Genomic DNA, 122,538 nt, shown 5'->3' on the forward strand with positions numbered 1-122,538 from the left:
GGAGGTTCTATTGGATTGGCATGAAGAGAACCATTGAGAAGTGGTGTCGGGAGTGTGGTCCATGTAGTCTGTGCAGGAAGGACCGTGACAGTCAGCGGGCTCCCCTGCGGCCTATCATCACCAAAAGGCCGCTCGAACTGGTCGCGCTGGATCATGTGAAGCTGACACCTAGCCGGTCGGGCTATATCTACGCCCTTACCATCGTGGACCACTACTCCAGGTTTTTGGTGGTTGTGCCTGTCAAGGATCTAACGGCCAGGACTGCCGCCAGGGCCTTCCAGCAACACTTTTGTAGGCCCCATGGCTACCCAGAGAAGGTACTGACTGATCAGGGACCTGCATTCGAAGCGGAAGTGTTCCAAGAATTCTGCCAACTGTACGGGTGTAAGAAGATCAGGACCACACCGTACCATCCTCAAACCAACGGGATGTGCGAGAAGATGAACCAAGTGGTAATTGATTTATTGAAGACCTTACCCGTGGAGGAACGGAACCTGTGGCCGACAAAGTTGCCTGACTTGGTGGATATGTACAATCACATCCCAGTAAGTTCCACCAACTGTACTCCAGCGTACCTGATGCGAGGAAGATCTAGTCGGTTACCCGTTGATCTGGACATGGGGGTCCTAGTACCCGAAGATACCTCGCCGGATGCAGATTGGGATGCAGAAAGGCAGCGAAGGTACCGCGAAGTACAGGAGTGTGTAGAGAGAAGTCTCGCCCAGGCTAGGCAGAAGCAAGAAAGGGACTACAACCAACATGCTCCTGCGATCCCCCTGTCACCTGGTGAGCAAGTACTTAAACGAAAGAGGAGATTACACAAGCTCGATGACCAATGGGAAGCGGAACCGTATACCATCCTGCCATCCGACTTCGACAACACAAAGGTCTGTCTCATCAGCAAGGACAGAGGGGAGACCTCGACAGCGGTATCCAGGGATCACCTTAAGGTCTGCCCCGATAAGTTGAAAGAGAGGGGCACGGCCCCAGAAATCTCCCCGCCGGTGGAAAAGGAGAAGATGTTCCATACCGTCCTTGGTGACTTTCCCCAATCCTGGACTCAGATAAACCAAGCCATCGCGGTGCCTGTTCTAATGTTTCAACAGCCGGACCCACCAGAACCAATGGTGGTACCAGATCATCTGGCCCCGCTACCTCAACAAGCCTTACCTGATGAAGCCATGCCAACCATTGAGCCGGCAAATCCTCCCTCTGCTGTCAGTGAATCTGCTGTACCCACTGTTGATAACCGCAGCTCTGAGAGCCCCAACCTGCCAGTGCTACCCAGACTCACTAGAAGTGTAGTTAGAAGACAGTGCACTACACCAGCGGTAGCAAGCATAGCGGGCCCTGTTAGGCCAATAGCAACCCCTGCGCTGCGAAGGTCCACACGCAGCACTCAAAATCAAACTCCCCTCCGCTACAAAACTTGGAGGTATTGATAAGGGCTGCTATTTAATTGAAAATGTTTGTATGCATATCTTTTTGTTACAGGTTTTTAAATGGACACTAGAGTAATGGACGGTGAATTGCTCAAAAACTTTCATAAGGGGGACCCCTTTGTTTACCCGGGGTCCCCGCTGTTTCAACCACTGAACTGAGAGTCATAAACTGTGCATGACCTAACTTTTGCAACGTTCAAGAATCCTCACCTCCCGTAAAGGGAAGCATAGTTATGTTCAATTGTTATGCTATTTCAAAAATTTGTGTGTTTCCTGTTAACATGTATTATTGTTCTTGTTTTCCCAGTCCCGGAGTACTGGATTTAACCGGGGGGGAGTGCAGCACCCCAGAGTCCTGGTTGTTGCAGTACTGTGGCTCCGCCACTATGGGGAGCTATGGTACGTCTGATTGCACTAAGGAGTTTCTCTGACCAGGTACACTCACACCACACTTCACACTCCGGCCACCAGGGGGGGTGGTCCTATTTAGTAGGCCACTCCTCACAACTCTGGTAAAACTGGGGGTTGGACAGGAAGAGAGGGAGAAGTAGCTGGGAAGAGCTAGTGAGAGGACCTGTCAGGGATGGGATCCTGGCAGACTCCTCAGAGCAGAACAAACCAGTGAACAACGGGAATACAGCAAAGAGGAATTAATACCAGAAGGAGTCGTGCTGTTAGACCGAGGCAACATCCTTCTGAGGCGCAAACAGTCGGTGGCCGGAACGCCGAGCAAGTAAGAGACTTTAAGTACACTGCAAACCACGGCCGGACAGCCAATTATAGGTTGGCTGTCTCACTTAACACCTAAGCAGACAACGGAGGCAGCTGTGGGAGAGGGGCGACTCTAGGGTCCCGGAAGAACTCCAGGCCTACCCCGTCATACGGGTGCGTCCTACCATATCATCTGGAGGACGGAGAAAACGAACATCAGAGACAGACAGAAACAGTTGTGAGGACTATCCCGGGAGCTCAGCAGGGAAGAACTACAACACTCAGCGCTAGAAGGTAGACACTGATTCCCACCTGTAAAGAGAACTCCTGATGTGCCTTTGGACCGGCCGGTCTCTGACAACCCAGTTAACAGCGCTCTGGACTGAGGTCTCCAACACCTTCAGTAAAGAGGTAAAGAGACTGCAACCTGGTGTCCTCGTTATTTATTGCGACCGGCACTTCACAACTGCACCATTATCATCATTTATTGCACTGGACGTTCCCCCACTGACAGACAGGGCCACGGACCGGGTCTAGCCACCGTGACAACCCCAGAACGGAGATCCCAGAGGCCCGGCTCCGGGTACCCCTCGGCCCTGCGGCGGTGTGGGGGCGCTCCAGTCGCACTCCTATAATTAGGGGTAGCCTATCCGAATCACCCAAGCGCGGTATCAGTTATTAGTATATGCACTGGTCTTTAAAATACTCACTATACCCAAGGATGTATTCCAAAATCTTTGAGCAATGCAGTTTCTAAAATAAATGAAGGGGTGTTGGCACCTCAGGGGGCTCTGCTAACAGTACTCACAATCTATTCAAATGAAATCTGCACTCCAAACACCAAATAGCACTCCTTCCCTTCTGTGTGGCCATTTTGGACACCATACTGCACTTGCAGAGCCCTTGAGCTGCAAAACAAAACAGAAACACCCTTATTTGGGAAATAAAGCCCCACAAAAGGAATTCATCTAGGGGTGCAGTGGGCATCTTTAATCCATTAACAACCATACAGAATTTTATAGAAATGGGCCATGAAAATTAAGGTTTTTCACCTAAAATGTTATGTTGGTAAAAATTGGGTAACAAATTAATAGGATTTTCTTCCATTACCCCTTTATTTGTTCGTTTTCATGATGCAATCTTATAAAATTCTGTTTGGTAGTTTGAGTTCAAAATGTTCCACACAACCATAGATGAGATCATTGAGGGGTAGAGTTTTCCAAATGGGGTCAAGCTTGTGGCTGGTTTCTGCTGTTTTGGCACCTTAGGGACTCTACCAATGTGCCATGGCGTTCAGTCTATTCCAGCCAAATTTACCCTCCAAAAACCACAAAGCGCGTCTTCACTTCCACACCCTGCTGTCTGCTTATACATGACCACATTTGTGATATTGCCGCTTTCAGGAGAAACTGCAGAATACCTTTTAGGGTTCCATTTTCTACTATTACCTCTTGTGCAAATCAAAAATTTGCTGCCAGAAGGAAAAAATGTAATTCATTTTTTTTTCATCCCATTTTAATACCTGTGTAGCACCTGAAAAGTTAACAAATTACCTGACAGCTGTTTAGAATAATTTGAGGAGTGAAGTTTTTTTTTTTTTTTTAACTGGTATCACTTCTGTGGGTTTTCCATGGATGTTAACCTGTTAATTGCTGCTGTCAATCTCTGACAGTGACATTTAACACAAGCTGGCATTGGGATGTGTCATTCCACCCGCCCAACAGCACTGCCTGATGTGATCCTGGGGCGCCGATAGGTTACCATGACAGCCGGGGGGTCTGCTGAAGACCCCCATGCCGGTCGTATAATTCTCCTATGAAAGCCTGCCCGTAGCCAGCGTTCATAGGAGATCGTGATTTCTGATGTACATAGCAGGGCGGAAGCACTATGTGTAGCACAAGCGGTCAGATAATTGCAGCTTCAAGTCTCCAATGGAGACTATTAAATGCAAATATATATATCTGTACTGTACTTCTTGGCAGCTGGACCAGTATCTTGCAAACTTCTCTGGCAAGTGCTTGAATGCAGACATCTTGAGTTCCTCCGGGGTTTACAAGGCCAGAAGTCATGATGGCGCACGGGAGTCTAGCAAATACCAGAGGCACCCAGAACAATGGCCTTTCAGCTAAAAAAAAAAAGTTTACTGTGGAGTTCAGACATGGACGCCAGACCAGTGTTTTGTGAATCCCTTTGTTCCTGTTAAATTATAGTTGTGGGGATTCAGTTTCCTCACCGCAGAGTCGTGGGTCTCGGAATGATAAGAAATGGAGTATATTAGTAAACTACAGATAATGCACATTACATTAGCCCGTGAACCTTCACAAACAAGGTACGGCAGGTTCTCTTGCCAAACAACACAATACAAGTCATTTAAATGTGATGTAATATTTATTGGTATGGATTTTTTTTTTATCATTAGGAGGGAAAGATCAATTACAAAAAGAAAAAAAAACCAGAATTTGTTTTAGTGCACTTTCATTTAGCAGGCATACAGTTCGAGACCTGGGATGCACGCTGGATTCGGCTCATGCTGCCTCTACATAATGGAGAACTGAATGGCACAAACATGGAAGAAGCCATGCAAATAAAACATTGTAAAAACCTACAAGCTCTAGATCGCATCTGAAGCCAGAAATGCTCTACAGGAAACATCTGTCAGAAGCCCTTATTTTTAGTTAGACGAGGTAAAGAGACCGGATCTCGGGTCCTAAACTGTCCTAGGGAAAGTTGGTTTTGTTGGCCAACTTTTTTGCCAGTCTGAACTGGAAGAAAAGGCTGAGGACTATGGACAAGTTTTCTCAGTTCTGGAGACCATAAATGGTTTACTGGTCAACTGGAGAAAATAAGACCTGTCTGCCGTCACATATAGAGGGAAGAACATGATGTCCTCACATGGTAGCCCCTCCAGTCCTGACACGACCAAGTTCCTGGACTATACTCCATAGCTGGTGCTTTACCCCATCGAAAGATGACCAACTGTATGCAGAAATAGAGGGCACCATATGCAAAAACCTAAAAATGGTATTACTGCATTGCTCTTTGTACAAAAACAATAGTCTTCATAAACATTGTCAAAGACCCAAACGTTAAAAACTGCACAAATAGCACCAAGCCTCCTGCAAGCGTCACAGGGGACAAGTCTGCATTCACCCTCACATATAAGGTTTAAGGGGACAACGTCCAACATTTCTTGCAGCCATTTTTTTTTTTTTTTAAAGTAATAGTACTTTAATGGCTCAACTAATCTGCTTCTAGTGAAAAGTGTCAGACCAAGTCTAGGTGTGTCTAGGTGTCCATACTTGCATTTTGAGGTTCCCGGTAGTTTTTATGCATTTCTATTCTTGTGATCAAACCTACAAAAACCCCTACAGACCCCAATATAATCAGTGCAATGAATCTGGATAATCCCATGTCCAGACTGTGAGCGGGTGGTCTTATATGACAGCTGAAGAAAGTTATGAGACAGAGAGCATTTATCTTCACATCTCCTCCGAGGGGGTGCAAGATGAAGGCCATGTGCATCTGTGCACCTAGCCTACAGCAAACGTTGGGAGCTTTTGCTTTGACGAATACTGTAACTTTCCTATAGACCCTTTCACCAGATGGATGCCGAAATGTGAGTTCTGCCAGCCTCCATCTGACACACAGTCCTCGGCATATGCAAAGAAACGTGCAACAGCCTTCTTTATGGGAGGCTGATGATTAGGCATCCATCAGGACTGTGGCCACAGAGCTCCTGAGCGTGAGAAGACGAAGTGTGTGCCCAGCCTTAGGCCGGCCTCACACTGGGCGTAAGACAATACGCCACGTATTATACGTCCGTACTACGGCCGTAATACGGAGAAATGTTCCCAAAATATTGATCCGTAGTCAGGGTGTGTCAGCGTATTTTGCGCATGGCATCCTCCGTATGTAATCCGTATGGCATCCGTACTGCGAGATTTTCGCGCAGGCTTGCAAAACCGACATCTAATGGATTTATGTGCTCAAATGTTCGGGAAAACACACACACACACACACACACACACACACACACACACACACACACACACACACACACACACACACACACATACATGTCATTGAGACACACATATATATATTCTGTATTTAGATTTCATTCAGCGCGATATGTGTTAAAAGCCGGTAATTCAATTGCCGGCTTCTCATTTCTCCTGCACAAACCCGACAGGATATGAGACATGGTTTACATACAGTAAACCATCTCATATCCCCTTTTTTTTGCATATTCCACACTACTAATGTTAGTAGTGTGTATGTGCAAAATTTCAGCGCTGTAGCTGCTGAAATAAAGGGTTAAATGGCGGAAAAAATTGGCGTGGGCTCCCGCGCAATTTTCTCCGCCAGAATGGTAAAGCCAGTGACCGAGGGCAGATATTAATAGCCAGGAGAGGGGCCATGGTTATTGGCCCCCCCGTGGCTAAAAACATCTGCCCCCAGCCACCCCAGAAAAGGCACATCTGGAAGATGCGCCTATTCTGGCACTTGGCCACTCTTCCCACTCCCTGTAGCGGTGGGATATGGGGTAATGAAGGGTTAATGCCACCTTGCTATTGGAAGGTGACATTAAGCCAGATTAATAATGGAGAGGCGTCAATTATGTCACCTATCCATTATTAATCCAATAGTACGAAAGGGTTAAAAAACACACACACATGATTTAAAAGTATTTTAATGAAATAAACACAGCGGTTGTTGTAATAATTTATTGTTCTCTCAATCCATCAGGAACACCCTCGCTTGGAAAAATAATAAACGCACAAGATACATACCTTCTGGTGAACCGTCTCGTCCCACGAAGTAATCCATCTGAAGGGGTTAACTAATATTACAGGCAGGAGCCCTGCTAAATGCAGCTGTGCTCCGTGCTTGTAATTCCCCAGCGAATGAATGAAATGTAGGTCATTGACCTACATTTCCTTCAGTCGCGGTGATGCGCCCCCTGGTGGATGTCCTCATATGACCTGGAGCGTGGGAAAAAGTTCCCAGGCTGCAGTTCATGAGAACATCCACCAGAGGGCGCCTCACCGCGACTGAAGGAAATGTAGGTCAATGACCTACATTTCATTCATTCGCTGGGGAATTACAAGCACGAGCACAGCTGCATTTAGCAGGGCTCGTGCCTGTAATATTAGTTAACCCCTTCAGATGGATTACTTCGTGGGACGAGACGGTTCACCAGAAGGTATGTATCTTGTGCGTTTATTATTTTTCCAAGCGAGGGTGTTCCTGATGGATTGAGAGAACAATAAATTATTACAACCGCTGTGTTTATTTCATTAAAATACTTTTAAATCATGTGTGTGTGTTTTTTAACCCTTTCGTACTATTGGATTAATAATGGATAGGTGACATAATTGACGCCTCTCCATTATTAATCTGGCTTAATGTCACCTTCCAATAGCAAGGTGGCATTAACCCTTCATTACCCCATATCCCACCGCTACAGGGAGTGGGAAGAGAGTGGCCAAGTGCCAGAATAGGCGCATCTTCCAGATGTGCTTTTTCTGGGGTGGCTGGGGGCAGATGTTTTTAGCCACGGGGGGGCCAATAACCATGGACCCTCTCCTGGCTATTAATATCTGCCCTCGGTCACTGGCTTTACCATTCTGGCGGAGAAAATTGCGCGGGAGCCCACGCCAATTTTTTCCGCCATTTAACCCTTTATTTCAGCAGCTACAGCGCTGAAATTTTGCACATACACACTACTAACATTAGTAGTGTGGAATATGCAAAAAAAAAGGGGATATGAGATGGTTTACTGTATGTAAACCATGGTCTCATATCCTGTCGGGTTTGTGCAGGAAAAATGAAAAGCCGGCAATTGAATTACCGACTTTTCACTAACAGCGCTGCGTATTTCTCGCAAGTCACACTGCTGGACAGTGTGGAATCCGTATTTTTCTCGCCCCCATAGACTTTCATTGGTGATTTTTTTGCGCAATACGGTGACAAACGCAGCATGCTGCGATTTTGTACGGCCGTAGAAAGCCGTATAATACTGAACCGTAATATACGGCTAATAGGAGCAGCCCCATTGAGAATAATTGTGCAGTTTATTTTGCGAGTTTTACGGACGTAGTTTATGCGCTCATACGTCCGTAAAACTCGCTAGTGTGAGGCCGGCCTTAGTCTGATACAAGAGTCAAATGAGAACTCAGTGTTTTTCCAAGATGCGCCATGTTTTAACTATGGCACTTTTTTTCAATCTGATTCTATCTACTAATAAATAATAATGGCATTGCTCAAATATGCATTGTGCATTTTTTTATCTTGTTAAAGGAGCCAATTAACATTTGCTTCATTCCCGCACTGACAGGTGATGCTTCCCCACTATACTGTTCTCAGTTTCTGCTCCTTTCCCGCTTTGTAGTTCCGCTCTATTCGGGCAGAGCTGTGATCTGTGACTACAGGTTAGCTCCAGCTCCTGCAGGGAGTCTGCGGTAGTCTGAGACACGCCTCCTGCCTTGTCATTGGTTCATGCTGTAGCTGCTCCCTCTCCACTGCACATCTGATTGGCTGCATCTACGACAGGCTCGTCAGTAAGTCACTGCATGGAAAGTCTGAAGGGTCAACTTTAATCCAACTTTGAAATGTGGTATTTGTAAGAATAGATTGTTCATGGTAAGTCAAGGAGTGAAAGTGTGGCACCTACGGAACTGGAAATATGTTTTTCTTTGGTGGCACCTACACAAAATTGGTTCCTAAATATACAAACGTTCAGCACAGCAGCTTGTAATAGTAGCCATGAAACAACCAACACAATTTCAAAACCAATTAGTGATGAGCGAACGTGCTGGGATAAGGTGTTATCTCAGCATGCTCGGGTGCTAACCAAGTGTCTTCGGCATGCTCGAATAATACGTTCGAGTCCCCGCGGCGGTTTGACGGCCGCCACACATGCAGGGATTGCCTGTTTGTTAGGCGATGCCTGCATGTGTTGCGCCTGTCGAACAACCGCATGGACTCGCGTGCTCGAAAAATATGTTCCGAGGCTCCACGTCTTGCAGCTGTTCAACAGCCGCAAGACATGCAGGCATTGCTTAACAAACAGGCAATCCCTGCATGTGTGGCGGCTGTCAAACAGTCATGAGACATGCAGCTGCAGAGCCTCGAACGTATTATTCAAGCACGCTGAGCATGCTCAGATAACACCTTATCCAAACACGTTTAGTCATCACTACGAGCCAATTTATTTGTGGTTTAATTTTTTTACTCACTGGGTTCACATGTGTGTGATCGAAACACAAAACCCGACCCCAAGTGGTGGGTCCCTGCCCTGAACTAACGGCCTCCATGTATGCCTGTCAATCCGGCCGTAGACTTGTAGGGGGGCATTGCAGCTCATTTGGAGTATACAACAAAAACACAATTTCTCATCAGAGGTAGGGGTGAAGGTTGGGCATGCAAAGCATTTATTTTTCACAGCTGGCAGCTAAAAAAAAAAACGAATAGTTTGTTTTCACTCAGTAAAAGGAAAAAAAAAATCAGTCTGGTGTGATCATGTATGTACAAGAGGAATAGGATATATAACAGATATCAGGAAAAATAAACAGTAAAAAGTACCAAAATATATATAAAAAAAAATTAAAATAAAAGAAATTTAAGAAACATTGCTCACGCGATAACCATCCATTCCCTGACAAAACAGAAATGAACTTAATTCAGCAGTTTTATTTGCATGGCAAACTGTGTCCTCCTGTTCTCATGCAGCGGTGTCTTAACTTTTCCCTTGACATCGGCAGAGGGAAATCATCCCAGACACCCTCGCCCCACAATACCAAAAACATCTAACAGAAGGGATGAATGACAACACCACAAGCAGAAAAACGAGGGTCCGCCATTCCACTTTTTGTTTTGGATGCAAAAACTCTTCTGGGAGAAATTACTTGTCTTAAAAGATCAATATTTCGGAGCTGTCACATTTCTCATCGCTGGAAGTCCATTTACAGCGTTGGAGGCTTCAGGCCGTATTTCTTGGCGACTTCAGTCTGGGCATAAGCGGCGTCACATAGTGAGTACAGATGGGCCATTTCCATTTCAGATTTCGCCAAGTTGATGGCTTTATTGAACATGTCAATGGCTTTGTCCAGGTTTCCCCTGGAACAGAAATATACGGTGTGGTTGTGGTAGAATAGAACAGAAACTAGCAGCTGTGTAAGAGCGGCGGTGTGGTGGTCCGGAGAGCACTGCAGGAATAGAGAATGCAGTGTCCGATACAGTAAGGCTATGTGCACACGTTGCGGAATGTTGTGCAGATTTTTCCGCACCGATTTTGGTAAATCCGCACTGCAGACTTACTGTGGATTCCACCTGCGGTTTTACACCTGCGGATTCCTATTATGGAGCAGGTGTAAACCGCTGAGGAATCTGCAGAAAGAATTGACATGCTGCAGAATATAAACCGCTGCGTTTAAGCGTGTTTTTTTCCCCCGCAGCATGTGCACTGCGGATTTTGTTTTCCATAGGTTTACATGGTACTGTAAACTCATGGAAAACTGCAGCAAAATCCGCAGCGTGTGCACATAGCCTAAAGAGTTGTAGCTTTATTTCCAGATATCTAATACAGGCAATTGTAAAAGCGGTGATGCATTTCAGGCCTTGTGGATCTGCTATGACTGCAGGCCTGAAATGCGTCAGTGATTTACACTTACCATGAATGTACTGAATTCTATTAGACATGTGAAAAGAAAGCTCCACGTTTTTTTATATTGGATGCCGGACTTTCTATTTCTACTGCGTATACATAAAAGTTAGGGTACCGTCACACAGTACCATTTTAATCGCTACGACGGCACGATCCGTGACGTCGCAGCGATCGTATGATTATCGCTCCAGCGTCGTAGACTGCGGTCACACGTTGCAATCACGGCGCTGGAGCGATGCCGAAGTCCCCGGGTAACCAGGGTAAACATCGGGTTACTAAGCGCAGGGCCGCGCTTAGTAACCCGATGTTTACCCTGGTTACCAGCGTAAACGTAAAAAAACCAAACAGTACATACTCACATTCCGGTGTCTGTCCCCGGCGTTCTGCTTCTCTCCACTGTGTAAGCACCAGAGCCGGAAAGCAGAGCGGTGACGTCAGACGTCACCGCTGTGCTCGCTTTCCGGCCGGCAGGCGCTCACACTGCAGAGAAGCTGAGACGCCGGAGGACAGACACCGGAATGTGAGTATGTACGGTTTGTTTTTTTTACGTTTACGCTGGTAACCAGGGTAAACATCGGGTTACTAAGCGCGGCCCTGCGCTTAGTTACCCGATGTTTACCCTGGTTACAAGCGAACACATCGCTGGATCGCTGTCACACACAACGATCCAGCGATGTCAGCGGGTGATCAAGCGACGAAAGAAAGTTCCAAACGATCTGCTACGACGTACGATTCTCAGCAGGATCCCTGATCGCTGCTGCGTGTCAGACACTGCGATATCGTAACGATATCACTAGAACGTCACGAATCGTACCGTCGTAGCGATCAAAATGGTACTGTGTGACAGTACCCTAAGAGAAGCCACGGCACTCGCAATCAGCAGAGCTTACCTCTGAACCTCTATTGTCCCCATGGTCTCGTATGCAAAGTCACATTTGTTATCTATTTCAATGGCTTTACTGATCAGATCTAAGCCTTTGTCAAGGTCTTGTTTCCACTGCAGCTGAAGTAAGCTGTGAAAGAGAAGAGAAAAAAGAAAAAAAAAAAAATCACGGAGGAAATTGAAAATTACAATGTAGGAAACCACTGGAGGAGCCCAACATTTACTGAATAAATTCAGCTTCTGCGTTCTCGAGTTACTCTAAAGGTGACATACATATTGGGTGAAGCGGACAGCCAACTAGTTTGTATTGTGATGTCCTGCATTGCTCAGCTGGATTTCCACATGCCTGGTACTTTCAGGGTATGTGCACACATTGCGGATTTGCAGCAGTTTTCCATGCGGAGTACAGTACCATGCAAACCTAAGGAAAACCAAATCTGCAGTAGACATGCTGCGGAAAATCCTGCGCAGAAAAGCTGCGGCTTATTTTCCACAGCATGTCAATTCTTTGTGCGAATTCCACAGCGTTTTACACCTACTCAATAATTGGAATCCGCAGGTGTAAAAACGCAGGTGAAATCCGCACAAAAACCGGGGTAAATCCGCAGGTAAAATGTAGGGCGTTTTACCTGCGGATTTTTCTGAAACTGCGTGGAAAAATCGGCACACGAATCCGCAACGTGTGCACATACCCTCATACTGACCTATTCCCTGTCCTCACTGAGGAAACATTCACTAATAGCTGAGCTTAATAAAGGCCCCAAAACACATTAAAAAAAGCAATAGGCCAATCTAATGAGTATGGGGGCTTCATGAATCTCCCCCAAGATCTATTTATTTTACTCACTTATTCAGCTCCATTAATTGCACAGCACTTTACAGACATCATCATCGCTGTTCCCATTGGGGCTCACAATCTAGATTCCCTAACAGTATGTCTTTGGGGTGTGGGAGGAAACCCACGCAAACACGGGGGGAACATACAAACTCCTTGCAGATGTTGTCCTTGGTGGGATTTGAACCCAGGACTCAGTGCTGCAAAGCAACAGTGCTAACCACTGAGCCACTGTGCTGCTCTAGAAAAGGATCCGACCTGTAGATCCTTATGTTTGGCACAGAGGTAAGTCAGAGACCAGAGGAGCTCTTGGATGAGCGTTCTTGTGTATGGGGAAGCCGAGAGAGAGACAGCTGTTAGCTGAATAATCATTCGTCTGACTGCTATCTAAAGTGTATGGACGGCTTATAGGGATTCCCTGGTCTCAGAACAAACGTTGCAGGCACTCTACGTGACAGACATCATGAGTGAGTGATGAGATTTCCCTGTATTCCCCATGTGGTGGTCACGCTATCATGTGCAGACTAGTCTCTCCCGGCTTATCTCTATAGAAGACAATCGAGAGAAGAGCAAGAGACTAGTCGGCACGTGACCGAAAGCATGCAGATGGCATACATGCAGTTACGTGACCACCCTGCCTGCACAGGGACTACGGGAGAATAATGACAGTGTGTGAGTTGCGTGCTGTCACAATTTACTAGCCAGTAGTCACAGAGTGCCCGACACTTTTCTTCTGGGACCAGACAACCCTTTATAGAATGCGTATTTTGTATGTTGGTAGGAATAGCCATCAGCTATGTAAGGTCCCCTTCCCACCATCATACACATGCTACTGAAATAATCTTCGGTTCATTTTCACTTATCCTTTAGCCTAATGCACATCATCAAATAGTGGTACTTGTGGTGCCGCACTCAGGATAAAGCCAAGAATAGATAATAAGGGGGAAATATTCACTACACGTTTTGATTCCTCCTTGCACTGACATCTTATGGCAGGGTTTTATTCCTATCATAAATAATTGGGAACCACTTACCCTTTATGTACATATGTGGTGGCATTGTCCGGCTCGAGATCTATGCATTGATCGTACATCTCATCGGCTTTCCCAAACTGTTGCTGATCTGTTAGTGCCTGCACAAACAAGAACACCGCAGGATTTATTCTCCACCATCACATCTCATGCATCCATCAGGACACGCTCCCAGCAATGCCTCCGATGTGACGCTTCATACCAGCTGGATTCTTATTTTATATAAAGAGTGCTGAGGTTTTTTTCTGCGGTGGTCATTAATACTGGGGATAAAAGGTGCATTTTGGCATGTGTCCAAAGACATGATCGTATTTCCCCTATGCATGTACACCGCAGTGTGCAAGGACATGAGAAAACAGAAATAAAACTCCCAATTCCAATCATCTAACAAGGATATCTGTATCCAAGGAGACAGTCTCCAAATTAGAGAAGTGACATTTTCTAGGCAAAACCTGACACCCTACACCTGGCGCACAGACGGCAGAGTGGGAACAGCAGAACAACGGGACCCAGCGTGACTTCAGTCTGTGGGTGATAATCAGAAAACTGACAGGTTTACAGAAATACACTGCTCAACATTAAGATTACAACACCAAGAAGGAAACGTCGTTTATTTATGGAGATCTCAGGATGGATAGATATGTTACTGATCGGCAGACGATTAAAAAATGGAAACATTTTCAAGACATCTCAATTTATTCAATATCGAGTATTAGCCACTGGCAGAAATCTCCGCACTTATACACCATGGCTGCTATCAGTGAGGTTATTAATGCTTGTCTGAGGAATGTTGTGCCATGCTGAAGGCACTTTACCAAATCATCAAGATCCTCTGCAAGCAGCTACCTTTGCAACTGCCGACCAATGAAGTCCCAGATGTGCTTAATAGGAGACAATTCCAGAGACACTGCAGGCCATGGTGAGAAGGAGCTACCAGAAGCGGATCTTGATGATTTGCCCAAGTGCTTACAGTGTGGCAGAACATTCGTCAGACAATCACTAATAACCTCACTGATAGCAGCCAGGGCTGTAATTGCAGGGGTTCTGCACTTGATGCTCATACTCAATACATTTAGATGTTTTTAACAAATTTGTTTCCAATTTTCCATCATTTGCATATCATTAACATGTCTAACCATCCTGTGATTTCCAGCATTCTATGACTTTTACTCGTCAGTTTTGCAATTACAATGTTGAGGGGTGTATTCTATCTGATCTCTGCGCAGCCACTCACTTACGGGTATGAAGGCTATGGACCATCCGTACATAATGACAATGGCATAATCCAGCTCCAGGCATCTAGCAGGGAATGACAGGAGTGACAGGACCTGGACGGTAAGTGCCGAAGTGTCAGGAAACAACCCCTGGCGATCGGGGTGGCCTTCATGGTTGCAGTGAAGGAACAGATGATTGGCCTCGGGGAGACCAAAACATCCAACACCGCGGAGACACCATCACGTGTTTCTCAACGCAATGATCCAGAACACTGCCCCCATCCCTTATGGGAAATATGCAAATGCATGTAGGATAGCTGCGGAGACACAATCACGTGGAGTAGGAATCTGGCTATTAGGAGCAGTGCCTAGTAAAAGGCTGTTGGATGTTTTGGTCTCCCCGAGGCCAATCATCTGTTCCTTCACAGCCTTTTACTAGGCACTGCTCCTAATAGCCAGATTCCTACTCCACACTGATGAGGGGCAAACACCCCGAAACAGCTGTCTGTGGATGGATACCATGCTTGGCATAGGTGGTTTTCCTGTATTGGATGTTTTCCTTTACTGGATGCTGCCCTTCCCGTGGTTGTTCCTTCCCGGGGAAAGGTCTGGCTATTCACTGCTTGCGTTGAGAAACACGTGATGCTGTCTCCGCAGCTATCCTACATTCATGGTTGCAGTGGCATCCAGCAATGCCATATATTAGATGCAGTTTTGCCCATCACGTGCAGTTTTTGGAATAGCTGAATTATTGCACCACATTTGTGCTTGTTTTTCACTGAATGAGCACCAGTAATAGGCGCAGGTATGTGTGTAGTGACATTATGTCCATGCACCGTACAGACAGATGACAACTAAACCGTTAAAGGATTCTCCCACCTGGATAACAACTTTCCATATGTCCTAGTAAGGCACATGGATGCCACGCCAATGCTTTACCTGGGCATAAAGAGCATAGCCCTCCGCACATTTTGGAAACTTCTTAATGACGTCTTCAAACCCTTTCATTGCAGCTTTGATCAGAAGTGGATTGCTACCAGTATAGGCTTTACGGTACTAGAAGAAAGATGAGACATTAATAACTTCCCAATACTTTTATCCGCATGTCGCTGCCCACATCATGTATCGCCGTTTACTCGGCTGCAAGGAACGGTAACAACTCATCTGAAAGCGAAGATTTCAGTCCTTGGGTGGAGTTCTCCTTTAGAACAAGACCAAGTGATAAATCTGTGGTTCGAAATACAACCTTGTACTTTACTTACACAGAGAGAATTTAAAGAGTAACTAAACTTTTTTTTCCAAATAAAAGTAGAAATGCAACTTGAATACATTTTGTAGAAGGGATAATTTTCCTTTCTTGCTGCCTATATGGAGAAAACAGTTGCTGTAGTGTGCATTACCAAGTGCTTAGGTCAGTACTCTGTACAGATCTGCTACCATGAGAGCAGGGAAAGCAGAGCCTCCATAGGGAGAGGAGGAAAGCAAAGCCTCCATAGGGCGAGGGGGAAAGCAAAGCCTCCATAGGGCGAGTGGGAAAGCAGAGCCTCCATAGGGCGAGTGGGAAAGCAGAGCCTCCATAGGGCGAGTGGGAAAGCAGAGCCTCCATAGGGCGAGGAGGAAAGCAGAGCCTCCATAGGGCGAGGAGGAAAGCAGAGCCTCCATAGGGCGAGTGGGAAAGCAGAGCCTCCATAGGGCGAGTGGGAAAGCAGAGCCTCCATAGGGCGAGGAGGAAAGCAGAGCCTCCATAGGGCGAGGGGGAAAGCAGAGCCTCCATAGGGCGAGGGGGAAAGCAGAGCCTCCATAGGGCGAGGGGGAAAGCAAAGCCTCCATAGGGCGAGGGGGAAAGCAGAGTCTCCATAGGGCGAGGAGGAAAGCAAAGCCTCCTTAGGGCGAAGAGGAAAGCAAAGCCTCCATAGGGCGAGGGGGAAAGCAGAGCCTCCATAGGGCGAGGGGGAAAGCAGAGTCTCCATAGTGCGAGGGGGAAAGCAGAGTCTCCATAGGGCGAGGGGGAAAGCAGAGCCTCCATAGTGCGAGTCTCCATAGGGCGAGGGGGAAAGCAAAGCCTCCATAGGGCGACGGGGAAAGCAGAGTATCCATAGGGCGAGGAGGAAAGCAAAGCCTCCATAGTGCGAGGGGGAAAGCAGAGCCTCCATAGGGCGAGGGGGAAAGCAGAGCCTAAATAGGGCGAGGGGGAAAGCAGAGCCTCCATAGGGCGAGGAGGAAAGCAGAGCCTCCATAGTGCGAGGGGGAAAGCAGAGTCTCCATAGGGCGAGGGGGAAAGCAGAGCCTCCATAGGGCGAGGGGGAAAGCAGAGCCTCCATAGGGCGAGGGAGAAAGCAGAGCCTCCATAGGGCGAGGGGGAAAGCAGAGTCTCCATAGGGCGAGGGGGAAAGCAGAGTCTCCATAGGGCGAGGGGGAAAGCAGAGCCTCCATAGTGCGAGGGGGAAAGCAGAGTCTCCATAGCGCGAGGGGGAAAGCAGAGCCTCCATAGTGCGAGTCTCCATAGGGCGAGGGGGAAAGCAAAGCCTCCATAGGGCGACGGGGAAAGCAGAGCCTCCATAGGGCGAGGAGGAGAGCAGAGCCTCCATAGTGCGAGTCTCCATAGTGCGAGGGGGAAAGCAGAGTCTCCATAGGGCGAGGGGGAAAGCAGAGTCTCCATAGGGCGAGGGGGAAAGCAGAGTCTCCATAGGGCGAGGGGGAAAGCAGAGTCTCCATAGGGCGAGGGGGAAAGCAGAGCCTCCATAGTGCGAGTCTCCATAGTGCGCGCACTCTCCTTGTATATAGCAGTCATAGTGAAAGGAGTGCAGGAGCCGGCTCTGCACAGCGCTCTGTGTGTTATCCTCTATATAGACTTGTATAGGAAAGAACAGGTTTCACACGTTACACTTGTCACCAGTGACACAGCCTGCCTTCCACCGGGACCCTCACTCCTGCAAAGTCTGTATCTTGTCATGGCACTGTGCAGGAGTACGTATGGACACAGCAAAATAGGGTAAATCAACCCCATTACAAAATGTACAACTACATTTTCTAGTTATCAATATGAGAGATCAGTGCCAATCAGCTGTTGCCGGACAGATATGACGAGTTGCGGAGCAAAACAGAACAGCTCCATCAACCGTATAGTGGCCGCAGCGGGGAACTACACATCCACACCTATTTGGATAAATGCGGGGGCACTCTATAGCTAATGGAGCTGTGCTGTTCCTAAATGGATTACATCCGGCCGGCATCGAGAACAGCTAATTGGCACTGGTGCCCCCCAACAGATTGGACGATAAAAGTATTAGACAACCCCTTTAAGTGCATGCTGTACGACCATGTTGGCACTTTGGATAACATTCTGCGTGAGCCTTGAAACAAAATACATACTCGCTGCATCTTGGCTGTACAATGTTACACTACACTAGTCCAGCTAATGCTCATTATAAAATGATGATTATTCGGCCGTTCTGACATGGATTTTCTATGTAAGTACACCGGTATCATCAAGTCCAAGATCTGTTTAATAATGTATGAAGTTTGTTTGGTTAAATTTGGCGGCAGATCACACAGAAAGGCAGTTTTATTCTCTTTTTTTATCTAATGGCACAAACATTTCTGCCCAAATTCATCATTTGCTTTTTTTAAGTCACTTATTTTTCTTGCAGTATTTGATAACGTTTTCAGCGCAAGTTCTTCAAACCGGTGTACGATTCTTAAACTTTGTACAAAATAAAAAATGCTTTTTTTTTGCGCCAGGAGACGCATGTTCTGCTGAAATGTCGCTACAGTTGAACAAAAATTCCAGGCCTGCCTAAAACTGGACTGCAATTGTGCAAACATTTTGCGATATTTTACAATGCTGAAATTGATAAAATCCGCTGAAAACATCTGGAAACCCCAAAATGTCTCATAATTTAGTCTTAGAAAAAAAGAGAGGTGCAAATGAAAAACCAAAAAAAAGGACACACACATTGAATGATGAATCGGGGCCCTGGGCTTCTCAATCCCAGGAACGAGTACTACTGGCTTCATACATTGGAGACCGGCAGAGGCCAATACTTACCAGTGCAAAGCATTTCTGTGCCTGAGCCAAAGCAGAATCTGGTCGCAATCTAATACATTCATCAAAGTCTGCAACCGCTTCGTCCACTTGGTCTAGCAGGATTTTGAGCTGTAATAAAGGGACAACCTTACAATTGCTACTTCAGCCACATCTTATAAGACATACACATCACTGACTTATCAAGCTTACAAAATAGACATATTCCTAACTTTGTAGTAATACAATTCAACATTTTTTTTTATTGACAGTAAAAGCATACTGAGCTCAAGCACACAATAGTATTAAAGGGAATCTGTCAGCAGGGTTTTGCTATAAAATCCGACAGCAGCACAATTTAGGCCTGATTGAGACCCTGATTCCAGTGATTTATCACTTAGGTTACTCGGTGCAGCAGTTGCGATCCAATCACAGTTTTCTCTGCTGCAGATCTAGCAGAGCTCAGAATGCTGAGCCCTGTATAACCACGCCAACACCACTGATTGGCAGCTTTCTGTGTACACTGGGCATAGGCAGAAAGCTGCTAATTAGTGGTGGATGCGGCGTTGGACTAGGAGACACGAATGTCTAGTCCTATAGTGATAATCTCCTGCTGGTAAAACACTGATTTCATTGAAATCTAGTGACATCACTTTTATCAGGCTCTCTGCCCCTACATCACACTGCTCTCAGATTCCCTTTATTGATTATATTTCCAGTGATGCTTATTTGAATGATTTTCTAAGACATAGTGAGTAAAGAGCGATCCGGTAAGATGAGTTTATCACTGATTCGAAGGATTGGTGATAATTACTAAACTGGTGGTCTGACCACTGAGACCCCCACTGATTGGGAATAGATTAGTGGTCAAGCACGTGCAGGCTTTCTCCACTCGCTCTCTATGGGACTGTGCTGTACTCCGCCATCTCTCGCAGTTGTATGGAGGGTGAATGGTGCAGCAGTGCCCGTCCTTACCCGCTGCTCTGTGCAGACGTCCACTGCTTTGGCGTGGCACCCAAACTGATCAAGTATTTATCACCTATCCTGCATATAGGTAATAACTAACTGTACTGGTAAGACGCAGTTAACACCAAAATACATGGCCACTTACCTGCCCTCTGTGGTGGTAAACATCTGCGTTTTGGGGGTCTATGTCTGCAGCTGTGTTGAAATCTTGCGTAGACCACATCGGCAGTTGTTGCTGCATATACATACTGCCGCGTTTGATTAGGGCATTTGCGCGTAACTAAGAAAGCACAAAGGAAAGATATGTTCATGTAAGTGTACAGGGTAAGCGTATTGTATTACACAGAGGAGTTGTGCAATACACAGACACCCACCTTCTCAATCCTTAGGTTCCCCCCAGTAAAATAAAACATATACTCACCTCTGGTGCTGGCGCCGGCTTTCCCGGGGATTGTGTGACATTGAAGGGAGAATGAAGCCAGCGCCGATTGGCAGCAGGTATCAGGTGACAATGTCACGTAATCCCTGGGAGAGCCGGTAACGCACGTGAGAATAGAGACTGAATAGTGGACAGCGCTAAGGTTGGTCAAACTTTTATGCTGTGTGTGAAATAGAAAATGACCTTCAAATGTACACTTAAAAAAGTATTACTAATTAAACTACAAAGTAAGAAAGAACAAGACATGGCTGTATTACTCTACGATCAGGTGAACCTGCCGGGTGTGGATCTGCTCTAGCACCCGATGGGTTGCAATAGGCAATTGCTCTACTTTCCTTTGCAGCCGATCTCATAAATCTTCCCCAGTGTCTTATACGAACATCAATACACAGTTTTTCCTAAAATGTTTGCAAATTAGAATGTGAATTGAATTCATTATTTACCTTAACATTGGCGTCTTCCATGCTAATAACCTGATCCAAGTCTGGCTTGGCAGCAGCAGAGTTTCCGATGAGCAGGTAGAAGGTGGCTCTCAGTAGTAAAGCTTCAGCCATGTACCTGCCTTTGGCCTCCACTTCTTTTGTGCATTCACTGATTATTTTGTCGTAGTTTTCTTCTTCCATGTATTGTTTGGCTTTTAAATAACCGGATCTGAAGATCGAAGTAAGAAAAGAAAGAAATGAGGTAAAAGGTGAATGTTCACACTGTGCAATGTAGAGGAAATGAAACAAATCTCATCTACAAGCTGAGGATCTTTTCTACATGTAAATGGACACTAAATGGGGATCTTTACATTATCCGTTTTTATGCAAAATTAAGAATGAATTCACATGTCTGTGCTCAAACCTCAATAATGGCCTCATATTTATGGCACAGCGGTAGGTGCGCTCCCGCAAACCACCGTACATGTACGGCATGACGATAGCGTGGACTCACTGTGAGCGCCAGTGTGATCAAAAGTGAGCACGATCGGTGCTAGCGCCCATTACGGGCGTTTAACCCCTGTGATGGTCGCTGTCACTATTGACAGCGACCAACACAGCAGACGGAGGGAGCTCTTGCTCTGCTCCAATCGGCACAACGCGATCTCGTTGTGCCGATGGTCTGCATGGTGAACCCAGGCCGAAGGTTGGCTGCAAGATCAACTAGGTACGGTGGCCTGTAAGCTTCTGCTGAGAGGCCTCCTCCCTGCCTGCGAGACGCTGATCTAATGCCCTGCAACGCAAAAGAATTGAAGAGTGTTAGATCAGTGATAAGAGCAAGGAAAGTAAAGTAAGGAGGTAAAAAAAAAAAAAAAAAAAGAAAATTTATACATTACAGAAAAAAAAGTAGCAAAAACCTATGCTTTTTCATCATACTGCCGAACAAAGTGCAATATGCAATAAAACGCAATCAAAAAGCTAAATGGTATCGCTGAAAACACCATCTTGTCGGAAAACTAAAAAAAGATTTAGCTCTCAGAACAAAGCGAAACAAAATTTTTTTCTATAAAATAGTTGTGTGTAAAAGTGCCAAAAGAAAAAAAAGGAGATTTTTGTGTACTCACCGTAAAATCTCTTTCTCTTAGCCTCTAATTGGGGGACACAGGACCATGGGTGTTATGCTGCTGTCCACTAGGAGGTGACACTATGCATAATCTGAAAAAAGATTAACTGTGGCTCCTCCTGTGCAGTATACACCCCTGGACGGCATCAGCCTTCTCCAGTTTTGTGCCAAAGCAGTAGGAGGAACGTAACATGAATAACATAATTATGCCTGTAAGAAGGCAACTATGTACGAGCTCAAGAAACAATATGAGAACTCAACAGTTACAACAGCCCGGAAAGGGCAACAGGGTGGGAGCTGTGTCCCCCAATTAGAGGCTAAGAGAAAGAGATTTTACGGAGAGTACACAAAAATCTCCTTTACTCTGTCGCCTCATTGGGGGACACAGGACCATGGGACGTCCTAAAGCAGTTCCTGGGTGGGAAGCAATGGACGAATATTGTGCAGACAGGCCCGTACACTTAGGGCACCGCCGCCTGCAGGACACGTCTACCCAGGCTCGCGTCCGCTGAGGACTGGGTATGAACCCTGTAGTGTTTAGTAAATGTGTGTAAGCTAGTCCAAGTGGCCGCCTTACACACTTGTTGTGCCGAAGCCTGGTGCCGAATGGCCCAGGAGGCCCCTACCGCCCGTGTAGAGTGTGCCGTAATACCGGCTGGAAGAGGAGAATTCTTAAGGCGGTACGCCTCTTGTATGGTGGATTTGATCCACCTGGCAAGAGTAGCTTTGGAAGCTGGCATACCCTTGTGACCGCCTTCCGGAAGGAGGAAAAGAGAATCAGACCTCCAGAAGGACGCAGTCCTAGACACGTATATACGCAAAGCCCTGACAAGGTCAAGCGTATGCAGAGCCTTCTCCACTCTATGAACCGGAACCGGACAAAGGGATGGTAGTGAAATTTCCTCATTGAGGTGGAAGTCGGACACAACCTTCGGAAGGAAGGATGGGACCGTACGAAGAACTACCTTGTCCTGGTGAAATGCCAGGAAAGGCTGTCTGCAGGAGAGTGCTGTCAGTTCAGACACCCTGCGTAGCGAGGTGATTGCCACCAGGAAAACCACCTTCTGGAAAAGAAGGCGGAGCGGGACCTCCTTAAGGGGTTCGAAGGGTGGTTCCTGCAATGCTGTCAGTACCAGGTTGAGGTCCCACGTTTCTAGTGGTCGTCTGTAGGGGGGAACCAATCGGGAAACCCCCTGAAGGAAAGTCCTTACTTGCGGCTTGGTAGCAATGCGCTTTTGGAAAAGCACTGAGAGGGCTGACACCTGGCTCTTAAGCGAGCCCAATGACAGCCTGGCCTCCAGACCCGCTTGGAGAAAACCAAGAACTTTGGGTAGGGAATAAGGGAGTGGGATCTGGCCACGAGATTCGCACCAGGTAAAGAAAGCTTTCCAGGTACGGTAATAAATCTTGGCAGAGGCTGGTTTCCGTGCTCTGATCATGGTTCCAATGACATCTGTCGAGAGCCCTGCCTGGGTTAGAACCCAGGTCTCAAGGGCCACGCCGTCAAATTGAGAGCCCCTGAGTTCTGGTGGTAGAACGGCCCTTGTGATAGAAGATCGTGGCGGTCGGGGAGATGCCAAGGGGCGTCTGCTGTGAGTTGTACGATGTCGGTGTACCATGTGCGTCTGGGCCAGTCCGGTGCAATGAGGATGGTTGGAACTCCCTCTTGTTTGATCTTCCTCACCACTCTGGATATCAGGGGGAGAGGTGGAAAAATGTACAGAAGCTGGAACTGGGTCCAGTCCTGAACCAGAGCGTCTGCTCCGAGCGACCGCGGATCGTGTGTTCTGGCAATGAAGTTGGAGACCTTGGCATTGAAATGGGATGCCATTAGGTCCACATCCGGGGTCCCCCAGCGGAGACAGATCTGTTGAAAAATTTCGGGATGGAGAGACCACTCTCCCGAGTCTATTCCTTGTCGGCTGAGGAAGTCTGCTTCCCAGTTGTCCACACCCGGAATGTGGACCGCCGAAAGAACCGACCCTGTGTCCTCCGCCCAGCGGAGGATATGTGACACTTCCCGCATCGCCTGGGTACTGCGGGTCCCCCCTTGATGATTCACATATGCCACAGCCGTGGTATTGTCCGACTGTATCCTGATGTGAGAGGCTGCCAATAAGTGATGGAAGGCCCTCAATGCCACAAGGATGGCACGAATTTCCAGGATGTTGATGGGCATGGTCGCTTCCGCTGGGGACCACTTGCCCTGTGCCCTGTGGTGTAGGTGCACCGCACCCCAACCCGTCAGACTCGCGTCGGTGGTCAGAACCTTCCATTGACCTGAGAGAAAGGATTTCCCCTTTGCTAGCGAGGTTGGCTTGAGCCACCAGTGCAGGGACCTCCTGGTTGACGACGTTAGCTGGAACTCCCTGTCGAGAGAGAAGGGATTCCTGTCCCAGGACTTGAGAATGGCTAGTTGGAGAGGTCTGAGGTGAAACTGGGCAAATGGGACGGATTCTATTGCTGCTGCCATCTTGCCGTGGACTCTCATGGCAAACCGGAGAGATCGATGGGGTTTGCGGAGGAGGGTGCGAACTGCTAGTCGGAGGGCCAGTGCCTTGTCCTTGGGAAGGAGCACTAGACCCCTGGAAGTGTTGAATAACATTCCCAGGAAGGTCAGGGACTGACTCGGGGTTGGTGATGACTTTTGTAGGTTGATTAACCAGCCCATGCGACTGAGAGTATCGGTTGTGATTGAGACGTTGAGCTCGCAGTCCTTGAAGGTGGGAGCCTTGATGAGTAGATCGTCCAGGTATGGAACGACTACTATGCCTCTGGAATGCAGGACGTCCATGGTTGCTGCCATGACCTTGGTGAACACTCTGGGAGCCGTGGCGAGTCCAAAGGGGAGAGCCACGAATTGGTAGTGGTCCTGGCCTATTGCGAACCTGAGAAACCTCTGATGGGCAGGTGCAATGGGTATATGCAGGTATGCGTCTTGTATGTCTATGGAGGCGAGATATTCCCCCTTCTCCATGGACGCAATGATGGACCGAAGGGACTCCATGCGGAAGTGACGGACCCGTACATATTTGTTGAGCTGTTTTAGGTCTAGTATGGGCCGTACGCTGCCTCCTTTCTTGGGAACTACGAACAGATTGGAGTAGAATCCTCGGAAGCGGTCGGTCGTGGGTACCGGTACTATGACTCCTGATTGACAAAGCGAGGAGACCGCTTGGTGGTAGGCTCGAGCCTTGGCTGGCGGTTTTGGGGGGACAGAGAGGAAGAACCGGTCCGGTGGGTTGGAGGTGAAGTCTATTTTGTATCCGGAAGACACTAGTTCCGTGACCCACCTGTCTTCTGTAATAGGCAGCCAGACTTGATGAAAGAGCAAAAGTCGGCCGCCTACTGGTGTGGTGTCTTCCGGAGTCCGTGAGTCATGAGGAGGAGAAAGTCTGAGATTTTCCTCCTCTGGGCTTAGACTGGCCTGCTTTTGACTGCCAGGTCTTGTCCGACCTTTGCGTCGATCGTGAGTTGTCCCTGCGTGGGGAACGGTTACGATTTTGTACTGGACGTGAGACGGACCAGCCGGAGGAATTCTGAAAGGATCGGAATCGAGTTTGGTTACGCTTCTTGTAAGTGTGTTTAGGTTTCAGTTGGGGAAGAGAAGTACTCTTACCCCCTGTGGCGTTGGATATCATGGTATCCAACTGTTCACCGAAAAGTCTCCCACTGAGGTAGGGGAGGTGCGTGAGGGACTTCTTTGAGGCTGCGTCCGCTTTCCATTCCCGCAGCCAGAGGATACGCCGAATCGTGATGGCGTTTGATGCTATCCCCGCGACTCCCCTTGCTGAATCCAGAGCTGCCTGGAGCATGTAATCTGCTACAACTGCAATTTGAACCGCTTGGTCCGACAGTTCAGGAGCGGATGCTTGGAAGGCTTGTAAATTCTTTGCCCAGGCCAGGATGGCCTTGGCAGCCCAAACTGAGGCGAACGCGGGAGCCAGGGATGCCCCTGCTGCCTCGAAAATTGAACGAGCCATGCGTTCTACCTGCCGGTCTGCTGCGTCCCTGAGGGTTGAGCTATCTGGCAGTGAAAGGAGGGTCTGTGCTGCTAGCCTGGAGACTGGGGGATCCACTTCAGGTGGATCTGTCCATTCCTTGGTGTCCTTCTGTGGGAAGGGGTACCTCGCCTCCAGATATTTGCGATTAGCGAATTTTTTCTCAGGCTGTGAGAGCTGTTTTTTAAGGATCGCCTTAAACTCTGGGTGGTTAGAGAAAACCTTAGGCGGCTTCAGAGGTCCTTCAAAGGAAATCTTATGTTCTGGGGCCTCTGGTGGCGGATCAGAAATGTCCAGCACCCCAGGGACCCCTCTGTTTCTCTGTCCGAGTCAGAGTCGCAGATGCCTTCCGAATCCTGTGTATCACTGAGGCGTCCCCTGCTGGGTGGGCTGGGGAGGAGGCCCTCTCTATTTGGGGATTGCGGAGATCTGCATTGTCTGTCCCTGGAATGGGACGGTCTAGATGACCTGGAGCTACGGTGTCTCTCCCTAGAAGGGGATGACCGTGTGCTATGGGATGACGCAGATGGACTTGATCTATGGATCCGCTTGCGTCTAGACGTGGATGTGCCAGGGTCATCTTGTCCCTGAGGCAAGTTCTCCCTTTGCTGGGTAACGGTCATAGCCGGGGCATGACCCTGCAGAGCCTGAAGCAATGTGGAAGTTAGGTTATCTATAGACTGCGTCATAGATTGCGACATCTGAGTAGCCCATTCCGGCGTGGCATTAGACACCGAGGCATTGGCAGGGGCTTCTTGAGGCTGTGACACATTAGTTTGTATACAGTTCTGACAATGCGGGTACGTGCTACTACTGGGGAGAGCGGTCCCGCAGGCTGTGCAGAATGCATAATAGCAGTTCTGCCTGGTTCTCTTGGACCTTGAGCCCTGCATAATGCACAAAGTGCAGAGGTGCTGCCAGCAGATGGACCTTACAGGGGTAGAGAACCTATAGGGGAGCCTTATAGGTAATATGGATTCACAGCTGAGTAAAAAGAACCCAGCTGTGATCTTACCCCACCAGTGTGCCCCGAGGTCCAGCGCCGAAGATCCACAGTCCTGTGCCCCCCGGAGACTGGCTGCCTGGTCCTGGTCCTGCAGACCGGGAGATGCAGGGTTAATCTGCAGCCAAAAATGGCTGCAGAGACAGAGAAGAGAGGAGGAGAAGGGGGCGGAGAGCTAGAAAAAGGCGGCAAGGCTGTAAAAAACCCGCCCTTTCTGTCTCGATCCGCCCCCTGTATGACACTGTAGAGTGTCATATTTGTCATCTGGGGGGCGGAGAGGAGGCTGCTGCTTCAGCTAGGCCGAAGCCGGGGCCTAAATTAGATGCCTGAGGCCCAGAAGGGCTCCAGGCCGGCGCGAAAGTCCGGGAGGGGGGTCAGATCTGAACCGGACCCCTCCGGATTTAAAGGCAGGATAGCGGTGGGGCTGTAAGCGAGAGGGGGGCCCTGTGAGGGGTCCCCCTGAGGCAGTATAGAGCTGGTGCTGCCGCAGAGACAGGGACGCAAGGAGCCCTGTGTCTGTATGTGCCATGCCTGCCTGCACTCCCCCCGGCCCCAACAGGAGCCCGCAGCTGGGCTGGGGTCCCTGGATGCAGGCGCAGTATGCTGGCCCATTGCTGGGAGCTGTAGGATGCTGCCTGTACAGGCCCTACCTGAGGTGTCTCAACCTAATACCCCCAGAGGGGGATAGGGAGGGTGCTGTTGTCACCTTCAGGGGCCTTTATCCTCGCCTCGACCTCAACTCAGAAACCAAAAGGAATTGGGGAAGGAGGGGGGGTCTCGACTTAGAACCAGCACCCGAGGGGCTGGGGAAGGAGCAGCATGGGGAATAGCCATCTCAACTTCAACTGGGCACCCCATAATAGGGGGCCGAGGAAGGAGCCATGCCGGGAGTCTCACAGGAGACCCTCTTTTCTTCATCTGTAATCCCGTCGGAAAACGGAGTAAAAATCTTTAGGTGTGCCTCCTTTGCGACACTAAGCAAAAACTGGAGAAGGCTGATGCCGTCCAGGGGTGTATACTGCACAGGAGGAGCCACAGTTAATCTTTTTTCAGATTATGCATGGTGTCGCCTCCTAGTGGACAGCAGCATAACACCCATGGTCCTGTGTCCCCCAATGAGGCGACAGAGTAAAATATAAATGTGGTATCGCTGTAATCATACTGAGCCGAAGAATAAAAGCTGCCTCATTAATTTTACCACATTGTGAACAGCATAAAAACAAAACAAAAAAAAAACAAAAAACTATTTCTGAATATAAACGTCAACTGATCCAGCAAAAACAAGCCGTCACAGGACTGTTGGCAGAAATATTGAAAAAGTATAGCTCTCAAAATATGGTGATGAAAAAAAACCTTGTTTTGTAAAATTGTGACAGAAGCCACACATAAAAACCCAATATAAATCTGATATCGCTATAATCGCATCAACCCGAAGAATAAAGTTACCTAATCACTTATAACGCACGAGGAACTACGTAAAAAAATAAAACTAATTCTTCACCTGCTGTTGATTTGTTCATTCTGCCTCCCAAAGATCGCAGTAAGGTTAGGAGCACATCTATCCTGCGCTCTGTGCTGAGCACTTACACCGAGGTTTCAGTGTAAATCTCTGAAATACGTGATTCAGACGGAATCCCCAGCAGAAGATTCCCTATAATGAGGCAGATGGAGGAACGGTGGACGCTTTCTGGCCTGTGATACGGCGGTATCAGTCTATTTAGGCAAGCGTAAAAGCGCGGTCCGCCACTAGGTAGTAGTGTACAGCCATATATGAGGTAGTTCCACATTCAGCAATTTATTTATTTATTTATTTTTTTTACAAAATCTACTGCCATTTTAACCCATTTCCCAGTATGAAAATGTAATATCTGGGGATAAAAACTTTTTTGTGGTAAAAATGTAATTATTTTTTCTTCACCGTCCAATGGTATAAAATTCTGTGACACACCTGTGGTGTCAATATAATCACTGTACCCTTAGATGAATTCATAGAGAGGTGCAGTTTATAAAATGGGGTCACTTATGGGGGGGTTGTGCTGTTCTGGCCCCTCAGGGGTTCTGCCAATATGACATGGCACCCGCAATCTATTCCATCAAAATGTGTACTATGACACTTCACTTCTGACCTTTGCACTGTGCCTCAGAAGTTGTTTTCGACCACATATCGGTGTAATCAGGAGACATTGGGTAACATTTTGTGGTACATTTTCTCCCAAGCAACATTTTAGTAGGAAAAAAAATGGTAATTTTGCATTGACACAGCCCAATTCTGTGAATTGCCCAAGAGGTAAAAATGCTCACTGGACTGCTACATGAATTCCTCAAGAGGTGCAGTTTCCAAAATGGGGTCACTTGTTTGGGTTTCTGCTGTTCTGGCATGTCAGAGGCTTGTCAAATGGCGCTCCTTCCCTTCAGTAGTTTTCCACCACATATAGGGTAGACGTACTCACAAATTGTACGGTTATTTTTCCTAGTGGCAGCAGCATAACACCCATGGTACTGTGTACCCTAATGGGGCGTAGGAAAAAAAATGTAAAAATTTGGAGCCAAATGAACATTTATGATGGGAAAAAATGAAAAAGAGGGATTTTTTGCCTTCCACATTGCTTTAGTTCTTGAGAATGCTGTCCCTTTGGGTATTTTCTTTCATACAAGCCCCTCCATGTCACTTCAAAAGTAATGTGGTTTAAGGATGTAAAAATTGAAATATTCCAATATTTTCACAAATAAACGCACACAATTTCAGCCTAAATTTATCACTAACGAAGACCAATGTGTCACGAAAAAAAAAAAAAAACAATCTTAGTATCAACGGGATACATTGAAGCGATCCAGAGATATCGGACACTGGTAAGGATTGTCACATTTGGACTGGTCAGGGTAAAGGAGTTAGCTGCTTCACGTTCTCTAAGGCTACGTTCACATTTGCGGTCGGCGCCGCAGCGTCGGGCGCGTCAGCGTCGCCGCATGCGTCATGCGCCCCTATATTTAACATGGGGGCGCATGGACATGCGTCGCACTTGCGTTTTGCGCCGCATGCGTCCCTGCGGCACCCGCGTCCGGGCGCAGAGGACGCAGCAAGTTGCATTTTTGCTGCGTCCAAAATCAATGAAAAAAAGGACGCATGCGGCGCAAAACGCAGCGTTGTGCATGCGTTTTGCTGCGTTTTGTTTGCGTTGTGCGTTGCGGCGCCGACGCTGCGGCGCACAACGCAAATGTGAACGTAGCCTAAGATGCTGGTGGCAGAACCTCTACAAAACTGCGAGTGAAGCCACTTCAGGAAAACGGCTGCCGCTGTCTCAAAGACAACATGTGCACATACGCGAAGGCAGGTTTTACAAGTCCAACATTCTTGGTCCAATGATGGGCTGAGATGTCTACAACAGGTCTCCTGACCTCAACAGCTTCATAAACATATTAGTTAGGAGTTTGGGTCAACAGACCAGAGTCTGGTCCGTAGTTGGACTGTGAACCTCCCCTAAGCCTTGGGTAGTCGGGTTGTTATGTGAACATGTTCAGAAAGTGCACTGATATGTAGCCAAATACAACGATCACCGGACAGGGGACGTTTGGCCATGGTTGGGTTGCTATGTGATGGCATACATTTTACAGTATAGTAAAGCGCAGTACTTGTAGATTTTTGTATAAACTTTATGGCTCCACGGTATGGCTATACAAAGTATTAAGTGGTGTAAACATGACGGAGCCTGAAACCCAAGACTGGAGAAGCGGAGCAGGCACGTGGGACTGACCACCTCTCCTGATCAAACACGTATGGCTCCGGCTGACTTCTCGTGTACTAGGACTACAGACATTAGCAGAGACTTACTTCTCCTTGACCACAGCGGCTTCTCCTTCTTTATCCTTATCCTCATCTGACTTCTCTTCTTTGTGCAGGGGCTGAGAGATGATATCGTCCGTGAAAGAGCTAAAATAGGATTTGATGAACTGTGGTGAAGGCATCAGTGGCTCCCTGTTCTAGAAGCAGAAAAAAAAATACATTAGGCGAGTAGGATTCCTGGCCACAAAAAGAGCCAATGGGAAACATACAAAGTTGATCAGCGCTCATTGGCTATGGTCAGACGCATTAGATTGTCTCATGTGCCAATTAAGCAAATGACACTGATCAAACTCTAGTCAGGCTGTCTGCATACTGTTATAGGAGTCTCTCGGATGACACAATCAGAGCACACTGAGGATCAGTTGGAGAACAAAATGATTCCATCTCCTCCATTCAGTCAGTGTGTGGAAATCGGACTGCACTCAGATGACATCCAACTGCAGTCTGATTATTGACATGGTCGAGTGCAATCCAATAATCGGATCAAACTCAAACATGTTGCAATTTTTCGTACCAGCTCGGTACGAGAAAAGAAAGCATCAGATGTGCATGTCCTTATAGAAAAACATTGGTCCGCGTGCAATCCAATTTCTTGTCGGATCGCACTAGGACAGAAAATACAGTGGTGTGCACTTGGCCTTTATGGCCCTAATGCAATGCTTTTATCCCAATAATTTACACATTTTGTAGTCAGCAGAAATCGTGTTCACACAGACATGCAGCCCACAATCATCTAGTGGCTCACGCATAAATGATCTGGATGATGAATAGGTCTTTTACTTTTGCGAGCTGATCGGACGGCGATGTTTGCTCAGGCCAATGGTGGCGAAGAATCGTTTTTATGTACACTTGTTCATGAGTTATCAGCCTATGCAAAAGGCGTCTTTGTTGTAAAACTGCATAGAGAAACACGGCGCCATCTGGTAATTAGTCCGACCATATATTAAGGCCCCGTCTCACATAGCGAGATCGCTAGCGAGATCGCTGCTGAGTCACAAGTTTTGTGACGCAACAGCGACCTCAGTAGCGATCTCGCTATGTGTGACACGTACCAGCGATCAGGCCCCTGCTGTGAGATCGCTGGTCGTGTCGGAATGGCCTGGACCGTTTTTTGGTCGTTGAGGTCCTGCTGACATCGCTGAATCGGTGTGTGTGACACGGATTCAGCGATGTCTTCACTGGTAACCAGGGTAAACATCGGGTTACTAAGCGCAGGGCCGCGCTTAGTAACCCGATGTTTACCCTGGTTACCAGCGTAAAAGTAAAAAAAAACAAACACTACATACTTACATTCCGGTGTCTGTCCCCCGGCGTTCTGCTTCTCTGCACTGTGAGTGCAGGCCGGCCGGAAAGCAGAGCACAGCGGTGACGTCACCGCTGTGCTTTCCGCCTGGCGCAGACACAGTGGAGAGAAGCAGAACGCCGGGGGACAGACACCGGAATGTAAGTATGTAGTGTTTGTTTTTTTTTACTTTTACGCTGGTAACCAGGGTAAACATCGGGTTACTAAGCGCGGCCCTGCACTTAGTAACCCGATGTTTACCCTGGTTACCTGGGACCTCGGCATCGTTGGTCGCTGGAGAGCTGTCTGTGTGACAGCTCCCCAGCGACCACACAGCGACAAAACAGCGACGCTGCAGCGATCAGCATCGTTGTCTGTATCGCTGCAGCGTCGCTGTGTGTGACGGGGCCTTTAGACCCATAGTAGTGAAACAGCACTGTGTGCACATTACGGCAGAGCCTTCAATGTTGGGAGGCGGTCCGCACACAACACTACAAGGCATTTATCACCTGGAGGCTCGCTTGATAACAAGAACAGACCACAGGAGAGGATTTAAGTGCAGGCAACTTTTTATTTTTCTATATTTAAAAAAAAAAAAAAGGCAAAATAATGTATATCAGCCTGACAGATGCCAAAAGGACACTCGGGTGAATACAGCCTATGATCACAGCCTTAGGGTACCGTCTCACAAAACAATTTACCAACGATCACGACCAGTGATACGACCTGGCCGTGATGGTTGGTAAGTCGTTGTGTGGTCGCTGGGGAGCTGTCACACAGACAGCTCTCCAGCGACCAACGATGCCGAGGTCCCCGGGTAACCAGGGAAAACATCGGGTTACTAAGTGCAGGGCCGCGCTTAGTAACCCGATGTTTACCCTGGTTACCATCGTAAATGTAAAAAAAAACAAACCATACATACTCACATTCTGGTGTCCGTCAGGTCCCTTGCCGTCTGCTTCCCGCACTGACTGACTGCCGGCCGTAAAGTGAAAGCAGATCACAGCGGTGATGTCACTGCTGTGCTTTCACTTTACGGCCGGGAGTCAGTCAGTGCGGGAAGCAGACGGCAAGGGACCTGACGGACACCAGAATGTGAGTATGTACGGTTTGTTTTTTTTTTACATTTACGACGGTAACCAGGGTAAACATCGGGTTACTAAGCGCGGCCCTGCGCTTAGTAACCCGATGTTTACCCTGGTTACAAGCGAACGCATCGTTGGATCGGTGTCACACACAACGATCCAACGATGACAGCGGGAGATCCAGCGACGAAAGAAAGTTCCAAACGATCTGCTACGACGTACGATTCTCAGCAGGGTCAGACACAGCGATATCGTATGGATATCGCTGGAACGTCACGGATCGTACCGTCGTAGCGACCAAAGTGCCACTGTGAGACAGTACCCTTAAGGTACCGTCACATTAAGCGACGCTGCAGCGATAGCGACAGCGATGCTGATCGCTGCAGCGTCGCTGTTTGGTCGCTGGAGAGCTGTCACACAGACCGCTCTCCAGCGACCAACGATGCCGAGGTCCCCGGGTAACCAGGGTAAGCATCGGGTTGCTAAGCGCAGGGCCGCGCTTAGTAACCCGATGTTTACCCTGGTTACCAGCGTAAAAGTTAAAAAAACAAACAGCACATACTCACCAGCGCGTCCCCCAGCCTCTGCTTCCTGACACTGACTGAGCTCCGGCCCTAACAGCACAGCGGTGACGTCACCGCTGTGCTTTCACTTTCAGTTTAGGGCCGGCGCTCAGTCAGTGTCAGGAAGCAGAGGCTGGGGGACGCGCTGGTGAGTATGTGCTGTTTGTTTTTTTAACTTTTACGCTGGTAACCAGGGTAAACATCGGGTTACTAAGCGCGGCCCTGCGCTTAGTAACCCGATGTTTACCCTGGTTACCAGTGTAAAATATCGCTGGTATCCTTGCTTTTGCTGTCAAACACGGCGATACACGGCGACCTAGCGACCAAATAAAGTGCAGACCTTCTAGCAGCGACCAGCAATTTCACAGCGGGATCCAGATCGCTGCTGCGTGTCAAATACAGCGATATCGCTATCCAGGTCGCTGCAACGTCACGGATCGCTGGCGATATCGCCTAGTGTGACGGTACCTTTAGAGGAAGCGCTGCTAGTATGAATTACACATGTACTGTGCAAATGTTTTAGGCAGAGGTGCAAAAAGAAAAACAAAACAAACAAAAAAAACTGTTGAGCAAAAGCGCAGTGTTTAAAAAAAAAAAAAATAACGTGAAAAAGGAGCATTCATTGTAAAATACCTGTGATCCATCTGCAAACATGATGGATAACACACAAGAGCAAACAAAACAAAACAAAATTGGTTGTGAAAGAGGTCTACAATGACTGACCCCAGACATTGCTAAATAGCCTTCAGATAAACAGTACATACAGATAAGACAAACTGTAGCTGTAAGGCCATGTGCACACGTTCAGGATTTTTAGCGTTTTTTTCGCGTTTTTTCGCTATAAAAACGTGATAAAAACGCGAAAAAAACGCTAACATATGCCTCCTATTTACAGTGTATTCCGCATTTTTTGTGCAAATGTTGCGATTTTTTCCGCGAAAAAATCGCATCGCGGAAAAAAAAGCAACATGTTCATTAAAAATGCGGAATTGCAGGGATTCCGCACACCTAGGAGTCCATTGATCTGCTTACTTCCCGCACGGGGCTGTGCCCACCATGCGGGAAGTAAGCAGATTATGTGCGGTTGGTACCCAGGGTGGAGGAGAGGAGACTCTCCTCCACGCACTGGGCACCATATAATTGGTCAAAAATAAAAGAATTAAAATAAAAAATAGTCCTATACTCACCCTCGATGTCCCCCGCAGTGTTCCCGCCTCACCGCTGCATGCTGCCGTTCGGTTCCTGTAGCTGGTGTGCGGTGAAGGACCCTGCCGATGACGTCACGGTCCTGTGATTGGTCGAGATCGGTCATGTGACCGCTCACGTGACCGTGACGTCATGGAAGGTCCTGCGCGCACACCATCTATACGGAACGGACGCCGGTGAGATCAGCTGTCTGCGGGTGAGTATAAGCATTTTTTTATGCTTTTTATTATTTTTAAACATTTTATCTTTTACTATAGATGCTGCAAAAGCAGCATCTATAGTAAAAAGTTGGTCACACTTGTCAAACAGTATGTTTGACAAGTGTGACCAACCTGTCAGTCAGTTTTCCAAGCGATGCTACAGATCGCTTGGAAAACTTTAGCATTCTGCAAGCTAATTACGCTTGCAGAATGCTAAAAAAACGCGAAAAAAACGGAAAAAAAACGCAAAAAAAAAATGCGGATTTCTTGCAGAAAATTTCCGGTTTTCTTCAGGAAATTTCTGCAAGAAATCCGGACGTGTGCACATACCCTAAAGGTACCTTCACATTAAGCGACAACGATGCCGATCGCTGCAGCGTCGCTGTTTGGTCGCTGGAGAGCTGTCACACAGACCGCTCTCCAGCGACCAACGATGCCGAGGTCCCCGGGTAACCAGGGTAAACATCGGGTTGCTAAGCGCAGGGCCACGCTTAGTAACCCGATGTTTACCCTGGTTACCATCGTAAATGTAAAAAAAACAAACAGTACATACTTACATTCGCGTCCCCCAGCGTCTGCTTCCTACACTGTGTGAGCGCCGGCCCTAACAGCAGAGCGGTGACGTCACCGCTATGCTTTTACTTTCACTTTAAGGCCGGCGCTCAGTCAGAGCAGGAAGCGGACGGCAGGGGACGCGCAGGTGAGTATGTACTGTTTGTTTTTTTTTACTTTTACGCTGGTAACCAGGGTAAACATCGGGTTACTAAGCGCGGCCCTGCGCTTAGTAACCCGCTATTTACCCTGGTTACCAGCGTAAAACATCGCTGGTATTGTTGCTTTTGGTGTCAAACCTGACGATAAACGCCGGTCTGACGACCAAATAAAGTTCTGAACTTTATTCAATGACCAGCGATATCACAGCAGGATCCTGATCGCTGCTGCGTGTCAAACACAACGATATCGCTAGCCAGGACGCTGCAACGTCACGGATCGCTAGCGATATCATTTAGTGTGAAGGTACCTTTAGGCCATGTGCACACGTTCAGTATTTTTCGCGTTTTTTTCGCGTTTTTTCCGCTATAAAAACGTGATAAAAACGCGAAAAAACGCTAACATATGCCTCCCATTATTTTCAGTGTATTCCGCATTTTTTGTGCAAATGTAGCCTTTTTTTCCGCGAAAAAATCGCATCGCGGAAAAAAAAGCAACATGTTCATTAAAATGCGGAATTGCAGGGGATTCCGCACACCTAGGAGTGCATTGATCGGCTTACTTCCCGCACGGGGCTGTGCACACCATGCGGGAAGTAAGCAGATTATGTGCGGTTGGTACCCAGGGTGGAGGAGAGGAGACTCTCCTCCACGGACTGGGCACCATATAAGTGGTAAAAAAAAAAAAAGAATTAAAATAAAAAATAGTCCTATACTCACCTTCGATGTCTTCCCGCCTCTCAGGTGCATGCTGCCGCTTCGGTTTCTAAAGCTGGTGTGCGGTGAAGGACCTGCGATGACGTCACTGTCTTGTGATTGGTCGAGACCGGTCATGTGACCGCTCACGTGACCGCGACGTCATGGAAGGTCCTGAACCACAACGGCATCTATAGGAACGGACGCCTGCAGGTGAGTATAACCATTTTTTTTATTATTTTTAAACATTCTTTTACTATAGATGCTGCATAGGCAGCATCTATAGTAAAAAGATGGTCACACTTGTCAAACGCTATGTTTGACAAGTGTGACCATCCTGTCAGTCAGTTTTCCAAGCGATGCTACAGATCGCTTGGAAAACTTTAGCATTCTGCAAGCTAATTACGCTTGCAGAATGCTAAAAAAACGCGAAAAAAAACCGGGAAAAAAACGCAAAAAAAAAAATGCGGATTTCTTGCAGGAAATTTCCGGTTTTCTTCAGGAAATTTCTGCAAGAAATCCGGACGTGTGCACATACCCTAAAGCCCCCAGTCCCACACCCCGACACCACCCCCCTACATAGCAGCTAAAAGCTGCCAATTCTCATGGAAAGACGGAAGGATCCCATCTGATGATGACCGATCATTTCATCTGGATATATACTGAAGCGCTCAGCTGAGACAAGCGACCCTGGATTTGGGAAGGGGGGAGGCACAAAGATAACAGTCAACCAAATTATAGTCTGTCCGACAGCCATGTGACGTGTATGGGCGGCTAAATCTCCCAATAAGTGTGCAGGATTCAACCTTCAGGTCAATACGAGCCGCTCAGGGGACATCAGCAAAGTAGTTTGTGTGGCATTAAATAGACTGGGACTGTTACCTATTTACCTACAGCCCCAGAGGAGCGGAAACAGATTCTAGTGTAGTGTAATGGGACGACAGCTCGGGGGCAAAGTAGATCCAGTAAAACCGTGACTTTTTTTGCACCCTGAAGCCCATCTGCTAATCATATGGCTAATTGATGACATTAATAATTGTAAAAAAATGTTAAAATATATAGAATATGCAAAACACAGCACGGTGGCTCAGTGGTTAGCACTGCAGCCTTGCAGCGCTGGAGTCCTGGGTTCTAATCCCACGAGGACAACATCTGCAAGGAGTTTGTATGTTCTCCCCGTGTTTGGGTGGGTTTCCTCCGGGTTCTCCGGTTTCCTCCCACATTCCAAAGACATATTTATAGGCAATCTAGATTGTGAGCCCCATCGGGGACAGTGATGATAATGTGTGCAATCTGTAAAGCGCTGCGTAATGTGTTAGCACTATATAAAAATAAAGATTATTATTATAAAACACCGCTAGTTAAAGGGATAGTACCATGATTTATAGCGATGACCTATATCTACATCACTGTATGACGGGACAAAGTCCAAACACATACTAGGAGAGGGAAAAAAAAAAGGTCGACAGCTGGTTTAGCAACCTTCAATGTTAACTTTTGCAAGTTGGCACTGTGACCAGCCACTACGCAGGAAAATTCAGCATGGCCCCATTTACATGAATGAGGATGGCTGCAACTGCCTGCACAAAACCATGGCCATTGTATAGGGAATGGAGATGTAGAATTTCACCTGCGTAGTGTCCCATTCGCTCAAGATCAGCGAGTGTCCCTAAGGTTGGACCCCCCCACCAATCACAAAGTTACAGCATATCCTGATGATTTACTCATTTGTAACACTGAAATATCCCTTTAAGACACACTCGTGTCACCCGTTATCCGGCAATACCTTGTATTTGTCTTTGGCTTTTTCCTTCCCAAGCAGCTTAAGTACTTTATCTGCGAGCAGCATGCTGTTCTGGTTCTGGAATCCTTCCAAGATGCAAACGGCAGTGACATCTACAGACACAAGATACAACAGATGAGGCCGCAGAACAGTCACTTTCATTTTCTATTCTCAGGTATCCCAGTGTGCGACGGTCTGCTGACTTCTGACAGATACAAAAAATGAGTGCAGAGATCAAAAAAGAAATAAAAAGTGGCATTCCTTCACATTAAGGCAGAATACCCTCATTTGTCATCGGAAGAATCAGACCACTATGATAAAGTATCTCATACTACCCTTATTCAAAAATGACTAAGTATGGGATTCACAAGCCCACGGTTAGGTGGATTCATAACTGGCTCAGTGATCATACTCAAAGAGTGGTGATAAATGGTTGCATTTCCAATTGGAAAAAGTGTTGGGTAGTATAAGGTTCTGTCCTGGCCGAGTGCCATCTTTTTCTCTTTTGGACACTGTGCATACATTTGTTTTTGGTGGGCATCTGTACTCCGCAAGCTGACTGATGCATGCACACAGGCTCCTGAGCTACCAATCAGCTGCACGCTGTTAAGGATTTAGTGCCGGGTATTTCTTTCCTCATTTTGCCTACTGCTCCCATCAGCCTACGTCTGCTGCCGCTAATAACAGTGAGAGCAGGCGGTGACTGATTGGAATATTCATCAGCCTGCGCTCAAAAATAATTAAAATTTCCCCTGTATTTTTGATAACCAGCCAGGTAAAACATCTGCAGACTCCAACCCTCAGCTTTAGCAAGGTTGGTTATCAAGAATAGACAGGTCCCACATCATTTTTTTATTTTTTATTCAAATTTTAAAAAAATGGCGTGAGCTCCCCTTCATTTTTGACAACTAGCCAAGCTAAAGCACACAGCTGGGGGCTGGTATTCTCAGGCTGGTAAGGGGCTATGGATATTGGTCACCCCAAACTAAAAATAGCAGCCACCCCAGAAAAGGCACATGTATTAGATGCCCCAATTCTGGCACTTTACCCGGCTCTTCCCACTTGCCATGTGGCGTTGGCAAGTGACGTTCATATTTGTGGGGTTGATGTCGCCTTTGTATTGTCCGGTGACATCAAGCCCACGGCTTAGTAATTACAGTTATATTGTAAATAAAACACACAGCAAGAATAAAGTACTTTATTTGAAATAAACAACAGCATTTTTCCTTTATTTAAAAATAACAAACACCGTTATACTCACCTAACACCCATTCCACTGAAGTCCTCGTCTCCTGTAATAAAACAAAAATAAAAAACTACCAAATCCCTCACCTGTCCGTCATTCTGTCCCACGCCATAATCCATATCTGGGGATAAAAGGTTTTCCACCTTGACGGCAAAAAGATGCGACAGTGAACCACTGGGAGAATGAGCTGCAGTGAGCGCAGCATCAGTGACTAGCAGTGAGATCACCGCTAGCACAGTGATAAAAAGTCTAACGGTGCAACGCTGAGCTCAGAGAGTTCACCGGCAGAAATGAGAAGTTTCTTGCGGTGAACTCACCTCTGCACTGTGAGAATTTTTCTCACTGTGCAAGCGGTGATCTCACCGAAGGTCACTGCAGTTCAGGGGCCCCCGATGGAAACGCTGCCTCAATGACCGGCGGTAACCTCGATGACATCACCGCTGGTCACTGATGCTGCACTCGCAGCAGCTTATTCTACCAGTGGTTCTCAGCCTGCATGGTCCATCTTAGCACCGTCCATGCTGAAAACTGTTTATCCCCAGACATGGATTAAAGAATAAGACAGAATGACAGGCATGTGAGGGATATGGTTGTTTTTCATTTCATTACAGGAGACGAGGGCTTCAATGGAATGGATGTTAGGCAAGTATAACAATGTTTGGTATTTTTAAATTAAAAAAAAAGGAAAAAAGTGTGTTTTTTTATTTTAAATAAAAGACTTTATATTTGCTGTGTTTATTTACAATATAACTATAGGATTAGTAATGGATAGGTGTCATATAGAAGCCTCTCCATTAACAAGCCGTGAGCTTGATGTCACTGGACAATACAAAGATGATATCAACCTCACAAATATGAACCCCACTTGCCACCGCCACAGGGCAAGTGGGAAGAGTCGGGCAAAGTGCCAGAATTGGGGCATCTACTAGATGGCACCATTTCTGGGCTGCTGGCTGCTATTTTTAGACTGGGGGGGCAATATTCCATGGCCCCTTACCAGCCTGAAAATACCAGCCCCTAGCTGTCAAAATGGGGGGGGGGGAACCATATTACAAAATACGGTGTGCGGATCCCTCAATTCTTGATAACCAACCTTGCTAAAGCCCACAGATATCAGGTTTGCTTAGGCTGCTTTCACACTAGCGTCGGTACTGGGCTGCCGCGCTGCGTCGGCCCGACGTACCGACGCATACTGTGCAAAAAATGCCCGACGTGGGCAGCGGAAGCAGTCTTAAGACGCTTCCGCTGCCCCATTGCAAGGTCTGGGGAGGAGGGGGCGGAGTTTCGGTCGCACATGCGCGGTCGAAAATGGCAGATAGACGAACAAAAAAACGTTACATGTAATGTTTTTTTGTGCCGGCGGTGTGCCATAACACGACGCAACTGTCGCACGACGGTTGCGACGTGTGGCACAGCGTCGCAATGCGTCGCTAATAAAAGTCTATGGAGAAAAAAACGCATCCTGCGGGCAACTTTGCATGATGTGTTTTTTCTCCACAACGACGCATTGCGACGTGCAGTGCACGACGCTAGTGTGAAAGTAGCCTTAGCTGGTTATCAAAAATACAGGGAAACCCACGGCGTGTTTTTTTTTTTAAACATTTGTTATTTAGAGCGTAGGCATTGGCTGATGAATATGCCTGCTCTTGCTGTTACTGGCGGCAGCAGGTGTAGGCTGATGGCAGCAGTAGTCCCATCAGCCAACGCCAGTGACTGGAGGTAAATTTTTTACCTTCGATCAAGGCTGTCTGACCGATGGTAATTATTTTACTGCTGATCAGAGGCAGTGCTGTTGTGCATATGATGGTGCGATAAACAAAGATGTTCGGGGTGCCGAACCCGAACAGAAACACAGACTTCCTGGTTATGTCAGTGTTCGGTGTCCATGTCCAAACAGTAGGTGTTCGGTACAGAAGATGAACTTTACTGTTCGGGTTTGCCCATATCTGCTTAATAGCGCTTTACAAATTTCTCAAGGGCTGTCACAATGTAGAGGGAAAATCCATAGTCTCATTTGCAAATGGAAACATGAGAAGCAATGGAATGAATGAAACTGAAAGGGAGAAGATACAAATTAGATATTAGGAAAAACTTTTTGACACGGAGGGTGATTAATGAGTGGAACAGGATGCCAGGAGAAGTGATGACTTCTCCTTCAATAGAGGCTGGATACACATCTGTCAGAGATGGTTTAGTGAATCATGCATTGAGCAGGGGGTTGGACACGATGACCCTGGAGGTCCCTTCCAATTCTAACATTCTATGATTCTTAACAACCAGCTCTACATCAGAGCTCTTAATGTTAGCCATAATAAGCAGAAAATCAGCTCTGGCAAGGTGGTTTTGCTCCAGGCGCTTTTAACACAATTGATTGGTGTTTCTGCCCAAGTACATAATGTGGGGAGCTCGGAGATGTCACAGATTGTGATGCTGTCAGTCATATACAAGAAGCTTCATAGAGCTCCCGGCAAAACACTACAAGTAAGTGGATTTCTGCCAGAAGGATCATCCCTGAAGTGTAAGGAAGGAGCAGGTGAGGCCATGCTGTGACAACAGAGAGATGGAATAGCATGTACTGCTATGATAGTCTGCTGGGGAAGGGGTAAGCAGTAACTGCCAGGGAACAGTGGGGGCACAAGTTTTACTAACAGAAGTAAAAAAAACACACAAAAAACTAAGAGTAGCTCAAACTTTCTAATGGGTAGAGCAAAAAAAACCAAAAAAAAAACCCGCTGTCTGCAACTTCAAACGCCGTACATTTGTACCTTATTGCCTTTATGGAAAGGCTATATATGCGGCGACCAACAGCTTTACGGTAAGGACACAAAATTGTGCGGTCAGTGGCCACAAGTGGGGGATGAGCTCCAGCCGCTAGCCAGAGTGGTCTATTTGACTTTGTCACGTGTCTATCCCGACTTGTAAATGGTCACAAGGGGGTCCTAAACCTTCATACATTTTGTTCAGATGGGAAGGAACTGGTAGTTCTAGAGAGGATCTACCTTCTAAGCACTCTTTCTTGTTGTCAAGCCTTTCATGTGCCTTTGCCCGTCGGAATAGGGCTTTCACATACTTGGGATTTAGTTCCACCGCTTTGGTGCAGTCCTGGACGACTTCTTTCCACGTTTGCTATGGAAAAAAAAAAGGGAAATTTGAAAATATAAATAAAGTAAAATAAAATAAAGAAAAAATTAATCTTTAAACAAATGACATGCAAAATTGATAAAAGTCTAAAAAACAAATCTATTTAAATGATTTTGCCACATTAGCAACAATCCGAAGTATTAAAATATCATGTTACTTATCTTGCATAATGAATTCTTAAAAAATAAAAAATAGACAAATTTGAAAATTCTACCCTTTAAACAAAGCCTCAATAAAAATAAAAACAAAAGATAAAGCTTTTGGAAGGTGGTAACGAAAAAAAAAGCAAGTTGGGAAAGGATTTATCTGATGGTGGAAAAACACAAACAAACCCTACTCTATTTGCTGTGGGCAACAAGGCCAGCGTTACTGTCGGAACTAATAAATGCCCACAGCAAATGAACAAATTTCAACCAAAGAGATCATTTGGCAGGTAAAAACTGGAGGGCGAATAATCACTTACACAGGGTGATGCAAAACTCAATGGCATATCCATAAAAGAGAGAGAAAAAAAAAAAGAAGAACGCCCTGCTGCTGGCAGAGCTCCAGGTGGTTTCCTTCCAACCCTTACTGATAAGATTAAGCAAAAAAAAAAAATACTCATTTACAACTGCAGTTATTTCAAAAAGATAAAAGCAGAAGCCCCAGCAGCGTCACTCGCCCCCAGCAGCGTCACTCGCCCCCAGCAGCGTCACTCGCCCCCAGCAGCGTCACTCGCCCCCAGCAGCGTCACTCGCCCCCAGCAGCGTCACTCGCCCCCAGCAGCGTCACTCGCCCCCAGCAGCGTCACTTTCTAACCTGTTGCTCGTAGGCCGCAGCTCTGTTCTGGTAGAACGTAGACATGTCTACCATCTTCTCTGGAGGACACAAACTGATGGCCTCAGTGTAACACTGAATGGCCTGGTCATATTTCCCGGCTTTAAAATACTTGTTTCCTTTGTTCTTTGCACCTTGTGCTTTTTCCAGAGGGGTCTGTAAGGGAAAACAACAAGTAATGTGAGAGGGTTATATACAAAACAGAAACCAAAACAGAAGATGTATACAATATAATCTTTTATTAATGAATATTAATACATGATTACACAACAATAGAATAATAAAATTTAATTACACAAAAACACGATTATACAAAAACAGCCTGGGAATAAGCTGCAAACAGTGTGCGCCTCCCACAGTGGCTTTGCCCTGAATGGGTTTTCTGGGCTCTATACAAATTTCTATAGTCACTTTACATGACCGCAGATTGCCGTGTTGTGACAGTGTGCGAGAGGGTGGGCACGTGACCTTAAGTATGAAATTTTCATGACTAGATTCTCACACACTTGGCATGTTCTAGTGATGAGAATCTAGTTGGCACGTGACCACAACTATGCAAATCAAGAAGGCCAAATCCAGATGTCCTTGAAACACAGTACAAGTACGGCCAGCCATAGGCCTCAAGACCCCATCAGAAACCTCATATATGCCCGTGAAGTTGATCTGTCTGGGTCCGGAGACTTGCGGCCGATCCCGACATTGTTTTCTGTACTTCAACTGTGTTTCACAATCGTCTGATTTCAGCCTAAGGAAACCTCCCCCCAAACAAGTCAGTTGACTACAAGCACTGTGTAATTAGACCATGAAACTAGGACTTGTGAAGCCTCCATTCACCAAGAAGTGATATAATAAAGATCAGTATAGCACTGGACAGGTGCAGAGACATGGAGGGTCTTAGGCCATGTGCACACGTTCAGGATTGTTAGCGTTTTTTTCGCGTTTTTTCGCTATAAAAACGTGATAAAAACGCGAAAAAAAAACGCTTACATAAGCCTCCTATTATTTACAGGGTATTCCGCATTTTTGGTGCAAATGTTGCGATTTTTTCCGCGAAAAAATCGCATAGCGGAAAAAAAAGCAACATGTTCATTAAAAATGCGGAATTGCAGGGATTCCGCACACCTAGGGGTCCATTGATCTGCTTACTTCCCGCACGGGGCTGTGCACACCATGCGGGAAGTAAGCAGATTATATGCGGTTGGTACCCAGGGTGGAGGAGAGGAGACTCTCCTCCACGCACTGGGCACCATATAAGTGGTCAAAAAATAAGAAATAAAATAATAAACAGTCCTATACTCACCCTCGATGTCTTGCCGCCTCCTCGCACGCTGCCGTTCGGTTTCTGTACCTGGTGTGCGCTGAAGGACCTCGCCGAATGACGTCACTGTCCTGTGATTGGTCGTGAGCGGTCATGTGACCGCTCACGTGACCGTGACGTCACGGGAGGTCCTGTGCGCACAGACCAGCTATACGGAACGGACGCCGGTGAGATGTCTGGGTGAGTATAAGCATTTTTTTATTTTTTTTATTATTTTTAAACATTCTATCTTTTACTATAGATGCTGCATAGGCTGCATCTATAGTAAAAAGTTGGTCACACTTGTCAAACGCTATGTTTGACAAGTGTGACCAACCTGTCAGTCAGTTTTCCAAGCGATGCTACAGATCGCAGGGAAAACTTTAGCATTCTGCAAGCTAATTACGCTTGCAGAATGCTAAAAAAACGCGAAAAAAACGGAAAAAAAACGCAAAAAAAAAAAATGCGGATTTCTTGCAGAAAATTTCCGGTTTTCTTCAGGAATTTTCTGCAAGAAATCCGCAACGTGTGCACATACCCTTATAGCTGTGGAACCTCCCCACACAGAATTTAGGATCCCAAGTAGATACTTCATACCCCAGAGGCGGGAGATTAGAGGCATTTATAATGAAAGAACAATGGGAGACGTTCCTGGGGTCTACACACACCATTTGAACCTGATCCCAAATGTGACTGGGCTCTATTGGCATGCCTCTACACACAGTGCTTCTACTTAAATTGCAAATATTTTTTGCAGCAACTGAGGCTTGATGTTTGCAGTCAGAGATATTAAACGCAAAAAAAAAATTGGGTGTTTTATTTTCACTAGCCTAGCATTAATCCTTTACTACTGCTTTCTGTGAGGTAATATTTCCCTGCCTGTTTTATCACAGGAGTGAGTGTTGCTGCAGTATTTCCAGTCCTCTGAGCACTTAATAAATTAAGTCAGTGATGTTGGAGCTACAGTAGCCACTGAGCTCTTAAATTACCGCGCTTGATTTATGATGAGCTTAGAAATCTGGACATGTGGCAGAAACACTCACCACTGTGATAAAACAGGCAGCGAAATGTGTCATTTCGCAGAATCCAACAGCTGCAATCCCATGGTGTGTCTTCTATATACTCTCTTATGCTTCCTCCTTTGATCAGCTGTAATATGCACTGACCATGAACTGGAGCAGCTTTGCATGGTCGGACACAGCCATTAAACAGTACATAGCAAGGGCACATTTATCAGATCTATCAGATTTATCTCACCACATAAATATTTTTAAACACATCCAATTCTGGAACTCATTATTCCAAGATATATTGATTAAAATGTACTTTGTTCATGGGAAAACCTCATTGTCAGTTATTCCCACAGAATAGGGAAAATTAATTGATCGGTGAGAATCCCATGAATTGGGCTCTGCATAGTCTCCTCAAGAATGGAGTGGAGGTGCACATGCTCAACCTCTGCTCTATTCATTGACTATGGGACTGATGTTGAAAGCCAAGTACAGCGCTATGTAGATAATGAACATAGTGGAGGTCAGGCATTTGTGCCGTGCTAGAAGAGGCGTTGCAGAGCCCTGTTCTCAAAATCGTTGAGTTTGGAATTCCCAGCAATAAGTTAGCTATTTATTACCTTAGGCAGAGTTTGTTTGTTTTTAATAGTTTTTTTTGGAGTGGATTGTCACCAACATCCTCAATAAAAACGGCTTCAAAAACTCTTCTAAAACTCCAGTTCATTTTTATAGGCAAGCCATTGTTGAATTTTTGCGTTTTTTTTTCTGGAGAGTTTTTGAACACCATAGAAAAAAAAAAGAAAAAGAAAATGCATGCCAGGATCCTTAGGCTGTGTGTGCACGTTGAGTATTTGCTTGCAGAAATTTCTGCAAGGTTTTTGCATCGCTTGGCAGCAAATACGCCATTTTTTGCATGTGTTTTTGTACAGCAATGACGTTTTTTTTTTAGCTAAATATATTAAAAAAAAAAAAAAAAAGGTTTTGTGGTGTAATTTCTTGGTTCAACACCACCATTTTCATGCTGATGCAGTGTAGATCAGAGTAATAGAAGTAGGGCTTGGTGTCAGCAGCTGTTCATAGACACCAGGCCCTAGGTTTAGTAATGAAAAGGTGTCACCAGACACCCTTATTACTAAGCCGGTAAGTAAACACAAACACACATTGTCACCAGCCTATGTAGGAGCATTAACAGAAAGAACCTACATAGGCTGTAACCAAACAGCAACTGTTAATTGCAAAGAACAAAAAAAATAGTGTGGGCTCCTGCGTAATTCTAATAACTAGCAGAGTGAAAGCCGATGGCTGATGTTAATATTCTGGGAAGGAGCCAACAGCCATAAAGGTTCCCAGGCTATTACACTGTGTGCAGAATTATTAGGCAAGTTGTATTTTGATCACATGATACTTTGTATACCTGTTGTCCTACTCCAAGCTGTTCAGGCTGGAGAGCCAACTACCAATTAAGGTGATGTGCATCTCTGTACTGAGGAGGGGTGTTGTCTAATGACATCAAAACCCTATATGAGGTGTGCTTAATTATTAGGCAACTTCCTTTCCTTTGGCAAAATGGGTCAGAAGAGAGATTTGACGGGCTCTGAAAAGTCCAAAATTGTGAGATGTCTTGCAGAGGGATGCAGCAGTCTTGAAATTGACAAACTTTTGAAGCGTGATCACCGAACTATCAAGCGTTTCATGGCAAATTGCCAACAGGGTCACAAGAAGCATATTGGGCATAAAAGGCGCACAATAACTGCCCATGAATTGAGGAAAATCAGGCGTGAAGCTGCCAAGATGCCATTTAACACCAGTTTTGCCAGATTTCAGAGCTGCAACATTACTGGAGTAACAAAGCACAAGGTGTGCGATACTCAGGGACATGGCCAAGGTAACGAAGGCTGAAAAACGACCACCTTTCAACAAGAAACATACCGTATTTTCCGGCGTATAAGACGACTTTTTAACCCCTCAAAATCTTCTTAAAAGTCGGGGGTCGTCTTATACGCCGGGTACAGATAAAATGTGCATATGGTGGGTGGGGGGAGTGGTCCCGATGACGAAGAGAGGGGGCGTCTCACAGTAAAGTGTGAGTGGAGTATATCCCCCTATTACCTCATTGCGGCAGCGTGGGGGTCTCTGTGCTGGGAGCGGCAGCTCCTCTTCGTGCAGTGGGTGCTCTGTGCCGTGGGGCAGCGATGCATCTTCTTGCAGCGTCGGGGCTCCTCCGGCATCTCCTCCAGGCCCGGAGGCACCGGCAGCCCCATTGCTGTGATGCGGTGGCCTCCGGGAAAATGGCCGCTGCTCAGATTCAGATCTCGTCTCGGACTGCCTCCGGGCCTGGAGGAGATGCCGGAGGAGCCCCGACGCTGCAAGAAGATGCGCCGCCGCACAGCACCCACGGCACAGAGCACCCACGGCACGAAGAGGAGCTGCCGCTCCCTGCACAGAGACCCCCACGCTGCCGCAATGAGGTAATAGGGGGATATACTCCACTCACACTTTACTGTGAGACGCCCCCTCTCTTCGTCATCGGGACCACTCCCCACGCCAAAAGGCACATATTCACCGGCCCTATAAGATGACATACGGCATATAAGAAGACCCCCGACTTTTAAGAAGATTTTATATTTTAACTGGAAAAGTTGGGGGGTCGTCTTATACGCCCAGTCGTCTTATATGCCGGAAAATACGGTAAGATAAAATGTCAAGACTGGGCCAAGAAATATCTTAAGACTGACTTTTCAAAGGTTTTATGGACTGATGAAATGAGAGTGACTCTTGATGGGCCAGAGGCTGGATCAGTAAAGGGCAGAGAGCTCCACTCCGACTCAGACGCCAGCAAGGTGGAGGTGGGGGACTGGTATGGGCTGGTATGATCAAAGATGAACTTGTGGGACATTTTCGGGTTGAGGATGGAGTGAAGCTCAGCTCCCAGACCTACTGCCAGTTTCCGGAAGACAACTTCTTCAAGCAGTGGTACAGGAAGAAGTCGGTATCGTTCAAGAAAAACATGATTTTCATGCAGGACAATGCTCCATCACATGCCTCCAACTACTCCACAGCGTGGCTCAGCAGTAAAGGTCCCCTTGTTCACCTGATCTGAACCCCATAGAGAACCTTTGGTCCCTCATAAAATTTGAGCTCTACAGGGAGGGAAAACAGCCCACCTCTCGGAACAGTGTCTGGGAGGCTGCTGCACGCAATGTTCATCGTAAACAGATCAAGCAACTGACAATCTATGGATGGAAGGCTGCTGAGTGTCATCATAAAGAAAGGTGGCTATATTGGTCACTCATTTTTTGGGGTTTTGTTTTTGCATGTCAGAAATGTTTATTTCTAAATTTTGTGCAGTTATATTGGTTTACCTGGTGAAAATAAACAAGTGAGATGGGAATATATTTGGTTTTTATTAAGTTGCCTAATAATTCTGCATAGTAATAGTTACCTGCACAAACAGATATCCTCCTAAGATAGCCAAATCTAAAAAAAAAAAACACTCCAACTTCCAAAAATATTACGCTTTGATATTTATGAGTCTTTTGGGATGATTGAGAACATAGTTGTTGATCAATAATAAAAATAATCCTCTAAAATACAACTTGCCTAATAATTCTGCACACAGTGTAATATCAGCTCACAGCTGTTTGCTTAGCCTTTACTGGCTAGTTTACAGGGGGACCCCAGAAAAAATTGACATAGGGTTCCCCTATAAAATCTAACCAGCAAAGGCTAGGCAGACAGCTGCGGGCTGATATTAATAGCCGAGGCAGGATCTATGAATATTGACTCCTCCCAGAATAAAAACCATCAGCTCTCAGTCGCCTCAGAAAAAGCGCACCTATAAGATGCGCCAAATCTGGAGCTTAGTCTTGCTCTTCCCACTTGTTCTGCAGCGGTGGCAAGTGGGGTTCATGTTTGCGGGGTTGATGTCACCTTTGTATTATCAGGTGACATCAAGCCCACAGGTTATTAATGGAGAGGCGTCTATAAGACACCAATCCATTAGTAACTCCTTAGTGATATTGTATAAAAAAAAAATACACCAAGAATAAAGTTCTTTATTTGAAACTAGATGGCAGCCCGATTCTAAGAATCGGGAGTCTAGAATCCATATATACTTTATTTATTCAAATGTAAGAATAATACAATTAATAAATAATAGTAAGAAAGAACAAAAAATGGCTGCACTCACCAGCTCTTGACAATTCTTGACAGTACGGCACATTTCTGATTGGTTGCCGCCTGCCGCGAGCGACCAATCAGAAAAGTGCCGCGCACCACGAAGGCATATATCTTTGTCCACCCTGAGCGGGTGTAGGACGCTGGTGACGTCACTTATCTCCGGACATTATCTCCGGACAAAGCCACGGAAGTTGGCACAAATTGCCGGAAGTAGTATTCTAGGCAATTATATATTAGATTTTAATGTTATCAGTGTTTACCTTTGAACGTTTATATTGTATTGTCCTGTCACCAGCCATGTGTACGATTATCGGCCGAAAGCCTCTCTGGAACCAATAATCACCCCATGTAAAGGTATCTTTATAAGTTAAAGATTCAGAATACTATGACTTTTATCATATCCTGAACAGTCAAGTTTTTTATGAACCGTTAAGGTTTTCTGGTTGAAGTAAAAAAAACTCTGAGTGTTTACAGTTTGAAACCATAAAATGTTGAAAAATTATGTCATTCTTGAGTATATCACTCAATGGTGCTCATAAACGTGTCAAATTTGATCTATAATATACTTTAATATACGTTACTTTAATCTTTAATATACTTAAGAACAGGGCCCCAGACATCACACAGGGGGTCTGAAACACCGCACAGTGGTCCAAAATATCGCTGTGCTCTGCCTGGGGCCCCATATGCTGCCTGGGGCCCCATGTTCTGCCTGGGGCCCCTGTGCTCTGCCTGGGGCCACTGTGCTCTGCCTGGGGCCCCATATGCTGCCTGGGGCCCCTGTGCTCTGCCTGGGGCCCCATATGCTGCCTGGGGCCCCTGTGCTCTGCCTGGGGCCCCTGTGCTCTGCCTGGGGTCCCATATGCTGCCTGGGGCCCCTGTGCTCTGCCTGGGGCCCCTGTGCTCTGCCTGGGGCCCCATGTTCTGCCTGGGGCCACTGTGCTCTGCCTGGGGCCCCATAGGCTGCCTGGGGCCCCTGTGCTCTGCCTGGGGCCCCATATGCTGCCTGGGGCCCCTGTGCTCTGCCTGGGGCCACTGTGCTCTGCCTGGGGCCCCTGTGCTCTGCCTGGGGCCCCATATGCTGCCTGGGGCCCCTATGCTCTACCTGGGGCCCCTGTGCTCTGCCTGGGGCCCCATGTTCTGCCTGGGGCCCCTGTGCTCTGCCTGGGGCCCCATAAGCTGCCCGGGGCCCCTGTGCTCTGCCTGGGGCCCCATATGCTGCCTGGGGCCCCTGTGCTCTGCCTGGGGCCCCTGTGCTCTGCCTGGGGCCCCATATGCTGCCTGGGGCCCCTGTGCTCTGCCTGGGGCCCCATATGCTGCCTGGGGCCCCTGTGCTCTGCCTGGGTGTAGGACACTGGTGACGTCACTTATCTCCGGACATTATCTCCGGACATTAGCTCCGGACAAAGCCACGGAAGTTGGCACAAATTGCAGGAAGTAGTATTCTAGGCAATTATATATTAGATGGGCATTTCCTGAAGGAAATACATGGTGCTTGAACAGCGCTACCAGCTTTACAGCAGCACTTTTCACACATGGGACTGGGGGGCGCGCTTACTTTTGCACCCGGGGCCGGGGGCGCGCTTACTTTTGCACCCGGGGGCGCGCTTACTTTTGCACCCGGGGGCGCGCTTACTTTTGCACCCGGGGGCGCACTTACATTTGGTGGGCGGGGACCCTCGGCCTCCGATGTGGTGGGCGGGGCCAGGCCCCTCGGCCTCCGATGTGGTGGGCGGGGCCCCTCGGCCTCCGATGTGGTGGGCGGGGCCCCTCGGCCTCCGATGTGGTGGGCGGGGCCCCTCGGCCTCCGATGTGGTGGGCGGGGCCCCTCGGCCTCCGATGTGGTGGGCGGGGCCCCTCGGCCTCCGATGTGGTGGGCGGGGCCCCTCGGCCTCCGATGTGGTGGGCGGGGCCCCTCGGCCTCCGATGTGGTGGGCGGGGCCCCTCGGCCTCCGATGTGGTGGGCGGGGCCCCTCGGCCTCCGATGTGGTGGGCGGGGCCCCTCGGCCTCCGATGTGGTGTGTGCTCTGCCTGGGGCCCCTCGGCCTCCGATGTGGTGTGTGCTCTGCCTGGGGCCCCTGTGCTCTGCCTGGGGCCCCTGTGCTCTGCCTGGGGCCCCTGTGCTCTGCCTGGGGCCCCTGTGCTCTGCCTGGGGCCCCTGTGCTCTGCCTGGGGCCCCTGTGCTCTGCCTGGGGCCCCTGTGCTCTGCCTGGGGCCCCTGTGCTCTGCCTGGGGCCCCTGTGCTCTGCCTGGGGCCCCTGTGCTCTGCCTGGGGCCCCTGTGCTCTGCCTGGGGCCCCTGTGCTCTGCCTGGGGCCCCATGTTCTGCCTGGGGCCACTGTGCTCTGCCTGGGTGTAGGACACTGGTGACGTCACTTAGCTCCGGACATTAGCTCCGGACATTAGCTCCGGACATTAGCTCCGGACAAAGCCACGGAAGTTGGCACAAATTGCAGGAAGTAGTATTCTAGGCAATTATATATTAGATAAGACACAGACTCCTTTATTGAATCTTAATTAAACCAAAGTCACTGAACGCCTAATCCACAGAAGCCAACATCTCCCGCAACAAAAATAAAATAATAAACCACAATATTCCTCACCTGTCCGCAGAGAAGATAATCCATAATGTCCCACGACGATCGTGTTTACTTTGAGAGCAGTCACTGATGTGACTGCTCTCAAAGACAGCCAGCGATACACTGACAGGAGGCAATCTCTCCTGCAGTGTATCACTGAGCTGCCATGGTAAAGTTCTCACGCAGCGGTGCCGTGAGAGCAACGGAGCTGATCAGCTGATGAACTCCGGTGAACTCTCTCATGGCAGCTCAGCGATACACTGTGTGAGTGACTACCTCCTGTCAGTGTATCGCTGGCGGACAGATAGAGTGGTCACATCTCCCGATGTGACGGTTCTACATGTGATATCGCCATGGGACACTCGGGATAACGGGGACTACGGCGAACAGGCAAGTATACGTAGGTTTCTCATTTTACATTTGTTCTAGGAGATAATGTCATCGGGGATTTGCTGTTAGGCGAGTATAATGGGTGTTTTATTTGAATATGTATGTAATTATTTAACTTTACACAGCGAATCACAATCTCCGCTCTGGGGTCACTAACATCTGACAGCATGACCCCGCAGCGCTCTGACTGACGGTCTTAACGGCGGTAGAGTTACTGCCGATAAGAACCACCTTGCCGGTGTTTCCCGTACTCACACAGATGACCGCGTGGGAAACACCATAGGAAGTACATATAAAACGCAAACAAAAACTCAGCAAATCCGCAAACATTTTATACCTGCGTTTTTACTGCGGATTTGACAGACTCGGTTGAGGTAAATGGGTGAAAAATGCTGCAGAAACGCACAAAGAATTGACATGTTGAAGAAGAAAATGCACTGCAAATACTGAAAGGAAATTTACTGACCATGTACACAACACTTAGGGATTGTCATTGAATTAGCTCGCATAAGGATTCCACAGCGGTTTTGGCCCATTTACGAGCGGAAAACTGCCGCAAAAAACGTGTCAAAACACACTGTGTGCACATATAGCCTTAGAGAAAACTGGGAACTGTAATAAAAAATGTATTTTTTAGTCCCTATATGATCACTTACGCTATATATTGCAGTATATAGAGTAAATCGCAGTTTCCTATGAAGCTCAGCTTGCAACAGAGCTTCACAGGAGTACAATGATGGCAGTGACAGGGGGCCCTTTAGCATGCCCCCAGAAAGAATATTAACCCATTGGCTCCCTGAAATCACGTCGCAGGGGCTATGGGAGCTGGTGCAAGCTCCATTTGTATGTGATTCTGCATTAAAAAGAGTTAAAAACGAATTTGTGCCTCTGGTCCGTGAGACAGGGTATGTCCTATTCTCTTCTGTTTTGAGCAGGGCTGTGGGGTCGGTAAGGTTCTCCTCATCTACAGGTCCTTCTCAAAAAATTAGCATATAGTGTTAAATTTCATTATTTACCATAATGTAATGATTACAATTAAACTTTCATATATTATAGATTCATTATCCACCAACTGAAATTTGTCAGGTCTTTTATTGTTTTAATACTGATGATTTTGGCATACAACTCCTGATAACCCAAAAAACCTGTCTCAATAAATTAGCATATTTCACCCGACCAATCAAATAAAAGTGTTTTTTAATACCAAACAAAAAAACCATCAAATAATAATGTTCAGTTATGCACTCAATACTTGGTCGGGAATCCTTTGGCAGAAATGACTGCTTCAATGCGGCGTGGCATGGAGGCAATCAGCCTGTGACACTGCTGAGATGTTATGGAGGCCCAGGATGCTTCAATAGCGGCCTTAAGCTCATCCAGAGTGTTGGGTCTTGCGTCTCTCAACTTTCTCTTCACAATATCCCACAGATTCTCTATGGGGTTCAGGTCAGGAGAGTTGGCAGGCCAATTGAGCACAGTAATACTATGGTCAGTAAACCATTTACCAGTGGTTTTGGCACTGTGAGCAGGTGCCAGGTCGTGCTGAAAAATGAAATCTTCATCTCCATAAAGCATTTCAGCCGATGGAAGCATGAAGTGCTCCAAAATCTCCTGATAGCTAGCTGCATTGACCTTGCCCTTGATGAAAAACAGTGGACCAACACCAGCAGCTGACATGGCACCCCACACCATCACTGACTGTGGGTACTTGACACTGGACTTCAGGCATTTTGGCATTTCCTTCTCCCCAGTCTTCCTCCAGACTCTGGCACCTTGATTTCCGAATGACATGCAAAATTTGCTTTCATCAGAAAAAAGTACTTGGGACCACTTAGCAACAGTCCAGTGCTGCTTCTCTGTAGCCCAGGTCAGGCGCTTCTACCGCTGTTTATGGTTCAAAAGTGGCTTTACCTGGGGAATGCGGCACCTGTAGCCCATTTCCTGCACACGCCTGTGCACGGTGGCTCTGGATGTTTCCACACCAGACTCAGTCCACTGCTTCCTCAGGTTCCGGTCACCTCTTCTCGTTGTACAGCGTTTTCTGCCACATTGTTTCCTTCCAACAGACTTACCATTGAGGTGCCTTGATACAGCACTCTGGGAACAGCCGCCTATTTGTTGAGAAATTTCTTTCTGGGTCTTACCCTCTTGCTTGAGGGTGTCAATGATGGCCTTCTTGACATCTGTCAGGTCGCTAGTCTTAAGGCCCCGTCTCACATAGCGAGATCGCTAGCGAGATTGCTGCTGAGTCACAAGTTTTGTGACGCAACAGCGACCTCCATAGCGATCTCGCTATGTGTGACACGTACCAGTGATCAGGCCCCTGCTGCGAGATCGCTGGTCGTGTCGGAATGGCCTGGACCTTTTTTTGGTCGTTGAGGCCCCGCTGACATCGCTGAATCGGTGTGTGTGACACCGATCCAGCGATGTCTTCACTGGTAACCAGGGTAAACATCGGGTTACTAAGCGCAGGGCCGCGCTTAGTAACCCGATGTTTACCCTGGTTACCAGCGTAAATGTAAAAAAAAACAAATACATACATACTCGCCTTCTGATGTCCGTCAGGTCCCTTGCCGTCTGCTTCCTGCTCTCACTGACTGCCGGCCGTACAGTGAGAGCGCAGCACAGCAGTGACGTCACCGCTGCGCTCTGCTCTCACTGTACGGCCGGATCTCAGTCAGAGCAGGAAGCAGACGGCAAGGGACCTGGACACCGAAAGGCGAGTATGTACTGTTTGTTTTTTTTGGTAACCAGGGTAAACATCGGGTTACTAAGCGCGGCCCTGCGCTTAGTAACCCGATGTTTACCCTGGTTACCCGGGTGCTGCAGGGGGACTTCGGCATCGTTGAAGACAGTTTCAACGATGCCAAAGTCGTTCCCCTGATCGTTGGTCGCTGGAGAGAGCTGTCTGTGTGACAGCTCCCCAGCGACCACACAGCGACTTACCAACGATCACGGCCAGGTCATATCGCTGGTCGTGATCGTTGGTAAATCGCTTAGTGAGACGGGGCCTTTACCCATGATGGGGGTTTTGAGTAATGAACCAGGCAGGGAGTTTTTAAAAGCCTCAGGTATCTTTTGCATGTGTTTAGAGTTAATTAGTTGATTCAGAAGATTAGGGTAATAGGTCATTTAGAGAACCTTTTCTTGATATGCTAATTTATTGAGACAGGTTTTTTGGGTTATCAGGAGTTGTATGCCAAAATCATCAGTATTAAAACAATAAAAGACCTGACAAATTTCAGTTGGTGGATAATGAATCTATAGTATATGAAAGTTTAATTGTAATCATTACATTATGGTAAATAATGAAATTTAACACTATATGCTAATTTTTTGAGAAGGACCTGTATATGCTGAGCTTCACCACAGAACACCAAGATTTACACTATATGCGGCAATACTGTGGTACTGCCATGTATAGTATGAGCAATCAGACAATTGCAGGTTCAAGTCCCCTAAGGGGACTAACAATCCCTTTCTTACAGGTGATGTAATTATTTCTGATATCGGGTCCCTGACTTTGATGCTCCGAACAGCTCGTCCATGCTGTGAAAGTGGGGAGCCGATGGGAAGCCATGACAGGCATTGGTGCTGCTGAAGACCTCCGTACTTGTCATTACGATACTCCTGTGAAATTCAGACTGTAGCTGGCATTTATAGGAGATCGTGATGTTTGCTATACGTAGCCGTGCTGAAGTACTATGTATAATACAATCAATCACAGCTTCAAGTCCCCTAAGCAGGAGCTGTGGAGTCGGAGCCCATTTTGGTGGAGTCGGTGTCAAGGAAATTGAGAAGTGGAGTCGGAGTTGTAGGTTTGGCTTACCGACTCCACAGCCCTGCTCCTAAGGGGACTACTAGATACAGTGGGGAAAAAAAGGGTTTTATAAAAATGTTGGAAGAAAAAAATAAGTTTTAATCACCCATTTTGCCCCATTAAAAATAATTTCCCCCACACACACACACTGTGGTATCACCGTGTTCGTAAAAATCTGATCTATAAAATACATTAATCCGACTGGTAAAACGCACATTGAGAAAACTGAAAAAGTTACGGGTCTCAGAAAATAGTAAATCAAGAAAGTTATTTTTGTTTTCTTCAAATATCTGAAATTTTCAGGAAAAAAAAACTATACACGTTTGGCATCTGCATAATTGTAATATCAGGAAGAGAAGATGCGTCATGGTGCAGCCGTCTGTACAGAGAGGGGAAAAATCCGGCTCCTTGTACACAATGGAGTTTGCCCTCTCCGGAAGGAACGAAAGCAGCTGCTCGGTACGGACATCACTAAGCACAGGAGGTCACAGCCATTAGCTTGGATCCCAAGCCCCCTGCACGGTGTGCCGCCATATGTGGCTCAGTCCCATCATCTAGAGGAGGCTTCTCACCAGGAGGTGATAGAACAGTTTGGGCTCATTCACATGACTGTATGTTCGGACTGAGTGCTGTCCATTAAAAAAAAAAAAAAAAAAAAAAAAAAAACTAACAGCACTCGGACCAATGTTTCTCAATGGGGCAGTGCAGTGGAACTTTTTTTTTATTTTTTTACAATGACTAAATCGGTGTGAAAAAACATATGGCGGCATGCACTAGTTTCTTCCATAAAGCGGATGACACATTTAAGTCATTGGGTGAACAAAGCAAACAAAATTGCATGCCGCACGGAGCCACAATACAGCATCTGACTGTTACGGATACTTTGCAATTCTGTGACATAGAAAACTGTAAATGGTTAATAGCTGCTGCTTTTTATGTTATAATTTTTAAAATGGATGCACTGATGGTAAAGACAGAGAAACATCCAAAAACAGATACAATTCGGACCCAACACAATGATGATTAACGGCCCAATTTTCTCATACGCAAACCACCCCCAAAAAACCTGGACGTCTGAATGTGGCCTTAGTGTGAACAGGGCGACGCCTGGGAGTTTATCACCATTAAAAACGGATGGAAAGGAGAATGCGAAAATAAACCCCACAATCAGCAGCTGACATTACTCCCAACGTCAGACTGGTCACCAGCTTGGACAGCAAATGTCAGGTACCATTTTACAGCCACCAGAATATTCTGTTCCCCATTCAGCCATTTCATTAGTTTAAGCGCCCATGGAGACATTTGCAGGACAGTGCTGGGGCGCACTTGGGGGCCGCACTGCAGAACCATTGAAATGCATATATCAGTGTGTGGTAAGTAACTGCATTCTCCCTGCGGAGCACATGTCAAACTGTTGGCCCACAGTATATCTGGGCCTTGACGCAGGGCAGGTCTCCCTAGGTGCTGACAGTTGAAAGCAATGATGGAGGAGGGAGTGTCAGCTGACACTCCATCTCCCATCATTCCCCCTCTGCGTCTGAGCAGCGGGTGCGATAACGTCATTACGACGCGTCCGCTGTACCGAATCCACCTTGTTCACTCATTGGATTGAATCAGCACTGTGAGGGTCCATGAGGCAGCTAAGCCGGGGACCAGGCACTTATCTCCCCCGATGAATCGAGCTTCTTGAGGAAACACATTGGAAGAGAACAAGGAGGACTATCTAACCAGACATGGAAACATGGTCTCCCTAGCATATGAGGATCTCGTTAATGGAGCTACTTAGGATTGTCTGATGACACTTTGGCCAGTTTGTCCCTAGTCTTCATTATACAGCATTGTGTATTTTTTGGGCTTGACGATGGCTAAAATGCACTTTTTGAATTGGTGATCGTAATGAATGTTAATATTATATTCCCTACTAGGGTACTTTTAATAAGTTAAGTTTTCATGGAATCCTAGAGTGTTAGAGTTGGAAGGGTCCTCCAGGGTCACCGTGTCCAATCCCCTGCTAAATGCAGTATTCACTAAACCATCTCAGACAGATGTCTGTCCAGCCTCTGCCTCTGTTTGAAGACTTCAATTGAAGCAGAACTCACCAGCTCTCGTAGCAGCCTGTTCCACTCATTGATAATCCTCAGTGACTAAAGGTACCTTCACACGAAGCGACGCTGCAGCGATAGCGACAACGATGCCGATCGCTGCAGCGTCGCTGTTTGATCGCTGGAGAGCTGTCACACAGACCGCTCTCCAGCGACCAACGATGCCGAGGTCCCCGGGTAACCAGGGTAAACATCGGGTTGCTAAGCGCAGGGCCGCGCTTAGTAACCCGATGTTTACCCTGGTTACCAGCGTAAAAGTAAAAAAAACAAACAGTACATGCTCACCTGCGCGTCCCCCAGCGTCTGCTTCCTGACACTGACTGAGCTCCGGCCCTAACAGCACAGCGGTGACGTCACCGCTGTGCTTTCACTTTCACTTTAGGGCCGGCGCTCAGTAAGTGTCAGGAAGCAGACGGCAGGGGACGCGCAGGTGAGCATGTACTGTTTGTTTTTTTTACTTTTACGCTGGTAACCAGGGTAAACATCAGGTTACTAAGCGCGGCCCTGCGCTTAGCAACCCGATGTTTACCCTGGTTACCCGGGGACCTCGGCATCGTTGGTCGCTGGAGAGCGGTCTGTGTGACAGCTCTCCAGCGATCAAACAGCGACGCTGCAGCGATCGGCATCGTTGTCGCTATCGCTGCAGCGTCGCTTCGTGTGAAGGTACCTTTAGTCAGTGAGGATTATCAATGAGTGGAACAGGCTGCTACGAGAGCTGGTGAGTTCTGCTTCAATTGAAGTCTTCAAACAGAGGCAGAGGCTGGACAGACATCTGTCTGAGATGGTTTACCCTGGTTACCAGCGTAAACGGAAAAAAACACCGTACATACTCACCCGTCGGTGTCCTTCAGGTCCCTTGCAGTCTGCTTCCTGCTCTGAGTGCCGGCCGGAAAGTGAGAGCAGATCACAGCGGTGCTGCGCTCTGCGCCTCTCACTGTACGGCTGCACTCAGAGCAGGAAGCAGACGGCAAGGGACCTGAAGGACACCGACGGGTGAGTATGTACGGTTTGTTTTTTTACGTTTACGCTGGTAACCAGGGTAAACACTGGGTTACTAAGCGCGGCCCTGCGCTTGGTAACCCGATGTTTACCCTGGTTAACAGTGTAAAACATCGCTGGTATTGTTGCTTTTGCTTTCAAACACAACGATACACGGCGATCGGACGACCAAATAAAGTTCTGGACTTTATTCAGCGACCAGCGACATCACAGCAGGATCCTGATCGCTGCTGCGTGTCAAACTAAACGATATCGCTAGCCAGGACGCTGCAACGTCACGGATCGCTAGCGATATCGTTACAAAGTCGTTTCGTGTGAAGGTACCTTTAAGGTTTTTTCTATTATCTAATCTGTATCTTCTCCCTTTCAGTGTAATTCCATTGCTTCTCGTGTTTCCATATGCAAATGAGAATTGCCAATAGATGCTACTGTGCAAGCGCCATTTTCCTGAATTTTTTTTTCCCTAACCCCACAACAGTATATACATTATGTAAAATGGAGGGGGGGGGGGAGAATCACTGAAGGATCAGTGACCTGTCATAAGCCCATACAGATGGATATGCACGGTGGCTCAGTGGTTATCACTGCAGCCTTGCAGCGCTGGAGTCCTGGGTTCAAATCCCAAGGACAACATCTGCAAAGAGTTTGTATGTTCTCCCCGTGTTTGCATGGTTTCCTCCGGGTTCTCCGGTTTCCTCCCACATTCCAACGACATAATGATAGGGAATTTAGATTGTGAGCACCAATGGGGACAGTGATGATAATGTGTGCAAACTCTAAAGCGCTGCGAATTATGTTAGCGCTATATAAAGATTATTATGGTAATATTATATGTAAGCAAAGACCCCCCACAGGCCGCCCCGGAGCACGAGCAGATCATTAACTGAAAACTACAAATACAGATTAAACAACAACCACAAGACGGATTCAATCCCCAGGTATCATTGTAATCAGTATAATGGTGCCGACCTGACACTGTGTGTAGGTTACTGTGCACAATCCTGCTGACAGGTTCCCTTTAAGGCCTCTTTCACATTTCCATCGGTACGGGGCCGTCGCAAACCGTCGGCCCGATGTACCAACGGACGTTGTGCAAAATTGTGCACAACGTGGGCAGCGGATGCAGTTTTCCGACGCATCCGCTGCCCATTCTGAAGTCCGGGGAGGAAGGGGCGGAATTCCGGCCTCGCATGCGCGTTCGGAAATGGCAGATCCGACGGACGAAAAAACGTTCCCTTGACACTGTGTGTAGGTTACTGTGCACAATCCTGCTGACAGGTTCCCTTTAAGGCCTCTTTCACATTTCCATCGGTACGGGGCCGTCGCAAACCGTCGGCCCGATGTACCAACGGACGTTGTGCAAAATTGTGCACAACGTGGGCAGCGGATGCAGTTTTCCGACGCATCCGCTGCCCATTCTGAAGTCCGGGGAGGAAGGGGCGGAATTCCGGCCTCGCATGCGCGTTCGGAAATGGCAGATCCGACGGACGAAAAAACGTTCCCTTGAACGTTTTTTCGTCACAACGGTCTGCAAAAACACGACATCCATTGCACGACCGATGCAACGTGTGGCCATCCCGTCGCAATCTGTCGTCAATACAAGTCTATGGCAAAAAAACGCATCCTGCGGGCACATTTGCAGGATCCGTTTTTTTTACCAAAACGACGGGTTGCGACGGATGGCAAAAAAACGGAAGTGTGAAAGAGGCCTAAGTTGTTGGTTTTTTTTGCAAGCTAAGCATTTCCAAATCCTCTAACCGTTCCTCATAGGACACAGTTTGCAGTCCGCTCGCCATCCTCGTAGCTCTTCTCTGAACTTGCTCCAGTTTTATACCGGTTTTTGAGGGATCTAGCACAAGACATTTACCAGAAGTCATGTAACATCAAGTACGGCAGCAGAACCTGTACCTGATGGCGCCTCTCACCTCCTGACATGTGTTTGTTGGTAGAACAAACCTTGAGATGTTCTTTGAACTCTGCAATGAACCGTTCCTCCATCATCCCTCCTGGAAATGAATGATTACACTGAGAAGTTGATGGTCCCACTCCCTTTGTCATTAGGACGAGTCCTTACACAGCAAGACTGAGAAGTGTGTAGGACACGTTCTATTCACAAGGGGAGCGGTGGTGCCGGCTTATACAGTCAGTCTTCAGATACGGAGAATAAGAACATGTAGTAATACAGCTGTGCCAGGATAGGTGACGCTCCTGTGTGAAGCCTGAGAACATCATCCATGGTGGACTCTGTTCCATCTCTTTCCTTTTAGATTATCAGAGCAGGGTCGGCTCTATAATAAATGTGGACCATCATGTATCATGTAGGGATCATACAAGAAGCCACGGCTGAGTGTGAACACATCCTTACTGGACTGGAGACATCTATAATCTTTACCTGGCAGCACGTACAGCACATAGCGGGCCGGCATGGTGCACCCGACAACTAGCGAACCTGACAACTGGCACCTGGTTATGACACCAGGTAGGAGCAGCTGGGAGAATATACAAGACAGGACAGCAGGCGCTCAGGTCTATAAGAAATATTAGTACACAGCCCTGGAAATCACCCCATCCACCATGTCTGCTAAGAAAGACCTATCACTGATAGATTTGTGGAGTTCTGACCCGAGACCCCCTCTGCCCCCCGTTTTAATGGAACAACGGTGTGCTCCTTTCATTCTCCATGAGACTGCTGGAGACCGCAGAGCACTAGACTGAACTCCCATTTATAGGGTTACTGCCAAGATTGGAAGTCACATGCCAACTGTAGGACCTGGTATAATGTAAGAATCGCTGAGGGTCAGACCCCCAGTCACCCAAAATTACAGGCACTGACGAATAGAGAGGGGGTAAAGCATTACCCATTAATTCACATTAAGACTGCTGAAATAGCAGAGTGCAGCCCCTGATGCCCAGAGGTCCCATACACCATGAATAGAGAGCGCTCAACCTCTGCCATATTCAAGACAGAGCCCTGTTTTTGGATCCCTGGTGTCCGCAGCGAGCAGTGACCCTTTCCCTGGTCCTGTCCCAGCGCTTCGACCCCAAGTGGTAAGTAAGCTGCTCCATTATCTCATCCCAGCGTCCGGACCACCAGCGAGCAGCGAGCCATCCCTTCTTACTATTCCACAGGTCAACCCCCAGCGATCAATAAGCCAGCCCCCCTCTCTCTGGGGTGGGGGCTCCGCATTACAGCCTCCTCTCTCTCTGGGGGGGTGCCGCCCCTTACAGCCCCCTCTCTCTGGGGGGGCCTCTCCCTTACAGCCCCCTCTCTCTTTCTGGGGGGGGCTCCCCCTTACAACCCCCCTCTCTCTCTGGGGGGGCCTCCCCCTTACAGCCCCCTCTCTCTCTGGGGGGGCTCCCCCTTACAACCCCCCTCTCTCTCTGGGGGGGCCTCCCCCTTACAGCCCCTCTCTCTCTCTGGGGGGGCTCCCCCTTACAACCCCCCTCTCTCTCTCTGGGGGGGCCTCCCCCTTACAGCCCCCCTCTCTCTCTCTGGGGGGGCCTCCCCCTTACAGCCCCCCTCTCTCTGGGGGGGCCTCCCCCTTACAGCCCCTCTCTCTCTCTCTGGGGGGGCCTCCCCCTTACAGCCCCCCTCTCTCTGGGGGGGCCTCCCCCTTACAGCCCCTCTCTCTCTCTGGGGGGGGGGGCCTCCCCCTTACAGCCCCCTCTCTCTCTGGGGGGCTCCATCTTACAGCCCCTCTCTGCACGTCCCATTACCGCACACTGGCAGCAGCTTACTATGGCTGACTCACGGTGACATTGCCATGTGCGGCACGCACGCCCTCTGCTGGCGGGGCACACACACATACACCCGGCCTCTCCCATCCTCACCATCTCGGGGTTGACACCGGCCTCCTGACTGGCGCTGCTCCCGCTGGGCACGGGGCTCGCCCTTCCCTCCGGTGTTCTCCGCTGGCTGTCTCTCTTGCCTGACCTGTGCCTGTTCCATAGATACACCGCACCGGCTCCCAAGAGCAGCGGGGCCCCCACGGCTAGGGCCAGCTTCCAGTGCGGGATCCCGGGTCCGCCTTGCGGTTCCACGGGTTTGGACGCCGCCATGATTAATCTGTCCCTACAGTTGCGGACACGGGGAAAAGACAGGGAGGCGGAATAGCGGAAACACGGTGCATCCTGGGAGCCGGCAGGTGGGGGGATCACTTCCGGGAGCGCTCACCGTGGTCAGGGCGCGCCCTCTGCTGGCTGTGTGGCGGCACTGCATTGCTCTGGTGCCGGGACATCACACGGTCACTCCCAGAGGCGCCGGCCCCGGGGTAGCTGGGCCCTGGGGTCACACAGTCCTCAGGACCACTCTTCGCTGACATGGTTTCCTTCCTGCCTTACAAGGGACATCACTTTTTTGAATTATCGGTGGCTATAGAGCTGTATGGGGGCTGGAGTGTTATTGGGGAAGATGTAGGGATTTACCATTTGGGGGTCACGTAAGGCCGGACTGGGACACCAGCCCACACACTATAACACCCATGCCCCCCATCAGGGAGATTTGCTATAGTTTGTGCCCCTCACTACTCTCGTTCGGCTACGTTCACATTTGTGGATCTGTGCGCAGCGTATCATCTGCCTATGCAAACACGTTTTCTATCCACATCAGCTTACGCATGACGGCAAAAAAAACACACGTGTGCAGGGCCGGACTGGGACTAAAATTCAGCCCTGGCATTTGAAGTTACACAGGCCCACTTGTCACATGGTGACTGTATAATATCTTTGTACACTTGTAGGCAGGGCCGGTTTTAGGCAAAGTGGGGCCCTAGGCAAAGTTTAAAATGGGTCCCCAAATGCCAACATATTGCACATCACACAGAAGCCTTTCTGTTGTATTTACGTGCGCTGAGTTCAGGCCGCTAAACGAGTTTGATCGACAATACTGAAGTTGTTCAACGCTTGTTTCCCGGCCTCTTTCCACCAGCTGAGGAATAATGATGAGACAGAACGATCACTAATAGATCACTAACAGATCACCATACAGTATCATGTTTTCAGCAGCACATCTACAGTTTACACTGGCAATGTGCTGCTGACAACAAGGCTTTTTGTTCCAGCAAAAACAATCCGAATATGCAGCATTTTACTTGTTTAGTAAAATACACCCCATAGTCCTCCATATATTATAATGTGCTCCATAGTCCTCCATATAGTATAATACACTCCCTATAGTCCTCCATATATTAAAATACACTGCTCAGTCCTCCACATAGTATAATACACTCCTCATAGTCCTCCATATAGCATAATACAATCCTCATAGTCCTCCATATAGCATAATACAATCCTCATAGTGCTCCATATAGTATAATGCACCGCCACAGTCATCCATGTAGTACAATTCACTTCCCATAGTATAATGCACCCCATAGTTCTTCATATAGTATAACGTATTCCCCATAGTCCTCGATACAGTATAATGCAGCCACCCCAGAGTATAATGCAGCCACCCCAGAGTATAATGCAGCCACCCCAGAGTATAATGCAGCCACCCCAGAGTATAATACAGCCACCCCACAGAGTATAATGCAGCCACCCCAGACTATGTAACCCCCATAGAATATAATACAGCCCACCTCCCCATAATATATAATGTAGCCCCCCATAGAATATAATGCAGCCCCCCATAGTATATAACGCAGCCTCCCCCATAGAATATAATATACCCCCACAACAGTATATAACACAGCCACATAGTACATAACATGGCCTCCCCCATAGAATATAATATACTCCCCATAGTATATAGCAAAGCCCGCATATTATATAGCACAAACCGCATAGTATACAGCACAGCCTGCATACTATAGCACAGCTCGCGTAGTAGATAACACAGCCCACACAGCAGTATTCAGCACAGACCACACAGTAGTATACAGCACAGACCACACAGTAGTATACAGCACAGCCCACGTAGAAGTATACAGCACAGTCCACACAGTAGTATACAGCACAGCCCACAGAGTAATATATACAGCACAGCCCACAAAGTAATATATACAGCACAGCCCACAAAGTAATATATACAGCACAGCCCACAGAGAACTATATACAGCACAGCCCACAGAGAACTATATACAGCACAGCCCACAGAGAACTATATAAAGCACAGCCCAGAGTACTATATACAGCACAGCCCAGAGTACTATATACAGCACAGCCCAGAGTACTATATAAAGCACAGCCCAGAGAGTACTATATACAGCACAGCCCAGAGAGTACTATATACAGCACAGCCCAGAGAGTACTATATACAGCACAGCCCAGAGAGTACTATATACAGCACAGCCCACAGAGTACTATATACAGCACAGCCCACAGAGTACTATACACAGCACAGCCCACAGAGTACTATATACAGCACAGCCCACAGAGTACTATATACAGCACAGCCCACAGAGTACTATATACAGCACAGCCCACAGAGTACTATATACAGCACAGCCCACAGAGTACTATATACAGCACAGCCCACAGAGTACTATATACAGCACAGCCCACAGAGTACTATATACAGCACAGCCCACAGAGAACTATATATAGCACAGAGCACACAGTAGTATACAGCACAGAGCACAGCCCACAGAGAGCTATATACAGCCCACAGCAGTATACAGCACAGAGCACAGCCCACAGAGAACTATATACAGCCCACAGTAGTATACAGCACAGAGCACAGCCCACAGAGAACTATATATAGCACAGAGCACACAGTAGTATACAGCACAGAGCACAGCCCACAGAGAGCTATATACAGCCCACAGCAGTATACAGCACAGAGCACAGCCCACAGAGAACTATATACAGCCCACAGCAGTATACAGCACAGAGCACAGCCCACAGAGAACTATATACAGCCCACAGCAGTATACAGCACAGAGCACAGCCCACAGAGAACTATATACAGCCCACATCTCTTCTCTTCCTCCCCTCACCTCCTCCAGAGCACAGCCCACAGAGAACTATATACAGCCCACAGCAGTATACAGCACAGAGCACAGCCCACAGAGAACTATATACAGCCCACAGCAGTATACAGCACAGAGCACAGCCCACAGAGAACTATATACAGCCCACAGCAGTATACAGCACAGAGCACAGCCCACAGAGAACTATATATAGCACAGAGCACACAGTAGTATACAGCACAGAGCACAGCCCACAGAGAGCTATATACAGCCCACAGCAGTATACAGCACAGAGCACAGCCCACAGAGAGCTATATACAGCCCACAGTAGTATACAGCACAGAGCACAGCCCACAGAGAACTATATACAGCCCACAGCAGTATACAGCACAGAGCACAGCCCACAGAGAACTATATACAGCCCACAGCAGTATACAGCACAGAGCACAGCCCACAGAGAACTATATACAGCCCACAGCAGTATACAGCACAGAGCACAGCCCACAGAGAACTATATACAGCCCACAGCAGTATACAGCACAGAGCACAGCCCACAGAGAACTATATATAGCACAGAGCACACAGTAGTATACAGCACAGAGCACAGCCCACAGAGAGCTATATACAGCCCACAGCAGTATACAGCACAGAGCACAGCCCACAGATAACTATATACAGCCCACAGCAGTATACAGCACAGAGCACAGCCCACAGAGAACTATATACAGCCCACAGCAGTATACAGCACAGAGAACAGCCCACAGAGAACTATATACAGCCCACAGTAGTATACAGCACAGAGCACAGCCCACAGAGAACTATATACAGCCCACAGTAGTATACAGCACAGAGCACAGCCCACAGAGAACTATATACAGCCCACAGCAGTATACAGCACAGAGCACAGCCCACAGAGAACTATATACAGCCCACATCTCTTCTCTTCCTCCCCTCACCTCCTCCGAGAATGGCCCCACAGTCCAGAAAAAAAACAAACTCTCCTCACCTCTCCTCGTGCCCAGCGTTGCTTCCTGGTTCCTGCTCCTGTCTCAGCAGCTGCAGTCTGCCCGGGACACAGCAGGTGCGCGATGATATGACATCATCGCGCACTCGCAGTGTCAGAGGCAGAGCGGGGAATGATGGGAGAGGAGCGTCTGTAGACGCTCTCTCCTCCATCATTGCATTCAACTGTACCGGCGTCTATACGCCGGTATAGTTGAATGCGACGGCGGGGGCGGCGGATTGAGCGGCCCACCACTGGCACCGGCCCTTCTGGCATTTGCCAGAAGTGCCCTATGGCCAGTCCGGCCCTGCACGTGTGCATGTGTTTTTTGCCTGCATTTGCGTTCATTATGCTCATGCGTTCGATATTTCCAGGAGGGCGTGTCTCAAAACAGATCCTGGACATGCGCAGTCCGAAGTACACAAGCGCATCGAACGCAAAGACATGTGTAGGCATGCGTTTCCGTAGACACTAATGCGTTTTTTAACGCACTCATGAGCATGCCTGCGCATGTTTGATGGATTTTTGACGCCTCCAAAAATGCAACATGTTGCAATCGCCACGCCCAGCCGCACACAGAGAAATGACACGTACACAAAAGCATGCAAACACATATCCATGCATACACCATGTTAAATATATGTACGCATGACTCATGCAGATCAAACGCTGCGCACAAAGACGCCAATATGAAGCCTTTAGTTGAAAAGTCTCGGCAGCCGTGCGTATGATCAACCACAGCTGCATCTGCATGGCGCTCTGCAGAGCTCCAGTCCCCGGGATCATGGGGGACCCAGAGGTCAGATCCGCAGCGATAGAAAAGTTACTGATCTAGGGAGCAGATGACAAGAGAACAATGTATACAGGAAATAAATGGTACTGTGCAGTGTATACAGGAGGCGTGGTACTGTGCAGTGTGTATATACAGGACAGGAGTGGCACTGTGCAGTGTTTATATACAGGACAGGAGTAGTGGTACTGTGCAGTGTATATATACAGGACAGGAGTAGTGGTACTGTGCAGTGTATATATACAGGACAGGAGTAGTGGTACTGTGCGGTGTATATATACAGGGGAGAGGTACTGTGCAGTGTATATATACAGGACAGGAGGAGTGGTACTGTGCAGTGTATATATACAGGACAGGAGTAGTGGTACTGTGCAGTGTATATATACAGGACAGGAGTAGTGGTACTGTGCGGTGTATATATACAGGGGAGAGGTACTGTGCAGTGTATATATACAGGACAGGAGGAGTGGTACTGTGCAGTGTATATATACAGGACAGGAGTAGTGGTACTGTGCAGTGTATATATACAGGACAGGAGTGGTACTGTGCAGTGTATATATACAGGACAGGAGGAGTGGTACTGTGCAGTGTATATATACAGGACAGGAGGAGTGGTACTGTGCAGTGTATATATACAGGACAGGAGTGGTACTGTGCAGTGTATATATACAGGACAGGAGGAGTGGTACTGTGCAGTGTATATATACAGGACAGGAAGAGTGGTACTGTGCAGTGTATACAGGAGAAGTACTGTGCAGTGTATATACAGGACAGGAGGAGTGGTACTGTGCAGTGTATATATACAGGACAAGAGAAGTGGCACTGTGCAGTGTATATATACAGGACAGGAAGAGTGGTACTGTGCAGTGTATACAGGACAGGAGGAGTGGTACTGTGCAGTGTATATATACAAGACAGGAGGAGTGGTACTGTGCAGTGTATATATACAGGACAGGAGTGGTACTGTGCAGTGTATATATACAAGACAGGAGTGGTACTGTGCAGTGTATATACACAGGACAGGAGAAGTGGTACTGTGTAGTGTATATACAGGACAGGAAGTAGTACTGTGCAGTGTATATATACAGGACAGGAGAATTGGTACTGTGCAGTGTATACAGGAGAGAAGTGGTACTGTGCAGTGTATATACAGGAAAGGAGAAGTTGTACTGTGCAGTTTATATATACAAGAAAAGTGGTACTGTGCAGTGTTTTTACAGGAAAGGAGAAGTGATACTGTGCAGTGTTTTTTACAGGACAGGAGAAGTGATACTGTGCAGTGTATATATACGGGACAGGAGAAGTGGTACTGTGCAGTGTATATATGCAGGAGAGGAGAAGTGGTACTGTGCAGTGTATTTACAGGAGAGGACAAGTGGTACTGTACAGTGCATATACAGGACAGAAGAAGTGATACTGTGCAGTGTATATATACGGGACAGGAGAAGTACTGTGCAGTGTATATATGCAGGAGAGGAGAAGTGGTACTGTGCAGTGTATTTACAGGAGAGGATAAGTGGTACTGTACAGTGCATATACAGGACAGAAGAAGTGATACTGTGCAGTGTATATATACGGGACAGGAGAAGTGGTACTCTGCAGTGTATATATGCAGGAGAGGAGAAGTGGTACTGTAGAGTGCATATACAGGACAGGAGGAGTGGTACTGTGCAGTGTATATATGCAGGAGAGGAGAAGTGGTACTGTGCAGTGTATATATACGGGACAGGAGAAGTGGTACTCTGCACTGTATACAGGAGAGGATAAATGGTACTGTACAGTGCATATACAGGACAGAAGAAGTGATACTGTGCAGTGTATATATACAGGAGAGGAGAAGTGGTACTGTGCTATATATAGAGAAGAGGAGAAGTGGTACTGTGCAGTGTATATATGCAGGAGAGGAGAAGTGTTACTGTGCAGTGTATATATACAGGAGAGGAGAAGTGGTACTGTGCACTGTATACAGGAGAGGATAAATGGTACTGTACAGTGCATATACAGGACAGAAGAAGTGATACTGTGCAGTGTATATATACAGGAGAGGAGAAGTGGTACTGTGCTATATATAGAGAAGAGGAGAAGTGGTACTGTGCAGTGTATATATGCAGGAGAGGAGAAGTGTTACTGTGCAGTGTATATATACAGGAGAGGAGAAGTGGTACTGTGCACTGTATACAGGAGAGGATAAATGGTACTGTACAGTGCATATACAGGACAGAAGAAGTGATACTGTGCAGTGTATATATACAGGAGAGGAGAAGTGTTACTGTGCAGTGTATATATACAGGAGAGGAGAAGTGGTACTGTGCACTGTATACAGGAGAGGATAAATGGTACTGTACAGTGCATATACAGGACAGAAGAAGTGATACTGTGCAGTGTATATATACAGGAGAGGAGAAGTGGTACTGTGCAGTGTATATATACAGGAGAGGAGAAGTGGTACTGTGCTATATATAGAGAAGAGGAGAAGTGGTACTGTGCAGTGTATATATGCAGGAGAGGAGAAGTGGTACTGTGCTATATATATAGAGAAGAGGAGAAGTGGTACTGTGCAGTGTATACAGGAGAGGAAAAGTTGTACTGTGCACTGTATGCAAGAGAGAAGTACTGTACAGTATATACAAGAGAGAATTGATTCTGTGCAGTGTATACAGGAAAGGAGACGTGATTCTGTGCAGTGTATACAGGAGAGCAGAAGTGATACCATACAGTGTATACAGGACAGTAGAAGTGGTACTGTGCAGTGTATATACAGAATAATACATATCCTGAGAATTACACCCAGTATACAGGACAGGAGAAGTGGTATTGTGCAGTGCATATGTACAGAATAATATAGATACTGCAAATTACACCCAGTATATAGGGCAGAAGTGGTACTATGCAGTATATATATGGAGACTTAGAGCTCACTCACACAAACATATAAATCGAACTAGTACAATGCGAGAAAACATCGCAGTGCACGCACACCAATGTTATTACCGTATATACTCGAGTATAAGCCGACCCGAGTATAAGCCGACCCCCCTAATTTTGCCACAAAAAACTGGGAAAACTTATTGACTCGAGTATAAGCCTAGGGTGGAAAATGCAGCAGGTACCGGTGAATTTCAAAATTAAAAATAGATGCTCCGTACCGTTCATTATGGCCCCATAGATGCTCCACATAAAGCTGTGCCATATATATAATGCTCTGCACCGTTGCCCCATAGCTGTGCCATATATATAATGCTCTGCACCGTTGCCCCATAGCTGTGCCATATATATAATGCTCTGCACCGTTGCCCCATAGCTGTGCCATATAGTGCTCTGCACCGTTGCCCCATAGCTGTGCCATATAGTGCTCTGCACCGTTGCCCCATAGCTGTGCCATATATATAGTGCTCTGCACCGTTGCCCCATAGCTGTGCCATATAGTGCTCTGCACCTTTGCCCCATAGCTGTGCCATATATATAGTGCTCTGCACCGTTGCCCCATAGCTGTGCCATATAGTGCTCTGCACCGTTGCCCCATAGATACTCCACATAAATCTGTGCCATTGCTGCTGCTGCAATAAAAAAAAAACACATACTCACCTCTCTTGCTTGCAGCTCCTCAGCGTCCCGTCCCGGCGTCTCTCCGCACTGACTGATCAGGCAGAGGGCGGCGCGCACACTATATGCGTCATCGCGCCCTCTGACCTGCACAGTCAGAGCGGAGAGACGCCGGGAAGATGGCGCGGCGCCCGGCGTGTGGAACGAGGGAAGGTAAATATGACATACTTACCTGCTCCCGGCGTCCCGCTCCTTCCCCCAGACAGCTGGTCTTCGGTGCCGCAGCCTCTTCCTCTATCAGCGGTCACCGTTACCGCTGATTAGAGAAATGAATAGGCGGCTCTGCCCCTATGGGAGTGGAGTCCATATTCATTTCTCTAATGAGCTGTCCCACGTGACCGCTCAGGGGAAGAGCTGCGGCACCTGGAGACTGTGGGACGGGCAGGGGGAGCGACAGGAACGCCGGAACTAGGTGAGTATATGACAGTCCTCACCCGCCGACCCCACCACCGATCATGACTCGAGTATAAGCCGAGAGGGGCACTTTCAGCCCAAAAATTTGGGCTGAAAATCTCGGCTTATACTCGAGTATATACCGTAAATGAGTCAGTGCTGATCTGCAAGGGTTTTTTTTTTAGCTCTAATCAAACTGAGGAAACAAAATTGCAGCATGTTGGAGTGGCCACATACGGTATATGGGATGAGACTCGCCAATGCATGTCTATGGGTGTGAAAACAAAAAAACGCACATCACACGGACTATACGTGTGCCACCGATTTTTATGCACATATCTGAAAGGAAACCCGACATTTCATCAGCCAAGTACAGTAAATTCACAGGCCAAACTGTCAGAATAGAATAGGGATATAGAATAGTGTGGGGGGTTGACTCAGCTGCTTCAAAATGTAGACACAGGAATGCTTTGTGTGGTAAATCACCTGCTTGTTTATTATGAAACAGCATAAACCATATCAGGTTTCAGCAAAGTAAACATGGCCTTTCTGGCATTACAGTGAAACAAAAAGATAACATACAGCAAAGTCCTTCTAACTGAGGGATTTGCCTGCTCAGACCACCATATGTCTTCAGCTCCACCTGGAGCCACGTCTGGAGTTTCTCTTCACCAAACCAAAACACAGAGAAATAAAAAAATTGGCTGCACATTTAACATCTCAGCCACACCCTTGAGGTGGATATATGGTGAGTAGGTGTCTCCCTCATCTCTGACCTTCTCACCTACAAATCTGTCCCTTTTCATGGCTGATTAATGCCTTCAGCATATAACATGCTGGAGAGAAACATGGGTTTCTTGATCACGGAAGAAAACAATTTCCGTGATACATATCTCCACTCACATACAGTGCCAGTGATCCTGTCACATATTTGACCCCTCTGCCAAAAGCCGGGGGTTTTGGCACCTTCAGACACCAAATGGGATTCGGGAGAGAGCATCCCCGTTACCATGTAACTTCCCTGGCCTACATGGAAACTGAAATCTTGAAGAGCTAAGAACCACCTAGTCCCCTGGGCATTCTTACCCTTCTTTTCTCTTAACCATCTCAGAGGGGCATGGTCTGACACTAGTTTGAACTTTCGGCCTAGTAGGAAATATTTCAGTGTATCCACAGCCAACTTTATGGCTAAACACTCCTTTTCAACAATAGCATAATATTTCTCACAGGAAGAGAGTTTCCGGCTCAGATACTGTTTGGGATGCTCTTCATTTATATCCTGTGACAGTACAGCTCCCAACCTGACTTCTGAAGCATCCGTCTGGACCATGAATTCTTTGCTAAAGTCCGGTGCGACCAGAACCAGATGCTAGCACAGAGCCCCCTTAAGCTCCTGAAATGCCGCTTCTGAGTCAGTAGTCCATTTCACCATCGTCAACTTGGGGCCCTGAAGACGATCAGTTAATGGTGCAGCAATTATTGCAAAATTTGGGATAAACTGCCGGCAATACACCACGATTTTAAGAAACACCTTCACTAGCTTCTTGTAGAGCTGTTGTGGACGCTTCTGAATTGCCTCGATCTTGCTTAATTCTGGCTTGATCTCCCCTTTCCCGATGACGTAGCCTAAGTACTTGGCCTCTTCCTTCCCTATGGCACACTTTTTTAGATTTACAGCGAACCCAGCTTTTCCATCCCATCCATGGATCCCATCCAGGATCACCTGTACCTTTGGTAGATGACTATTCCAGTCAGGGCTGAAGACGACAATGTCATCAAGGTAAGCTGCGGCATACTTCTTATGTGGAGCCAAGATTCGATCCATCACCCTCTGGTGTACTGGAAACACCCATCAGGTGTTGAGAAGGCCATCTTCTCCTTGGCACACTGGGACATGGGGATCTGCCAGTACCCCTTCGTCAGGTCGAGGGTTGTAATGTGCCTCGCGGGCCCAAATCTCTCAATGAGTTTGTCCATGTGGGTCATCAGATATGCATCAAAACTGGACACCTCATTCAGTCAGCGGTAGTCATTACAAAACCGCCACTCACCGTCGGGCTTCGGCAGGAGGATAATGGGACTCGACCATCCACGTTTTGACTCCTCAATCACACCGAGGTCTAGCATTCTCTTTCCTCCTTTGATATTATCTCCTGGTGTACTTTGGGAATCCTATAGGGCTTGAGGCTCACCCTTACATGCAGCTCTGTTAACACATCATGCTCCACCACCTGTGTACACCCTGACAACTCTGAGAATAGGTCCCGGTTCTGCTGCAGCAGTTCCCGACATTGTTGCTTCTGGGTTGGTGTTAGATTCTCTGCAATTGTGACTTTCTCTATTTTGGCTTCAGGACTGGCCCCCAGGCAAGGAGCTTCCAGCGATTCCCGATGTCGCCATGGTTTGAGCAAGTTCATGGAGCGCCCCCAGACGCAGGGTCACGGGGTACTCGGTACCGGGCCTCTCGGTCTCAGTTCTGGGGTTGTCACGGTGGCTAGACCCGGTCCGTGACCCTGCTAAGGGGCGTCCAATGAAAGTTGTGAGTGGTGGTGCGTGGTGCAGGTCGCGGTGAATAATGAGGACACAGGGTTGCAGTCTTTTTACCTCTTTACTGAAGGCTTCAAGGTCCTCAATCCAGAGTACGGTTAACAGGGCTGCAAGAGACCGGCCGGTCTGATGGCACCTCCAGAGTTCCCTTTGCAGGTGGAAATCTGTGCCTACCTTCTAGCGCCTGTGTGTTGTAGTACTTCCCTGCTGAGCACCACGGGATAGTCCTCACAACTGTTGTGTCTGGTTCTGATTTTATTTCCCACAACTTATGTCTGTTCTGATGTTCTTCTCCGTCCCCCAGATGATATGGATAGGACGCACCCGTATGACGGGAAGGCCCGGAGTTCTTCCGGGACCCTAGTGTCGCCCCTCTCCCACAGTTACCCCCTATGTCTTCTTAGGTGATTTTGGTGAGACAGCCAACCTAAAATCAACTGTCCTGCCTCTGTTTGAAGTATTGCTTGGAGCCTAATACTTCCTCGGCGGTCTGGCCACCGGCTACGCGCCTCAATAGGATGTTGCCTCGATCTTACAGCACGACTCCTATTGGTATTATCTCCTTGTTGCTGCGATCTCGTTTCTCACTGCTCCACAATAAACCTCGCTTCTTGTCCTTTCTTGAGATACCGCCACGATGTAGTGCAGGCGCGGTTCCTTAACGTTCTTTTCTGTTCGCTAGGCCTCTGTCAGGATCCCACCCCTGACAGGGACCCCCCTGAATCTTTCCCCTGCAACACCCTCTGCCACAGGATGTTGCTTGGTTCCAACCCAGTCAGCTTTCTCTCCAACTTTCTGCCTAACCCCCAGTTTTACCAGATTGTGAGGAGTGGCCTAATACATAGCACCCTTAGCTCCCCCTGGAGGCCAGACTGTGAAGTGTATTGGTGCCTGTGATACCTGGTCAGGTGAACTCCTTCAGTGCCATTAGACGTACCATCATTCCCCTTAGCGGTGGAGCATCAGTACTGCAACGACCAGGACTCTGGGGCGCTGCACTCCCCCCCCGGTTAAATCCAGTACTCCTGGACTGGGAAGAAAACAACAATACATGTCAGCAAAAAGACATACAATTTTTTAGAAATGCAGAAACAAGTAAATTTTAACAGAGCTTCCCTTTATGGGAGGTGAGAACACTTGAACGTTACAAACAGAACATGGTTAAATATTTTAAATAACATCCTATAAATAACTTTTCCTACCCAGCCGGGTATTCTACTTAGTGGTAATTCTTAACAATAATTTAACTTTGCCTCTAAGGACGTATAAGCTGAATCCACTAAAGGCTTACTATAAAACTCCTAAAATATAAATTAACTTTTATCACTTCTCTCTTCTAAGTGCAACACTTTCTTCTTGATTTGTCTTATGCAGGACCGCCTGTCTATCTGCCCAGGCCTACTGCCTCTTTTCTTAGCACAGGAACACTGAACCATCTCTCTATGGCTCCTAGGAGGACTCACCACCTAACCCCGTACGGGTTCACTTCCCTGTCCTCAATCTCTAGTAACATTATCAAACATTTTCTTATAACTAACTAACTAACTAACTAACTAACTACATATTACTTCTACATATAAACATTATTGCTACTTCTCTTAAGGCAACATTATACTTTAAGTGCTATTGGTGAACGTTCCCTTTAAGAGGGAACCAAGTCTCTTGGAGGTAGCGCAACTTCTCAAGCTGCAAGCTCGTGTAAGGCAGGAACTCTTGTACTGTTTCCGGGAACAGTTTCTTCGCAAAGAGTTCTTTTTCTTGTAAAACCAGTAGGGGGCACCTTTAATAAGGTGCGAACTATGTACAAAACAGTTTGTGAATCATTCACCGTCCATGATTCGGTAGTCTTTAAAACAGTGATGAACCAATCAAAAAGGCAAAATAGGGATCCCGGGTCAACTAAGGGATCCCTTTAAGGAATAACCCTAGTCGGGTTATAGCAGCAAAACAACAGCAGGAAAGTAAACAATTAACTATTTACATTTTCGTGGCATCGAGGTTTATCCTCATAGAAGATTACACTGCATCAATTGGTGGCGGACACTCGCCGGCCGGGGAGGTTGTGGTCCTTTGTCCTCGGCGGATGCAGTATCAGTATGACTAGTTGGTCTCCCAGACACGGCCAGATCACCCGGTGTCTGGATTCGAATATCGGCTGTGGTTGCGAGTTCAGTGGCAGCAAAAATACACACCATAGCAACAGCAGTGGTGTTGGTCAAATCGGGGTTGATCGTCAGCGGGACAGCGGGTGGCACTACTACCGGCTCGCACCGTTGGACGTCTCGAGCGCACCACCCCTGCGCTCTCCGGTGGCGGGTGTAGGTCACCTGGTCCCCTTTACAGGGTAGCTGATTGTCACATCGGGTGGAAGGCCAGTACAGTCCCTTGCCTGACCAGGTTCCTCCTCTTGTGTTCAGTCTTTGATCTCTGTACTCTCGGTGGGTCATTCGGTTCTGTCTCCCTTCGGTTTTGCCATTGTCGAATTAAGCATTGTTTATACTGTTCCCAGGTGAGCGCAGCAATGCTGAGGCCCTCCTGCCTGGCCCCGTCTGGCCCGACCCGTGGGGTGTCCCATTGGAAGGTCACCTGTTATGGATCCCAATGGCTAGGGGATCGCACTGGACAAGCAAAAATAACTAAAATAACGGACGAGCTCTAGGGTGATGGAACCTGGGCTGACCACTGCCCTACTCCTGACAAACACAACTAGAAATAGCCAGGGAGCGTGCCTACGTTGATTCTAGACGCCTCGCGCCAGCCTAAGAGCTAACTAGCACTGCAGAGAAAATAAAGACCTAACTTGCCTCCAGAGAAATAAACCCCAAAGGTATAGTTGCCCCCCACATGTATTGACGGTGAAAATGAGAGGAAGGCACGCACATAGATATGAAAATAGAGTTAGCAAAACGAGGCCCGCTATAACTAGAAAGCAGAAGGATACAAAAGGGGTCTGAGCGGTCAGCAAAAAACCCTAATCAAAAACCATCCTGAGATTACAAGCACCCATGTGCCAACTCATGGCACATGGGGAGCACCTCAGCCCACTAGAGCTTCCAACTAGCATAGAGTAATATTTAGCAAGCTGGACAAAAAACAAAACAACTGAAAAGCATAACTTAGCTTATCCTGAGAGATCTGGAAGCAGGTAGTCAGAACCAAACTGAGAACATCTGAGAACATTGATAGCCGGCAAGGGAATGACAGGGAAGCCAGGTTAAATAGGAAACACCCAGCCTCTGATGGACAGGTGGAAACCAGAAACCGCAACCCACCAAAGTCACCCAGTACCAGTTGTAACCACCAGAGGGAGCCCAAAAACAGAATCCACAACAGTACCCCCCCCTTGAGGAGGGGTCACCGAACCCTCACGAGAACCCCCAGGGCGATCAGGATGAGCTCTATGGAAGGCGCGGACCAAATCAGTCGCATGAACATCAGAGGCGACCACCCAGGAATTATCCTCCTGACCATAACCCTTCCACTTAACCAAATACTGGAGTTTACGTCTGGAAACACGAGAGTCCAAGATCTTCTCAACAACATACTCCAATTCTCCCTCCACCAGCACCGGAGCAGGAGGCTCAACCGAAGGAACAACGGGCACCTCATACCTCCGCAATAACGACCGATGGAACACGTTATGAATAGCAAACGATGCTGGGAGATCCAAACGAAAAGCTACAGGGTTAAGAATCTCCAAGATCTTATAAGGACCGATGAACCGAGGCTTGAACTTGGGAGAAGAGACCTTCATAGGGACAAAACGAGAAGACAACCACACCAAGTCCCCAACACGAAGTCGGGGACCCACGCGGCGACGGCGATTAGCAAACTGCTGAGCCTTCTCCTGAGACAACTTCAAATTGTCCACCACCTGATTCCAAATCTGATGTAGCCTGTCCACCACCATGTCCACTCCAGGACAATCCGAAGGCTCCACCTGACCAGAGGAAAAACGAGGATGAAACCCCGAATTACAAAAGAAAGGAGAAACCAAAGTAGCAGAACTAGCCCGATTATTAAGGGCAAATTCGGCCAGTGGCAAAAAGGCAACCCAATCATCCTGATCCGCAGACACAAAACACCTCAAATAAGTTTCCAAGGTCTGATTAGTTCGCTCCGTCTGGCCATTCGTCTGAGGATGGAATGCAGACGAGAAAGACAAATTAATGCCCATCTTAGCACAAAACGTCCGCCAAAATCTAGACACAAACTGGGATCCCCTGTCAGAAACGATATTCTCCGGAATCCCATGCAAACGAACCACGTTCTGAAAAAATAAAGGGACCAACTCAGAGGAGGAAGGCAACTTAGGCAAGGGTACCAAATGAACCATCTTAGAAAATCGGTCACACACAACCCAGATAACGGACATTTTCTGTGAGACAGGGAGATCTGAAATAAAATCCATGGAAATGTGCGTCCAAGGCCTCTTCGGGATAGGCAAGGATAACAACAACCCACTGGCCGGAGAACAGCAAGGCTTAGCCCGAGCACACACTTCACAAGACTGCACAAAGGTACGCACATCCCTTGACAAGGAAGGCCACCAAAAAGACCTGGCCACCAAGTCTCTAGTACCAAATATTCCCGGATGACCAGCCAACACAGAAGAATGGACCTCGGAGATGACTACTGGTCCAATCATCCGGAACAAACAGTCTTTCTGGTGGACAACGATCAGGTTTATCCGCCTGAGACTCCTGCAATGCACGTCGCAAGTCTGGGGAGACGGCGGACAATATTACCCCATCCCTAAGGATACCAGTAGGCCCAGAGTCTCCAGGAGAGTCAGGCACAAAACTCCTGGAAAGAGCATCTGCCTTCACATTCTTTGAACCTGGCAGGTATGAAACCACAAAATTGAAACGAGAAAAAAACAACGACCAACGAGCCTGTCTAGGATTCAGACGCCTGGCAGACTCAAGGTAAATCAGATTTTTGTGATCAGTCAAGACCACCACACGATGTCCAGCACCCTCAAGCCAATGACGCCACTCCTCAAATGCCCACTTCATGGCCAAAAGCTCCCGATTACCCACATCATAATTGCGCTCGGCGGGCGAGAATTTTCTAGAAAAGAACGCACATGGCTTCATCACCGAGCCATCGGAACTTCTCTGTGACAAAACCGCCCCCGCTCCAATCTTGGAAGCATCAACCTCAACCTGAAAAGGAAGTGAAACATCTGGTTGACATAACACAGGAGCAGAAGAAAACCGGCGCTTAAGTTCCTGAAAGGCCTCCACAGCCGTAGGAGACCAATTAGCAACATCAGCACCCTTTTTAGTCAAATCAGTCAAAGGTTTAACAACACTGGAAAAATTAGCAATGAACCGACGATAAAAATTAGCAAAACCCAAGAACCTCTGAAGACTCTTAACAGATGTAGGTTGTGTCCAGTCACAAATCGCCTGAACCTTGACGGGATCCATCTCAATAGTAGAAGGAGAAAAAATGTACCCCAAAAAAGAAATCTTCTGGACTCCGAAGAGACATTTCGAGCCCTTCACAAACAGAGAATTGGCCCGCAGGACTTGAAACACCTTCCTGACCTGTAGAACATGAGACTCCCAGTCATCAGAAAACACCAAAATATCATCCAAATACACAATCATAAACTTATCCAGATATTCACGGAAAATATTGTGCATAAAGGACTGAAAGACTGAAGGAGCATTAGAAAGTCCAAAAGGCATTACCAAATACTCAAAATGGCCCTCAGGCGTATTAAATGCGGTTTTCCACTCATCACCCTGCTTTATCCGCACAAGATTATACGCACCGCGAAGATCTATCTTAGTGAACCACCTAGCCCCCTTAATGCGAGCAAACAAATCAGTCAATAATGGCAATGGATACTGATATTTGACTGTAATCTTATTCAGAAGGCGATAATCTATACAAGGCCTCAGGGAACCATCTTTTTTAGCCACGAAAAAAAAACCTGCTCCCAGAGGGGACAAAGATGGACGAATATGTCCCTTTTCCAAGGACTCCTTAATATAATTCCGCATAGCAGTATGCTCTGGCACTGACAGATTAAATAAACGACCCTTAGGGAACTTACTGCCAGGAATTAATTCTATAGCACAGTCACAATCCCTATGAGGAGGGAGCGAATTGAGCTTAGGCTCCTCAAAAACATCCCGATAGTCAGACAAAAACGCAGGGACCTCAGAAGGAGTAGATGAAGCGATTGAAATCAGAGGTGCATCATCATGAACCCCCTGACATCCCCAGCTTAACACAGACATTGTTTTCCAATCCAGGACTGGATTATGAGTTTGTAACCATGGCAGACCAAGCACTAGTACATCATGTAAATTATACAGTACAAGGAAGCGAATCACCTCCTGATGAACGGGAGTCATGCGCATGGTCACTTGTGTCCAGTACTGCGGTTTATTCATAGCCAATGGTGTAGAGTCAATTCCCTTCAAAGGAATAGGAACTTCCAGAAGCTCCAGACTAAAACCGCAGCGTTTGGCAAATGACCAATCCATAAGACTCAGGGCAGCGCCCGAATCCACATAGGCATCGACGGAAATGGATGACAGTGAACAAATCAGAGTTACAGACAAAATGAACTTAGACTGCAGAGTACTAATGGCAAAAGATTTATCAACCTTTTTTGTGCGTTTAGAGCATGCTGATATAACATGAGCTGAATCACCACAATAAAAACACAATCCATTTTTCCGCCTATAATTTTGCCGTTCACTTCTGGACGGAATTCTATCACATTGCATAATCTCAGGTGCCCGTTCAGAAGACACCGCCAACTGGTGCACAGGTTTGCGCTCCCGCAAACGCCGATCAATCTGAATGGCCATAGTCATAGACTCATTCAGACCTGTAGGCGCAGGGAACCCCACCATAATATCCTTAATGGCCTCAGAAAGACCATTTCTGAAGTTTGCAGCCAGTGCGCACTCATTCCACTGAGTAAGTACCGACCATTTCCGAAATTTTTGACAATATACTTCCGCTTCATCATGCCCCTGAGAGAGGGCTAATAAAGCCTTTTCAGCCTGAATCTCCAGGTTAGGTTCCTCATAAAGCAATCCCAGTGCCAGAAAAAACGCATCCACACTGAGCAATGCAGGATCCCCTGGTGCCAATGCAAATGCCCAATTCTGAGGGTCGCCCCGCAGGAAAGATATTACAATCTTGACCTGCTGAGCAGGGTCTCCAGAGGAGCGAGATTTCAAAGAAAGAAACAATTTGCAATTGTTCCTGAAATTCAGGAAGGTAGATCTATCTCCAGAAAAAAACTCTGGAATAGGAATTCTAGGTTCAGACATAAGAGTGTGAACAACAAAATCCTGTATGTTTTGAACTTTTGCAGCGAGATTATTCAGGCTGGAAGCCAAACTCTGGACATCCATGTTAAACAGCTAAGGTCAGAGCCATTCAAGGGTTAAGAGGAGGTAAGAAGCAGCTAGACAGCAATTAAAGGCTAGGCAGCAAAACTCTGAGGGAAAAAAAAAAAATTCCCTTCAACACTTCTTTTTCTCCTGCTTCAGCCCAAACAATTAACACTTTGTTGGCCGGCTATACTGTTATGGATCCCAATGGCTAGGGCAGGGGTCAGGAACCTTTTTGGCTAAGAGAGCCGTAAACGCCACATATTTTGAAATATAATTCCGCGAGAGCCATACAATATGTTTAAAGGGCCATTGACAGATCAATCGCTCCAATGTTCACTTAGTACAGCAAGGAATGCTCCTCCCTACTGTATAAAGCCACAACTGGACTGAAACAATGGTAATTAGCAGTAAAAAAATTAAATAAATAACTTACATTGTGAGCTTGCGATGCATGACATCAGTCCAGCAGTCTGGCTTCTTCTTTTTCCTGCGCATGACTGGAAGCTGGCATTCTTCCCACCTGATGTTGAGAGAATGCCAGCTTTGAGGCATTCGCAGAAGAAAGAAGCTGGAATGTTGGACATGTCACACAACGCATTGTCAGTTATGTCAATTATCTATTTTATTATTTTACAGCGAATTATTGTTTAGGTCCAGCGGTGGCTTAGTGCAGCAGAGAGGAACACTCCTTTGTGTACTAAGTGACCGCTGGAGCAATTGTATCTGTCAGTGGCCCTTTTAAAAGTGTTGGTCTTACAGAAAATGAACAAAAAAGAGAGGCTCAGACCCATAGGGAACTAAAGCATTTACTACTTAAAGTGGTACATACAAGCAGGCACACCCAGCGTAATAAATAATTGAACTTTATTAAATAGTCTCACTGTACATAAAGTGCACACATTGACTTGTATTTAATTTTAAAGAACAACAAATCTCCGAACTCTTTTTTTTATAACATAATAACGTTTTAATGCTGTTGCTAACCAACGATGAATAGAATACTTCCTACCATTAATGTGACTTCTGGTGCTGCATGGATTTGCTGATGGCTTTGTAATCTGGTTCATACGTGGTGAGGTTTAGCTTCATGCAGGCGTTGAGACTTCCATCCGTTAAACGTGAACGTATGTTAGTCTTGATGTGCTTTAGATGTGAGAAAGACTGCTCGCATGCATAGGTAGAGCCAAACATTGTCAGTACAGCAATACCCACACGCTGCAGTGTTTGGTATGTGACAGGAAGTGCATTCCAAGTTTTGACAATCAGCTGGTCTGCATGTTGGAGTTGTTTCATTTCTCTCCACTTGTGTTTGCTTGCCAACTCTGCTTGCTGTCGTGCAAGTTTTTCCAAATCTTCATTAAGTGATTTAAACTTATTCACCCACATGTCTGAAGCCTTCAGGTCAGCAGCTTGTAGCTCAAAATCTCTGATGGAGACACCAGGGATATAACTCAGGTCAGTGCTGTCCAGTGCACACTCATGTGGATGAGTGATGAACTTAAAAAGACGAGTGTGCTCACGAAATTCTCCAAAGCGCGCTTTGAATGATTGCAGGAGATTGGATGTAAAGCCTGCTAGCTGCTGAATATCAAGATGTTGTGCAGGGTCATTTGCTGTGCATGCATCTTTAAACTCTCCCAGTTTTTCAAAGTGTATTAAACGACCTGTTTCAATGTCTGCGATAAACAGTTCCAGCTTATTTTCAAATGCAAACACAGCTTGTTGAAGCGATAAAACTGTATTACCAACGCCTTGCATTTTCACATTGAGCTGGTTCAGATGTTCAGTCATATCTACAAGATAGAAGAACTTCAGGAGCCACTCAGTGTTGGACAACTCAGGATGGTCAACGTTTTTCATTTCAAGAAAAGTTCGTATTTCACTCAGACAAGCTGCGAAACGGCTGAGCACCTTCCCTCTTGACAGCCAGCGCACGTTGCTGTGCAGAAGCAGACCAGGATAATTATTCCCAACTTCATCCAGGAGTGTTTTAAACTGGCGATCATTTAAAGCACGGGCAACAATAAAGTTGACCACCTGAATGACAAGTGACATCACCTCACCAAGCTGCTCACCAAACATCTGAGCACAAAGTGCCTCCTGATGTAGGATGCAGTGAAAACTAAGGATAGGTCTTTTTTCATGTTCACGAAGAAGCGCTACAAATCCTTTGTTTTTTCCTACCATGCATGGAGCACCATCAGTACACACTGAAATAAGTTTATGCATTGGTAGATTTTTTTCTTTAGTGAACTCAGTGAATGACTTGAACAAATCATCCCCTCTTGTTGTCCCTTTCAGAGGCAAAACAGCAAGACTTTCCTCATGTAACGTGTCACCGACAGCATACCTTGCAATGATGCTGAACTGAGATATATGGCTTACGTCAGTTGATTCATCCAAAGCAAGAGAAAAGAACAGAGCTGTATTTATGTCCTTCACTTGGGATGCCTCAATCTGATTTGCCATCATGATGGCATGGTCATGAACTGTTCTTGCTGACAGAGGCATGTCTTTTATCCGTTTGATAATCTTGGCTTTATCCGGAAAATCATCAAAAAGTTCATTGGCAACATCAAGCATAAATGTTTTGGCATACTCCCCATCTGTGAATGGTTTTCCGTTTCTGACAATTGCCAAAGCACCAACAAAGCTAGCCGAATTTAAGTCACCTTGTTGGGTCCAAACTCGAAGTTGCTGCTGACTAGCTTGCACTTTGCACAGCAGCTCTTGACAGGCTTTCTTCCTGCTGTCCCCTGCAGGATATTTCGATGCAAATGAAGCATGGCGTGTGTCAAAGTGGCGCTTTATATTTGACCGCTTCATGGATGCAATTTTATCATTGCATATAAGACAAACTGGTGAACCTGCTCTCTCCACAAAGGCAAATTCGTCTGTCCACTCCTGCTGAAAAGTACGATACTCCTCATCCTTCTTTCTTTTAGCCATCTTCTTCAATAAAGGGCAGTACTGTGGGGTGAATAGAAGGCTCTGAGTCATTATTTCTTTAATTTGTGGATTTGTCTGCAAGCAGGGCCAACTCCAGGTTTCTTTTGGTCCTTGTGCTATAGAACTTTAGTAGACCTCTAGAAGAGCTGTCTTCTTTTCGTCACGGGTTAGTCGGGTGCTGACGCCGGCCGTGTTCAGCTGTCACTTTCAATACCCCAGCATGGCCCACCATATGGGTAAGATGTCAGCTGTAGTGATACCTACTACACCCCAGTAGCCCCCCCCATCCAGTGACTACAGGTGGTGTGCCCTTACCCATACCTATTTGTCATGATCTCTGCAGGCAGAGATCATAGCAAGCCTATAGAGGGACAAGCTCTCGGAAGATGGAACTATACTGACCATGAACTAAGCCTGCCGCGCAACTAGAAATAGCCAGGTAGCATTTCCTATTTATAGCTAGATGCCCAGCTCTGGCCTAAGACCTAAATAGCTAGCAGAGGGAAATATAAGACCTGGCTCACCTCTAGAGAAATATTCCAAAGAAGACAGTAGCCCCCCACATATAATGACGGTGAGTTCAGATGAAACAACAAACGCAGCAGGAAAATAGTCTTAGCAAATTTGAGGTCCGCTTACTAGATAGCAGAAGACAGATAGTATACTTTCATGGTCAGCAGAAAAACACTAACAAAACACCATCCAGAGATTACCTTAAACTCTGGCATTAACTCATAACGCCAGAGTAGCAATCCCTGATCAACGAGAGCTTTCCAGACACAGTAACAAAACTTCAGCTGTGAACTGGAACAAATAGGCAAAACAAAACATGGACAAAAGTCCAACTTATCTAGTAGTAGTCTAGAAGCAGGAACAAGCACTGAGAGGCATCAGATAACATTGTTGACCGGCAAGAAACCACCAGAAAAATGAGCTTAAATAGCGACACCCACTACTGATGGAACCAGGTGAAACAGGAAAGAGGATGACAAGTCCAATTCCACAAGCGGCCACCGGGGGAGCCCAGAATCCAAATTCACAACAGTACCCCCCCCTCAAGGAGGGGGCACCGAACCCTCACCAGATCCACCAGGGCGACCAGGATGAGCCCTATGGAAGGCACGAACAAGATCAGAAGCATGAACATCAGATGCATTGACCCAAGAATTATCCTCCTGGCCGTAACCCTTCCAGTTGACCAGATACTGGAGTCTCCGTCTGGAAACACGAGAATCCAAAATTTTCTCCACAACGTACTCCAACTCACCCTCAACCAACACCGGAGCAGGAGGCTCAACTGAAGGTACCACAGGTACCTCATACCTGCGCAATAACGACCGATGAAAAACGTTATGAATGGAAAAGGACGCAGGGAGGTCCAAACGGAAAGAAACAGGATTAAGAATCTCCAATATTCTATAAGGGCCGATGAACCGAGGTTTAAACTTAGGAGAAGAGACCCTCATAGGGACAAAACGAGAAGACAACCACACCAAATCTCCAACACAAAGCCGAGAACCAACACGACGATGACGGTTGGCAAAACACTGAGTCTTCTCCTGGGACAACTTCAAATTGTCCATAACCTGCCCCCAGATGTGATGCAATCTCTCCACCACCGCATCCACTCCAGGACAATCCGAGGATTCCACCTGACCGGAGGAAAATCGAGGGTGAAACCCCGAATTACAGAAAAACGGGGACACCAAGGTGGAAGAGCTGGCCCGATTATTGAGGGCGAACTCTGCCAATGGCAAAAAAGCAACCCAATCAGCCTGGTCAGCAGAGACAAAACACCTCAGATATGTCTCCAGGGTCTGATTAGTCCGCTCGGTCTGGCCATTAGTCTGAGGGTGAAAAGCAGATGAAAAAGACAAATCTATGCCCATCCTAGCACAGAATGCCCGCCAAAATCTAGACACAAATTGGGTACCTCTGTCAGAAACAATATTCTCAGGAATACCGTGCAATCGGACAACATTCTGAAAAAACAGAGGAACCAACTCAGAAGAAGAAGGCAACTTGGGCAGAGGAACCAAATGGACCATTTTAGAGAAACGGTCACAGACCACCCAGATGACAGACATCTTCTGGGAAACAGGCAGATCTGAAATAAAATCCATCGAGATGTGTGTCCAAGGCCTCTTAGGAATAGGCAAGGGCAACAGCAGTCCGCTAGCCCGAGAACTACAAGACTTGGCCCGAGCACAAACGTCACATGACTGCACAAAGACTCGCACATCTCGTGACAGGGAAGGCCACCAGAAGGATCTTGCCACCAAATCCCTGGTACCAAAAATTCCGGGATGACCTGCCAATGCAGAAGAATGTACCTCAGAGATGACTCTGCTGGTCCAATCATCCGGAACAAACAGTCTATCAGGCGGACAACGATCCGGTCTATCCGCCTGAAACTCTTGCAAGGACCGCCGCAGATCAGGAGAAACGGCCGACAAAATTACTCCCTCCCTAAGGATACCTGTGGGTTCAGAATTACCAGGAGAGTCCGGGTCAAAACTCCTAGAAAGGGCATCTGCCTTAACATTCTTAGAACCCGGTAGGTATGACACCACAAAATTAAAGCGAGAAAAAAATAAAGACCAGCGCGCCTGTCTAGGATTCAGGCGTCTGGCAGTCTCAAGATAAATCAAATTTTTGTGGTCAGTCAATACCACCACCTGATGCCTAGCCCCCTCGAGCCAATGGCGCCACTCCTCAAACGCCCACTTCATGGCCAAAAGCTCCCGATTCCCAACATCATAATTCCGCTCTGCGGGCGAAAATTTGCGAGAAAAGAAGGCACAAGGCCTAATGACGGAGCAGTCGGAACCTTTCTGCGACAACACTGCCCCAGCTCCGATCTCCGAAGCGTCAACCTCAACCTGAAAAGGCAGATTCACATCAGGCTGACGCAACACAGGGGCAGAGGCAAAACGGCGCTTAAGCTCCTGAAAGGCCTCTACAGCATGAGGGGACCAATTAGCAACATCAGCGCCTTGTCTGGTCAAATCAGTCAGTGGTTTAACGACATCCGAAAAACCAGCAATAAATCGGCGGTAAAAGTTGGCAAAGCCCAAAAATCTCTGAAGACCCTTAAGAGAGGAGGGCTGAGTCCAGTCACAAATAGCTTGCACCTTGACGGGATCCATCTCAATGGAAGAGGGAGAAAAAATATACCCCAAAAAGGAAATTTTCTGGACCCCAAAAACGCACTTAGACCCCTTCACACATAAAGAATTAGACCGCAGAACCTGAAAAACTCTCCTGACCTGCTGGACATGAGAGTCCCAGTCATCAGAAAAAATCAGAATATCATCCAGATATATTATCATAAATTTATCCAGAAAATCGCGGAAAATATCATGCATAAAAGACTGGAAAACTGAAGGGGCATTAGAAAGACCGAAAGGCATGACCAAATACTCAAAGTGGCCCTCGGGCGTATTAAATGCGGTCTTCCACTCATCCCCCTGCCTGATCCGCACCAAATTATACGCCCCACGAAGATCAATTTTAGAGAACCACTTAGCACCCTCTATACGAGCAAACAAATCAGTAAGCAATGGCAATGGGTATTGATACTTAACAGTGATCTTATTCAGAAGCCGATAATCAATACATGGTCTCAAAGAGCCGTCTTTTTTTGAGACAAAGAAAAACCCAGCTCCCAAGGGAGAAGAAGATGGACGAATATGTCCCTTTTCCAAAGACTCCTTTATATATTCCCGCATAGCAGCATGTTCCGGCACAGACAGATTAAACAAACGACCCTTGGGATATTTACAACCCGGTATCAAATCTATGGCACAATCGCACTCACGGTGCGGAGGTAACGACCCAAGCTTGGGTTCGTCAAAGACATCTTGATAATCAGAGAGGAACTCAGGGACTTCAGAGGGAATGGACGACGAAATAGAAACCAAAGGTAAATCCCCATGAATACCCTTACATCCCCAGCTCAACACAGACATTGCTCTCCAGTCCAAGACTGGGTTGTGAGACTGCAACCATGGCAATCCCAGTACCAAATCGTCATGTAAATTATACAGCACCAGGAAACGAATAATCTCCTGGTGATCCGGATTGATACGCATGGTTACTTGTGTCCAGTATTGTGGTTTATTATTAGCCAATGGGGTGGAGTCAATCCCCTTCAGAGGAATAAGAGTCTCCAAAGGCTCTAAATCAAAACCACAACGATTGGCAAAGGACCAATCCATAAGACTCAGAGCGGCGCCAGAGTCAACATAGGCGTCCGTGGCAATGGATGACAAAGAGCAAATCAGGGTTACAGACAAAATAAACTTAGACTGAATGGTGCCAATGGAAACAGACTTATCAAGCTTCTTTGTACGCCTAGAGCATGCTGATATAACATGAGTAGAATCCCCACAATAGAAACACAATCCATTCTTCCGTCTAAAATTCTGTCGCTCGCTCCTGGACAGAATTCTATCACACTGCATACTTTCTGGCGTCTTTTCCATAGACACCGCCAGATGGTGCACCGGTTTGCGCTCCCGCAGACGCCTATCAATCTGAATAGCCATTGTCATGGACTCATTCAGACCTGCAGGCACAGGGAACCCCACCATAACATCCTTAACGGCATCAGAGAGACCTTCTCTGAAAGTTGCCGCCAAGGCGCACTCATTCCACTGAGTAAGCACAGACCATTTACGGAATTTTTGGCAGAAAACTTCAGCTTCGTCTTGCCCCTGAGATAGTGCCATCAAAGTTTTTTCTGCCTGAAGTTCCAAATGAGGTTCCTCATAAAGCAAGCCCAAGGCCAGAAAAAACGCATCCACATCGCGTAACGCAGGATCCCCTGCTGGCAATGAGAAGGCCCAATCTTGAGGGTCACCCCTGAGCAAGGAAATCACAATCCTAACCTGCTGAGCAGGGTCTCCAGCTGAACGAGACTTCAGGGACAAATAAAGCTTACAATTATTTCGGAAATTCTGGAAGCTAGCTCTATTCCCTGTGAAGAACTCCGGCAAAGGAATTCTCGGCTCAGATACCGGAGCATGTACCACAAAATCTTGTAAATTTTGTACTTTCGTGATGAGATTATTCAAACCCGCAGTTACACTCTGGAGATCCATTATTGTCAGGTGCACACAGAGCCATACAGAGATTAGGAGGAGAGAGAGAAAAAAGACTGCAGCAAGGCAGACTGGAGGAAAAAAAAAAAAAAAAAAAAATTCCAGCAGACTTCTTATAACTCTCCTTTCTCAACCTGGGTCTTTAACACTTTATGGGCCGGTCAAACTGTCATGATCTCTGCAGGCAGAGATCATAGCAAGCCTATAGAGGGACAAGCTCTCGGAAGATGGAACTATACTGACCATGAACTAAGCCTGCCGCGCAACTAGAAATAGCCAGGTAGCATTTCCTATTTATAGCTAGATGCCCAGCTCTGGCCTAAGACCTAAATAGCTAGCAGAGGGAAATATAAGACCTGGCTCACCTCTAGAGAAATATTCCAAAGAAGACAGTAGCCCCCCACATATAATGACGGTGAGTTCAGATGAAACAACAAACGCAGCAGGAAAATAGTCTTAGCAAATTTGAGGTCCGCTTACTAGATAGCAGAAGACAGATAGTATACTTTCATGGTCAGCAGAAAAACACTAACAAAACACCATCCAGAGATTACCTTAAACTCTGGCATTAACTCATAACGCCAGAGTAGCAATCCCTGATCAACGAGAGCTTTCCAGACACAGTAACAAAACTTCAGCTGTGAACTGGAACAAATAGGCAAAACAAAACATGGACAAAAGTCCAACTTATCTAGTAGTAGTCTAGAAGCAGGAACAAGCACTGAGAGGCATCAGATAACATTGTTGACCGGCAAGAAACCACCAGAAAAATGAGCTTAAATAGCGACACCCACTACTGATGGAACCAGGTGAAACAGGAAAGAGGATGACAAGTCCAATTCCACAAGCGGCCACCGGGGGAGCCCAGAATCCAAATTCACAACACCTATTACACCCAGTGACTACAAGCAACATCACCCACCCCTGCCTACGTACCTATTACATTCAAAACATCATAATTTTATCTAATAAAGCCCCATTTGTGTTTAGATATTTTCTTACCTCAAATTTTATCCTTGGGGGGAGTCTGCAATTTGATTGAAGGTCGCTTCTTCTCAACTTAGTGTTCTTCACCAATATGGCGCAGATAGCTTCACAACTTCCAGTCTTTCCGAGGAAAAAACAGTCACTGAGCAAAGAAGAGACACTGTGACAGGAACAGTCAAAACTCCTCTTCTGGGACATAAATCTGAGGTCAGAACAATAGGTAAGTATAAAGGGGCTTTATTAGCTAAAAGGAGCAAGTACTTCAGCAGTGAATGTAGCTCATTGCTGAACTAATAACTCTGTTTTTGTATCAAAGTGACATTCATTTTAATTTAACACAGCTTATCTTGATCACTTTATTGAGAGTTTGTCACACAAGCTTATTGTTTCTCAAATTTTCCCATATATAGAATAACCCACATTCACACAGAGTAATACAGCACAGAAAATTGCACTCCTCAGTGCTGCCTGCGTGAGGCTAGATTCGAAGCACAAGGGCTGTGTATACTGCCCAATTTCAGTCCAGAAATGCTGCAGCATTCCTCCTGCCACTGAGCTCCTATTGACATAAAGACCCTGACAATAAATGTTGCAGGTCTGCGCTGACCTCCTGTTATGCTCAAGAGGAGCTCAATGGGAGCCCACAGGACTCGCAGAAGCATTTCTGCACTCAAATTGGGCAGTATACACAGCCCATGTTCATCGCGCCAACACTGAAGAATGAAGTACAATTTTCAGTGCTTCATTCCTCAGTGTGAATAGGAGCCTAAGTGTGCCAAAAATCTAGTTTCTCTGAGAATAAGACAGTCTTATATTACTGTCACCCAAAAACGTGGGGTGTCTTAGAAAACACCTGGTGGAAGCGGTGGGCTTCTAACAGTAGAGGACCACCACTGATGTCACAGTCTCATCACTGCTATCCGCTGCCTGTATACCGCTGCCTGGAATAGTGGAGGCTGCAGCACTGGCTGTGATAGGATTGTGCAAGATGTCACATCCTATCACCTCCACCGCAATCCTGGAAAGCACAGGGGTATCACTGCCTTAAGTGCTGTATACAGGCATCAGTTAGCGGTGATTGGCCTGTGACACTATTAGGCTATTATAATTACTATTATAATGTTCACCTTCAAAGCAGCAGCACAGCCAGGGGTTTCTGGAACGTCCAAGGGAGACACAAGGGAGGAGGCAGATGCCGCTTCACTAGGGGACGCAGGTGCGTGCTTGCAGACGGCGCGGCTATGCAGGGAGTTATGGGAAATGTAGTCCATGCTCCCTGCCGCTCACCACTGCCGCCAATGCTTATCAGGCCATCAAAGAACTACCAATATCAGCGTGCACCGCGGCCTGATGGAGCGCGGTGCATGCATCCTTCCCATAGACAGGTAGGAGCCCTGTCTGCGAGCCAGATACGGCCATCAAAAGAGCCATATCTGGCTCGCGAGCCATAGGTTCCCGACCCCTGGGCTAGGGGATCGCACTGGACAAGCAAAAATAACTAAAATAACGGACGAGCTCTAGGGTGATGGAACCTGGGCTGACCACTGCCCTACTCCTGACAAACACAACTAGAAATAGCCAGGGAGCGTGCCTACGTTGATTCTAGACGCCTCGCGCCAGCCTAAGAGCTAACTAGCACTGCAGAGAAAATAAAGACCTAACTTGCCTCCAGAGAAATAAACCCCAAAGGTATAGTTGCCCCCCACATGTATTGACGGTGAAAATGAGAGGAAGGCACGCACATAGATATGAAAATAGAGTTAGCAAAACGAGGCCCGCTATAACTAGAAAGCAGAAGGATACAAAAGGGGTCTGAGCGGTCAGCAAAAAACCCTAATCAAAAACCATCCTGAGATTACAAGCACCCATGTGCCAACTCATGGCACATGGGGAGCACCTCAGCCCACTAGAGCTTCCAACTAGCATAGAGTAATATTTAGCAAGCTGGACAAAAAACAAAACAACTGAAAAGCATAACTTAGCTTATCCTGAGAGATCTGGAAGCAGGTAGTCAGAACCAAACTGAGAACATCTGAGAACATTGATAGCCGGCAAGGGAATGACAGGGAAGCCAGGTTAAATAGGAAACACCCAGCCTCTGATGGACAGGTGGAAACCAGAAACCGCAACCCACCAAAGTCACCCAGTACCAGTTGTAACCACCAGAGGGAGCCCAAAAACAGAATCCACAACAGTCACCCCCTCTGAGCTCACATCTAGCGGTTCCCCCATCGTGGTTGGTAGCGGAGGCACCAGCTTCTCCATAGTGCCTGGGGTCAGTATCACTAGCTCAGCGGTGAAAACTCGGTTATTGTCGGGCTGGGGAGTGGTCACGGGAGCAGGGTCGGTCGGGGGATCAGGGACGCTTTCCATACCTGCGTCTGATGTGATTCCACCGATGTCGATCCGTTCCGTTGACGAGGACACTGGAATCGGCTGCAGCCCGGACCGCGGTTCCTCCAAGGCGGCCTCCTGGCATGGCTCTGCTCCCCATTGCTTCACATCGGCTGGCTCCATGGTTGGGATAGGTGGACTCAGCTCCTCCACCGGCGGCTCCAAGGAGTTCGGGTCCTTCAGCTGCTGTGGGTTCGGGCCCGCCTCCAGCTGGTGGGGACAATCCTGGATCGCTACGTCGCCGCTCAGATACTCGCTGGTCACCTTCGCTGTCTCGAGATCGGCAGCCGTGCATGCACCTGACTCCGCCATTTCTTCGTGGCCGAGCCCACTCTGGTCTCGGTTCTTGCCGTTGCAAGCCAGGGGGCGATTCTTCTCTGTTTCTGGGCAGGTCGTCATCTCGCAGCAAAAGTTGGAGGGGGCGGTCACCACTTTTGGCGCCGTTTTGATAGTCTCCTCCCATGGCACTCCCTTCTTCTTCCTCTGCGCTCCCCGTGGCGCTGCAATGGCTTCGGTTTTGGCGGGAACCTTTGGCGGCAAGTGGCAGTCCACAGTCTTTGCAATAAGTTACAGTTCAAGCACAATAAATCACAGTTCCAAGGCACACATGACCTGATTCTTCAGGCTTAAGTAGATCCTATTCGTGACGCCAACTTTGGAGCGCCCCCAGACGTAGGGCCGCGGGGTACTCAGTACCGGGCCTCTCGGTCTCAGTTCTGGGGTTGTCACGGTGGCTAGACCCGGTCCGTGACCCTGCTAAGGGGCGTCCAATGAAAGTTGTGAGTGGTGGTGCGTGGTGCAGGTCGCGGTGGATAATGAGGACACAAGGTTGCAGTCTCTTTACCTCTTTACTGAAGGCTTCAAGGTCCTCAATCCAGAGTACAGTTAACATGGCTGCAAGAGACCGGTCGGTCCGATGGCACCTCCAGAGTTCCCTTTGCAGGTGGAAATCTGTGCCTACCTTCTAGCACCTGTGTGTTGTAGTACTTCCCTGCTGAGCACCACGGGATAGTCCTCACAACTGTTGTGTCTGGTTCTGATGTTATTTCCCACAACTTATGTCTGTTCTGATGTTCTTCTCCGTCCCCCAGATGATATGGATAGGACGCACCCGTATGACGGGAAGGCCTGGAGTTCTTCCGGGACCCTAGTGTCGCCCCTCTCCCACAGTTGCCCCCTATGTCTTCTTAGGTGATTTTGGTGAGACAGCCAACCTAAAATCAACTGTCCTGCCTCTGTTTGAAGTATTGCTTGGAGCCTAATACTTCCTCGGCGTTCTGGCCACCGGCTACGCGCCTCAATAGAATGTTGCCTCGATCTTACAGCACGACTCCTATTGTTATTATCTCCTTGTTGCTGCGATCTCGTTTCTCACTGCTCCACAATAAACCTCGCTTCTTGTCCTTTCTTGAGATACCGCCACGATGTAGTGCAGGCGCGGTTCCTTAACGTTCTTTTCTGTTCGCTAGGCCTCTGTCAGGATCCCACCCCTGACAGGGACCTCCCTGAATCTTTCCCCTGCAACACCCTCTGCCACAGGATGTTGCTTGGTTCCAACCCAGTCAGCTTTCTCTCCAACTTTCTGCCTAACCCCCAGTTTTACCAGATTGTGAGGAGTGGCCTAATACATAGCACCCTTAGCTCCCCCTGGAGGCCAGACTGTGAAGTGTATTGGTGCCTGTGATACCTGGTCAGGTGAACTCCTTCAGTGCCATTAGACGTACCATCATTCCCCTTAGCGGCGGAGCATCAGTACTGCAACGACCAGGACTCTGGGGCGTTGCATTCACATGGTACACTTGATGCTCCTTCATTTGACTGGTGTATCTTGTAAATCACGTCACCCAATTTTTCTACCACCTCGAATGGACCTTGCCACCATGCGGATAAACACTAGCATTCGGTTCCCGGGCTGAAACTGCGTCAGCCTTGCTGATTGGTTATATACCCTTGCCTGTGCCTCCTGTGCCTGGAGAAGATGTTCCTTCACGATAGGCATCACGTACGCTATCCTCTCCTGCAATTAGGTGACATGCTCAATGACGCTCCGGTGTGGCGTCACCTCAGCTTCCCAGGTTTCCTTGGCAGTGTCCTGTCCAGGAGCCCTTGCGAATGACGACCGTACAGGAGCTCGAATGGCGAGAAGCCAGTGGAGGCTTGAAGGACTTCTCTGATGGAAAAGAGCAGAAATGGAAGCAGATAGTCCCAGTCTCGACCATCCTTCTTAACAATCTTCTTGAGCATGGCCTTCAAGGTCTTATTGAAGCGCTCCACCATGCCATCGGTCTGTGGATGATAAACTGAGGTTCACAGCTGGGAACTTGGGAGTACTCTGCACATCTCCCTCATCACCTTGCTCATGAAGAGGGTTGCATGGTCTGTCAAAATCTCCTTTGGCAGGCCTGTCCTAGCAAAGATATGGACAAGCTCCGAGGCGATACTCTTAGCTGAAGGGTCCCTTTGTGGCATCACTTCAGGGTACCGGGTGGCATAGTTCATGACCACTAGGATGTACCGATGACTCCGTGCAGATTTAACTAGGGGACCTACTTGGTCCATGGCAATCCTCTCAAAGGGGACCTCTATCACAGGCAAAGGGACTTCGGAAGTGAGAAGTAAGATCGGTTATCTGACAGATGGGGCAGGACCTACAATAATTTTGGATCTCCTTGTAACATCCTGACCAATAGGACCTCCACACTACTCTCTCCTGAGTTTTCTCTATCCCCAGATGTCTCCCCAAAACATCTGAATAGGCCATGTTTAAAACTCTCCACCGGTAGGGTCCTGGAACCAACAGCTGCTCCACTATCTCACCTTCCCTTAGTTTGGTCACCCTATACAATAAATTGCCATTGACGGCAAAGTGTGGGAACCGATGTCAGCCCCCAGCTCTTGAGCAACCCCATTACATACATTTACGGTATCAAATGCCCCCTTTAAGGTAAGATTGCTAAGTTGAGCAGTTCCAAAGTTCTCTTTGGGCATGTCATGATTCCTCCGCTCAGTGAATGATTGCTATGCTGATCTATGGAAACTGTCTTGCTGAGCTATCTGTGTCTTGATTGACAGCTTGGCTGACCAATACTGTGATGAGTTTGCTGGGCTATTGGTGCCTTGATTGACAGCTCTGCTATCCAATCTGTGACTGGGACGTGCAGAACATTGTGCAGGTGTTCAGTGTTCTGGTGATCGCCCAGCTACTTAACTGAGCTGTCTGCCCTAATCCCTGCCAGACGTAGTTTGTGCTTCTTGGTTAGCGTTAGCCTGATTCTGTTGCTCTGAGTTCTGATCTGCTGCCTGACCCTTTGGACCGTGTTCTGACTATCCCTGTCTTGTCCTTCGGCTTTTGATCCATTATCTCTTGTTATTGACCCTGGACTGTGACCTGACTTACGCCTTTGTCTTTTCCCTTGGTTATCTACGTACTCTTTTGGTATTGACCCCGGAACATCTGACTCTTCTGCCTCATGGCCTGTCTGTGAGTCACCTTAGTGACTTGTGTCATATTCCGTCTGGCCATATACTTTTTTTTCCTGAATAATGGACCCAGTTCGTGCACTCAGTGATCAGGTGACGAATCTGACCCAGATGGTTCAGGATCTGGCCAGGCATCACCAGAGGCTCGAATCATCACAGTCTCAGCTGCAGGATCAGTTTAGTACTCTGGGTAGTTCCCAAAGCGCTCCGCTATTGACAGTAGTAATGTCTCCTGGACGCGCTGTCGTACAGTTGACCTCCCCCGAACCAGTTGTTACACTTCCTGACAGATTTTTTTGGGGGAAGGTTCAATTTAGGGTATTTAAGGAGAGCTGTAAATTAATTTTTACTCTACGACCCCGGTCTTCTGGGTATGAGTCCCAGCGGGTGGGTATAATTATGCCCCTATTGCGTGGGGATGCTCAGACTTGGGCATTCTCTTTGTCCCCCGCAAGCCCCAGAACACTCTTCTGTTGACGCCTTTTTTGACGCTTTAGGGAAGATTTATGATGAACCTGATAAGGTCCAGGTCACAGAGCATACGATCATGAACCTGACACAGGGAGGACGCACCACTGAAGATTGTAGTTCAGAGTTCTGGCAATTGTCGTCTGATGTTCTATGGAACGATGCTGCTCTCAGGTGTCAGTGGCTTTACAGATGCTATTAAGGACGCTCTGGCTTTGGATTCTCCACCCTGTTCTTTGGGGGAGGCCGTGACTCAGGCCATTCGTATGGATCGTAGAATTTGGGAGAAAAGTGATGAGCCACAAGGAGTTTCTGCATCTGTTGAGTTATGTTTTGTTCTGTAGTATCTTTATTGTCTGTACAAGTCCCTTCTAAAATGTAAAGTGCTGTGGAATATGTTGGTGCTATAGAAATAAAATTATTATTGTTCTATGGTGTTGGCAGCATCATGCAGTGGGGAGGCTTTTTTTTCAGCATTGGCAGGGACGCTGGTCAGAGCTAATGGGAAGTTTGATGGAGCGAAATAAAGGAGCAATCCTGGGGGAAGGCCTGTTAGAGGCTGCAAGAGACCTGAAACTGGGGGGTAGGTTCACCCTCCAGGAGGACAACGACCCTAAACATACTGCCAGAGCTATAGACGGTCAATCAGGGTCTGCATACAGCTTTCTGATCTCATTTTATTTCTTTTTTTTTGGGGGGGGGGGGCAAAAAAGAGCAAATCTGCCAACTAGATGTTATATTTTGTCATTCACCATGGGAGTTAAATATTCTGATATTTTATTAGTTCATAAAGAAGTACCAAATATGTTAGATTTCTTATTGTTTTTATTTGATTTATGTAGGTGATATGAACTTGTAGTTTTTTGTTTTTTTTTCATTATTGAATATACGAAAGATATGTTGGAATTGACAACCGACCCATGCTGAGGTAAGCAGGGACAAGCCCGGACCCTGAAACGGATGTCACTGATGATGCTTCATTTCAAGATGGGGGCAGAGGCTCCAGCAGTGACCGCAGCTCCGGACCCCTGATAACTTCTGATTTGAGTATCCCAGCGTGCACTGGGGAATCTCAAACAAAATATCAGAAGTAGAAAAAAAACAGGAAGTTAGAGTAGAGAGGGAGGGATGGAGTAGAGAAGGAAATTCTTAATTAAAGTACTGTATATTGTAAAAGTAAATACATAGACATTTGGGGCCCGGTTCATAAAACTTTTACACCAGAATTCTAATGTAAAAAGCTTTGAAAAGTCGGACCATTTTGTCATGTCAAGCCATTTTCATGTCATTTTGGACATCTCGAGCCATTTTCGCCCAGTTCGGACAAGGTGAGCAAATTCATGATGACCGGTGACATTCCTTATGCCACAAATCTTACGATTAATTATGAAGCGTGTGCCTCTTAATGAATGAGGACCATCTGATTCCAACACGCATAAGATTACAGCAAAATAAAGTGTGGAACGCCAACTACACAGCGCAAAACATTATATTCCTTGGGCTACATTCTTACAGATACCAGATATTTCACTGCTTATAAAATTTCCAGACCTAGGCCACTGTCACATGGCAGTATCTTGTATCAGCAGTTATTGATGAGTGAGCATGCTCGAATAAGGTGTTATCTGAGCATGCTCGAGTCCTAATAGAGTATCTTCGGTGTGCTCAAATACTATGTTCGAGTCCCTGCGCCTGCATGTCTCTCGGCTTTTCGACAGCCGCAAGACTTGCTGGGATGTCCAGTTTGTTAGACAATGTCTGCATGTGTTGCGGCTGTCAAACAGCCACAAGACATGCAGCCGCGGCGACTCAAACATAGTATTTGAGCACGCCGAAGAAACTCTAATAGGACTCGAGCATGCTCAGATAACACCTTATTCGAGCACATTCGCTCATCAATAATCAACATATGTAAGCCAAAGCCAGGAGTCGCTCCAAAATATGGAAGGAGGGCTCATCTTGCATTATAGGGGTTTTTTTTTTTTTTAAATCTCTGTGGGTTTCTGTACAGATCCAGATACAAAAGATCTGCAAGTGTGACAGTGGTCATAGAGGCAGAATGCAGGTTTTGCTGCACGTGATGACCCTGATTAACAACTTAATCTGTAAAGCAGATTGGATGGTAAGGTGACGAGCTCACGTCTGATTTATAAATAAGATGTAAATGAAACATTACGTGTAGTACTCGACTTTTCGTGTACACATGTATTGGGACTTACAGGGCCCTGAAGCTTAGTGACACGTTAGGGGAGATTTATTACTACTAATTCCTAGAGAGACTTAACAGTGCAGAGCCCCTGATTCCTGGTACAGAGACTTAACAGTGCAGAGCCCCTGATTCCTGGCTGTGCTGTAAAAGCTAAAGACTCAGAGCCTGTGCATACCACATTAACTCCCGAAACCCCAGGCAGCAGGCTCCTAGAGACTACTCAGCCCACGGACAACAGAGGGACAACAAGTGCCACTGTTTCTCGGCCCCTATGTTGGAGAAGACGACCCTTCAAGCAAGTCCTCATCAGACTGATAAGTGTTCTTTTCTCAAGAAATCTTGCTTACTTCGGTTACATTGTTTGACTCCCATATTTTTGCACTGTTTTATTGCTAGTTATTTTCCATTGCTACCTCCCTGCGAGGAGAACCTGATTCCTGTTAGTAAACCCCTCAACTGTTGGTCTGCCTGTTCAGTGGTGACATACTCAGTACCTGCATACTATTACACTTGGCGTAGTCGGCAGGATGTCACACGGTAGAGCGGACAGGGCAGACCAAGCGGCTTGGGAAGCTCCCAGGTCTAGCATTTCTCTGGGAGCCATGTTGAATAATTTGCCAAGGTTCACTGGGAACAATGTAATGATGTGGAGTTGGACGGAGCGTATCTGGGGAATGATGCGGATGCATCCCATGACCCCAGCCCTGGAGGCAGAAATTGCATTGATGGCCCTGGAGGGGGAGGCGCGGGATTCTGTCATGCATAGGTCCCCCCGGGAGAGAGATACCCTGAACAAAGTGCAGCGCATACTTGAGGAGACGCATGGGGACCCCACTGACGTAGGGGAACTTTGCATGCAACTGTTTCACCGGGTACAACGGGAGCGGGAGACCGTGACCCAATTCACGAACGCCCTACAAGAGCTTCACACTGCTAACAGACGAAGGGATGGTGTAGGGGTTGGGTCAGTTGATGTGGTGCTCAGAGATCAGCTGGTGACAGGACTGCGTGATGCAATGATGAAACAGGCACTGTGAGAGCGCATGCGAGTAAAGCCAGACTTGACTTTCTCTGAGGTTGGCAGTGAGGCGCGTGTGCGAGAACAAGAACAGGGAGTGACGGGGCTGGTGGGAATGGTGCAGAGTGGGGAGGTAACCACCACCGCAGGCAATATCCCCCAGTGGGTGGAGGACCTGAGAATGGAGATTAGACAGGTCCGTGAAGAAATGGCGGCCTCCAGAAGAACTCTGGCAGAAGGGCCCGGCCCTCTGGTGCGAGACAGAGAAGCTGCCAGGAGGAGAAGCCCTCTTACATGCTACACTTGTGGAGAATCTAGCCACATTGCTCGATGGTGTCCCCGGCGGAGCCGACCATCCCCACGCCCTCCTTTAAACTAGGTGGCTCTGAGCTTGAGGGGCACCGCTCACAGCGTGAAGAACAGAGGAGGAGGAGTAAAAGTCCCCACAGCCTTGTTTCTACGTGCCCTCTGGTCTGGGCAGAAATCAGTGGAAGAGCAGTGCGATGCTTGATAGACACCGGCTCACAAGTGACCACCATGCCTGAGAGATATTTCCGCCATCACTTCACAGAGGCGCTACAGCCCGAATGGGGCCCTGTGATCAAACTTATGGCGGCCAATCACTTGCCCATCCCGGTCGCAGGGGTGGTATGGATGAACATAGAGGTCTGCGGAAAAGACCTCGGGAGAAGAGGAGTGGTACTAGTGGATGGAGAGGAAGCTAAAGACCATACCGTGACCCTGGGCATGAATGTGTTAAAAGACCTCGGAAGCCTTGTTTTCAACGAGTCCCCGGAACAGTTCCTGCAACAATGGAGCAACCAAACCCCCCAGAGAAGGGTCTTTCAACAACTGATACGGACCGCCCAGGTCCGGGAAGCATACAGCGATGGAAAGGAACTCGGCAAAGTCGTCGCCCCCGCCTCAGTCAATCGAGTGTTGCCCCCTGGGCAGATGGTGCTTCCCCTGCCTGTACGAGCTGGCATCCCGCTGGAAGGGGTCGAAGTCCAAATTGAGCCCAGCAGAGCCGACCAGCTGCCGTCAGGAATAATGGTCGCACGGTCCCTGGCTACAGTGCGGGATGGAACTGTCCTTGTGCGCTGCATCAATTTGGGGGAGACAGATGCAACTTTGCCCCCTAGAAGCGAAGTCGCTCAAGTCCTGGGCCTCCCAGACGAGTTGGTCCCCACTGAGGCGGTACAGCTGACAGCAAGGCCAGAAGATCCATGGCTGGTGACCGTCAAAGCGGAGGCAGCTCCGGACCCCAGATTACTGCAAGAAGGGCGCCAGATACTGGAACGCATGAGGGCGGAGCTCTCAGAACTTAATCCGCAGCAGGTACCTCAGGTGGAAGCCGTATTGTGGAAATTTCAGGATGCGTTCGCCAAAGATGAAGATGACTTTGGACGTACCACGGCCATCATCCACGAGATACCCACCGGGGATGCGTCACCAATCCGGGAACGGTACCGCCAAATACCCCCACAGATGTATCAGGAGGTGAAGGGAATGCTGTCACACATGCTGAAGAAGGGAGTTATACGCGAGAGTCAGAGCCCGTGGGCTGCCCCTATAGTCTTGGTGAGGAAGAAAGACGGGCCCCTGCGGTTCTGTGTGGACTATCGCCAGTTCAACACTTGCACAGTGTGGGACTCGTACCCACTGCCCAGGATAGAGGAGTCCCTGACGGCACTAGGGAATGCCAGATATTTCTCCACGTTAGACTTAGCCAGCGGCTACTGGCAGGTGCCCATGTCTGAGCAAGACCGAGCCAAGACGGCTTTCATCCTTCCGATGGGACTGTATGAGTTCGACCGGATGCCCTTCGGCCTAGCAAACGCCCCAGGAACATTTCAGCGACTCATGGATAGATGTCTGGGAGACCTGAACTTTGAAGCCACTTTGATCTACTTGGATGATATCATCGTCTTTGCCCCCACCTTTGAGGAGCATCTGCAGAGACTAGAGCAAGTTCTGAGTCGACTACAGAAGTATGGCTTGAAAGTGAAACCCCAGAAATGTCACCTCTTCCGTACCGAGATTGAATACTTGGGACACGTTGTCTCCGCTGAGGGGGTGAGGCCTTCCCAGGAGAAGATCGCTGTGGTACAAGAGTGGCCGACTCCAAAAATTGTGAAAGATGTGCGTGCGGTCCTGGGACTCACAGGATACTTCAGACGCTTTGTAAAAGACTTTACCCGCCTTGCTAATCCACTCCAGGAGTTGTTGAGGGGAGTGCCCTCTTGCGCCAAAACAGGAACATACAGTGGGGGAAGCCGATAACAATCCGTTGGCCCATCTCGAGAATGCCAAGTTAGGTGCTCTAGAACAACGTTGGGTAGCCCGAATGGCCAAGTTCTGATACAGAATTTCGTATAAAAGAGGAGCTGAGAATGTTCATGCGGATGCCCTCTCCCGAGTAAACTATCGCAAACCAGCACCCAGCCAGGATGAAGAACTGAAAGATGTGGAGGTTCCAGGTTTTGGAGAGACTGCCAGGACGGTGGCAGCAGCGCGAGAAATTGAACAGGAAGAGGCCTGTGTGAATTTGCTGGAGCAGCCCTGCGATGAGTGGGTCCGAGTGCAGCAGGAGGATCCGGAGCTAGCTCAGTTGATAAGGTGGGTCGTGTCTGAACAAATGCCCAATCGGCACCAGAGGAGGTCCATGTCACCTGAAGTATGTACTGAAGATGCTACGCCAGTGGGAGAGGCTCCAGTTGCGGGATGGTATTCTGTACTGGAAGGTATTACTGCAAACAGAACTCAGTCTTGTATGGCAGACGGTGATTCCCTCGTCCTTGATAGACCAGGTGGCTAAGGAAGCACATGAGAAAGGAGCACACTTTGGGCCAGAAAAAACTTTCCAGTGGTTACAGCGCCTATTTTATCACCCCCACTTAAGGAACATTGTGGAGAAAGTATGTCAGCAATGCAGAAGTTGTGAGCTGGTCAAACCACCAGAACAGCGAGCTCCCACAGAGACAGTGAGGTCTTCTGGCCCCATGGACCTACTGGCAATAGATTACTTGACAATTGGACCAGGTCACCAAGGCTATGAGCATTGTTTAGTGATGATAGACCACTTTACTAAATTTGCCGTAGTGATGCCCACGCGGGACCAGACTGCCGAATCTGCTGCTCACACAATCTGCAAACACTTCATACATGTGTACAGGTGTCCCAAGCGCATCCATTCTGACCAAGGGGCCTGCTTCCTCGGAAGAGTGATGGAGGAGCTGCACCAGCTGTGCAAAATCGATAAGTCCCGGACCACCCCTTATCATCCACAGGGGAATGGGGCTTGTAAAAGATTTAACCGCACTCTGATTCAAATGCTGAGGACCCTGGAAGAGGACCAGAAGGCGAAGTGGACTGAGTCTGTCCCTGAATTGGTGTGGGTGTATATCAATCGGAAACACAGCACCACCGGATTCACTCCCTACTCTCTGTTCTTTGGCCGACCTGGGAAGGGACTGGCAGAGCTGGCGCTGGAACCCGAGGAGGACTACCCATGGACGGGGGTGTACTCCTGGGTTCAAGAACATTGTCGTCGGCTGCGGACAATTCAAAGTCTGGTGCAGAACTGGCTGCAAGAAGTGGAGCATCCCCAGGTAGCTCCTCAAAAGGGGACAGCCCTGCGGCCTGGAGACCGAGTCTTAGTGAGGGAAAAGCCCCCACACAACAAACTAGAGTACCGGTGGGAGAAAAGGCCGTACCGAGTGAAGCGGCGGCTCGGCAACGGGGGTCCCGTTTATGAGGTCCAGCCCGAAATGGAAGAGGGGACTCCCACCCACACACTGCACAGGAATATGTTGCATCCATGTTTGTATCGAGATCCTGAATCAGTCCAATTGGCTCCAGCGCCCCCACTGGCTGCACCAGTGATCAATGTAGATGTGGAAGACGAGGAAGACTCCCAATCTCTCCCAGGGAACCCAGGAACAGGGCTGGTGCCTGACACTACCAACGTATCGGAGGAAGCCTCGACTCCTCCCACAGCAGTTGACACCACCGCCCCTGCTGGTTTTAGACGCTCTGAACGTTCAACGGCTGGTGTACCCCCTGTTCGCTACAATCAGGACGAGTTCATCTGGCAGCAGATTGTGCAAGGACTGGAAGATTGCCAACAGGAACTCCTGAAGATCTCGCCCGTGGAATGACGAGCAGAAAGAGGGGGGGAATGTAAGGAGGTAAAACACAAGAAGAGTCTGGGGGCGGTTACCTTCTCGGCTCTGTGCCTGGAACCATTGAGCTGTGCTGCAGGTTCCCCAAGGGGCAGACTTAGAGGCTGGGACAGGAAAGAAGCGGGCAGAGAGCGGGAAAGGGACGCGCGCAGAGGACAGAGCAGCATGAGCAGCGATCAGAGCAGGGTGCAGCTGTGCTCCGGGAGAGAGAGAGCTCCCAGTCTGAGGACCAATAGAGGGAGACTGTCCAGAAAGACTGCATCTTGTGAGTACATGAAAGCGGACTCTGCTGTGACTGGAGAGGGGCACTTTGAGACCCGTGTAGAGACATTGGCCCGTGCAGAGACTTCGACTCCCTGGTCCCCGCGGTATCAATACAGAGACTGTGATTCCTGGTACAGAGACTTAACAGTGCAGAGCCCCTGATTCCTGGTACAGAGACTTAACAGTGCAGAGCCCCTGATTCCTGGCTGTGCTGTAAAAGCTAAATACTCAGAGCCTGTGCATACCACATTAACTCCCGAAACCCCAGGCAGCAGGCTCCTAGAGACTACTCAGCCCATGGACAACAGAGGGACGACAAGTGCCACTGTTTCTCAGCGCCTACGTTGGAAAAGACGACTCTTCAAGCAAGTCCTCATCAGACTGATAAGTGTTCTTTTCTCAAGAAATCTTGCTTACTTCGGTTACATTGTTTGACTCCCATATTTTTGCACTGTTTTATTGCTAGTTATTTTCCATTGCTACCTCCCTGCGAGGAGAACCTGATTCCTGTTATTAAACCCCTCAACTGTTGGTCTGCCTGTTCCGTGGTGACATACTCAGTACCTGCATACTATTACACATCTTTAGACTGTGTAGTCTGAGTTTACACCACAAATTAGTTCTCTTACTTTGTAACAGAACTTTCGGAGCACATTGTAGCATCAAAACCCATGACACTTTCTGTTAGATCGTGCCCCTTTTCCATGACCTGTCGGACAAGGTGCAGAAACTGACTTTCATAAAAACACTGTTTTATTTGTGTAAATTGCCAGAATTCTGACATATTGAGCATAATACTTTTAGCTTACTTAATAAAGTATCTCTGCCAACCTAGTTTTCCATTTTTGTCTGAAGCAAAATTTTACATGGCTCCCTTATTCAACATTTATAACCTTTCCATGGGATAGATTATAAATGTATGATTGCTAAGACCCTCACTGATCCTGATAATGGGGAGAGCCAAAATGTGTGAATGAAGCCCTTGTGAGCATGTCTGACCACTAATCCTATAGACAGTGAGCAGCGGTCGCACATGCTCACTAACGCTTCATTCACACACGGGACTCTGGGACCCCCATGTTGCTCTTCAAACAGCTTATTTATTGGTTTTTGGCTTGTACGTAGATGTATAATGACTCTGAAATGTTCTGTGTTGTAATCAGTAACAAAATGCCATCCATACACGATGCTGACCCATATGTTGACTCTGATTTCATATACAGTCATATCAATTTTTTTATTTCATTAAATCATATGCAATGCAAGACAAAAAAAAACTACCTTGTTCAACTCGATTGCTCAACTCAATGCGATTCTATTCAAATACTGTTATGGGAAGTACACTTTTAGGAACAGGTAACAAATGCAGCAAGGGGATGAGGAGGACAAAGATGGTGTAGAAAATGGACAATACAAGTCGGAGAGATTGCTAGAATATCCAGAGTTCCTGAGGGAGATATCCGCAATACTAATAGTTTATTATAGTACATACTTCTTTCATTCGTTAGGTTCTGGCAAGTAAAGCTGGCCATAAACTAGGAATTTCAGATAGAGACTTTCTGAGCGATTTGTTGTTGACGTCTCGTCTGAAAACGTTCTCAAGATGGAAGTCAAGATATTCTGTCTTTATTTTAACTTGGGTCATTTTCATCAGGAGTGAGTGACATCTCGGATCCAGAAGAAATCATGTCCTCTTCCTTTAGTATATAGAATCACTCATTTTGTTTTGCAAAATTTTGTATAAATTCCCATGTAAAATGTCTAAGGACAAAGATAACCGTTATGATAGATAAATGTGGATAAAATCCACGCTGCTGTGACAAATGATGAATCCAGATATAGTTATTCTGGTGGTTTATTCAATGTGTTTCAAAGCTCATGGCTTCTTCTTCAGGAAATTACCACGGAAGGATATCCTTCTGTGGTAATTTCCTGAAGAAGAAGCCATGAGCTTTGAAACTCATTGAATAAACCACCAGAATAACTATATTTGGATTCATCATTTGTCACTGCAGCGTGGATTTTATCCACATTTATCTATTATAACGGTTCTGAGAGGATCTGCAGCAGCTGACATCTACACGCTTTTACTCTGCACCACCAGGTGAGCAGTTCTCTTACAATTGATTGGAAACAATCCTGGGGATAAGACCATATTTGCACTTTTTTGTCTCCTATTTTTTTTACTATATCGACAAATATAAATAAGACTGGAGGTGGAGCTGTGCATGATCTACCTCTGCTCCATTCAGTTGGGGTTCTTCAAAGTCCCGTTCTCAGGATATCAGCGGTGGGACCTCCATCCATCAGGGAGTCATCCTCTATCTTTTAGATACATGACTCCTTCATATATTGGTATAAACCCTTCCATCTCCTATGGCTATAAACTACCTAGTGCGCTGGACAGGGCTCAGGTACGTACTATTATATCTTCTAAAAATGTAGGTGTCAAGGGTCCGTTCCTCTCTGGGCCCCCATGCAGCTGCACAGGCGTTATGTCCACCACTCGTATCATACACTTTTCTCCAATGAGAGAAAATACATCTAGTACCATTTTTCATTGAAATCCAGATAGCGCACCCAAATATCATGGATGGTATCAACATGCCGTCCATTTTTTTGTGGACTCGTTCACTTGAATTAACGATTTTGATCTGCAAATCAAACCAACCTGGAGAAGAAAAGCGTCAGACCCTTTTGTCCTTTAGGACATAAGCTGCTGCCAGATCCATTTGTCGATGGCTTTCTCTTCACTTCCCTTTGATAAGACATGAACACTCAGCTGTTTATGGGGGAGTCGGGAGAGATGGTGGATACCTAAAATGAGCGTTCAGCTGACAGGTATAGTATAGTATGTGTATGGCCGGCTTTAGTAATTACCTGTATATTTAGGGAAGGCACTTATTAGGACCCTGTGTGATATTACTCCATACTGGGCATTTTTTGGTGTCCGTTAATTAGTGTTACATAAGAGTAAATGCTGTATAAATGACACACGGCACGAGACATCCTTGCCATGTGTAATCCTGCTCCTCCTAAGGCTAAGAAGATTTATGGAGCTGTCCAGTTATGTAACGCTGTTTTACAGGTATCTGTTCTGCCTCTTACACTAGAGGAGACATTTACAATCCACTTACTATAAGCCACTAACACACACATGTATAGACATACAAAGCCAATGCAGACTGTGCCTCGCTGATTGGCTGGATAGAAATATTTCACATGCACTGGGAACATGGCTGATGCAATTCATAACACACGTCAGTGACTTTACATAACAGGACGTGAAGGCGTTCTGCACCTTATAGAGTTAATTAACAAGGGTAAAAAAACAGAGATGGGCTCACAATAAAATAAAAATCAGTGTTAAATTGCTAATCTCATGGATTTCAGCAGCAAAGTTTTTTTTTTTTTTAATAAGAAGTATAAACAGTGGCATATAAAAGTGTGGGCACCCCTGGTAAAAATTACCGTTATTGTGAAGAGTTAAGCAAGTTGAAGATGAAATGATCTCTAAAAGGCTTAAAGTTAAAGATCACACATTTCCTTTTTATTTTAGGCAAAACAAAAAAAAATTATAAAGTCATTTTTTTACATTTTAAAAATTACAAAAAGGAAAATGGGCTGATGCAAAAGTTTATGCACCCTTGGATATTTGTGTGCTCAGATAACTTTGACCAAGCACGAGAAGGCTGTAAGAAGGTAGCAAAGCGTTTACAAGTTGCCCTTTCCTCAGTTCGAAATGTAATTCAGAAATGGCAGTTAACAGGAACAGTGGAGATCAAGATAAGGTCTGGCAGACCAAGCAAAATTTGATCGAGAGCTGGTCGTAGCCGCTAGAGAGGCAGATCAGAACCCCCACTTGACTAAAAAAGACCTTCAGAAAGATTTAGCCAACTCTGGAGTTGTGGTACATTGTCTTACTGTTCAGAGACACCTGCACAAATATGGCCTTCATGGAAGAGTCGTCAGAAGAAAACCTCTCCTGTGTCCTCACCAGAAAATTCAGTGTCAGAAGTATGCAAAATAACATCTCAACAAGGCTTATTCATTTTGGAAACAAGTCCTGTGGATCGATGAGCTTCAAATAGAACTGTTTGGTCACAATGATCAAAGGTGTGTGTGGAGAAAAAAGGACACAGAATTTCAGGAAAAAAACATCTCACCAACCATTAAGCATGGGGGTGGATCAATCATGTTTTGGGGTTGTGTTGCAACCAATGACGCTGTGAACATTTCATGGGTAGAGGGAAGAACGGATTCAATAACATTTCTACAAATTATTCATGCAAACATAATACAACATAAAAAGTAAGCTGAAGTTGAAAAGAGGATGGCTTCTGCAAGTGGATAATGATACTAAACCCAAGTCAAAATCCACAATAGACTACCTCAAAAGGCGCAAGCTGAAGGTTTTACAATGGCCCTCACCATCCCCTGATCTGAAACATCATTGAAAATCTGTGGCTAGACTTCAAACTAGCAGAGGAGGCAAGATGACCCAGGAATCTCACAGAATTGGAATAATTTTCCAAGGAAGAATGAGTGAAAATCCCTCAAATAAGAATTGACAGACTCTTGTCTGGCTACAAAAAGCATTTATAAGCTGTGATACTTTCAAAAGGGGGTGCTACTAGGTACTGACCATGCAAAGTGCCCAAACTTTTGCATTGGTAAATTTTCGTTTTTTTATTTTTAAAATGTAAAAATGGAAATATATTTTTTTGCCTAAAATACTAATGAGATTTGTCATCTTTAACTTTAGGCTTTTTTAGAGATTATTTAATCTTCAACTTGTTTAACTGTTCACAATATTTGTAAGTTTGACCACAGGTTCCCAAACTTTTACATGCCACTGTATATATGCAAGTTCACAAACTACATTTGTTACCAGGGGATTACCAGTGTTAGGGGCTGTTCCACAATTTCTATATATTGTTGACCTATCCCCAGGATTGGTCATTAATATCAGATCAGACTGATGGAGGTCTGACACCTTGCACCTTGTTCTCTGTGCTAGCGGACGGTGGATGTTAGCATTTGCAGAGCTGAATAGCACAGCTTCATCAACTGTCTCGTGGCTATGGCTGTGTGTCGTTGGCATTGAGAACAGTTTGTCGATGGGGGTGCTCGATGTTGTACACCCACCAATCTGATATTTAGTGACCTTTCATGAGGCTATATCATCAATATAAAGTAATGGAAAAGGCAACTTGAAAATACTTTGCTATCTTCTTGTAAAGTGCTCAAGCAAGGTAGTCATGGGTGAGTTGCTGCTCCCACTCGCTCTGGTACTCTAGACAATACATGTCCCCATCCCGGTGTGCTGCTGTGTGTGGGGTGCATCACACTTACTTCTGGCCTGCTGGCCTCCATTGGCTCCAGGTTTTCCTCTTCTGGACCCTTGACAGCAATCAATCCAGGGTACACAGGTTTTATAAAAACAAACTTTTACTGGACACTTGGCAGTCTTTACAAACAGGCATAGAGGATAAGGCCCAATGGGTTGTCGGTTTTCCCACAGGTACCAGACAAAACTTCAGCCCTGGTTCTCGGTATGGGTAGAATGTCCCGGAACGTTTGGACCACGTAGCCCACTATGGCCTGGTTATCTTCACTGAGCACTATTTTTGCTACATTCGCCTCCCCAGCCTTTAGGTCTGGCAAGCTAAATTATTGCACCCTTGGAGATTCAGCGGGTTCACGTCCCTCTGGAGGATTGTAGCAACCTTCTTCTCACCCTGCTAACGATCCTTCGGGGGCTTGCTTTTCCTCACAAGACAACCCTTTAGGGGTCTCTTCAGCCCATTTCTGGCGAGCCTCCCTCTTAGCCTTCCACTTGAAGACCTCCTGGTCTTGTTCTAGTATATTTTCCCATGTGTGGGGGCGTACCAAGGTCGCTTCATACCAGCCCAGTCGGCATGCACATTTCACGAACTCCACAACCTCTCTCGTATACAGACTGTGGAGTTGTGAGGGCAGGCACTTTCATTTCACCACGTCGCACCTCACATAAACTTTGTGCCCGGTCGATTCTTCCTCCAGGAACGCATAACCTTTCTTTATGTTAAATCCAACAACCCATCCATGAGTCTGGGACTCCTCTATTGACTCCAGACCAGCAGTGTTAGATCCTTCTAGCCACCCCCTCAAGTACAGATCGGTCCATTTTCTGCGCTCTAGCAGACTCATTGCGGGAGTGCGGTCGCCATCCACCGTGGCTGATAATCAGGGTGGCTCTCAACAGGCGGGGTGCTCATGATGCCCCGCTCTATCTCCCGCCAATCAATGTATGTAAACTTTCTTTTGCCCGTTCTTACCCTTGCATCACCAATCTCGGGCACAACCACGCTCATCTCATCTCCAAGGATCCTTCTAGCAAGTACTGGGTTTGTCATTATGTCATTATGATTTAAAAAGAGAAAACACAGTAGTTTCACAATAAATGGCTTCACCCAACCACTAACCATGAGAGGAGAAAAAGTTTTGGTGTTATCATTCATATTCTCTGAAAAAAGGCCAAGAAAGCAAAAATTCTGCCGGGGTATGTAAACGTTTGAGTACAACTCTATGCCACTGTATATAGAAAAGGTAATATTTATGATTAATTTATTGTATTTGAAAATTGAAATGTAGGAAATGCATGGGAATCCATGTGAAGCCGTAATGTGGGTGTTAGACTATACATACTTCCCCATTCACAAAATGCTTTTGAGACACGGGTTAGAAAGTGGCGTACAAAAATAGACTGTGCTTGTCAGAAAGGATAAACAGGACATGTCTGAAGCTCAGACTCCAGTGTCACAGAAATCAAATCGCACCAGTGTATCCAGTAACAACTCCGAGATATGTGACCACATCAGTAAACTGAACTCCAGCGTGACTTCAATGTACAGTTTAAATGGAATGTGTGGAGACTAGAAAATATTTTGTTATATATAAGCAGAGCAGCATTCTGTGAAGGCCAACACATACAGAAACAATGGAAATATTATCTCCAAGCTGTATTGTTACTCAGTAAGATGTACTTACAAAAAAATGGAAGGTTCTTAATGCTTAAATTGGCCAATTCATGTGGGTTCATCAACCACGGCAAGGTGACACTTCTCTGATGGGTCCTGTCATACCACTTTCCTATCCTACTACATATTGTGCAGTTATTGCAGCTTGCACCTATTCACACTAAGGAGTTTTTTGTAGTAGTATTGGAGGTTATGAGTGCCTCCTAGTCTGACGCTGCACTTCTCCCATTAACCTACATGTGATTTTAATCAAATCTACTTGCCCAAAATTGTAGGCTTAGAGCCCAAGAGATACAGATTTATCCATTATTGTAGGCATGTTAGCCTGAGAGTGGCATGTTCAGTAGAATAGGAAAGTAGTATGATTTGGTATGACAATACAGCTTGGAGTTAATGTCTCCAGTGTTTCTGTATGTCTTGGGCTTCACAGAATGCTGCTGTGCTTTTGTTTTACATATTGTGCAGTTCTTGAAGCTTTACACTTAGGAGATGCCTATCAGGTTTTTTTTAGTGTATATATATATATATGTATATACATATATATATATTGTATATATATATATATATTTATATAGTGAGGCAGTGACTGGTGTTACATGTAAAGGTCGCTGTATGTTCCCCGAGGATGCGCACGGAGGCATATTGCGGCCATGGGAGTGCTTTGCAGTCACAGGCGTTGCTGTGATTGCAATGCAGAATAAAAGTACGTATAAGTCTTGGCCAAGCTATTTGTCCAGGGCAGAATATAAGAAAACCTGCTCTGGGCTTTTGTGTTTTGAAATGAACTACAGGACAGTAGTGGTGCAGTCCGTTTCATTCCCGGCCCTGGTTTTCCATGTCGCCAAAGGCCACAGATTCTAGTTAAAAATCCTGCAGCAAAGGGTTTGGGTGTGTCAAGTTCAGTGTCAGTATCTGTCTGGTGTTTGTAGGTATATGGAGCAGTCAGCTCTGCAGAGCTCCACTTGTGAGAGGCAACACAGGCAAGCGGAGCCAAACAGCCAAGGGAGCTGAAGGGCCTGGCACCCACAGCGTACACAGCGGTGTAGTCGCCCACGGCAACTGGTCTCGTAGGTGGACTGGCGTGTTTATTGGCTGCAATCTGGAGGATATGGTTCTCGGCTGCGATTCGGAGGATATCGTGTACTGTGTATTGCTGTGAGTTAAACATTAAAGAGACTTTTGCTTTGAACTTTGCTGGGTCACTGCCTCATCACTGCACAGCATGGATACCGCTGCACTACTATATATATATTTAATATATATATCTCATAGGTACATACTACATATACAGTACATATATGTATGTAAAACCCTTTGCCTGCTTTTCAGCTGTGCTCCATTAGAACAAAACTACCCTTAGTGACTTTGAAGTTTAGATGTTTATGACCCTTTTCTATTTTTACTTTCCATGTTCTTTTCCCATGCCTATGGAGGACATGGGTCACTGTAAGGAAGGCTGAGCTCCAGCACTTCAAATTCCCTTATCATCCAATGCTTTGGGAAGACGCATGATGAAGGGTTGTGTTTTCTTGAAATGTAAGGTAACGTAACAAGCTCCTTTTGAAGTTTGACAACTCGCCGTTCTCCGTGACCATAAGGCATGGAATAATGATGTGGTCACTGTCCTTAAAATACTGGAAAAGTGAGAGTAGAATGTAATTGAAAAAATGTTCAGCAGCATTATTCAATACAGATACAATCATATTGATCTAGAAGCAACTAAAGCACCAATGAGAAAATGACCCCTATTATCAATTTTACACATAGATTTTTCTTTCTCCAGCTTTAAATGTTCTTTAGTGTTTTAGTGGTGACTTTTTCTTCTAACACTTTCAAGTGTTGTGCTCATCTTTGTTCTTCATGAGCGGCTCCTGATGATTCTGACAGTTTAGACACTTTCTTAATTACTATACTCCCCTTATAAAATAAGAACAGCTTATACTCAACTCCAGTGCAGGAAGTGTTCCAGCAATGACAATACTGGCTCTCCTTGGGCTCGCCTGACGTTTTTATGTCATGCAAGACCTGCAGCCAATCAGTGTCAGCTTCCCGCTCACTTCCTTTGGATGAAATTGACACCCGACATTATAAAAAAAAAATTCTGGGGTTATATTGTAAACTATGGCACCAATTCATCAATGAATTTTTGCTAAAATTCTGGCATAAAACTCCTTGAAAAGTCACCAAAAGTGCAACTTAAAATTTGGAAAAAAAAATTGTGACTTTTGGCACTTTATTCAATTTCAGCCAAAGTGGTCAGAGATGGGGTGAGATGGGACAAAGCAATGCCCGTCCATCAAATTTATTATAATTTATGGCACAAAAGTAGAGAAACTTATGCCAGAAATTTAGATCAGCCCTAAACTGGAGTAACATCGCGGAGGCGCATGGCAGTTGCAGGATGCACCAAATTCATGATTCTGTGCTCCTTCATTAATAATGGGGTATTGTACACTAGCTTTAATGAATTGGGTCCTATATGCACGACTTTTGTTTTATTCACACATTCAGGCACACACAGATATTGGCCCTTACATTCCAGTAAAACTATTGACGTGCCAACAAGTATATCTTTTATCACTGTTTTTGTAGCACTCTGTATGTGATAGAATTCCATCTGATTATTAGGCTGTACGGGGCAGAAAAGTCACGTGTAACCGGCAGCTCAAACCCAACCAAGCTCAAAGTAAGTTTTTAGTTTTGGGGAGATGGGGTGTGGGGTTAAAGCCATCAGGGGTTTCTTTAATCTATTTTCTACTTTGTATTTCTTGCGTCTACAACATTATTTAATATTAAAATTTGCCTAGTGAGTGAGATTTAATGACATTGTAGATGTATAATTTTATGAGAAAGTGACGTTTATGGCATTGTAATTAGTGATGAGCGAGTATACTCGTTGCTCGGGTTTTCCCGAGCACACTCAGGTGGTCTCCTAGTATTTATGACTGCTCGGAGATTTAGTTTTCCTTGCCTCAGCTGGATGATTTACGGCTACAAGCCAGGCTGAGTACATGTGGGGGTTGCCTGGTTGCTAGGGAATCCCCACATATAATCAGGCTGTCTAGTAGCTGTAAATCGTCTAGCTGCGCCAATGAAAACTAAATCTCCGAGCAGTCATAAATACTAGGAGACCACCTGAGCGTGCTCGGGAAAACCCGAGCAACGAGTATACTCACTCATCACTAAATGTAATAGGATATGCTATAAATGTTCAGTTATTGTTGGACCCACCATAGGGAGTGGGACCCACATTTACCTCTAGATCAAGGCTCCATCATAAGCTCTTAGGGATAGAGAATGGCCAGGTGTGCGTGACTCTGAAAATTGTCGAGCAATCGCTTGCTTTGCAATTTTTCAAAATTTCCATTAGAATGAATCAAGAGGTGCGCATACTATTGTCATTTCTCCATTCCTCAGAGCCTGCAATGGGGCTTCTTTTCCAAAATAGAAGTAAGGACCCACAACTACAATAATGGTCATCTACGAATAATACTATCAACATGCCAGATATATACCAGATGGTACAGTGAAACTGAAAAGGGATATCAAACTATGCAAAACTTTGTCCTATTTACACCAACTCATGTAATTTATAGCAATATTTTCTGAATAAAAAGTTCACATCATTAACCCCTTCACCCCCGGAGCTTTTTCCGTTTTTTCGTTTTCGCTTTTTGCTCCCCTCCTTCCCAGAGCCATAACTTTTTTATTTTTCCGTCAATATGGCCATGTGAGGGCTTATTTTTTGTGGGACGAGATGTACTTTTGAACGATACCATTGGTTTTACCATGCCATGTAACAGAAAACGGGAAAAAAATTCCAAGTGTGATGAAATTGCAAAAAAAGTGCAATCTCACACTGGTTTTTTGTTTGTTTTTTTTGCTAGGTTCACCAAATGCTAAAACTGACCTGCCATTATGATTCTCCAGGTCATTACAAGTTCATAGACACCTAACATGTCTAGGTTATTTTTTATCTAATTGGTAAAAAAAAATTCCAAACTTTGCTAAAAAAAAATAAATAAATTGCGCGATTTTCCGATACCAGTAGCGTCTCCAAATTTCGTGATCTGGGGTCGGGTGAGGGCTTATTTTTTGCGTGCCAAGCTGGCATTTTTATTGATACCATTTTGGTGCAGATACGTTTTTTTGATCGCCCGTTATTACATTTTAATGCAATGTCGCGGCGACCAAAAAAAACGTAATTTTGGCGTTTTGATTTTTTTTCTCGCTACGCCATTTAGCGATCAGGTTAATCCTTTGTTTTTATTGATAGATCGGGCGATTCTGAACGCGGCAATACCAAATATGTGTAGGTTTGATTTTTTTTTTTTATTGTTTTATTTTGATTGGGGCGAAAGGGGGGTGATTTGAACTTTTATATTTTTTTTATTTTTTTTATATTTTTAAACACTTTTTTAAAAAATGTTGGCATGCTTCAATAGCCTCCATAGGAGCCTAGAAGCATGCACTACACGATCGGCTCTGCTACATAGAGGTGAAGTACAGATCACCTCTATGTAGTAGAAATGGTGGTGTACTTTGAGCGCCGACCACAGGGTGGCGCTCAAAGCAATCAGCCATCAACAACCATAGAGGTCTCAAGGAGACCTCTGGTTGTTATGGCAATGCACTGCTGACCCCCGATCATGTGACGGGGGTCAGCGGTGCGAGCACCTCCGACCGCGCGGCCGGGAGCGCTAGTTAAATGCCGCTGATTCCGCTCGTGCTCATTGCGCGCACATGTCAGCTGTACAGAACAGCTGACATGTCGCGGCTTTGAGGTGGGTTCACCGCCGGAGCCCACCTCAAAGCAGGGGATCTGCCAGCTGACGTACTATTCCGTCAGCTGGCAGAAAGGGGTTAATACATTTTGGGAAAGGTTCAACTTTATTTGTAAAAACTTTTAATAATTGTTCAGAATCATTTGGAATTTTGCTTAGTAAATCTGCCCCAATGTTTTTTGTTTTTTTTTTAAATAGCAACAATATGAGTCAGTCAATATCTGAAAAGAGCGTGAATACACGGCTGCGTGTGACAGGCGGTGATGTCATTAAGGTTACTGCTAGTGATGAGTGAGTGTACTCGTTGCTCGGGTGACTGAGTATTTATGACTGCTCGGAGATTTAGTTTTCATCACGGCAGCTGAATGATTTACATCTGTTAGCCAGCCTGAGTACATGTGGGGGTTACCTGGTTGCTAGGGAATCCCCACATGTAATCAGGCTGGCTAGTAGCTGTAAATCATTCAGCTGCTGCGATGAAAACTAAATCTCCGAGCAGTCATAAATACTTGGAGGTCACCCAAGCGTGCTGGGGAAAACCCGAGCAACGAGTATACTCGCTCATCACTAGTTACTGCCGATCACTGCAGCCGCGTTCTCACATTCAGGTCACTGTGTTCCAGCTGGCGTGCAGAGCGGACGCACAGCTTATGTGACCACTCCCCAAACCATCAGGATTGTCATGGGACATGGCCATTAATGTGTTATCAGAGGAGTACAACTTTGTTTTTTTATTTTTATTTTGGTGGAATAAATGGGTAAAAGAGGGTTGGGAGCCATAAAGCAGCTGACATCAACTTCACAACTATTACCCCACTTGCCACTGCCCAAGGGCAAGTGAGAAGATCGAGGCTAGGCACCAGATTTGGCTGATCTTATGGATGCACCATTTCTGGGATAGCTGACGGCTGATGTTCTTAGTCTGGGAGGTGGTCAATATCCATAGCCCCTTCCTAGGCTATTAATATCAGCCTGCAGCTGTCTTGTGAAGCCTTTGCTGATTTGTAATTATAGGGGATATCCCACAAACTGAGTTCTTGCCAGAAAACCTAGACACACCTCTGACTACAGGACTAGGCATATCGTGCCTCCGAGTCCAGCCGCGCACCCACCACTGATTAGCAGCATACTGTCAATGCACAGTGTACACAGAAAGCTGCCAATCAGGATTGTGGGTGGGGTCATACAGAGCTCAGCATTCTGAGCATTGCGCTAGTGCTACATTGCTGGAATCAGGCTTTCAGCCCCTACATAATGCATCATCTCAGATTACAAGGCAAAAACCTGGTGTCAGATTCCCTTTAAGTTAAAACATTTGTCCCAAAAGGAGAACATCCCCTATAACTGTAATGAAAATAATAATAAACTTTCCAACACAATAGAAAGGCTTTTTTTTACAATATTAGTCAGTGGACAAGGTATATATCTGTATTCCAGACCATACTGTATATACGCCAGGACATTTTCCTAGTGTGTATGCCACAAGCGCAGTTTGCAGGCAGAAGTTTTGGAGCGTCCGACATCAGAGCAGATGTTTTATATTCTTGGGAAGATCTTTTTAGCTCAAGTCTTCTTGTAAATTCCTCCCCGTCGTGTAATGTTTGTCATTTTTACTGTTATACTAACAAGAAGACAGAATGTAGGGACGGAGGGCAATCACTCATAGGTTTAATGAGCTGCTAGTTCTTGCTGTATTATCACGGTATAATAATGAATACTGATCCTAATCTGAAGATTTCTCAGAAACTCCTAGATTACTTTGTGCACCGCTGAATGAACTACTCGCGGGGATCGTGCTTGTTCACATGTTCCGGAATTTCTGTGGATTTTCCATCTAGAGTTTTCGGTCCAGAAATCTGCAGACTTTTACAACAGCAGCAAAGTGGATGAAAACGTGAACATTCTCATCTAGATGTCAGGGGCATTTTCCATTCACAAATTGATCTGTGTGTACATTTTTTAATCCCCACCATGTCACATTCGGCTACAGATGAATTGCGGAATTATTGTTTCCCATTGAGTTCAATTAGCAAGTGAAATACAGCAATAAAGCCCATTTTTGTGTGGAATATCTTCAGGTAAAGAGCAAAATCAGTAACTCTGGCTTTCAGTCAGAGCCGGGGGTGTGGCTTCAGTCATGGGGGCGGCACCAGAAGGGGTTCATTCACCACTCTAAGTATACACAGTGGTGGCTCTAGCCATGCTCCTGGCCATGACTGACAGCCAGCCCCAATGCAGAGCCAGAGTCAGTCAGGAATGGGAACGCGGGTTCAGTCATCACAGTGACTGAACCTGTGCCGCCTCTGCCCCCGTGACTTAGCGGGAACACTGCTGGGGAGATTAAAGTTAATTTTCTCCCCACAGCATTAGACTGCATGCATGCAGCAGGCAGCAGAATAGTGCTATTAACCCCATATCTACAGGTTAATAGCGTTTTTTCTGGTGACAGGTTCCTTTTAACAAGAATGCTTTACTAAACAGCCATTGCATGGCAACTATGTACACAGGATAGCGGGTACACAACTTCTTGCATGTTTCCTCATTAATACAGAGCATCTGAATACACAGTCTTGTTACTTCCTCGGCCTTACACATTCCATGCATCCACTGGTCTCATTTCCTTCACCACCCAGCTTAGCACCACAGTACAGTCCGTCAAATTAATTTTCTGTTCCCACGGCTCCGTGTCGATTCTCCTCATATAGGACAGGATTTGCCAATATGGCCAGACTCATGTTCAAGCTCTCTATCGCTTAGGGAACTCCCGCCCGGGGCACTCACTTTGTCTCATGTTCTATTCTGTCTTGGCCCATTACCTTTAAGAGCTGTCAGCTGCTCTGGGCCCTGCTGCTACACATGCCTTCTACAGACCCTTTTCACTTGTTCACTCTGCTCTCTGCATCTCTGTAACTCTCTTGTTCTGTTCCTCATTTTCACGCTATCTCCATCCTGGTCTCCTTTCTCTCTTGCCACAGATCACCCACTGCATACGGCCTTGCTGAGCACTCACCAAATACGTCTGCTCTAGCTGAAAGCTAGGCCCTGTCTAAGCTTCCAGAAGGAAACGGTCACTGTCATTAAATCTTATCTCCTCCCACTATGGGCTAGTCCCAACACATAAATCTATCTAACCCTACTTAGTCTGTTGCTGGGCAGAACTCAGCTTTCTCACAGTACAGTTCAAAACATTACAATACAGAACATCACAATTCACTATACACATCACCATCAGAACAATGCATGACATTATGCACATTACACATCATATTATACACAGCACTGATGTCTTAAAGGGGGAACAGGGCAATTTGTCCATCTGTTTACATCAGCAATTCAAATGCATAGATGATTATGGAACACATCAGCAAGCTGGGCCTGCTAGACCTATCCTAAATAAAGGTCCTCACACACATTACATCAATCAAACAGCTGATATGTGTGAAGGCCTCCCAACTCTCCTGACAGATAATATTGGGGATGGGGGTGGTGAAGTGGTGAAAGGATCCAGCAATTTCATTTCAAATACAGTCTTTTTGTTCTTCAACACGTAAATATGGCCAAGCATTTATGTAAGAGTGATGCAGTTGGAATAAATAGCTGTCATCTAAATGAGCTTCCTGCCATCAGCTATCTCATGTATATGGACAACTTTAGTGACTCCTTGCTCTGGCTAATTGAGAAGGTCCTAAATTGACTCCTTCTACTTTGACCTCCACCTTTTGAAAATAACGTTTTACCTCACAAAAAAATCAGCTGTGATCCCATACTTTAATGTCACTATACTCCTATTTTGCATCCTCTCCTGCATAGGAGATGTAGTATAATCAGACCATGTCCCTGCACGGTAAGACACAACCATTACACAGTACCTCAGGGACATATTTATAAGATTATCTTAGGGCAGGAACATTTTCATTTAACACATACAATTATGAAACTAATTTTTATTGCAAGATCTATTGCTTACAATAACTATTTCAGCATATAATTATACTTTATGATTTTCTTTAGATAAAGGAAGTTATGTTCTAAAACCTGTGTAGCTGAAGGTTGGCCATCGGACCCGAGCTGTTCTATGATAGACTGTGTCTTCTGCACCATAGCTTTGTCACAATTCCACCTCTCAGTGTGTTTGGGATGCAGTTATTGCTGGCTCAGCTGTCCAATCTGGTATAGGATCGTGCTGAAGCTGTCAGTATTTTGACAGCTCAGTGTCCAGTAAAGCAGGGGTGTACTGGACTGTTGGTGTTTTGATTGACAACTCAGTCATCCAATCTGAGCCTGGGAGGGGCTGGCTGTCTCCAGGTGTTCATTGTCCCAGGTGATTGCTCTGCTACTTAGCTGGGCTGTTTGTCCCAGGCCTTTGCCATATGTACATTCAGCTGTGTGTAGTTTGTTTCTGTGCATTGTGTTCTGCCTGTTGATTTTTCATTGCCTGACCTTGGACCTCATTCTGAACCTCCGTTTGTTTAACCCCTTTGTTCTGTTCCTCTATCTTCTTGGTATTTTGGCCTCAGACCATTACCTAAACTATGCCGTTATCTCTTCCCTCTGTTTATGACGATTGACCTCAGACTCCTTGACTATCCCAACTCATTGCTTGTCGGTGAGAAGTGACTCAGTGTCACAAGTATCATTTAAGCTGGCCTTACATCTGTTCAGACTATATCCATTGCTCTCAATTTCCCCATACTCAGGAGTGTTCTCTATGGAGCAGTCTAGTAGAGGCTTATCTCGCAGTCGAACATAAGGATTGGCTATTAAAATCTAATCGCTCAATCCTTCTCTCCCCCCAAATTATGTGTTGGGTAGCATCGTGAGGCTCCCATACACATCTGATGATTGTCCAATCCCACCAAAATTGTGTAATGGGGACCTGTATATATTCTCTGTTGCAAATAATGTCAAATGTGGAGCCAAGGGGCAATGAGCAACATTGACTCTGGAGACCACTGCAAATATTACATTACCCTCATTCAGAAATTTACTTCTGCTTCTATATAATATTACACTGGGTATTTTAAGTGAAGGATGAGATGCTGCATTTGTTTGTATGTAGTGACTGTGACGGGGTGTACGGCAGAGCAAGAAGGGACAACAGGCCAAGGGATGATTCCACAGATTTATTATCCAGAACGCTGGAACAACACATGCAGGTAGATCTACAGAGTCCACAATTAGTCCAACAGAACAGGTTCGGGGGCACCTCCCGATAATCCTTGTGCCAGCTAACAAAACAATAGTCCACACGAGTCCAAGGGATCACAAAACAATCCCACGAACGACAAGATATGTCCTCAGCTCAAGACTCGCCCCGTTCGCTTCCGCAGTCACAGATGGACATGGGG

The 122,538-nt window shown here is 46.9% G+C and overlaps 2 protein-coding genes across 2 annotated transcripts; both read right to left on the reverse strand.

The window, feature by feature from the left end:
• Positions 1 to 5,352: 5,352 nt before the first annotated feature.
• On the reverse strand, positions 5,353 to 63,913 carry TOMM70 (translocase of outer mitochondrial membrane 70). The gene is made up of 13 exons (XM_077294152.1): positions 63,538 to 63,913; positions 43,314 to 43,487; positions 42,374 to 42,500; positions 38,132 to 38,241; positions 30,592 to 30,740; positions 20,657 to 20,864; positions 19,920 to 20,054; positions 18,833 to 18,940; positions 15,724 to 15,840; positions 13,574 to 13,671; positions 11,712 to 11,834; positions 8,302 to 10,274; positions 5,353 to 5,921 (listed from the first exon to the last, which is right to left on the reverse strand). Exons 1-12 carry the CDS (start codon positions 63,763 to 63,765, stop codon positions 10,121 to 10,123), a joined length of 1,731 nt encoding a protein of 576 aa, XP_077150267.1. The 5' UTR covers positions 63,766 to 63,913; the 3' UTR covers positions 5,353 to 5,921; positions 8,302 to 10,120.
• Positions 63,914 to 83,337: 19,424 nt separating this feature from the next.
• Positions 83,338 to 85,275, reverse strand: LOC143817617 (protein FAM200C-like). Its single transcript, XM_077299107.1, has one exon. It carries the CDS (start codon positions 85,273 to 85,275, stop codon positions 83,338 to 83,340), a length of 1,938 nt encoding a protein of 645 aa, XP_077155222.1.
• Between the last annotated feature and the right edge of the window lie 37,263 nt (positions 85,276 to 122,538).

Source organism: Ranitomeya variabilis, chromosome 3, assembly GCF_051348905.1.
Source record: "Ranitomeya variabilis isolate aRanVar5 chromosome 3, aRanVar5.hap1, whole genome shotgun sequence".
Taxonomy (NCBI): Eukaryota; Metazoa; Chordata; class Amphibia; order Anura; family Dendrobatidae; genus Ranitomeya; species Ranitomeya variabilis.

Coding starts and splice junctions, on each gene's coding strand:
- TOMM70 (XM_077294152.1), bottom strand. CDS start 63,765: ATGGCGGCGTCCAAACCCGTGGAACCGCAAGGCGGACCCGGGATCCCG. Junction 43,488..63,537: donor CCGGTGTCAACCCCGAGATG/GTGAGGATGGGA, acceptor TTTCCCTTACAG/ACCCCTCTGGAAAAAGCACA. Junction 18,941..19,919: donor TTTACCACCACAGAGGGCAG/GTAAGTGGCCAT, acceptor CCTTTATTACAG/CTCAAAATCCTGCTAGACCA.
- LOC143817617 (XM_077299107.1), bottom strand. CDS start 85,275: ATGGCTAAAAGAAAGAAGGATGAGGAGTATCGTACTTTTCAGCAGGAG.